Below are 144,179 nucleotides of genomic sequence, written 5' to 3' on the forward strand. Positions count from 1 at the left end.
TATTAACTGGATCCTTCCATTTGGGATTCCTTTGGCTTTGGGGTTGAGGACATCTTCCCATGAATGTTCTTTATGTGCTTAGGTCCCAGTGAGGGTGGAAAGGCCAGGTATCCTGATGGTGCACAAGTGCTAACAACCACTAAGCTGGAGTCATCAATACTTGCACATAGGTTAGGGTCCCCAGCACTGCCACACAAGGTTTTGGCTGCCTTCGCTCATTTCATCCTTTGTAACAAGGAAAACATATAAACCTATTATCACTGCCATTTTGCAGAGAGATAAAGTGAAGATAAGATCGGTGAAAAGTTGCTTAGGGCTGTGATTGATGTGTTCATATTTGAATTTAGCTCAACTTTAGAAAGACAGGCTCACAGGGTGGAAGGGCCAGAGTGTTTTAAAATAACAAGTTATTTCTAAGCCTTGTGTTTTGAACAGTCTGTTTTGATTGAGTGTAACCAAGCCCACGTCACAAGGCCTGCCTGGCTCTTTTCTCTCCTGCCAGTTGGCCTTTGTCCCATGATAACAGCTCACCACAGGAAGTAAATGTCCGCAAAGAATCAAAAGACCGCCATGTTGAGGTTACTGAAGACTGCAGTTCTCAACCACCCCATTTTTGATGCTCTGTGTTCAAATATTCCTTTGTTTGGGAAGCTGGCCTATTCTTATGACATATTTGTTTACTAGCCTCTACCCACCAGACGATAAACCATTGCACACCTCCATCAGGTGTGTCAATCAAGGGTGTCTCTAGATAGTGCCAGATGGCCCATAGGAGACAAAGTCACCCCTGCTTGTGACTCACTGGACTACACATACCTGAACCGACTTTGCTAAGCATTGCAAGGTGTATTACAATGCACTGTTCTCCCCAGCAGATCTATGCCGTAGCTCCTATAGCACCTTCTCTTCTAAGATGGAAAATCAAAATACCCAATAAGAAACTCAAGAGACAGGTTTATTGTGTCCTACAGTTTGAGAGAATAAAACCAAGCATTGAAGAGAAGGCACTGACACAGGGATGGGAGGCTCTTAGGTCATATTAGACTCACGGTCAGGTAGCAGAGTGAATAGGAGATGGGAGCAGGCTATAACTTCTCAAAGCACGCCAACAATAATAACCTACTCTCCCTGGCAAAACTCCACCTCTCAGGGATTCCACAGCCTTCCCAAGTAGCGCCACCACCATCTAGGGTCCAAGGGTTCAAATCCATTTGCCTGAGGGAGACTTTTGACATTTAAACAGCAATCTCTGGAAGAGCAGACTATCTATCTCAGGTTCAGTTATGATTCCACCATCTTCTGCTAGTTTATATGTAGGCATGTGAAATGGTGCAACTGGATTTGAACTCAAATATTTTCCTGCATCCCCCTGGTTGAGGATTGACTACCTTGTGAGTCACCATCAAACTGTTACCTTTAGTTACTGCTAATTAACTTTCTTACAGGTGAGCAGGCTTTCCATCATTACAGGGGTAGCAAGGAAGAAATCAACGTAAATGCTGACCTTCATCTGTTTGTGACACAAAATAAGTGAGCCTGGACTGTTAAAAATTAAATTAAATACTGTTAAAATCTAATTTGTTCCAGTACAAGACCAAAACTTCCAGGAGAGGACACTCTATTCTAGGGAATTTCAAAGGCTTAAAAGGAAGAAGAAGAAGAAGAAGAAGAAGAAGAAGAAGAAGAAGAAGAAGAAGAAGAAGAAGAAGAAGAAGAAGAAGAAGAAGAAGGAGGAGGAGGAGGAGGAGGAGGAGGAGGAGGAGGAGGAGGAGGAGGAGGAGGAGGAGGAGGAGGAGGAGAGGGAAGAAAGAAGAAAGAAAAGAAGAAAGAAGAAAGAAAGAAGAAAGAAAGAAGAAAGAAGAAAGAAGAAGGAAGAAGAAGAGGAAAAAGAAAGGTGTCTACCCCTTTCTTCCTGGTGATTAAATTCAGTTTGAGCTGAGTATTGCCCACAGCCTTGTAGTATCCATAGCCTTGCGCACATCTCCAAGGTGGACTCCAACTGGCTCAAACAAATGTCCACACTCTTGGAAGCCACTGTGACACATTTAGCCAATTGATATGATTTGACCAATAAGGTAAGGCATTTCCTCTGTTACAGGGAAAAGATCTCTTTCGATTTACAAATAGCCTGAGGACCAGGAAGCACAAAGCTACAACTCAGAGCAGCTATTCTGACCTGTAAGGATGGGTCATAGAATGCATAAGACAAGAAGAAGGCAGAGAGGATATGGAAACCACCTCAGAGTATCACTTAGTCTTGCTTGAAGTAGCCAGACCTTCTCAAAGGAGATGCACCTTTACTTGGTATGAATGCTTCCTGTAGTGACTGTTCCTGGTTGTCAACTTGACTATATCTGGAATTAACTACAGTCCAGAATTGGAAGGCTCACCTGTGATCCTGATCTTGAGGCTGGAAGATACAAGTTTCTGTCCTGGATCTTGGCATGGAGATCCTGAGGCCTAGTGGCTATGAATTCTGGGAGACTAAGGCAGGGAGATCTCTGAGTTCAAGGTGATCTGGGACAAAGCAAGTCCCAGATCCAGGTGTGGTGGTACACACTGAAGACTTACATAAAGACATTGAAAGAAGGAAGATTCTCTCTTCTTTGCCTACTTGCCTTGTGGGACTGAGCAATTGCTAGATCCTTGGACTTCCATTCACAGCTGCTGCTGACCATTGTTGTGGAGTTAGACTACAGACTATAAGTCATCAACAAACCCCCTTACTATATAGAGGCTTTCCATAAGTCCTGTGACTCTAGAGAACCCGACTAATACAATTTCCAACTTAAAATGGCCTGATTTATTTTCTTTAAACTTTTCAATGCTGTAGAACTGAAGCACAGTCAATGGAAATTGTGCTTCAGATTTTGAATCCCTCAAATTTAGTTCTCTCCCTAAGCTAGAGTTATGTAGAATGAGACTTTCACAATTGAGGGCAGTAAGATGAACTCCCAGTAACTAGCACAACTGTCCTTACCTTGTGTGTGGTAGATGTTGGGGCATGGATGTTTCTTCTCACCATGGGTAGGTTAGGACACTCCCCAGCCCAAATAGAAGAGAGTCTGTGAATCCCCTCTGTGACTAAAGTAACTTGAGTTGGATTCTCTAGTTTCTGGTATCAAATTCATATTACCTAAGAACATGGCTTCAGGAAAGAATGAGATGCGACTTAGTGAACATGTTCATGGCAGATACTTCCCTCTTGTCTCATGCATTCTATGACCCATCCTTATGAGTCAAAATGTCTGCTGAATGTTGTAGCTTTGTGCTTTCATCTTTCCCCTCTAGCAGAGGAATGCCTTATCTTATTAGTCAAATCATATCAATTGACTAAATGAATCACAGTGGCTTCATAGAGTATTGGTGTATATGTATCATACAGAAGTATATGTATAATTCTCAAGCAATCTTGAAAGCATGTGTCTGTTGCCATTTTACAGATAAGTAAACCAAGGAAATAAATTTATCTAAAGACTCACAACATCATCAATGTATAATTGAAGTTGCCATCCACGGGGGAGGGCTCCTCCCAGAGTAATAGGTTTCCAAATAAAAAGCAAAAAACCCAGTGTCAGATATTGGATATCTCATCCTGAATTGTTGGTAAGACGTGTTCCAGACACCCCAAAACGGTAGAGATGTTTGGCACTGCTCTTGGTTGCCCCACAGAACTTGATAAATGCTATCACTGAAGACACCACACACTTCAGTCACAGAATGTGGAGAAATCAGGATGATACTGTCCAGGAAGCTATCTTTCCTCTGGCAGCCTTCATAGTACCAGGGAGTACTAGAAAGGCCATGGGGTTGGAGATTATGATCAAGTCTCCCTCAGCTGTGTGCTCTGTCAACTACAGCAAGACACACTCAGATGCAGAGGTACACATAATATAGGGAACCAAACTGCTTTTCCATTGGACTTAAGGCCTTTTCCACAGGAGGAAGTACATTCCTGGTGTTGTAAATCTGGACAAGAATCCAAGTCTGGGAAGCCCACATGCCCAATGGCTGAACCTATAGTCATTGTTTTGTTAAATGGGTCTAGTATCAAATTGTCCTCTAAATTATTATCACTATCCATAGATTAGTTAGTGCAGCTTGCAAGTCTCATCAGAGAAACTACTCAACGTGCAGAGAACAAGTGTCTGCTCAGCCATAAATGGAACCTTTACACTTCTCCTGCTCTGAACAAGAGCATAATATGGTGCATATCTCCAGTTGCTACTATCATAACTAATTATACACAGATTACGTAGGAGAGGTGACATCTGTGAATATGCAAATGATCCATGGTTTATTGGTTCTTTTAAGTACCCTATTTAATAAATTCATGGGAAAATTAAGCTGTAACATCTTTTGATGTGGAATTTTACATGTTATTTATTTTTAATGTTTAAGAGTCTCAGACATGTTCACTGCATCTGTGTCTCTCTTTCCTTTCCCTTCTTCCATTCCTCCCACATCCACGTATTCCATCTCTAACTCATAACCTCTTCTTAATTATTGTTACACATGTATGCACTCACGCCTACATACAAACACACACACAGCCTAGTGAGTCCATTTAGTGTTGCCATGTGTAGACTTGGGGTTGGACAAACTATTCTGGAGAAAACCGATTCTCCCTCTCAAGAGCCATGAACTGCCAGTAAGATCTAGAACTGCTAAGGTGGGTGGAGAAGAAATGTTGCTTCAGGTTTCTGGAATTCAAAAGAGGCTCCTAGTTCCACAAAACAAAGGCTCTACTAACCAAGGAGCTTTCAAAAACTCCATTGCTGGTACATTGGAGTTTGTTTCATCTTTGAGATTCAATGTAGAAGTATGGATTTAAGCAAATGTAATTGTCCAGTGATGAAAAATATCCACATGTTCTCCTTCTGAAGTCACTTGTTCCCTTGATCTCAGTAAAGTAAGCTACTGGGAATGAGGAAGAACTTCGACCTTGCACCCACAGATTATAGACAGCACACGGTTTGTTTGTTTGGTTGGTTGGTTGTTTGTTTGTTTGTTTGGTTGGTTGGTTGGTTTTTAAGACACTGTCTCGCTACCTAGTCCAGGCAAACATTGGGCAAATAAAAATCCCACTGGATTAGAATAAGGATGAAATGAGCAGGTACAAAATTCCAATGCCATCATCCTCTTGAGTTTAATAATCACTTGACCAGCTTTAGTTATTATTATCCCTAGAATATTCTACCTGTACAAAAGTTGTATTTATACTGTGAACTTAGCCCTTGGTCTGGGCTTAAGAACATTAGTACTATCTCTCCATTGGCTTGTTTTTATCATGCATTTGTCCTGACAACAGAAAAATACATAATGAAAGTGTTGGCTGAGAACAAACAACCCCAAATGAACAAAAGGCTAATTTAAAAGAGCAAGAGAATTGTGCTCAGAAACTGCAAGCTCTTTGAAAGTCTAAGGCAGGATTGCAAGTTCAAAGCCAGCCTAGGCAAAAAGAAGACTTCAAGAACATCCTTAAGACATTTCCTCAAAATTAACATTACAGAAAGGGCTCAGTGATAGACTACTTGCCTAATATGTGTGAAACCCTACGTTCTCCACAGAGATAAAAACTGAGTATGAGAATATACTATCGTGTACAAGAGGAGTCTTTAAAGAAATCTATGAATAATATGGTGTGGTAGATAGTTTTAATCGTCATCAGGACACAATCTACAATCTCCTAGGAACAGAGCATTTGTGAGGGACTGTACAGTTTGGATTTCCTGTGGGTTGTATGTAGGGAATTACCCTGTTTAGTGCAAAGACCTACTTACCTTAGGTGGCATTGTTTCAGGAGCAGAGTATCCTGAGTGTAAAAGAATACCTAAATAGATGGAATCATTGGCCAATGTGATGGTGAAAATTATGTCTAGAAGATAAATTTACTGTGCTGGGCTTGTAAAAACAAAAAAACAACAAAAACAAAAACCACTGTTTTTTTAGCTTGTATAAGCCAGGTGGAAGTTACTCCTACCTTGAATGTACCTTGACAGTTGTCCTGAGATAGACCACTTCCTGGTGCAGCTGTACTATTCTTAAAAAAAAAATGCTGATTGTTGCAACATTTTTCACTGTCTCAGCTATCCCTACAAGGTAATGAATGGGTCACAAGATTCAACAGGCTATCTGCTGAGTTCTGCTTTTGCATGAAATACTTGCTTGTTTGGATGACTGAGACACCTGCTGGACATCTGTTCCACAAAATCAAGCCTCACTTGCAGCCCCCAGACAGAATAGAAGTTAATTTGGCTCCAAATTATAATTTTGTGTTTTGCCTTTATAATCCTTTGGTTAACAATAGCCAGGGACTTATCTGGGAAACTCTCTCTGGTTTTATCCTGGACAGTCTTATAAAAAGCCTCTAATTTACTAAAACCAAAACTTGAATGAGACCCACAACAGTATGCATGCAGTTATCCACTGCTCTCTGTTCTTAACTGGATGAAACCGGTTCACTGCTTTAAACTTCTGCTGCCTCACAGTGATGGACTATCACCCGGAGTCTTTCTCCCTTAACAACAGGAAATAAAAATAAGACAGATAACCTGCCCTGGGTAGTAGATGGCCATGAAAAGTCTCAAGAAAACATGGTAAGTGTTGGGGCCGGCCTGCGGCTCTCATGTCTGGGTTCGAGCCTGGGATGTATCTTGGAACTGAAAGAAAAGAGGGAATCTAGGCGGGTAGAGAGAGAAATAGAACCAAGACAATATTCTGATCAAGGTTCAAGTTTAATGTTGGCAAACATGCTTTATAAAGAAGAGGCCCATTCCCAATCATGCAAGGTTCCTTTGTAGTTGTCAGATCAGCCTTTTAGTAGGAACCCATGAAAATCACAGTTTGTAGCTAACTCCGGAAGATCTTGGAGAACCAGTTTGGCCTCAGGCAGGCAGCAGGCAGTGTAACATCAAAGGAGAGTGATGAGAAGCAGCACAGCAGGTGGCTCTGCCTCAGTGGCAGATGGTCTGAGCCAGCCTAGCTAGGCTGGAAGGAGGTAACAGGTAAGGCTAGTCCAGTGTTTCAATGGCCTTTCTGTAGATTTTGCCCCACATGCCACTCAGGTGGAGGGAATCCCAGCTTCCTTTGTGTTCAGGAGAAAGACTACATCAATCTCCAAGACTCAGAGAAGGTCAAAGTCTCAAAAACTTGGAATTTGCAAACCAAATCTATATGGGTTCAGTCTATGAGCTCAGTGATAAGCAACCCAACACTCCTGGTTCTCAAATTCTTCATTGGTTACAAGAACTAAGAGGAAATCCATTCATTTCCCAATGAGTCAGGTTCCATTGTGTGTATCTTAGCCAGTGTATCACCCCTCTTCTCACATCAGTGACCAGTGTGATTGTCTTGGGAGTCTATCACTTGATACTCAGCTCTTAATATTCAATAAATATTAATGATAAATAAATGAAGACGTGTGTGCTCCACAGATTCTTCTCCCTTCCTTTCCCCATAACTAGAAGGAGTTAGTGAACCTGGAATACAAACTTCTCACTGTCTCCTTGACTCAGCGCAATGGGGGCATAGGTGCCTGTAATTCATCCATGAAGATGAATTCAAATAATAAGATAAAAATACATTCCCATATGTCAGTGTGATGGATTTTTCTGGAAAGATGTTTGGCTGGAATTTCATCTGAACTCAAAGCTCCTTTGAGACCACTAAGGAGGGCTCAGCCTAGTGATGAACAGGATATTTGAGAGTCGCAGTTAAATGATGATTAAAAGGTACCTCTGTTAAAGCAGGCTTATAAGATTAATGTGGGGATGAGGAGGGGCTGGATATGAAAGTGTCCAGAGAAGACTCCAGCCACTGTTGCCCTGATGAGGGCTGAATTTTGTGTTATTTATAGCCACTGCTCAGAAGGAGCAGGACACGAGGCACTGGAGGACAGAGCCATGCAAGGTGCACTAGTGGGGCACTGAGGATAATTTACTGCTCAGGTTCAAGGACGTTGCAATAACAGAGAGCCTTTCAAACTCCCAGAAACTCTGCTGAGGCTACTGGCAGCTGTGCAAGGCTGTCTTTCAGGATTCACTAGCAGCTTGAGCCTGTGGGAAATGGCAGCAGCCCTGGCCGGCACTGATAATACTCCTTCTCAGGGTGGTCTCATTTCCTTGGCGCCCTGGCTTTTTCCCTCCATTCACAAACACAGGAACCCCACTAAGGCTGGCCTGGATGGTTGGGGAGATAGATCATTGAGTAAAATGCCTGCTGTGCAAACCGAAGGACCAGCATTCAAGCCTCAGAACCCAGGAAGTCTGATGGGGTGCCTCCTGCTTGTAATTCCAGGAGTGGGAAGGTAGAGACAGAATAACATTCTTGATGGCTGTCAGCCTAGCTGACTCAGTGAGTTCCAGATCCCCATGGCAGGGTGGAGGGTAGGGGTCAAGGGGATCCCTGTCTCAACCTTGAAGCCTCTCACTTGCGCACATCCTGAGCCCGAAGCAGCTGAGAGCCCCTCAGATGCAAACACCACGCCCCTGCTTCAGGATCTCCTTCCTCCCACTTTGCTCAAGCTGGAAGCTGCTGACTTCACATGTGCTTAAGTGCAGACCTCCTTTCTGTGTCTTCTGCTTCACTTCCCTGTGGCTATCTGGCCACATCTGATACAGTGCATGGCCATTTCCTGTTATCCTCAAAAAAGTGAGCACAGGATCACAGTCAGCAAACCCCAAATCACTGTTTTCAGCAAAATAAAGGTAAAAGCTAAATGGTTCTCTTCAGCCTCAGTCCACAAGATTTTTGTCAGCCAATCGGTTCTCACCTTTGATCTTGGGTTTCTGTTTAAAGATTTTTATTTAAGCTGTGTGGCTCACAGGCTATGGACCATGGGCAAAGGCACTAGAATACACCCTGGGTGGCCTATATTCATCCTGAAGGTACATCACAAGATTCTGCTGCTTCTCCAGATGGCCAGAGAGATGGCTTTGCGGTGACTCAAGTTTAGTTCCCACTATGCATGTCTGATGGCTCACAACTGCCTGCAATGCCAGCTCCAGCGGGATCCAACACCTCCATCTGAGAGCACCTGCATTCCCACTTAAAAACTCACACAGACACTGTATTCCCAAAGACACCCCAGACTCAAATGCTATCTAAATGCAAAGAGGGATCTATTCTGCAGAACTGCAGCATAGTGGGGTCTCCAAGTGAGCTTGCAGGCCTGATTTAAAGCACATTAGGGAATTCCAGCCTAGGTGACTTTTATCTTACTCCATTTCCAGGGGCATTCCATTACTGGGCTGTGGAGGCTGGGAACTGTTGCGGGGAAAGTCTGGGGATTATTGCTGAGGAAGTAGCTGAAGATGTCTGGGAACTGCTGCTGACCCACTGTCATTACCTTGGGCAGGGCAGCTTCTGAGGCTTGCGTTTGCCTGAATTTTTGCCCAGTTCTTGGAAACAGAAATTCAGGCCTCTTCTCTTGACCTGCCGATTTGAAGCCTGTCATGGAGTCAGCCTAGCCTTCCCAGTACCTGTTTAAAGAACTGAAGCATGCAGGTAGGCTTCGGATGGCCCAACCTCAGTGGGAGCCTTTACATAAACGACCTACGAACTGTTTCCAGTTTTGTATCTGTAGAGGAATGGTCCTGATACTTTGATTTAATTGGGAATCTGTGTGTACTGACTCTGAAGGTCGTTGTCCCAATTGATTTTTGATCTATCGATAAAAATGCCAGTGACTGATGGCTGAGCCCATGTGGGAATCTTAGAGTAGTGTAGGACACAGGGAGAATCTCAAGAGCTGGAAATAGAAGAAGGGGACAAAGTAGCAGAGCCGATAAAGCCACCCAGCCATGCGAGAATTTGGGTAGGTGGCCACTGGCCACTGCCCTAATTGGGCCTGGAGTAGCAAGGGAATGTTTAGAAGTGCCCAGTCATTGAGTTAGCCAAGGCATTCCAGCCAAACAAATCACTGCAACAGAATGTGTCTGTAAAAGACCATGACTGTGATAAATGCAATTATTTGTATTAGTCGTGGGCATACAAATAAATCAGCAAGTAATTTTTCTGAGACCTGGGAACAATGAGAATGATATTATCAGTTATATTCCTACCCCAAGTGTAATCTCCAAAAGGATACCTTTGTTCTGTTCACTGCTGTGTCTATAGCAACTAGAACATCGTAGATGCTTAGCAGATGTTGGCGGCAGAAGGGAGCCTGAAGTTTTGAGTAGACTCATCAGCAGATCTGCTTTCATTATCTGTATCTGAGATGAACAATGTTAGTGCAGGGAAGGTTTGTAGACAGTTGTCAAACATTGCCGTCACACTGCAGATAAGAAGCAACATCCCAGAGAAGGATGGTAAGTAGCTGAGACCACACAGCAGGTGTGAAGCAGAAAAAGCATGAATCCCTTAAGCCACTCAGTGTTCCTTCTCTTTCACTCTACTCCCAGCACCTTGCAGACGCCATCTTTCTTATTACTGGACCATATTTGAGCATCTGGTTCTATGCTCAGAACACTGTGAGTGTTCAATAAGTGGTGACAAGCTGGATTACAGAACAGGTAAGAGGTTTTCCCAGAAGGACAAAAGGCAGATGGGCCATCAGTTAAAGTCAATCACACCAATTGGAAGACTGACTTGATTTTAAATGTGGTTCTCACTTTCAAAAAGAAGTTTATGAGGGAAGAAAGTAGAGATCTGTGCATCAGTGAAAACTTTGTACACTCTAAGTTGTGAAAATGTAAAGGCAGATTGACTTTAAGGTAAACAAGAGAGAAGTTCTCACCTCATCGAAACAGGAAAGTCCAGGCTAAGAGTGTATTTCAAGTGTCCTTTCTTGAAGATCGAAACCATCATTGAGTTTGCAGTATTGAAGTTCCATTTCTTTGCAGTTCTAGCAACTATGTCAGCAGGATGGCTTCCTTCATAGCAGCAGGCTGTCTTCAGAGGCACAGCAAAGAGCCCAGAGATTCAGGTTTCCATCAGGTATCTGAGAATACTTATGACTGGATCAGTTTGTGTCATATAGCCATTCCTGAATCCATCACCATGGGAGGCTAGGTGCAGCTGCCTGACTGGCTGGGTCACATGTTCTTAACCGTGGATCCAGATATTAGTGTTAATACCTAAAAGCTGATTGTAAGAGGGGACAGGAAATGGGTCCTAGCTGGACTTGGTTTCTACCCTTCAACACGCACAGACGGGGTAGACACCTTCAGGGACTTTAAGGAAGAAAGAGAATTTGAGAAACCACTATTTTTTAAAGCAAAAGACATCTTTGTTCAGAGTCCCATGGTAGTGAAAAACTCTTGATTCACACCTACAATAAAATTCAGCAATAACATGTCACATCTGGGGTTTGTGACATGTCGAAGAGGGGGAGGAAGCTGGAGAGATGACAGTGCCATCTACCTCCAACAAACATGAAAGCTTTGTTTTTATGTTCTTTCTGCTTGTTATATCTTTCTAATCAATCACCCCCCTCTCTATCAAACACACACACACATAAACACAAGCACAGTGAAAACCCCAGTTTTAAGTGAGTCTTCAACAGACACCAATTCCTAGTGAATGCCTTTGTATGTATATGTGTGTGCTTATGGGCGATGCTGCTGTATCTGCACGTGTGTCTTGTAACTCAATGTTGTTTACTTTGATTTTTGAGGCAGGGTCTCTCATTCATCTAGAACTTTCTAGGTAGGATAGGCTGGCTGCTCAGAGAGCTCCAGAAAACCACCTGTCTCTTTGCACTCCCAGACACTGGCATTACAAGTGTTTATAATCCCCTCAAACCCTGCTCCTTGTTACTTGGGGTCTGTGGGAAAGCAAGCACTACAGTCCCTGAGGTCAAAGGGAGTATCTGCAATTGAGTTGGTGGCCTTCTCTACCAGCCACTGTGCATTCCTTATCAGATGTGCAGGGGCTTAAGCTAAGAAGACTGTGACTCTCATCCACAATACAGGAGAGAAAACCCCCTCTCCCCTGACTCGGTTCTCATGCTGTGGTCAGATAGTTTCACCAGTGCTAAGCCTTCCAGGAGAGATAGCACCCTGAGCAAGAGCCTCCCCTTGATACACTGACAGTTGCTGTGTGGTGTGTGTGTGTGTGTGTGTGTGTGTGTGTGTGTGTGTGTGTGTGTGTGTGTGTGTATGCGCACACACAACAAAACCACTTTTTATATGTCTGTGTTGAAGTGTATAGAGTCGTCAGGACACTGTTTAAACTCAAATGCCATCAATCCGACAACACATTCTGTCAAGGTGCAGGGCTCTTGAGGTGGGAGGAAAGGATTCCAGAGAAAGTACTGGCCTCATGAGTTCATTGTAAGTGAAGTTCAAGGCCATGGTGAGAGGAGTCTTCAGGGCCAGAACAAAATTAATGCAATTTCTCTTGGCATAAGCCTTGGAATAGAGTAGATGCTAAGTGTCAAGTGACAGAGAAACACTGTTGCAGTGAGTGAGTGCCAGCTATGCTTTATTTATTGATTGTGACTCAAATTAGCTCAAGGGCAGGGTAGGGCGAACTGCGAAAGACAGATAACTGGCTGCTGGCTCTGGCCAGTTAAAGATAGGGCTACTTTCATTCAGGAGTGGATCCAGGGACACCAGTGAGGTTGAAAGTGTTCCGTCTCTCCCTGCCTTTGGTTTTCGGAAGGGGCAGTCTTATCTTTATCTTCCACACAGTCTCTACCCAAGTGAAAGACTGTTGTCCTGGTCCCTCCCAGTTTTGTGAAACAAAAAGTGAAGCCTCTCCTTCCACCCAGAATGGGAATTGCACAGGGTATTCTCTGATTGACCTGGCGTGGGTAGGTTTCCGATCTCTCTTACACAAGGTATGAGCCAAAGGCCTTGACTGAATGATTGACAGGTCTTTGAGTGCTCATACTCTGCAGTGTTCAGGTTGTCCAATAGCAGACAGAAACATGATGCAGGGTGAACTAAAAGATGAGTCATTCCTTTTCTGAAATTCAAGCTCAATTGCTTGCCTAGTATCTTAAAATGGAATCTAGACGAGGGTTCTGGAAATTGAAAAATTTCAAGCTCACCTGCTGGGAAAAAGGATAGCTAAAACCAAAATTTCTCTTTGCTTTAGTTTCCCATTAACATGCTCCTGGGACCCAGAAGAACTAAAAACTTGATGGAGAAATGGAAGAGAAACAGAACTATAAGGCAACACTTATAAAAAACCTGCCCCCAAGCAACTGGGAAGATGGCTCAGTTAGCAAGGGCTTGCCATACAAGCAAGAGAACCTGGGTTCAAATCCCCAGCACCCTCTTAAAAAGTCAGGTGTAGCAGTGCAGGTCTGTTACTCCAACATTCCGGGGGCAGAGATAGGCAGATCCCTAAAACTCACTTAGCTAGCCAGCCTAGCCAAAGCAATGAGCTCCAGGTTCAATAAGAGGCTCTGACTCAAAAATCTAAAGATAAAAGTAACCGAATAAGGCACTTGATATTGACTTTTGGCTTCCATACAAATGCACACAACCTTGCACATGTGTGCATATGCACAGGGACATACATATACATAAAGCACACAAATAAATATATACACATATGCCATAATACAACTAATAAGTGCATGAAAGAGAGAGAGGGAGAGGAGGAGAGGAGAGGAGAGGAGAGGAGAGGAGAGGAGAGGAGAGGAGAGGAGAGGAGAGGAGAGGAGAGGAGAGGAGAGGAGAGGAGAGGAGAGGAGAGGAGAGGAGAGGAGAGGAGAGGAGAGGAGAGGAGAGGAGAGGAGAGGAGAGGAGAGGAGAGGAGAGGAGAGAAGAACATGCCCACTGACTTGGTAGGGTAGTAATAGTTCTTAGATCTAGAAGAAGTTCTGTGGCTAGATGGATTTCGAAAGGTCCCAAAAGGTGGGGGGGGGGAGGGAGGGGAGGCGGTGCCTGCTTCATGACCGTCACACACTTCAGTTGTCCAGGGAAGAGATAGAAAATGTGTGATCTTCCTCAAATGCTGTATGTAGTAGGAAGCTTTTAACTAGAACAGAGTCTGGAGCTTGCTCTCTGTCCAGTGGTAAGCTGCACCTGTTCTAGTGACTGGAGACCCACAGTTGCTCATCCAGAGCATACCATGATGTCACTAAAAAACACAGGACTTCATAAGACACTGACTGCATCTTACTGTATCTAGTTAAACCCTCTCCAAACATGGCCATTCCCTAAACACTGGGGTACTGCATTCTGAACCAACCACTCTGCTGTGCCTTTGAGAGTCCTCGTGCCACCTTTCAGCTTCATGCACTGGCTTGTAAGACCTCCCAGCATGCACTAGGACAAAATATCTAGAGAGGGAAGAGCAGAGAATGGATTTCTGTGGCACTTAGATTTGTAGCTCTATCACTGCAAGTTCACAAAAATTAACAGAAAAAAAAATGAAGGAAAAAATGATGTGACGGGCTGGAAAAGGGCCTCACTATTCTTGACCTCTAGGCACAAGTTGGGCACCGCTATCCCCTTTGTGTCCACTCACAGTTGCTGCCCCACAACCACTCTGGATGGCACACGCAGAGGTCTAAACCTAACAGCTTTAACTTGTCTCAGTTCCTCAGCAGAGAGACAGAGACAGCAGCCTGAGTGTGTTACTCTTACTCTGTGAGAGGAGTGCGCAGTGAGGTAGGATTTGTGCCCCCCTCCACACACACACACACAGTGCTCGGCTTCACACTTCCATTCAGCTGTACACTGCCTTCCTATTCCACTCCCTGCTTCTTAACATGGGTGCCTGTCAAACCTGCCTTCTGCCCAGCTCCCTCTAATGAGCAGTATCTCCCTCTGTGTTCCCCTGATCATCCTTCACCTCATGTTTGATCTCAGCATCTCATTGAAAATTGGATATCGGCAGTTGCCTGTGACGATAATGAACCATTCATGTCTCAATTTGAAAAGCCATTTGAGACACCTGTTTTCATTAGTAATTACAGATAATTGCTATGGCGGACGGTTTTTTCTTTAATTATTGCACAGAAAAGGTCTTTAAGAAATGGAACAATTAATTTCCTGAAACCTTACTGAGAGCAAATTATGCCGTTAGCCCTCACTTTGTGAAGTATTTGTAGGCAATAGAGCTTGGCTTCTTGCACCGGGAAGAGGTACATCATGTTTTAGAACCAGCCTCCTGGAACAGCTGAGCCATGGTTAAGTGTGTTTTAATGTACCCTTTGGAGTTCATTCATTCATTCTGTGAGCGCTTATTGTATGACCATGTGTCAGCGCCCTTTCAGATGCCAGGATTGCATGCTTCCCTTCATTCATTCACTGCTTCCCTCAACTGTTACAGATCCACGGTGTGCATGACACTAGATATTTGAAACACGCCATAGTTATGAAGCCACAATAGACAATTCAGGTCTGTGCCAGTAAAGAAGTATTCCTATTCTCTAGCCTGCTTTCCACATCTGAGTTTGTCTAAATTGTACGAGTCAGAAGCAATCCAAATATTTACCAAAAGTAAGAAACTGTTAAATGAATCGTAATAATCTGTAATCATTAATAAATGTATTTCTCAAAAAAGGTACAAGTGATTTTTGATACATTGAAATGGGTTAAAAAAAACTATTAAACAATTTCAATTCTGCAAAGTAAAGGAGACTGGAAGAAGGGCCAGGGAGGCGGCTAAGTAGGTAAGAGCATCTGCTGTGCATGTTTGAGGACCTGAGTTCAAATCCCCAGCACCCATATAGGAAGCTGGCATGACTGTGTAACTCCACCCTCAGAGGCAGGAGGATCATAATTAACTGTCCAGCTAGCCTAGTTGAGAATGGGAGCTTCCAGCTTTGTGAGAGACCCTGTCTCAAGGAAGTAAAGTAGACACACACATAAAAGGCTGCAAGAATATAAGCCGAGGAGGGTGACAGCAACAATCACTTTTCCATCTAGCAAGCCCATATCTGGATACTTGAATTCTAGATCTATAATTGCAGAGCTTGGGAGGGTAGGGCAAAAGGATCGTAAGCCTGCCTGGAATCACAGGGAAACTCTCCCAAACAAACAAAAAGCAACATAGGAAAAAATTAGAAGAGATATCAGCATTCAGTGTTAATTTCAGAACAATGTAGAAAGTGAAAAGAACCAAGCATACTAGAAATTCCTCCGCAGCAGGGGATAGCACAGCATGGCTTAGTGCTGAGGGCAGGACAGGATGTGAATCAAGCCTGTCACAGGTTGACAACTGCCACCCAGTTTCAGTTATTCAGTGTATAAACTAGTCAAGTTCTCAGAACCAAAGGGTAGAAAGAAAGGTGGTAACCAAGGGCTGTGGAAAGGAGAAACAGTAAATGATTAAGAAATATGTATTTCCAATAAAGCAAGATGACAAAACTCCAGAAATCTGCTGTAGCATGATATCATATATCATGGTACAGAGAACAAACTATACTATATTATGGTCAAAAGTAATAATGGACGCCTTTTGTTAAGAGAGGAATATCTTACTAAGTATTATGACTACAATAAAATAAAATAGACTATAAAACAAAATGAAAGCTGTTAATGTATCCAGCAACTACAGCAGAAGCAGTAGTCACACTTGGGGTTCTCTTGGGTGAGAGTGAAGCAGTAGTCATACTTGGGGGTGCTCTGGGGTGTGCTTTCCTGTACTTCTCAATTTCCAACTATGAACATGTATTACTTGTAGAACTGGGAAGAGGAGTGGAGAGGTGGAGACGTGAGTGTGAAGGCAGAAGTTAGGGCAGCCGGGCTAGGAGGGCCACAGGGCTGGAGACAGGACTCCGTGGGGAAGAGCATCCAGTGTGCAAAACCAGGCATGGCCACACATGCTTGCATCTCCCAGCACCAGAGGAAAGAGACAGTGGATCAAGGGAAATTACTGACCAGGCAGGCTAGCCCACACCATGGGCTTCTGGCTCAGTGAGAGACACTGTTTCAAGGGGGCAGGGTGAGACTGACTGGAGATGCCAGGTGTCCTCCTCTGACCTTGGCATGCATATATAGAGGCACACACACACATGCATACACATACACACACACACACACACACATGTACGCACACACGCATGCATGCAAGCATGCATCATGCAGAATTAAGGTTCTTAGGCATAGCAGCCTTAAAGAGCTAAGCTAACAGGCACACAGAGCTCAGTTCTCGAATGATAATATACCTAAAGATAACAGCAAAGATTAGCAGGAGACAACAACAGGGAGTCAGTTCCCTCTACCCTGCTCATTACAGATCACCAGCATGGAAGGTTTTTAACTCCAGAATTATTTTGTACCATGCCCCAAGCACACACTTCTCAATAGACTCATCCTGGGGTGGGGGAGCAGGCACTGGACGGTGAATCTCTGCATGGTTGGAATGGATAGTCACCACGACTGATTCTCAGCCAGGCTGTACATCAGAATTACTCCTGAGCTCTTCTAATAAGACTGATTCCCAGTGCCACCTGGACATTCTGCTTTGATCTATCTAATGAAGTTTAGTACCCTGAATTTAAAAAAAATATTAAAAATCTCCCCAGATGATTCTAGGATGCAAGCAATTAGGGAGCTGTTCCTCTCTATACTTGTGCCTAGGTGGCTCAGGGGCCAGCAGTGCTGGTACCACCTGGAACTTGCAGGACATGCAGACTCAGCACCCGCCTCTGATGCACTATAGTGTGATCTCTGTATTAGCACACTCAGGTAGTATATATGTGATGTAAACAACTTTTATCATCACAGACAATAAACTCTGGGTCTCCAGGACTCTTTCAAGTCAAAATCCACACCCTCTCATCTCTATCCCACCTCCACCTTCTTAAGCAGAGGAAACCTAACTTCAGTTTCACAGTAGACAAAATAAGACTGTTCTTACCAATGAAAATCCAGACTTTTATCCACTCCAGACCCAAACCCAGCCAGAGGGCATGCAACCTGCTCTGAGAAGCTGCAGGAACATATTGGAATGGACAGAATGAGCCACAGAAGAGGACATTTCACCACAGATCAACTTCAAGAGCTTCCCCAACCCTACGTCCCTTGTAGCAAACCAGCAGTGCTATCTCATCTTCTTTCTGCTTCGTGGATACAGAAGTCAGCCAGGGTGCATGTGGTCTCTAGGAACTAGAATAACTAGCCCCTTGCACTTGACATTCAGAGCTGCCACACTCTGAAGGTACAGTTCCTGCCTCTAACAACCTCATGAAGGATTTAGGGCACAGCAAACACCCTGGGTATACTGCACGAGAACAGGATCACAGGGAAGAAATGGTGCATTTTAAAGAGCCCAGCATGCAGTGATGACTTGATGATAAGATTAGATTTTCTTCTGTGTTTTGCAGCATCTCTGGAGAGGGATTCATAAATGCCCTTTGCATCATTAGCCTTGGGCCACAACAGTTCTACACCTGTTGTGGCCTTCAACACAGGCAAGAGATCAGGTGACACCTGCAGAGATTGAGACTAGGTCTGCTGCATCCTGACATGGCCTCCAAAGCAGGCATGCATGTCACCAGTTTGCCTTCCTCTATCTGGAAGACACTCCCCCCCACAGATATAAATTTGTATGGTTTTAGAAGAAGCAACTGGCTTGGAGGATGAAGGCAGGAAAAGAGAAAATCTCCTGAGAAAATCGTAAAACAATAAGGCAGCATGGTCCTCTACTCTGCAAGATCCTGTTTGCCTCAACCACAGCAGCAACAGCGCCATGTACTAGAGACAAGAGGATCATAGCAATGCGCTCTTTTTTTTTTTTTTAACACAGATCCATTTCTTTTATTTGAGTGTGTGTATGTGTGTGTGTGTGTGTGTGTGTGTGTGTGTGTGCGCACGCGCACTGAGTCACAGGTGGCTGTGAGCCACTCAGCATGGATGCTGATGATAGGTACTTGGGTTCTCTCAAGAGCAGCAGGCACTCTGCATCACTGAGCCAGCTTTCCAACCCCAGGCCTAGAGTTCTCACTAGCCTTGAAATGTTGGGAGCTCTGAAATCAAAAGACTAAGATCCCCACAAGGCAAGGCCTTGCAGATGTGAGGAGAGGCTGCACCCCTGAAATACAGCGGCCTTTCCCATCTCCCCTGTTTCTTCTTGGATCATCTTTCTTACTTCAAGTTTGTTTCTTGGCCCTTTTGGATACTTGAGCTTGTAGACTCTGTCATGAGTGAAGGGCAGAGGGCTGTCCCTCATTATTGTTAACTGTACAGACTAAGCTGTATAAACAAGCAGTTCTTCTTCATCCCAGATGCTGCTGCTCAAAGACACACCCATTCATCTCCACACCCTGACAACATTCACACTTGCTCAGAAACCACTGGCCTTAGACAGGCTACTGCTTTCAGCTCTCTCCGCTGTCCTGTGTCACAGACAGAAACAGAGCCTTCCAAAGGATGACAATCTGGGCCTGAAACTTCTTCCTGGAGGTCCACATTCCTGCAGGTTCTTGGGCCCTGCTGACTGAAGTTCCTCCAATATACTGTAAGAAGACAAGCTTTATCCAGGAGCAGGAAAACCGAACAAAGGAGGTTTTGGCCTTTCTTTCTGAACCCTGACTAAATAGGTAAGAAAGCATGCAGAAGACTGGGTCATTAACCACACCTCAGTCAATTTAAGTCAATTCCAAAAATCACCAGAGGCAGATATCAAACTATCTGCTTCATGTGTTTGAACAGAGGAATGATATTGAAAGTCATGTTTAAAATTGTGATCCGAATCTGCACAAGTGAGAGTGTGGAATACAGAGGCCAGCAGTCTCTGGGACAGGCGAGAGCCACAGAGCCCCTGAGGCGGCACCATTTTCAGCTCCAGACAACCAGCCACCTTCCTGGTCAGAGCACAGGTGTCCGCCCGGCCCGAGAGGCTTCTGCCTCAGGTTCCTCGGGAGCCACGTTGGTTCTAGGACTCCTCGAAAGTAGTCTACACAGGTGAGAGTGTGGACTACTGAAACAACAGCTTCTGTGACAGGCCAAAGCAACACAGCTTCTGGGAAAGATCCTGTTTTGGGCCTTCATCTTCGGCCAGGAGGAGGTCCAAACACCAAATAACTGTGCACCTTCCCTGAAAGAGGAGACCTTGCCTGCAGAGACTGCCCTGACCACTGAAACTCAGAGGAGAGAGCTAGTCTCCCAGATCTGCTCATAGAGGGTAACAAAAATACCAGAGGAACAATCTCTAAATAGAGACAACTATAACAACTAACTCCAGAGATTACCAGATGGCGAAAGGTAAACGTAAGAATCTTACTAACAGAAACCAGGACCACTCACCATCATCAGAACCCAGCACTCCCACTTTGCCCAGTCCAGGGCACCCCAACACACCTGAAAAGCTAGACTTGGATTTAAAAGCATGTCTCATGATGATAGTAGAGGACATCAAGAAGGAATTAAATAACTCACTTAAAGAAATACAGGAGAACACTGCTAAACAAGTAGAAGACATTAAAGAGGAAACACAAAACTCCCTTAAAGAATTGCAGGAAAACATAACCAAACAGGTAGAAGATATTAAAGAGGAAACACAAAAATCCCTTAAAGAATTGCAGGAAAACACAACCAAACAGGTGATGGAATTGAATAAAACCATCCAAGACCTAAAAAGGGAAGTAGACACAATAAAGAAAACCCAAAGTGAGGCAATGCTGGAGAAAGAAACCCTAGGAAAGAAATCTGGTACCATAGATGCGAGCATCAGCAACAGAATACAAGAGATGGAAGAGAGAATATCAGGTGCAGAAGATTCCATAGAGAACATTGGCACAACAATCAAAGAAAATGGAAAATGCAAAAAGATCCTAACTCAAAACATCCAGGAAATCCAGGACACAATGAGAAGACCAAACCTACGGATAATAGGAGTGGATGAGAATGAAGATTTTCAACTCAAAGGACCACCAAACATCTTCAACAAATATATTGAAGAAAACTTCCCAAATCTAAAGAAAAAGATGCCCATGAACATACAAGAAGCCTACAGAACTCCAAATAGACTGGACCAGAAAATACCTCCCGACACATAATAATCAGAACAACAAATGCACTAAATAAAGATAGAATACTAAAAGCAGTAAGGGAAAAAGGCCAAGTAACATATAAAGGCACGCCTATCAGAATTACACCAGATTTTTCACCAGAGACTATGAAAGCCAGAAGAGCCTGGACAGATGTTATACAGACACTAAGAGAACACAAATTCCAGCCCAGGCTACTATACCCAGCCAAACTCTCAATTACCATAGATGGAGAAACCAAAGTATTCTACGACAAAACCAAATTCACCCATTATCTCTCCACTAATCCAGTCCTTCAAAGGATAATAACAGAAAAAAACCAATACAAGGACGGGAACCACGCCCTAGAAAAAAACAAGAAGGTAATCCCTCCACAAACCTAAAAGAAGACAGCCACAAGAACAGAATGCCAACTTTAACAACAAAAATAACAGGAAGCAACAATTACTTTTCCTTAATATCTCTTAATATCAATGGACTCAACTCCCCAATAAAAAGACATAGACTAACAAACTGGCTACACAAACAAGACCCAACATTTTGCTGCTTACAGGAAACTCATCTCAGAGAAAAAGATAGACACTACCTCAGAATGAAAGGCTGGAAAACAATTTTCCAAGCAAATGGTATGAAGAAACAAGCTGGAGTAGCCATTTTAATATCTAACAAAATCGACTTCCAACCCAAAATAATCAAAAAAGACAAGGAGGGGCACTTCATACTCATCAAAGGTAAAATCCTCCAAGAGGAACTCTCAATTCTGAATATATATGCTCCAAATACAAGGGCAGCCACATTCATTAAAGAAACTTTAGTAAAGCTCAAAGCACACATTGCACCTCACACAATAATAGTGGGAGACTTCAACACACCACTTTCACCAATGGACAGATCATGGAAACAGAAACTAAACAGGGACACAGTGAAACTAACAGAAGTGATGAGACAAATGGACTTAACAGATATCTACAGAACATTTTATCCTAAAACAAAAGGATATACCTTCTTCTCAGCACCCCATGATACCTTCTCCAAAATTGACCACATAATTGGTCACAAAACAGGCCTCAACAGATACAAAAATATTGAAATTGTCCCATGCATCCTACCAGATCACCATGGACTAAGGCTGATCTTCAATAACAAAATAAATAATAGAAAGGCAACATTCACGTGGAAACTGAACAACACTCTTCTCAATGATAACTTGGTCAAGGAAGGAATAAAGAAAGAAATTAAGGACTTTTTGGAGTTTAATGAAAATGAAGCCACAACATACCCAAACTTATGGGACACAATGAAAGCATTCCTAAGAGGAAAACTCATATCTCTGAGTGCCTCCAAAAAGAAACTAGAGAGAGCACACATTAGCAGCTTGACAACACACCTAAAAGCACTAGAACAAAAGGAAGCAAATTCACCCAAGAGGAGTAGAAGGCAGGAAATAATCAAACTCAGGGGTGAAATCAACCAAGTGGAAACAAGAAGAACTATTCAAAGAATCAACCAATCAAGGAGCTGGTTCTTTTTGAAAATCAACAAGATAGATAAACCCTTAGCCAGACTCACTAGAGGGCACAGGGAAAGCATCCTAATTAACAAAATCAGAAATGAAAAGGGAAACATAACAACAGATCCTGAAGAAATCCAAAACACCATCAGATCCTTCTACAAAAGGCTATACTCAACAAAACTGGAAAACCTGGATGAAATGGACAAGTTTCTAGACAGATACCAGGTACCAAAGCTAAATCAAGATCAGGTTAATGATCTAAACAGTCCTATATCCCCTAAAGAAATAGAAGCAGTCATTAATAGTCTCCCAACCAAAAAAAGCCCAGGACCAGATGGGTTTAGTGCAGAGTTCTATCAGATCTTCAAAGAAGACCTAATTCCAGTTCTTCACAAACTATTCCACAAAATAGAAACAGAAGGTACTCTACCCAACTCATTCTATGAAGCCACAATTACTCTGATACCTAAACCACAAAAAGACCCAACAAAGATGGAGAACTTCAGACCAATTTCCCTTATGAATATCGATGCAAAAATCCTCAATAAAGTTCTTGCTAACCGAATCCAAGAACACATCAAAACAATCATCCATCCTGACCAAGTAGGTTTCATCCCAGGGATGCAAGGATGGTTCAATATATGGGAATCCATCAACGTAATCCAGTATATAAACAAACTCAAAGACAAAAACCACATGATCATCTCGTTAGATGCTGAGAAAGCATTTGACAGAATCCAACACCCAGTCATGATAAAAGTCTTGGAAAGATCAGGAATTCAAGGCCCATACCTAAACATGATAAAAGCAATCTACAGCAAACCAGTAGCCAACATCAAAGTAAATGGTGAGAAGCTTGAAGCAATCTCTCTAAATTCAGGGACTAGACAAGGCTGTCCACTTTCTCCATACCTATTCAACATCGTACTTGAAGTCCTAGCCAGAGCAATACGACAACAAAAGGAGATCAAAGGGATACAAATTGGAAAAGATGAAGTCAAAATATCACTTTTTGCAGATGATATGATAGTATATATAAGTGACCCTAAAAATTCCACCAGAGAACTCCTAAACCTGATAAACAGCTTCAATGAAGTAGCTGGATATAAAATTAACTCAAACAAGTCAATGGCCTTTCTCTACACAAAGAATAAACAGGCTGAGAAAGAAATCAGGGAAACAACACCCTTCTCAATAGTCACAAATAATATAAAATATCTTGGCATGACTCTAACTAAGGAAGTGAAAGATCTGTATAATAAAAACTTCAAGTCTCTGAAGAAAGAAATTATAGAAGATCTCAGAAGATGGAAAGATCTCCCATGCTCATGGATTGGCAGGATCAACATTGTAAAAATGGCTATCTTGCCAAAAGCAATCTACAGATTCAATGCAATCCCCATCAAAATTCCAACTCAATTCTTCAACGAATTAGAAAGTGCAATCTGCAAATTCATCTGGAATAACAAAAAACCTAGGATAGCAAAAACTCTTCTCAAGGATAAAAGAACCTCGGGTGGAATCACCATGCCGGACCTAAAGCTTTACTACAGAGCAATTGTGATAAAAACTGCATGGTACTGGTATAGTGACAGACAAATAGACCAATGGAATAGAATTGAAGACCCAGAAATGAACCCACACACCTATGGTCACTTGATCTTCGACAAGGGAGCTAAAAACATCCAGTGGAAGAAAGATAGCATTTTCAACAAATGGTGCTGGCACAACTGGTTATTAACATGTAAAAGAATGCGAATCGATCCATTCCTATCTCCTTGTACTAAGGTCAAGTCTAAGTGGATCAAGGAACTTCACATAAAACCAGAGACACTGAAACTTATAGAGGAGAAAGTGGGGAAAAGCCTTGAAGATATGGGCACAGGGGAAAAATTCTTGAATAGAACAGTAATGGCTTGTGCTGTAAGATCGAGAATTGACAAGTGGGACCTCATGAAACTGCAAAGCTTCTGCAAGGCAAAAGACACCATCAATAAGACAAAAAAAACACCAACAGATTGGGAAAGGATCTTTACCTATCCCAAATCGGATAGGTGACTAATATCCAATATATATAAAGAACTCAAGAAGGTGGACTCCAGAAAGTCAAATAACCCCATTAAAAAATGGGGCTCAGAACTGAACAAAGAATTCTCACCTGAGAAATACCGAATGGCAGAGAAGCACCTCAAAAAATGTTCAACATCCTTAATCATCAGGGAAATGCAAATCAAAACAACCCTGAGATTCCACCTCACACCAGTCAGAATGGCTAAGATCAAAAATTCAGGTGACAGCAGATGCTGGCAAGGATGTGGAGAAAGAGGAACACTCCTCCATTGTTGGTGGGATTGCAAGCTTGTACAACCACTCTGGAAATCAGTCTGGCGGTTCCTCAGAAAATTGGACATAGTACTACCAGAGGATCCAGCAATACCTCTCCTGGGCATATATCCAGAAGATGTCCCAACCGGTAAGAAAGACACATGCTCCACTATGTTCATAGCAGCCTTATTTATAATAGCCAGAAGCTGGAAAGAACCCAGATGCCCCTCAACAGAGGAATGGATACAGAAATTACGATACATTTACACAATGGAGTACTACTCAGCTATTAAAAAGAATGAATTTATGAAATTCCTAGGCAAATGGATGGACCTGGAGGGCATCATCTTGAGTGAGGTAACACAATCACAAAAGAACTCACACAATATGTATTCACTGATAAGTGGATATTAGCCCAAAACTTAGGATACCCAAGATACAAGATACAATTTGCTAAACACATGAAACTCAAGAAGAATGAAGACCAAAGTGTGGACACTATGTCCCTTCTTAGAATTGGTACAAAACTCCCATGGAAGGAGTTACAGAGACAAAGTTTGGAGCTGTGATGAAAGGATGGACCATCTAGAGTCTGCCATATGCAGGGATCCATCCCATAATCAGCTTCCAAACGCTGACACCATTGCATACACTAGCAAGATTTTGCTGAAAGGACCCAGATATAGCTGTCTCTTGTGAGACTATGCCGTGGCCTAGCAAACACAGAAGTGGATGCTCACAGTCAGCTCTTGGATGGATCACAGGCTCCCAATGGAGAAGCTAGTGAAAGTACCCAAGGAGCTAAAGGGATCTGCAACCCTATAGGGGGAACAACATGATGAACTAACCAGTACCCCGGAGCTCTTGTCTCTAGCTGCATATGTATCGAAAGATGGCCTAGTCGGCCATCACTGGAAAGAGAGGCCCATTGGACTTGCAAACTTTATATGCCCCAATATAGGGGAATGCCAGGGCCAAAAGAATGGGAATGGGTGGGTAGGGAAGTGGGGGGGGGTATGGGGGACTTTTGGGATAGCATTGGAAATGTAATTGAGGAAAATACGTAATAAAAAAATATTAAAAATTAAAAAAAAAGACTCGTGAAGTACATCTACATGTATGTATGATGCTGTTTTCAGAGATGGTTAGAGCTTGAGCGCTGGGACATAATAAATTGTCTAATCCATTCATGGAAAAGAAAAAAAAAAAAAGAAACAGACATCACATTGTAACCATTTTGTCTGCTTCTACAGCACTGGAAACACCTTTTAATTTTTCTCAAGGAATCCAAAACTACCATAATGTTTAATAAACAAAAATTTTTGCTTTGCCAAAAAAAAAAAATAGAGTATTATTAGCACTTCAGGAGAGGATGGCAAACCTCAAGCTTACCCTAGAACCTAGTCAGGGCATGCAAATTAAGTGCTGTGGCTCTCAGATCAGACATGGCTAGGAACTCCGCTTTGTAATGGGTATATCAGAAAGCCTGGGCGTCATCCCTGAGCACCTGGCTGCAAACTCAGACAGTGTTAAAGATGTGAAACTCCTCAGGATCTGCTGGAGAAAATCTAAGCAGCTGCAACCTTCTGCCTTTTGCTGATATGACTGTGAAGAACACAAACAAAGACAGAAAAGTGTGTATGGCCATATATCATTCAAAAGAGAAGCTACATGGTTTCCATGGCTATTGTAAATATTATCCACTGCAGAGAGAAATCACTGCCAGAGACATAGGACTGGTTGAGGACTGTGATCCTATGTTGAATCCAATGGACTGGAAGTTTGAATCATGCATGGTCCTAAGCTAACAGCAGATATGCTATTAAACTGCTTAAAGTAGAATATGGAGAAAACCCATGCCCCAAAAGAGGAAGATTATTGTAAATTAAGTACTCAACAGTGACTTGGGAACATTTAGGAGGAAGCAAATGGACTAACAATAGTTACACAGGAAACTTCCCTGGCCAGTGCTGGAATATTTGTCATCCAAGTTGGAATACTTAAAATAATGGGAAGCACTGTGCATAGTTCGTGAGAGTTAATAGATCTATAACCCTGTCCATTTTCTGTGGACTTGACACAGGCCTGGACAGACTCAGTGTGAGGAGTGAGGGATTCTCAGTTTCTGAATCAGAATCTCAGGGACAGATTCTGGTTTCTGTCTTGGGAAAAGCATCGGAGAATCCCAATTTAATTCTCAATTAAAGAATCATCTCCATAAGACTGGCTATTTTCTTGATCACTGATTGCTGTGAGAAGGTCCAACCCTTTATGGCTGGAGTCATCCCTGGGCAGTGGGCCTGGGCTGTATCTGAGAGGTCCATGGGAAGCTGCAGAGTTTCCCTTTAGAGTCATCTTCAGATCCTGCTTCCAACTTCCCACCTTGGCTTTCCTTGACAGTGGCCTGAAACCTGTGAATCAAATAAAACCTTTCTTCCCCAAAACTGTTTTTGCATAGTCATTATCATAACAACAGAGAAGCAAACCAAGACAAAATGGTGTCAGCTGAATCTGTCCCAGGAAAACTGGAAACTTAAAATCCTATGAAAACACTGAGTGTTATTTACTCTACCTAAGGCAGCAAGTGGGATATGCGTGGCATGCATACAGCCATTTCTTATGCCTGTGTCTGTAGCAACATTATTAATTGATTACAGATCTTTCCCTCCTTTGAACTAGTGTGCAGTCTTAAAGTCATTCTCAATTGGAATGTCCCTACTATTGGCTCTAGGAGCAGCACCACAGCCTTCTCTGTGAGTGAATTTTCCATGCTCCACATGTGCTCAGTTCATCTCTGTCTTGTTCTTCACCCATGCCTCAGCTCTCTCAGAAACCGAGAATCCCCCACTTTCAGATTCCTATTGAGAGGGAAGATCCTATCCTCAATGGTTGCTAGACAATTTTCAGAGTTACTTTAACATCTTGGCTTTTAAAAAATGCTTTATGGTGTTTTATCAACTTAGTGTCTAGGGTCAATTAGGTACAAATATGAAACTTGCTTTTCAATTAATAGTTAATAAAACAGAACCTTCAAATGAATTTCTGCTTGTTCGAAGTTGTAAGGTTTGGCTAACTTAGGGATTTTTTCCCCAGGGACAGATTCTGGTTTCTGTCTTGGGAAAAGCATCGGAGAATCCCAGGGTGCTTGACTAATAGTAGCTACACTGAGCCGGATGCACTAAGGACAGTGACTGATGGGTTCACAGTCATAAGCAATTATGAAACCTGTTTCTCTTTAATATTAATATCTATTCTTCTGCATCTTAAGAGGACAAGGTGTGGCACACAGGGTATGGCAGGAGCTTTTTGAGGATAACATACCAATTTGGCTATTTCAACCATAGAAAGTGTCAGTTACCTGGAAACAAGGTGTCTATTTTGTGTGGTAAAATACTAGGCCAATTTGCCAAACAGCAATATTGCTATCTAGGGAGCAGTATGGTGTTTCCCACTGAAGTTTTACATCAAGCTCCCAAATTGGACTTCAACAGAATCCCTGTCAGTGTGGTGTGGTTAGAATGATTGCTAAGGAGTGTAGAACTTTGTATTAATCAGGCTCATTCATTGTAAATTAAATGTTTGTTGCAAACAAAATACCACTTCAGCTGTAAAATATTTAGTTCTCTTTCTCAGATTGACAACTTATAACTAGCTGGCAAATGTGTTTTATTTGGTTCACAATACTTTAGAAATTGTGTTTTCCAAAGTCTTGAAGTCTAAAAATTATGAGTGCTTACACATTAAATCATATTTTAAAGTAATATCAACTATTGTATCTATTTTTATTAGATATTTTCTTTATTTACATTTCAACTGTTATTCCCTTTCCTAGTTTCCCCTCCGAAAGCCCCCTATCCCTTCCCCTTATCGCCCTGCTCCCCAACCCACCCACTCCTGCTTCCTGGCCTTGGCAGTCCCCGATACTGGGGCATAGAACCTTCACAGGTCCAAGGGCCTCTCCTCCCGTTGATGACTGACTAAGCCATCCTCTGCTACATATATAGCTAGAGCCATGAGTCCCTCCATGTGTGCTCTTTGGTTGGTGGTGTAGTCCCTGGGAGCTCTAGAGTTACTGGTTAGTTCCTATTGTTGTTCCTCCTATGGGGCTGTGTAATGTCAACTTTTAAAAAGCAGGAGGAAACTTAGCAGCACTGAGCATCCTTTCACGGAAAGACGCTGGGCATTTTCCGGTTACAACTAACCTCATGTGTTTGTCGTTTTTCCTTCTAGACCCTGAGGTATTTTAGTTTGCAATTTCTGGTTTAGCTTAATAAGTCAATCACAAAGGAATCAACCATGAAATTGAAGATGCAGTCACCCAGGAGTATATTTTAATTTAAATTTAACATTAGCCAATGCTTCAGGCTAATGATGAACATTATCTACCACACACACACACATACACACACACACACACACAGAGAGAGAGAGAGAGAGAGAGACTGAGAGAGAGACCCCACAGAACTGCACATATGTATCTTTCAGAAGAGATACTAATTCCACATGATGGCTTTAAAAGGGGGGTCACTTGGAAAATATTAGGGAAGGTCTGGGGAGATGACCAGTCAAGTAGCGACTTGGAGTTCCCCACTGGAACCCATGTTAAAAACATGACATGCTGGTGTATTAATACAAACACTGGGCAAGTTGAGACAGGTGGTGAATTTCTTATGCTTGCTGGCCAGCCTGGCTTGCATGCCAAGTTCCAGGTCAAAGAAAGACTGTGTCTTAAAACAAACAAACTAATGAATTAATTAGTAAATGAATGAATGAATGGTACCTGCAAATCACAACTTAGGTTGTCCTGGACATCACACTCATGTGAACAGTTTCATTTGCACCTGCGTGTGCACACATGCATGCACGCACGCGCACGTGCACACACACACACACACACACACACTTAGGGAATATTTTGCTTTGCTTCTAGACATTGCTATTTAATATCTCCTGATTCCAACAACACCTTCAAGATAATGATGGTGACAAATATTTGCTGAAAGTTATTTCCATCTCATGAACACTCATCTAGAGAATTTCCCCTTAAACATGATTATCTGTGCACTGGGAGGGAGTCAGCCATCACCATTCAAGGCTCAGAAAGGTCTTTATTATGCTGCCAGTCCAATTTGTGTTTTACAACATGCTGAAGGAACAGCTAATCCTCTGAGTGAAAAAGATCTCACTAAACTGGAACATGAAGCTCAAGGCAAAAGATGAGCATTGGTTTGTCTAAATATTGCTTTTGAAAAAAGTCATCAGAGCTGGGAAATGACTCAGTGGGTAAAGTGCTTGAAAGACTCATTCTTTTGTTTATTTGTTTATTTTAAGACTGAGTCTTTTGTTTATTTGTTTATTTTAAGACTGAGTGTGTGAGCGAATTGTGCCTGAGAATGACAATTGAGGTCATCCTGGCCACCAAATATGAAGCCTAAATTCAGCTCTCAAGCATGCCTGTAACAAGTCAGTCATGGTTGGTGACGATCTGTAGCCCCAATCATGGGGTAGAGACAGAGACAAGAAGAAGCCCACTGAGGCTTGCTAGCCAACCTACCCAGCTGAAAAGAGGAGCTCCTGGTTCAGAAAGAGACCCTACCCCAAAACTAAGGAGCAGAGCAAGAGGAAGACATCTGAGGTTGGTACCTGGGTGTTGCGGCCTGCCCGCAGTCCACAACACGAACGATTCAACTGAGAATGGCAGTTCAGGCTGAAAAGAGAGGAATCTATACGGGGCGGAAGAAAGAATGGAGCCAAGACAACATACATTCTGTTCAAGGCTCAATTTTACTATTTTCAGACACTCAGTTATAAAGGAAGGGGGAGGGAACCCAACTTCCCGCCAAGTAACTCAGGGTCCAGTAGCAGGACGAACACGTGTGTGCCTCCAGGCAGCAAAGGCAGGTTCCAGCAGTGGGCGTGGCAGGAGGAATGAGCCGGTAGCTCCACCCTTGAGCAAGCAGGTTCCAGGCTGGGGGAAGGGAGGCCACACCTGGGCAAACACCTAGGATATCGGAGAAGTTTGTATGAACAAGAAATGACACATGAAGAGACACTAATAGAGAAAATGTTGCTGGCATGTAAGTAATAGACATGCAACACACACCAACTAACACAATAGAGAAAATGTATTATACTAAATGTGTCAGTCTAGGGAGAAAATCTTAATATTAGCCAATTTTTAAGTGGTTAAAACAAATACCTTCCAAAGCATGGTGGCCTTTAGCAACAAAGACTATTTTATGTTATGTTATGTTATGTTATGTTATGTTATGTTATTTTTCTTTCTTATAGGTCTATGGAAACCTGCACTGGACTGAACCAGATATACTCAAAACGTGTGTGCTGCTTATGAGAGCACCACCCACATGAAAAGTCCACAGCGGCTGGAACAGAGTCACCTCACAGCTGGAAACACAGACACTTGGAAGGCTCTGCTTGGACAGAGACAGTGAAGGTCATTTCTAACCACAGAAGATTGGCCACACTGCCGTGAGACTAAGACCACCATAGTATATCCTATCCTGCTTATTCAGGGCCTACTGTGGTTGAATAAAAATATACATGGATGTAATTGTGTATGTATTCATTTATGTTTGTTTATGTGTATCTTGCAGCTGCATATGTCTGAGTGTGCATATGTATGTAGAGACCAAGGACAATACTTGGTGATGTTCTTTAGGCACCATCCATATTATATTACAACAAGGTTTCTTGCTGGCCTAGAGCCTAAGAGTGACTGACCAATGAGCTCCTAATCCTAACCCTAACCCTAACCCTAACCCTAACCCTAACCCTAACCCTAACCCTAACCCTAACCCTAACTCTATCCATAACCCTGCTGTTGTTGCACTGGTTTGGTTTTAGCATACTGTCTTTCTGTGTAACCCATTCAAACAAGATCTTCACAGCACAGTCTCCTGAGAGCTGAGACCACATGCTCTACCAATTATCATATAATATATTGCACTCTTTACCAAACCTTTTGAAGTAGAAATGAGCCTTGAATTAGAATTCAAAAATATCAACACGTATCTTAACTTTGTCATACCATCTCTGGAAACCAGCACAGTTTCTGTCAAAGCAGTGCCTCCTCCTATAGTAAAAGTCAGCTCAACTTGGTCATATCAAAAGGTGTTTTGATGATATTATTATCAAACACTACATTCTCAGGTTAATGCCATAAAGAGGTCAAAGTAGCCACCACCATCCCTTCCAGGTTGATCTTATAAAGGCTGAGCATTGCTGAAGGAAAACAAGGAAAAGCTATTTATGAGGTCCTGCCAAAGTCCTGAGTGAGGCTTCAGCATGCTCAAATCACGTGCCCCACCATAAATCGGTGAGTCCAGGGAAACGCTGAGATCTGATTGTTCACAACTGAATCTCTCAGACACTCTTATGGTGAGACTATCATATTTCCCTTCCAAATCACTAAACTAACAATAGGGATATGGGGTCCTCAAGAAAAAAATGTCCTTTAATTCCAGAAGGAGGAATGGTGATAGAGGGTTTGCCATAGTATCGCAGCCCATGTACCTCATAGAACTAACTGGGTCCCAAGTAGGGCAGACTTCTGAGGAATGGACAGGATCAATAGGCACCAAATGAGTGTTGCTGCTCCCATGTTTACTCAGAACAAGGCTGCAGTATCATAAAAAGACGTCTGGTCTTTGACCCTGGTCCTGGCTTAGCATTCCCAAAGCTCTTAGAGTTTATCAAGTGACTGAGGTGATAGGTGACTCTTCTTTTGTAATGAGATGACAGCTGGTATAGAGGGCTTCAGGTTAAGACTGGTCACAAGAAAAACAATTCTAGATTAGAAGTAACCCACACTCAGGGGTTAAAATGTGGTGCATAAGCATAAGGGAAATTTCATCAGCCACGAAGGAAAACCAAGTTATGTCCTCTGTAAAAAAATGAACACAACCAAAGGTTACCATACTAAATGAAGTAGGCCAGTCTGAGACAGACAAACATCATATGTTTCCTCTACTATATTGTTCTTAGACTTTATGTAGATATATAAAATCATAATATGTACATGTGATGAGAAAGTAGAAGTGAAACTGGCCAGGAACAAAAGGGGAATGATGGAAAGGAGGAAAGACAGGAAAAGGAAAGATGGGGTACAGGAGCAACATGATTAGTGTCAGATTTGTATAAAATGTACTTGTATATATCCATCATGTGTCATAAATAGATACAATGCACATTACAAATCAGAGAGCACCATTTAGTTTCCCAACCACCACCTCTAGAGGGAGGACTGAAGACTGAACTGACCACTGATGGCTGGGGTCAAGTCCTCAGCAGCACAGTGAAGACTCCGCTAAGAGTCTGAGGCAGCATGTTGACACACAGGCATGGATACTGAGAAGGGAGCATTCTAGGGAAGCCTTGGCAGTTCTTAGCTCCTCACCAACATGGCTTTTCTATTTAGCCTTATGATTAGTGCTCTTTGTGATAGATCAGTAGGAATGAGCAAGACCTTTCCCCAAGACCTATGAGCTACTCTGGAAAACTACTGTGCCTGAAGGAAGGGTTGTGGAAACTCAAACTTGAAGCTTAGCAAGTATGTTTAACTAGAGACAGGATCCTTGCCACTAGTGTTTGGTGGCAGGAAAATCTTGTGGGACAATCTTTCAGCCTCTAGTGTCTGACACTAAGTCAGGGCAGTTTTGTTAGACAATTGAAGAGGTGGTATTGGAAATGACACCATATGTTAATGTCAGAACAAAAGGATAAACAACACAAGTCTGCAACATACAAACTTAACTTACCCCTGGCCCATCTAATTCAACACTACTGGAACTGTATTTGAGTAAAATGACTTCTGCACAGCACTATGACTTTTGCAACATTTGACAAACTTTTCACCAGATTTTGACTGTAGCAAAAGAATCCTATTGCAGGCACAGGATCAGATGCCAGAACTATGTCCCCAAAGGGCCCTAAACTGCATGGGTGTTAAGCAAATGACTCAAATTTAGAAATAAGGCAGAAAGAAATGAACAAAAATTGCACAGCACAGCCCTCAGTATTCTGACAGGGCACTGCACAATATTTTACATTCATTTATTTATATATGTTGTGTTTCCTTATATGAGTGTGTGCCCTTGAGTGTTCCCACAGGAGATGAGAGGCTGTCACCCATATGTCCTCTCTCTCACTTTCTGATTACTTCTTTGAGGCAGGGTCTTTTCTTGAACTTGAGACTTATATTTTCTCAGGAAAAAAAAAAGATGTGGGTGCTAGGATCTGAGCTTTATCCTCATGACTGTGTATAAAAAGCTACTTGAGTCATCTCTATCTTAGGGCAGTTCAAATATTGGCTCAATTTTCTTACTAGATATATCTGATGGATATAATAATCTAGGTTGATATTTGTGGTCTTTCAGGAATTTAGATTCATCTCTTCACACTACTGCCTTTTAAGCATTATGTTGAGTAATCCAGTATTCTAATGGGCCTGCTCTTGTAAATGATGTGACACACACCCCCTTTTAGAATTATTCCTAAATCCCATTGAGTCTATATATTGTTTCTTTTAGGGGATTTTTCCAATTGTCATACACTTCCCTAGGACAGATCACCTCTACAGCTCTCAGCTTCCCTCAGTTGCTTGTGTAGGGTTGAAGCATCATGGACTTTTCTCCCTTCCAGTTTGGCATTTTCATTGGTGTCATCCTTGCTCAGCTCACATTTGGGCTGCAATGTTGATGAGACTTTACAAGTATAGAATCTGATGCTACTAGGAGACACACACCCAAATCCCTGATCCTCTGAGTCTTACAATCTTCCCAGCCTGTATTCTGCAATGTTCCCCAAGTCTTTTGAGTGTGGAAATGTTTTATAGATGTATCCATTGGAACTAGGCCACAACTGCATTTCAATTGCTGTGCTTTTTTATCATGGTCTTCAATCTGTTACAGAGAGGTTTCCTCAATGAGAGGTGAAGACTACATTTATCTGTAGCTATAAAGACAAATATTTATATATTATTATTAGGGATTATACTGATTTAGTATATTAGTAGTTGTAAATTCTCTTCCAATAGCCATGTCTTCACTAGCACTGAGCAATTGGTTCGGTTTCTAGCCCCAGGCAGAGATTCTCTCTTGTTATGATCATTGATGTGGTTCATAGACATCATGGTTAGGTAGAACTATTGGTTGTTTCCCTCTTATAAGAGCTTGGATTGTGTCTGATACCATGAAAGATAGTCCTCAGGGATGGAGATGTTCCAGTTAGTTGCTGTTACAGGGTCTTTGGCCTCTGTAGCTGAAGTTCATGGTGTTTTCAGCAATATGGATTTACTTTTTACATCTCTAGAGTGGAACCAAGGGCAACAGCAATAGGCTGTGTGTTTTGGGAGTGTCTAAGCAGCCCTAGCCAACAACTCAAAAGAAGGCTTCTTATGTCTGGTATTCATATTTTATTAGGTGGCCTTTGGCTCTTGAGGGGCATACCATCAGCCCAGATGAGAAAAGTTCATTAAAATGATATATTCATTCATTGTAATCCACTGTAAAAACAAATTCAAAGAAAAAAAATCACATGATCATTTCACTAGATACTGGAAAAGCCTTTGACAAAATACAATGCCCCTTCATGTTAAAAATCTTGGAGAGATCAGGAATTCATGGCATATACCTAAACATAATATAAGCAGTATACAGCAAACCAACAGCCAACATCAAATGAAGATAAGAGAAACTTACAGCAATTCCACTATAATCAGGGACAAGACAAAACTGCCTATTCTCTCCTTATCTATTCAATAAAGTACTTGAAGTTCTAGCTAGAGCAATAAGACAACAAAAGAAGATCAAGTGGATACAAATTGAAAAGGAAGAAGTCAAAGTATCACTATTCAAGAATGATGTAGTATACATAAGCAACCCACAACATTCTACCAGAGAACTCCTACAGCTACTTCAGCAAAGTAGCTAAATAAAGAATTAACTCTAACAAATCAGTAGCCTTCCTCTACTCAAAAAATAAATAGGCTGAGAAAGAAATTAGGAAAATGACACCCTTCACAATAGTCACAAATAATATAAAATATTTTGGTGTGATCCTAATAGAGCAAGTGAAAGATCTGTATGACAGAACTTCAAGTCTATGAAGAAAGAAATCGAAGAAGACCTCAGAAGATGGAAAAAAATCTCCCATGCTCATGGATCAGCAGGATTAACATAGTAAAAATGGCCATCTTGCCAAAAGCAATCTACAGATTCAATGCAATCCCCATCAAAATTCCAACTCAATTCTTCACAGAGATAGAGAAATTCTCAAACTCATCTGGAATAACAACAAACAAACAAAAAAAAAAAAACCAGGATAACAAAAACTATTCTCAACAATAAAAGAAGTTCAGTAGAAATCATCATCTCTGACCTCAAGCTGTACTACAGAGCAATAATAATAAAAATTGCATGGAATCGGTACAAAGATGGACAGGTCAATTGATGGAAAGAATTGAAGACCTGTAAATAAACCCACACACCTATGGACAGTTGATCTTTAACAACAACAACAACAAAAGCCAAAACATATGGTAAAAAAAAAAAAAAAAGCATCCCTGGTGCTGGTCTGTCAGTCTTCATGTAGAAGAATGCAAATTGAACCATATTTATCACCCTTCGCAAAGCTCAAGTGGATCAAAGACCTCAACATAAAACCAGGTACACTGAATCTAACAAAAGAGAAAGTAGGAAATAGCCTCAAACACATTTTTTATAAATTTGATTTAACACTTGTATTATGAACAAATTAACCAATTAATAACCAATTGTTAATTGGGGTCCAAAGAATTATGCAAGAATCCCACATGTAAGACATGGTCCCTGTCCCCAGTTGGTCCTAATTGGTAAATAAAGTTTCTGGAAGCCAATGGTTGGGCAGGGAGACAGAGACAGGGCTTTAGATTTCCCAGGCATGGGAAACTAGGGAAGAAAGGTTTTGAACTGCCATGCTGGGTAAGCAGAAAGATTAGGCCTGAGAAGTACTGGACAGAGAGACAGCCAATGTGTAAGAGTCAGGAATCATGAGCCAGGAGGGCTGTAGGCTGCGATGGCTAGAATGGAATATAGGTTTTAGTAAGTAATAACTCAAGGATAGCAGAGGGGAGAATGTGCTAGCCGCATGGAGGTTTGGGAACGGCCCTGCTATTGAACTGCTGAGGACATATTAAATATAAGGCTCTGTGTGTATGTGTGTGTGTGTGTGTGTGTGTGTGTGTGTGTGTGTGTGTGTGTCTTTTGTTCAAGAATCCACAACATTGGGGTGATAGCAAAGAACTTGCACAGCCGACATTGGGAAATTAGAGTGGATTAATTAACAACAACACACAATTGGCATAGGGAAAATTTTCCTGAACAGAATACCAATGGCTTAGTAGCTAAGATCAACAATTGATTAATGGGACCTCTTGAAAATGAAAGCTTCTGTAAAGCAAAGGGGACTGTAAATAGGACAAAACAGCAGCCTATGGATTGTGAAAAGATCTTCATTAACTAAACATCTGATAGAGGGCTAATATCCCAAATATACAAAGAACTCAAGAAGTTAAGACTCCAAAAAAAACAAATATCCCAATTTTTAAAAATGTGGTAGAGAGCTAAACAAAGAATTCTCAACAGAAGAATGGCCAAGAAGCACTTAAAGAAGTGTTCAAAGTCCTTAGTCATCAGGGAATTGCAAACCAGTATGACCCTGATTCTACCTTATACCAATCAGTGGCTAAGATCAAAACTCAAGAGATAGCACATGCTGGTGAGGATATGGGAAAAAAAGGAACACTCCTTCATAGCTGGTAGGAGTGCAAACTGGTACAGCCACTCTGGAAATCAATTTGACCGTTCCTCAGAAAATTGGAAATAGTTCTACCTGAAGACCGAACTATACCATTCCTGGGAATACACCCAAAAAATGTTCCACCAAACAAGGACATGTGCTATACTATGTTCATAGCAGCCTTATTCATAATAACCAGAAACAAGAAGCAACCCAGATGTTCCTCAACCAAAGATTTGATACATAAAATTTGGTTCATTTACACAATGGAATACCATTCAGCTATTAAAAACAATGACATTATGAATTTTGCAGGCAAATGGATGGAACTAGAAAATATCACCCAGATCCAAAAGGACATGCATAGTATGTACTCACTGATAGGTGGATATTATCCAAAAAGTGCAGAATACCCCACAGACCTAAAATGCATGTGAGGATGCTTAAATCCCACTTAAAAGGGAGAACAAAATAATCATGGGAAACAGAGGGGGTAGAGAGGGAATGGGGAAGAAAAGGGGATAGGATCACGTATGGGTGGAGACAGGAGAGAAGCACAGAGGGCCAAGAGAATAAATGGAAATATGCAACTACTGGGCACTGTGGTGGATAGAGAACTTCTAGAGAATCCCAGAGACCCAGAAAGCTCCAAGGACTTACTCAATGCAAGTGACCTTAGCTGAAATGCCCAACAGTGGGGATATGAACCCTGAAGAAATCAGCTCCAGTAGTCAGACAGGGTCCCCAGTGGAAGGATGGAGACACCAACCTACCTTCAAGTTGTTCCTGTTTAAAAGAAATGCAGGTGCTGGGGGAGGCAGGGAGGAAGAGGAAGCGGGGTGACCAGGCCAAGCTGGCACCAAAGTGGGGCTTTCATCCCACCCCCAACCCCCGCCAAAGGCCAACAGGAAAACACAAACAACTGGAGGCTCTCTAAGGGTGTCCTGAGATATATATGAATCTTGGAAAGTTGAAAGGGGTTTTTCTTAGGGTGAAGTTTCATTGGTTGAAGTTCTGGGGATACCCTATTTGCATGGACAGCTATTCCAGGAAGCTGAACTTGTAATTTTGCCAAGGATTTATGTGACATTCCTCAGGAAGAAGATCAGGGTTGGGCTCCTCAGATCAGATGAAGAAGCCCCACTACGAAAAGGGAGTCCTCCATTTTGTGCTGAGCTCTGGAAAGCTGTCTGGATATTGTAGACTACAACTTTATTAACAAGGAATTATATCCCAATAATTTCAGGACATTATACATCCACCAAGGATTAATCAGGTCAGAGCCATCTCTGGAAAATCCCTCACAGGCAACCCTCAGAGGCATGCTTCATTAATCCCATAGGTCAATGAGTCTCAACCTTCCCACATGGTGACTCTTTGATACAGTTCCTCAGGCTGTGGTAACCCCCAACAATAAAATTATATAAAGTTGAGAGCAGATTCAGAGGTGTTGAGCTGGGGTGAAAATAAGAACATGACAGCCGAGAAAGAGTTAGTAGAGTCCAGCCATTGAGCTAAAGCACATTAAAAATAACTTTGTGTATGTGTGTGTGTGTGTGTGTGTGTGTGTGTGTGTGTGTGTGTGTGTGTGTGTTTCATCCAAGGATGTGAGGGAAGCTGGGCTGGGTTGGTAGCTCAGTCCACCCAGAGCTTAAAGCAGGGTATTACACACAACACCTTTGATCACAACCAGTGCTTTTGGATAGGCAGAAAGACATGATTTTAATGCATGTTGTTCTTCTGAGATCTAAGACCCCATTTTAGGCATTTCCAACAGTAACCATATATGCCTGGGATATCACCTGTCTCAATGCTCCAAATCACTAGAAAACCGATTCAGAGTAAAGAAAGGAACCAATGACAGTCCATGGCTTGTGTCTTGTTGCTTTCGGTCATTTAATATGCCACACAATATAATGTATTGTACATGAGACATATGCTTGTCCAGCATCTAAATAGCTTTCCCCACCTTTCAACAAGAGTCACAAAACGCAGGACTCTTGAAGGGATAATTATGTGCTTGAAAAGGCATTCTTGAAATATTTTCATTTCAATAAGTGAAACAATAACCAAAAGTCTAGACTGAGTTTATTACAACCCTAATCAGGTTCCACCCTCTCCAGTATCTCCCATCACATTTAAAATACAATCTAACCACTTTTCCAGGAGGATCAAGACGAGCACTGATATTGCTTCTCTGCCATGGTCTCCTTTCAATCTCCTGTTGTCCAAAATGTTCCACACCCTGGCTCTCTTCTAGGCTCTCAGGCAAGTCCGGTCACTTCCTCCCCAGCCACTCTAATGGCTCTTACCTCTACAAATGCCTCATTCTGGGCCTTTGCATGGACAGCTCTTTCCTGTCATTCAGGTTTTGTGAGGTTCTTGACTGACACTGATTTAAAATAAGACCTTGCCAGGCCAGTCTTAATCTTACATGTCCTATGCAGCTCCCTTGTACCCTTCCCTCATTACTCCTGGCATTCTAACTCATGCTGGTCTCCAGCATGAATGCCTGTGGGTTCTCATGAAGGGCTGACTTCCTGAGGCACTGGTTTCAGACAAAGCTTGTAGAGGGCCGAGGGAAGTGAACCAAGGTATGAAAAAAGGCAAGCAGAGATGGGTTCTGATGATGTCTGATACTCCTCTTCCCTTTGGGAGCCCCAGAACTGAAAGTGCTTCTCTGAGTGAACTTGACTTGTGAAAGAGCAACAATCTCTTGTCCCACATAAACTGATGGCTGCCCTGGGGGAAATGATAAAAAATTTTAGGCAGCCCTAATTGTATAACACCAAGCTTCTACACAAAGATGTAGGTGTGAACAGTTCAGCAGCCCCAGCTAGGGGATGGACATCCTGGTGTCCCTGAAAAGAACTTTGGCAGGATGTCACATACTTATTTAATAATCTGTATCTGTCCACCCTGCTAGTTTTTAAGTTTCATGAACATAAAGATTTGGTTGCCTCAATAATGTGTTTTATCCCTTGACATATAAGCACTCAGTAAATTCTAGTTGAAGATATAGTGGGCTAACTCATAGGCTAACATATATTACTTATTCTATCTAGATAATCTTTACAGCTGTCCTGGAGTAGGGACTTTCAAGTCTGAATCCCTTTCCAACCTTAGATCCAAGCTGCTCTGTAAGCCAATAAGCCCATTGGGTTGAATAAAATTAAACCAACAGGCAAACTTTTCTGTCACTTTTACCTTGAGCATATCCTGAGCCCCTACATCTTTTGCATCACACGCAACACTTTCTTTTGTATTTAAAAATATTTACCCCCCATAGCCTCAGGCCATCCAACCAAAGAGCCCTGGAGAATAAATGTAAGGGACTGTGTTCTGCCATGCTCCTTTTTGTTGCCACACTAGTTAAGACATATTTTAAACAAGCACAAGTGGGTGATACCATGGCTGATTTGGATTGTGTGTATAGTTGCCTAGAGGATGCACTGGAGGCGTTAGAGTTATACATCAGTTTATTATTGCATTCCTATGGATTACTTCTGTGATCCCAGCTCCAGTGTCTTAGTGTGGCTTTCTATTGTTGCATTAAAACTCCATGACCAAAGTGATTTATGGAGGAAATGGCTAATTTCAGCTTACAATTCTCAGGTAACTGAGAGAAGTCAGAGAAGAAACTCACAGCAGAAACCTGGAGGCAGGAACTGAAGCAGAGGCAATAGAGAAGTACTGCCTTCTGAATTGGTCTTCATGGCTTGCTCAGAACGCTTCCTTAGAACCCCCAGAACCTCTTGGGCAGGAAGCACCATACTCAGTCTGCTTCCTATACCACCCAGGACCACTCACCCAGGGTAACACCATCATAGGCTAGGCCCTCCCACAGCAATCATTAATTTTAAGAAAATATGCCCTACAAGATTGTCAACACAGGCAAATTTATTGTTGTTGTTGTTATTCAGTTTACATCCTGATCACAATCCTGTTCCTTCCTCTCGTCCCAGTCCCACCCTTACAAATCCCCTCCCACCCCACCACCACTCCCCATTGCTCCCTCTTCTTCTCATCAGATAAGGGGAGTCCTCCCTTGGCCACTTCTCTGTCCACCTTCATCAAATCTGACATAGGCTAATCTTAAGGTGGCATTTTGTCAATTGAGGGTCCCCCTGTCAGATAACAATAGCTTGTGTCAGGTTGACAAAACCTAGCCAGCACATCTAGAGAGGAAGAGATAGTAGGATATTTGGTGCTGTCTGGCCAGCCAAATCCGTGAGCTTTGGGTTCAATGAAAGCCCCGGTTACCAAAAAGTACGATGGAGAGCAATTGAGGAAAACAGCTGGTACCAACCACTGACTTCTGTGAGCTTGTGCACTCACACCATTATACCCACACATACTCATGCATTTTGTTTTAAACTGTGAGCAACAAGAATATTTCAGAATGCTTTATACCATTCATTGCTAGGGACTTAACAGTCAGGTTAAAACATAATGCTTTGATAAGTCACTCTACATTAAGTATAATATTTTCACTTTTTCCCCTAACACTTCTCAGATTCACTCACATCTCTCCTTTAACTGTATGTATATGTTTATATCTATATAGCTGTATGTATGTGATTTTATATATATTTATATATATGTATATATATATATATAATTATTATGTTTATCATATATGTCAACATGCCAGAGTCCACACCTTTAAAGGAACTGAATCTACTTTCTCCAGAGTCCATTAACTGTCCATACATCATCAGGGTTTAGAGTTTGTGAACCCTTTTCTGCTTGTACGGTCTTGTGCTAGCAACCACAGTGGCAGCAATCTCATGAGTGCTGAGAAGACCTCACTCTTGTAAGAATGATTCATAGACCTTTAGTACCAGTACCACCTTCAGCATGCTGCTCCCTCCCAAAGAAACGTCCAAACAGAATCTGTATTTTAGGTGCTCCTCAGCCTTGTCCTGTGTGGGTGAGGGTCTTAGACGCACTGCTTTGGTACTTCCATGCAGACTTTGCCTTCTCTCTTCCCTTGGGAAGGCTAATCTGCCCATCACACCACCATTATTTATTCCCTAGATTCCTCCCACCCAGAGCATAAATGGGATCTATATCCCTGCTCTGGTTTGTAAGAGTCAGTTTGGGACAGCTGGCATCGAGGTTCACATCTGTAGCTCTAGCATTCCAGAGGTTAGGGGTTTAAGGTTAACCTAAGTCACAGAGTAAATTCAAGGCCACCCTGGAGTATATAATGTCCCAGAATTATTTCAGAAATAAAATGAAAGACATTAATTGGGATCTTTAAAATTAGGTGCTTTTCCTGTTTGATTGTAAAATCTCCTAATTTATATCTGGAACAATTAAATTATTTGCAAAGTGTAGTGCGTAACAGAAATGTGGGGATCAATTTAAAAGTCCCTGTGCTCAGAGCCTGGTCCTCAGCATGATGATGAGAGAAGATGTGTTTAAGAAGCAGGGCTGAGAAAGGAATGATTGTGTTAAGCTAGGGCTTGTGGGGTGTGCCTTTAGCCCCGGCACTCAGGAGGCAGAGGCGGGAGGACCTCTGAGCTCAAAGGCCAGTGCCTGGTCTATTGAGTGAGCTCCAGGACAGTCAGTGCTACACAGAGAAACCCTGTCTCAGAAAGAAAAATGGGAGGAAATTCTGCTCTCCAAAAGGCCTGGTTAATTCCACTGGTAGAACTCATATAAAAAGCCTAGCCTGACTTCTCCTCACATTCCAGATCTCTACCTGTGCATGTCATCTCTTTCCTATACACATTTTCCTGTCACCGTGATGTCATCTGCCATAAGGTCCTCAGCCAGAACCAGGGTGACAGAAGGACCAGGCCCTTCAACTTCCAGAACTATGAGCCAAATCAACTTTTTTTTTTTTTCATCATACAGTGCCTATCTTCAGAGATTGTTATTATACAGCTTGAGAGGGACTAAGACCCTTGCCTTGGTTTCAAGTCTTCCAATAGAGATGGCATCCCTGATTCTGGACAGACAGGCTTCAAAAGATGTCGCAACTGCAACTTCTTTGTACTGATGAACATCATACTTCTGTGGTTTGACCATGTTGCCTTTTTCTAGTAAACACAGTGACCCTCTAGAGGCAAACCAGGAGCACACTGTAAATCTGTATATATAATAAAAGGTTTTCTTTGAGCATTTGAGGGAACAGTGACCTCAGTTTAAATACATTTAATTTTATTTAATTGTATTTAAATTTAAAATATTGAATTTGCTTAAATTTAATTTAAATTCATTTAAACTTTAGATACATTCAAACTTTTCAGTTCTTTTGGGGTGATTCTACCCTGGGCTGGAGCCTTTTATTCTGAAGATGACAATGCTAGGAATTGAACCCAGGGCCATGTGTATGACAGAGAGTACTTTTCCACTGAGCTCTGTTGGTGTCATGAAACAGAGTCACATATGTAGCTCAGACTAACTTTGTACTCACTATAAGCCAACACTGCCTCAAACCCACGATCTCCCTGCCTCTATCTCTCCTCTACACCAAGCTGAAGGTTTTTATTTTTAAGACAAATTCCAGTCAAAGTGGGAACTGATGAGTTTGGCAATTACTGTATACTAGAATTTTCCAGATTTACTTGATTATTTGTTAATCACACAGAACACATTTGAAATGCTAATTCTCAGGCTCATTTCCTGAAGAGTCAAACACAGAAGCACACAAGAATCTGTAAGCCATTGAACCAACTACTTGGTTAAGGGGGCAAAGCTCTAAGTTCCCCCATCATCTTGTTTTGTGATTTTTGAGTGTGTTGCTCAAGTACTCTCCAGCTCAATTTCCCCATCTGAATACTAGGTATAAAAATATCCATCTCACAAGGCTGATGTAGCAAAAAGCTGGGGAGTTAGTTTATGGGGACATGCTTTATAACTCTATCAAGTGCTGTGACAGATATAGAACAATTCCAGTGTTCAGATGACTTTGTTGTAATGTCTACTAACATATCTGGGACAATTAGATTATTTGCAAGGTGTAGTTCACAGCAGAACTGTGCAGATTCATTTTATAAGTTTATTAAGAACTCATAGATGAGGACAGCAGGGTATTATACCAAGTATCCCTTCTAAGTTTGGTAGTCTGTGCAAAGGACGTATGACAGACAAATGTGCTGAGGACCAACCTCAACTTAGGAAAGGGTCCTGAGGAAGGGGTGTTTGTGAACAACAGATGAGCAACTTGAAGGCAGTGATGGATGCAGGCTGACAGCTGTGTTCTGCTCAACATAGTTCTCGCTTACAGACCAAAGCCCAGTCTTAGTGTGCTCAAGACACTTCCTTAGGAATTGCATATCAACTAAATCAGTTACCCCATGTTCCCTTTTGATTATGCCATGAGTCAGCATTTTTATGGCCTTAGTCCCTTGACTGTAAAGACAGAGCCACATGGCCAAAGCTGCTGAAAGCCATCAAATTTAGTGGCTTGCTGGATCTGGAACATGGCTCCATTTTTCAATTACACTATCACCAGCTTTCTGTTTTCCAACTCCTTCACTGCTTAAGCTTGCCTGTCCTGGAACTTACTCTGTAGACATGCCTTGAGCTCAGAGATTTTCATGGCTCTGTTTCCTAATGCTGGGATTAACAACATGTATGGCCATGCCTGGGCCTAAGATTTTCTTCACCTAGAACTTGCTCTGTCTCAGGCTGGCCTTGACCTCAGAATCTGCTTGCCTCTATCTCCTGGAATTTAAGATATATACTACCATGCCTGGGCCTAAGCTTTTCATGGCCACTATTCTTCAAGATTCAGCTCAAAAGCCTGTGTCTTCCAGCCTAGAGATCTCAATCATGGTCCCCTGGGACACATCAGTCTGCCCTAAGCAGCCTGCTATCCCCTCTGGACTTCTCTTCTTTCCCCACCTTCACTGGACCTGTAGCTCCTGAACCCTACAAATCTATGGATCTAGAACCATACCCATCAGATACCCACCAACTGCAACACCAGGACCATTGAGGTTATCGCTCTTCCCACTACCTACTGCAACAGAAACATCCAGGGAACAAAGCCACCCAGATGGCTAAAGGACCTCAAAAGAACACAATCAACAAAACCCAGGGTGATATGACACCTTCAGAGCAAAGCTACCCTACTCTAGCAAGCTCTGGATATACTAACAGAACCAAAGCACAAGAAAATGACCTTAAATCTAATCTTATAAAGATGATAGAGCCCTTTAAAGAGGAAAGGAATAAATCCCTTAAAGAAATACAGGCAATACAATTAAACAGATAGAGGCCTTTAAAAAGGAAACAAATTCCTTAAAGATAGACAGAAAAATAAAATTAAACAGGTAAAGAAAGTAAATAAAACTATACAAGACCTGAAAGTGGAAAGAGAAGCAATAAAGAAAATACAAACTGGGGGAACCCTAGAGTAGGAAAGCCTAGGGAAGATGTGGGTCATGAATAGGACCAACAGAATATGGGAGATGGAAGAAAGAATCACAGGCATAGAAGAAATTTATACATCAGTTAAATAAAATATTAAATCTAAAAAATTCCTAACATGAAACACTCAGGAAATCTGGGATGCCATGAAAAGACCTAACCTAAGAATAATAGGAATAAAAGAAAGTGAAGAGTCCCAGCTCCAAGGCCTAAAAATATTTTCAACAAAATTGTAGAAGAAAATCTTTCCAACCTAAAGAAAGAGATTCCTATAAACATACAAGCAGCCTATAGAACACTCATTAGGCTGGACCAGAAAAGAATCCTCACATCACATAATAAGCAAAACATAAAATCTACAAAGCCTAGAAAAATATTAAAAGTGGCAAGGAAAAAAGGCCATATACCATACAAAGGCAGACCTATCAGAATTATACACGACATCTCAACAGAGACTCTAAAAGCTAGAAGGAGCTGGAGAGATATCTTGCAACCTCTAAAAAACTACAGATGCCAACCTGGATTACTATATGAAGCAAAACTCTCAATCACCATAGATGGATAAAACAAGATACTTTAAGACAAATCAAAGTTCAAACAATATCTTTCCACAAATCCAGCTCAACAGAAAGTATAAGAAGGAAAACCCAACCCACAGAGGGTAACTACATCCAATAAAACACAGGAAATCAGGAATTCTATACCAGGAAAACCTAGGAAAGCACACAGAAACACACATACACACACACACACACACACACACACACACACTAAAACCACCAACATCAAAATAACAGGAAAGAATAATCACTGATCATTAACATCTCTCAACATTAATGGACTCAACCTCAATAAAAAGACACAGGCTAACAGAATGGATGTAAAAACAATATCCGTCGTACAGAATATGTGGTGCATTTACACAATGGAATACTACTCAGCTATTAAAAACAATGAATTTATGAATTTCTTAGGCAAATGGATGCATCTGGAGGATATCATCCTGAGTGAAGTAACCCAATCACAAAAGAATACACATGATATGCACTCACTGATGAGTGGATATTAGCCCAGAAACTTAGACTACCCAAGATACAATTTGCAAAACACGTGAAACTCAAGAAGAAGGAAGACCAAAGTGTGGATACTTCTTTTCTTCTTAGAATGGGGAACAAAATACCCATGGAAGGAGTTACAGAGACAAAGGTCAGAGCAGAGCCTGAAGGAATGACCATCCAGAGACTGCCCCATTTGGGGATCTATCCCATAAACAACCACCAAACCCAGACACTAGGCAGATGCCAATAAGAACCTGCTGACAGGAGCCTGATATAGCTCTCTCCTGTGAGGCTCTGCCAGTGCCTGGCAAATACAGAAGTGGATGCTCACAGTCATCCATTGGATGGAGCACAAAGTCCCCAATGAAGGAGCCAGAGAAAGTATCCAGGGAGTTGAAGGGGTCTGAAGTCCGATAGGAGGAACATCAATATGAACTAACCGGTACCCCCAGAGCTCCTTGGAACTGTACCACCAATCAAAGAAAGAAAACACATGGTAAAACTTGTGGATCTAGCTATATATGTAGCAGAGGATGGCCTAGTCTGTCATCAATAGGAGGAGAGGCCCTTGGTCCTGTGAAGGCTCTATGCCCCAGTATAGGGGAATGACAAGACCAGGAATGAAAGTGGGTGGGTTGGTAAGCAGAGGGAGTGGGGAGGGGATAGGGGATTTTCAGAGGGGAAATTAGGAAAGGAGATAACATTTGAAATGTAAATAAAGAAAATATCTAAAAATAAAAATAAATTAAAAAAAAAACAGTATCCATCTTTCTGCTGCATACAAGAAACATATCTCAGCAATAAAGATAGATACTACCTCAGAGAAAAGGACTAGAAAAAAAGTTTTCCGGGCAAATAAATGCAAGAATCAGACTGGAGTAGCCATCCTATAGCTAATAAAATAGACTTTCAACCAAAATGAATCAAAAAAGATGGTGAAGGACAATTCATACTCATCAAAGGAAACAAACAAAACCTCAAGATGATATATCAATTCTGAACATCTATGCCTCAAACACAAAAGCACCCACATTTGTTAAAGAAACATTGCTAAATCTTAAATTGCATATTGAACCCACATACATTAATAGTGGAAGACTTCAACATCCTACTCTGACCAATTGAGAGGTCATCCACATAAAAACAGAAGAGAGAAATAACAAAACTAACAGACATTATTATTATAAACCTAATAGACATCTATAGAATATTTCACCCAAACACAAAATATACCTTCTTTTCAGCACCTCATGGATCTTTCCCCAAAATTGTCCATATAGTTAATCACAAAGCAATTCTCAAAAGATACAAGAAAACTGAAATAGCTCCTTGTTATCTTATCAGACCACAGCAACAAAAATAGAAACACCAGGAAGCTTACACAGTGGTGGAAAATGAGGAACTCTCTATGCATGATCTCTGGGTCAAAGAAGAAATAATGAAAGAAATTAAACACTTCCTAGGACTCAATGAAAATGAAGGCACAGCATACCCAATTTTATGGGACAGAATGAAAGCAGGGCTAAGAGGAAAGTTCATAGCACTAAGTGCCTCCATAAAAACCCTTAGGCAAAGAATATAGAATACCCCCGATACAACTCACAGACCACAGGAAGCTCAAGAGGAAGGAAGAACAAAGAGTGGATTTTTTTAGTCCTACTTATAAGGGGGAACAATATAATCAAGGGAAGTAGAGGGTGAGAGGGACTTGGAAGGAAGAGAGGAAGGGGAAAAAGAGGGGCAGAATCAGGTATGGGAGATGTACAGAAGGTCAAGAAATTGAACAGAGGTGTGTAGCAATGGAGGATGGGGAACTGGGAGTAACAACCAGAAAGTCCCAGATGCCAAGAAAGCAAGAGCCTCCCAGGACCCCACAGGGATGACATTAACTGAAATAACTCGCAAAAAGAAAGGAGAACCTATCAAGACCATATCCAGAAGTTAGGCATGGCCCCCCAGTTGAGGGATGGGGCCATCCACCCATCTCCAAAATTTTAACCCAGAATTTCTCCTGTCTAAAGTAAATACAGGGACAAGGAGTGAAGTAGAGACTGAAGGAAAGGCCTCCCAAAGACTACCCCACCTAAGGATCCATCCCACATGCAGACACCAAACCCAGACACTATTGCTGATGCCAAGAAGTGCTTGCTGACAGAAGCCTCATACAGCCATCTCCTGAGAGGCTTTGCCAGATCCTGACTGATACAGATGCAGATGCTAGCATCCAACCATCTGGCTGAGCACAGGGACCCCAGTGGAGGAGTTAGGGAAGGACTGAAGGAGCTGAAGGGACTTTAACTGGCATCAATGGGAGGGGAGGCCTTTGTTCATGTGAAGGCTTCATGCTCCAGTATAGAGGATGCTAGGGCATTGAGGCGCGAGTAGGTGGGTGGGTGGTGGAACACCCTCTTAGAAGCAGGGTAATGAGAGATGGAATGGGGGTTTGCATAAGGGAAACTGGGAGAGCAGATAACATTTGAAATGTACACAAATAAAATAGCCAATTAAAAAAAAAAAAACAATGGATAAGTTCTCATACCAGCAATTTTAAAGTATACTTGAAAGCTCTAAAAAGAAAAATGAGGAGGAGGAGGAGGAGTAGTCAAGAAATAAAAAAATAAAATCAGGGGCTGGTGAGATGGCTCAGCGGTTAAGAGCACTGACTGCTCTTCCGAAGGTCCTGAGTTCAAATCCCAGCAGCCACATGGTGGCTCACAACCACCCGTAATGAGATCAGACACCCTCTTCTGGTGTGCCTGAAGACAGCTACAGTGTACTTACATATAATAAATAAATCTTTAAAAAGAGAGAAAGAGAGAAAGAGAGAAAGAGAGAAAGAAAGAAAGAAAGAAAGAAAGAAAGAAAGAAAGAAAGAAAGAAAGAAAGAAAGAAAGAAAGAAAGAAGAAAGAAACAAACAAACTCAGGGCTGAAATCAATCAGTTAGAAACAAAGAAAACAATAGAAAAAAAATGAAACCAAGAGCTAGTTCTTTGCAAAAACCAACAAAATAGACAAACCCTTTACCAACCTAACCAAAAAGACAGAGAGAATGTATCTGGATAAACAAAATAAGAAATGAGAAGGGAGACATAACAACAGATACTGAGAGAATTCAAAAAATCATTAGGCCTTACTTCAAAAGCATGTACCCCACAAAACTGGAAAATCTTAAGGAAATGGATGATTTTCTAGACAGACACCACTTGCCAAAGTTAAATAATAAAGCTCTGGTAAACATTTAAACAACTCTATAATCACTAAAGAAATATAAGGAGTCATTAAAAGTCTCACAACCAAAAACAGCCTAGGGCCAGGTGGTTTTAGTAGAGACTTGTACCAAGCTTACAAAGAAGAGCTACAATCAATATTCCTCAAACTATTACACAAAATAGAAACAGAAGGAATACTGTCAAACTCATCCTATGAGGGCACAGTCACCCTGATACCAAAATCACAGAAAGACCCAAGAAAGAAAGAGAAGTTTGGACTGATTTCTCTTATGAACATTGATGCAAAAATACTCAATAAAATACTCACAAATGGAATCCAAGAATACATCAAACACATCATCCATCATGATCAAGTCGGCTTCATCCCAAGGATGCAGGGATGGCTCAATATCCAAAAATCCATCAACATAATCCACCATATTAACAAACTTAAAGAAAAACCACATGATCATCTCCTCAGATGCCAAAGAAGCCTTTGACAAAATTCAACACCCCTTCTTGTTAAAAGTCTTAGAGAGCCAGGCAGAGAGATGAGACACATACCTAAACATGATCAAAGCAAGATACAGCAAGCCAATAACCAAGATCAAACTAACTGAACAGAAACTTAAAGAGATTCCACAAAAATAAGGGACAAGACAAGGCTGCCTACTCTCTATCTATTCAACATGGATATTGACATTCAATATAGATATTGAAGTTCTAGCCAGAGCAATAAAAAAAACTAAAGGATTGTTGAATACAAAATCAGCTCAGGGAAATCAGTGGCCTCCTTTATGCATATAAATGGACCTAGAAAGAAATTAGGGAAACAATATCCTTTATTTAAAATAGCTACAAATAATATAAAATATCTTAGTGTAACTGTAATCAAGCAAGTAAAAGATCCGTGGGACAAGAACTTCAAGTCCCCAAAGGAAAAAAAAATGAAGACGATATCAGAAGATGGGAAGATCTCCCATGTTCATGGATAGGTAGGATTAACATGGTGAAAATGGCCTGCTTAAAAAACTGAAAGAAAAAAAAACCATGTAATCATCTCATTAGATGTTGAAAAAGACTTTAACAAAATCCAACATCCCTTCATGTTAAAAGTCTTGATGAGACCATGGATACAAGGCACATACCTAAACACAATAAAGGCAATATACAGCAAGTCAGTATCAAATTAAAGGGAGAGAATCTTAAGGCAATTCTATAAAAATCTGGGACAAGGAAAGGCAACACATACTTTCTTTATCTCTTTAATATAGTACTTGAAATACTAGCTAGAGCAATAAAACAACTAAAGGAGATCAAAGGGATACAAGTTAGAAAGGAAGTCACTTGCAGAGAGGGTATGAAGAGGGGAATTGGGAAGGCTCAAGATCAGGTTTGGGGTGGAGGAGGAGAGATAGCAGACGGCCAGAAGAATGAATGGAAATCTGAAACTGACAGGAGTGGAGAGGTGGGGGGTGGGGGGAGGTCATAGACAGTCAGAGTCCAGACAAAGACCTGGAATAAGGAAGGCACCCAGGAATCAATCAGGTGACTCACAGCATTGAGGATATGGAACCTGAAGAGGCCACCTCCATGCAGGGACCCCAGTGGGGTGATAGGGACACCAATCCATCCATAAAACTTTCAACCAAATATTTGTCCTGTCTACAAGAAATGTAAAGATTTGGAGTTGGAGCAGAGGCTGGGGGAATGTCCAACTAATAACTGGCCCAACTTGAGACCCATCCCATGGGAAAGCACCAATCCCTGACACTATTAATGATACTCTGTTATGCTTGTAGATAGGAGTCTAGCATGGCTGTCCTGAGAGGTTCCACCCAGAAGGTGACTCAAACAAATATAGACACCAACCACCAAATGGTGGATGGAGCTTGGGAACTCTTTTGGAAGAATAGGAAGAAGAATTGTGGGCCCCATAGGGCATAAGAACTCCACAGGAAATCTAACAGAGCCAACTTATCTGGACCCTTGGGGCTCTTAGTGACTTAACCAACCAAATAACATAAACAGGCTGAAAGCAGGCCTCCTCTCTCATATATAGCAGATGTGTAGCTTGGTCTTCATGTGGGTCCTGAACAACTGGAACAGGGGCTATCCCAAAAGCTGTTGGCTGTATGTAGAATATATTCTTCTAGATGGACTGCCTTGTCTGGTCTCAGTGGGACAAGATGTGCCTTACCTCACAGAGACTTAGAGACTTGATGCGCCAAGGTGGGAGTATTCCCAGGAGGACCTCTTCTGCTCAGAGGACAAGCAGGAATAAAGGAGGGATGGACTGTGGGAAGGGGTGACCAGAAGCGGGGGCAGTGAGCTGACTGTGAAGTGAATAAGTAACAAATAAATAAATAAACAAACAGATAAATAAGTAGATACATAAAATTAAAATAAAACTTAAAAAAAATAAGATCTGGATCACAAGTGTGCCTTCCATTTCCAGATTGTATTTCATTCCAGATTAAAAGTCCAAACTATTTCTTATTCAACTGCAAACACAAACAGAAAGCTTAACTGGATGGGCTCTTGCCTGAGATCTCCCTAAATCTCTTTATCTCCTTCCTAATATCTTTCTGAAAAAGCTGGTCCACTAGTACAGCTTCCTTTGTTCTTTTGGGTCTGTGAAGCCTCTCATATAATTCCTACTGTATCATTATATTTTGCATAGCTGAGAAATCCTGTAAAGAACAGTTCTTACATTGATTTTAATATTCTTGAACTCATGTTTTCTGAGTTCTTTCCCACAGCCTTAAGGGCTGTCCTGAAGGTCACAATTATAGTATTACCAATTTTCTGAGGAACATCAGACACGTTCTTGCTTCCTGGAATCACACTGTTTCTGATTATTATGGAGTTATTAACCTTGGCAGGGAAAACATTCTCTAATAACCTTAGCATAGAGAACATTCCATAAAGGAAAAACATAAAGTAAAATATATACATTATTATACAAGTAGGCCTTATACCTACAACAACCATCAGCACTGGAGACAATCCTCACCCTGTTGGCTCTGTTCCAGAGGCAGAAGCTGTGTCACACAGTCCCTTCCCTACCATGGACATGCTGGACCTGGCACACATGGAGTCAATCTTGTTAATTTTAGCTGACTCTAGAATTATTTCATTTCTGTTGCTATGATAAAAGATACCAAAAAAAAAAAACACCTTAAGGAATAAAGGGTATATTTTAGCTCACAATTTCACTCTACTATTGTAAAGAAGTAGGGGTGTTAATCACATGATACCACATCAAGAGGACAGAAAGATGGGGCATACATAGTTGCTTGCCCATGTCCCTATTGAGTCTTTCACTCTTAGTTTAGGACACCAAGCCTAGAGAATGATGATGCCAATAGTATACTGTACCTTTCCACATCCATTAACTCAACCAAGACAACAACCCCCCCACCCCCACCCCCCAGATACTTCCACAGGTCAACCAATACAAACAAGCCTTCACTGAGACATTTTCAAGGTGATTCTGGGTTGTGTCTAGGTGATAATTAAAGTTAGCTCTCTCACCAGGTCTTCAAGATTAGTGAAAATGATGATAACATGAGGTTCACATCTGAGAAACTCTTAGCACTTACAGAGCTTCCTCCACATACAATGGCCAAGTGTGATTCGAACTGGCTTTGTTATCAGACACTTGGGAGATTGTCAAACATCATAATCCATATTGATACACACCTAGAAGCCCAGAAGTTGGGAGGTAGAGGAATAAAGATATATGTTTAATTCTAGTCTGGGCTACATGAGGAGACCCTGTCTCAAAAAACAATTGAAAAGAATCTGAACTCCGAGGCTCTCCTTTTTAAATATTCAAATTAGTACACATGACACAAAAGCTGAGAATCTGACTCTAGCAGATTTACGAATGCTTTCAAAGACATGAAGCTCTAGGCTCAGTCTTTAGAGCTGCAAAAGGTAAAGAAATACATCATTGTGTTCAATCTTTAAAAAACTGTTCCTTTTGCAAATTTCTAGGATCAAAAAAGAACTGGAACATATTTGATAAAGTATTTGTTTCTCACACAGCCTTGTCAGGCTCACACAGTTGTAAAAAAACCAACCAAGATCAAGAGAGGTTTGATCAAATTTTGGGGAAAGCAAAAGCCGGAATTGAAACCCAGGCTTCCAAGACAAAGCTTTGTTACAATTCCATTAAGTCACAGTGTGTGTGTGTGTGCATATGTGTGTGTTTGTGTGTGTGTGTCTGTGTGTGTGTGTGTGAGAGAGAGAGAGAGAGAGAGACAGACAGACAGACAGACAGAGACAGAGAGACAGTGAGAGAGGAATCGATAAAAGTAAAATTCCCACATCTTATCTAGGCTTTTTCTTTATATCCAGAAATGCTGGCATTTGTCAGATGCCAGTGTAGCAGTCAAGAAAAAAAAAGTCTTTTGTGGCCTCTAATCAAGACTAACTTTTTAAAATCTTGCCTCTTTATGTCAAAGGGGAAAAAAAAGTTATCTGACCTCACCTCCCCCATGCACTTACAGTTGGCACATTTGGTCATGCCCATCTGTGTGCCACTCCCTGGCAGCCATTTCTGTACCTTGAAAGCCAAAATGACTGGGAAAAAATGAAACTACAATATCTTGTCACACTTTTCAAGATTCCCCAGGGCCTACTTCACTTAGTGCAATATCCTAGGTTCATACAACAGCCTACAAGGACTTGCATGAGTTTCGTCCATTGCCCAGTCCACAAGACCTCCTCAGCTAGAATGACCCACCCTTGTTCACTTAGTCCCAGTTGCTATCTCCCAGATGTGCCAGACCTGCTCCCTGCCTCAGGGCTTTGGTATAACTGCTCCCTCTAACTAGATTACTGTTCTCCATATTCAATATGGTTCCCTCTTTGAAAACTTGATCAAATTAGCATCTTTCTACTGAGGCCTTCTCTGACTATTCTCTTTGAGTTTGGACCACATCCAAAGCTCTCTCAATCCACATTATTCCCATGTTTGGTTTCCTTAACATTGTTGATGATCCTTCTTCCATATGAAGCAATTTTAATGTGTGTACTCTGTGTCTTAGTCAGGATTTCTATTCCTGCACAAACATCATGACCAAGAAGCAAGTTGGGGAGGAAAGGGTTTATTCAGCTTACACTTTCCACATTGCTGTTAATCACCAAAGGATGTCAGGACTGGAACTCAGGCAGGTCAGGAAGCAGGAGCTGATGCAGAGGCCATGGAGGGATGTTACTTACTGGCTTGCTTCCCCTGGCTTGCTCAGCCTGCTCTCTTATAGAACCCAAGACTACCAGCCCAGAGATGGTCCCACCCACAAGGGGCCTTTCCCCCTTGATCACTAATTGAGAAAATTCCTTCCAGTTGGATCTCATGGAGGCATTTCCTCAACTGAAGCTCCTTTCTCTGTGATAACTCCAGCTGTGTCAAGTTGATACAAAACTAGCCAGTACACTACGTGTTCACATCCTGTGAGAATAAAGATTCATGCTGACTGCATACCTCCGATATCTCTTAAAACTACAGCCAGCACAATTAGAGGTTCAACAAACATTTTTTTGATAGATGAGCATGTTCTTTCACTCACTTGAATTGTAATTTTCTAGGCCCAGCATAGCCATTGATCATGCAGCAGTAAACAAGACCCATTTCTCTGGAAGACCACATCCCACAGTAAGACAGAAACCCAAACTCAGATACATAAAGCTGGAAAACATAAAGAGAATACAGTAGAGGTGTGCACATGCATGTGTGGATGTTTGTGTCTGTATCTCTGTGTATTTTTGTATCTATGTACATGTGCATTTGTATATAATTTGTATGTCTATTTGTGTGTCAGGAACACATCTAGATACATGTGCATGTACATGTGCATGTATCTGTTGTGTGTCGGTGTGTGTCTTATGTCCTTGTATCTATATTATGCATTTTTATGTCTATGACTAAGTGTGAATGTGTTTATCTGTCTGTACATATGCGTTTGTGTGTTTATGTGTGTGCATATCCATATGCAGATGTGTGTGCATGTGCACATGTCTATTGTATTTATGTGTATGGCATAAGGCTGTGATAGAGAGGATAGGCCAAGGCTGTTGGTTATTCTACAACATTATGGTAATGTCATATTGGTGAAGATAGCACTTACTCATGTCATCAAACACAAAGGAGTCGGAGCTGGTACCTAACTAGAAGCTTCACTCCTACTGTGTTCATGATTCAAGAAGGTACTTTGCCTGCTATCAGAGGGAAAGGAAATCATATTACCCAGCTACACGCACAACAATCTACAACAGCAGCTTACCTGCAAGATGGATTAGTGCAAACATGGGAAAATGTTATGAGACCAACCATTTTTTAAACACTGGATTTAAGGCTTATTCCATGAGATGGAATCTGTCCCTAAAACACTGCAAAAGTGGCCAAAACCCTGAAACTAGATAGGCTGTCTTAGCCACTGTTCTATTGCTGCAAAGAGACACCATGTCCTCAGTAATGTGGGGCAAGTGGAACCATGTCACCAGACAGGAAAACTGGTAAGGTCAAACAGATTAAGGAACCCTAGCAATTCTCATATTTGAGAATGGTAGGCATTTGAATCTACTCCCAACCAGGTTCTGGTCCTGGATCACTTGACTACAACACCCCACTAAGAGGACCCTGACATAGCATAGAGGTCTCCATTCTAATGAGGTATCTAGATAGGCCCCGAGTATCTAGACAATGAACTTCCCTTGCTGGGCAAACCTTCCTGCAAAAGGTATTTAATCTCTGGTCCACCCTGATTAAGTGGTATGCATCAATTTCTGACATGAATAGTTTGGACAAGCAAGGACTGCCATGAAATTGTCATATAGAGCCTTGCCGAAGTCTCACACAGAGGCATTCCAGCACACCTGGCACTCACCCTGAGTTAAACCAGATTCCCCTGCCTGGGGCTCATCTCAGTTCTACACCCTCTGCCACCCCCAAGCCCCTACCCCACCACACACACATATACACACATTCAGAGAAACATGGGCTGGGACCTCTATCTTAGGCTACATTTCATCTCCCCTGCGCAGTGTGTTGGTATCCCACAAGCTCAGCACCCCAATGGGGAGAAAGGAATGTAGCCTAGTGCTTCTATGTTTTGCCTCCCAGAGGGGCATTCTGACATCCAAGTAGCTGTGAAGTGAAACATAGACCCACACATTTAAATGTGGGTCTTACAACAAAAAGCATTCAATTGAGGCTTTGCTTATGGTTTCAGAAACTTAGTGCACTATCCTTGTGGCAGGGAGCATGGCAGCACACATGGTGCTGGAACAATAGCTGAGAGCTACAGTATGGTCACCATGTAGCTAGCAGACAGCAGGCAGAAGGGGTAAGAAAGAGACTGAGCCTGGCATGAGCTTTAGAAACCTCAAACCCACCCCCATAAACACACTTCCTCTACCAAAACCATACCTCCTAATCCTTGTAATCCTTTCAAACAGCACTCCTTCCTGGTGACCAAGGATTCAAATATATAAGCCTATGGAGATGATTCTTATTCAAACAACCTCATAGATCATGGGCCATAGGGGAAAACCTACTACTATATGAGGACTCCTCTACATTGGATTGGCCTGTGGGGATTATCATAATTAAGTTTAGTGATGTTGGAAAACTCAGCCCAGTGTGCATAGTACCATCCCCTGAGTAGGGTAGCCTGAAATACATAATAGTGGAGAAGTCAAGCTAAGTATAGCAACAAGCAAGTGAATGTGGTCATTCATTCTCTCTGCTCTTGGCTGTGAATGTGATGTGACTAGCTATTTGAAGTTTCTGCCTTGAATTCCCCACAATGATAACTATAAGATGGCAGCGTAAGCTGAAATAAGCCTCTTTTTCTCTTAAGCCAATTTATGTCAGGTCACTTTGTCACAGCCATGGAAATGACCTAGATCCCTCAGTTAATCTTTGTGCATTTAGCCTTGAAGGACAACAGGAAGGGCCTCCATAAAGATACTCTCTGGGTGATCAACAAGCATACACTTAGAGTTGAGCAGGTAACAGACCCAGAGCAAAGGAAGCACCAAAATGAAGGTGGAAGTGTCAGGTGTTTGTTCAGATTTTAGCTACTGTAGGGACCAGTGACAAGTCAACACTTTTAAGCAAAACCAAACAAACAAACAGTCAAATAAACAAAAACAGCTTCTAGGAGCCATGTACACTCCCTGCAAGACAAACTCTTCAATTTTCCCAGGTTCCTTCTCCTTCAGATCCTCTGATCTTCTGTGGAATGGGTTAGCCTTGTGCCTATCTTCCCATTCATACACACAAAAACATCCTCTATTAAGACTAATATAGGGAGGTACTTTAATCTTTCAGACTCCCTTTGTCTTCCAAACCTGTCTAAATGAAAAACATTTCTCTCACCCTTTCCCCACCAGATGCATCTAGTCTGCCTTCACACCCCAAGAAGCAAATTGAGAATCTCTTTATGCACATGGGGTTGATGATCTTTCCTTCACCCAGTCCCCTGACTCCTTCTTACAGTACTGTGAGGGAGGTGTTATCATCCCATTTTCCAGAAAAGTGTTTTAGACCTTTGTATCCCAACACATCAACAACAGAGCCAAAGCCCAAAGTCTGGCTGAGTCCAAGACTGAAGGTCCTCCTGCCCATCACTACTGAGACCCAGAGCAGCAACCTGAGGATTCTAAAGCATAGAATGCATCCTTCCTTTCTCCTTCCTCTATGCCCATATGAATATTAATTTCCTTTGTCTTTGCAAATACAAGCATTGACTAAGACACACATCATAAAACATGCATGAGAAAACTTCAACCTTCTTCCAGATTTTGAATATGAATGACTTTCTACCCTGCTGCCTGTGTTGAACCAGGGATCATCTCTGTCCTTGCTCAGTGTCATCCAAAAGAAAATGGTGCCTGTGGCACAGCAAGAAATCAAAGACAAATTCCCACCGGGAACCTGTTAATCCCAGCTCTGTGCATCAACCAACACTGCACTTTAAATTGTCAGGAGACAAGAGGACCAGAAAGGGTCTCCTATCTGGCCAGCCTAGATGAGGAGACAGGGAGAGAGGGACTGAGATTTGGGTAAGAGGACCCACCAGGACAAAGGAAATCAACTGCTTATTAATTTCCAAAAGAACCTGGTTTTTGCCATTTCTGCGATTTTAAAAGTTGGTAACTTTTTACCATATTTTTCTTGGAAAATATCATAACCAGGCATTTCCAAGATGAAACTGTATGCAAAGAAGATGAAAATTAGCTGAAATCCTCTCAAAGCAATGATGACAACTTTAATTAGAATAGTATTAGTCCCTACAGGAGGGGAGTTGCAAATGAGAAAGGAATACACAAGGAGCTTCAACTCTTTTCAGTATGATGGCTTTCCCTGACTTGATGTAGGATACCTCAACATTCAGTGTACTGCTTCTCCAGTAATCTGCTCATGCATCTTAGATAGCTCAGAAGAGATGCTTGGGAAGCTGTCTTGTCTCCTGTGCCTGATGCCTCACCTCCCCCATGATGAACATTATTATCAGAGCATGCAACAAGAGAGACCGTCCTTTCTTTTTTTTTTTTTTTTTTAACATTTTTTTTATTACATATTTTCCTCAATTACATTTCCAATACTATCCCAAAAGTCCCCCATAGCGCCCCCCATTTCCCTACCCACCCATTCCCATTCTTTTGGCCCTGGCATTCCCCTATATTGGGGCATATAAAGTTTGCAAGTCCAATGGGCCTCTCTTTCCATTGATGGCCGACTAGGCCATCTTTCGATACATATGCAGCTAGAGACAAGAGCTCCAGGGTTCTGGTTAGTACATCATGTTGTTCCAACAATAGGGTTGCAGATCCCTTTAGCTCCTTGGGTACTTTCTCTAGCTTCTCCATTGGGAGCCCTGTGATACATCCAATAGCTGACTGTGAACATCCACTCCTGTGTTTGCTAGGCCCCGGCATCGTCTCACAAGAGACAGCTATATTTGGGTCCTTTCAGCAAAATCTTGCTAGTGTATGCAATGGTGTCAGCGTTTATAAGCTGATTATGGGACGGATCCCTGGATACAGCAGTCTCTAACTGGTCCATTCTTTCATCACAGCTACGAACTTTGTCTCTGTAACTCCTTCCCTGGGTGTTTTGTTCCCAATTCTAAGAAGGTGCACAGTGTCCACACTTTGGTCTTCATTCTTCTTGAGTTTCATGTGTTTATCAAATTGTATCTTATATCTTGGGTATCCTAAGTTTTGGGCTAATATCCACTTATCAATGAATACATATTGTGTGAGTTCTTTTGTGATTGTGTTACTTCACTCAAGATGATGCCCTCCAGGTCCATCCATTTGGCTAGGAATTTCATAAATTCATTCTTTTTAATAGCTGAGTAGTACTCCATTGTGTAAATGTACCATAATTTCTGTATCCATTCCTCTGTTGAGGGACATCTGGGTTCTTTCCAGCTTCTGGCTATTATAAATAGGGCTGCTATGAACATAGTGGAGCATGTGTCCTTTTTACCGGTTGGGACATCTTCTGGATATATGCCCAGGAGAGGTATTGCTGGATCCTCCGGTAGTACTATGTCCAATTTTCTGAGGAACCGCCAGACTGATTTCCAGAGTGGTTGTACAAGCTTGCAATCCCACCAACAATGGAGGAGTGTTCCTCTTTCTCCACATCCTCGCCAGCATCTGCTGTCACCTGAATTTTTGATCTTAGCCATTCTGACTGGTGTGAGGTGGAATCTCAGGGTTGTTTTGATTTGCATTTCCCTGATGATTAAGGATGTTGAACATTTTTTCAGGTGCTTCTCTGCCATTCGGTATTCCTCAGGTGAGAATTCTTTGTTCAGTTCTGAGCCCCATTTTTAATGGGGTTATTTGACTTTCTGGAGTCCACCTTCTTGAGTTCTTTATATATATTGGATATTAGTCCCTTATCTGATTTAGGATAGGTGAAGATCCTTTCCCAATCTGTTGGTGGTTTTTTTGTCTTATTGATGGTGTCTTTAGCCTTGCAGAAGCTTTGTAGTTTCATGAGGTCCCACTTGTCAATTCTCGATCTTACAGCACAAGCCATTACTGTTCTATTCAGGAATTTTTCCCCTGTGCCCATATCTTCAAGGCTTTTCCCCACTTTCTCCTCTATAAGTTTCAGTGTCTCTGGTTTTATGTGAAGTTCCTTGATCCACTTAGACTTGACCTTAGTACAAGGAGATAGGAATGGATCGATTCGCATTCTTCTACATGTTAACAACCAGTTGTGCCAGCACCATTTGTTGAAAATGCTGTCTTTCTTCCACTGGATGTTTTTAGCTCCCTTGTCGAAGATCAAGTGACCGTAGGTGTGTGGGTTCATTTCTGGGTCTTCAATTCTATTCCATTGGTCTATTTGTCTGTCACTATACCAGTACCATGCAGTTTTTATCACAATTGCTCTGTAGTAGAGCTTTAGGTCCGGCATGGTGATTCCACCAGAGGTTCTTTTATCCTTGAGAAGAGTTTTTGCTATCCTAGGTTTTTTGTTATTCCAGATGAATTTGCAGATTGCACTTTCTAATTCGTTGAAGAATTGATTTGGAATTTTGATGGGGATTGCATTGAATCTGTAGATTGCTTTTGGCAAGATAGCCATTTTTACAATGTTGATCCTGCCAATCCATGAGCATGGGAGATCTTTCCATCTTCTGAGATCTTCTATAATTTCTTTCTTCAGAGACTTGAAGTTTTTATTATACAGATCTTTCACTTCCTTAGTTAGAGTCACGCCAAGATATTTTATATTATTTGTGACTATTGAGAAGGGTGTTGTTTCCCTAATTTCTTTCTCAGCCTGTTTATTCTTTGTGTAGAGAAAGGCCATTGATTTGTTTGAGTTAATTTTATATCCAGCTACTTCACGGAAGCTGTTTATCAGGCTTAGGAGTTCTCTGGTGGAATTTTTAGGGTCACTTATATATACTATCATATCATCTGCAAAAAGTGATATTTTGACTTCATCTTTTCCAATTTGTATCCCTTTGATCTCCTTTTGTTGTCGAATTGCTCTGGCTAGGACTTCAAGTACAATGTTGAATAGGTATGGAGAAAGTGGACAGCCTTGTCTAGTCCCTGATTTTAGAGGGATTGCTTCAAGCTTCTCACCATTTACTTTGATGTTGGCTACTGGTTTGCTGTAGATTGCTTTTATCATGTTTAGGTAGGGGCCTTGAATTCCTGATCTTTCCAAGACTTTTATCATGAATGGGTGTTGGATCTTGTCAAATGCTTTTTCCGCATCTAAGGAGATGACCATGTGGTTTTTGTCTTTGAGTTTGTTTATATACTGGATTACGTTGATGGATTTCCGTATATTGAACCATCCCTGCATCCCTGGGATGAAACCTACTTGGTCAGGATGGATGATTGTTTTGATGTGTTCTTGGATTCGGTTAGCAAGAACTTTATTGAGGATTTTTGCATCAATATTCATAAGGGATATTGGTCTGAAGTTTTCTATCTTTGTTGGGTCTTTTTGTGGTTTAGGTATCAGAGTAATTGTGGCTTCATAGAATGAGTTGGGTAGAGTACCTTCTGTTTCTATTTTGTGGAATAGTTTGTGAAGAACTGGGATTAGATCTTCTTTGAAGGTCTGATAGAACTCTGCACTAAACCCATCTGCTCCTGGGCTTTTTTGAGTTGGGAGACTATTAATGACTGCTTCTATTTCTTTGGGGGATATAGGGCTGTTTAGATCATTAACCTGATCTTGATTCAACTTTGGTACCTGGTATCTGTCTAGGAACTTCTCCATTTCATCCAGGTTCTCCAGTTTTGTTGAATATAGCCTTTGGTAGAAGGATCTGATGGTGTTTTGGATGTCTTCAGGATCTGTTGTTATGTCTCCTTTTTCATTTCTGATTTTGTTAATTAGGATGCTTTCCCTGTGCCCTCTAGTGAGTCTGGCTAAGGGTTTATCTATCTTGTTGATTTTCTCAAAGAACCAGCTCCTTGATTGGTTGATTCTTTGAATAGTTTTTCTTGTTTCCACTTGGTTGATTTCACCCCTGAGTTTGATTATTTCCTGCCGTCTACTCCTCTTGGGTGAATTTGCTTCCTTTTGTTCTAGTGCTTTTAGGTGTGTTGTCAAGCTGCTAATGTGTGCTCTCTCTAGTTTCCTTTTGGAGGCACTCAGAGCTATGAGTTTTCCTCTTAGAAATGCTTTCATTGCGTCCCATAAGTTTGGGTATGTTGTGGCTTCATTTTCATTGAACTCTAAAAAGTCCTTAATTTCTTTCTTTATTCCTTCCTTGACCAAGGTATCATTGAGAAGAGTGTTGTTCAGTTTCCACGTGAAGGTTGGCTTTCTATTATTTATTTTGTTATTGAAGATCAGCCTTAGGCCATGGTTATCTGATAGGATGCATGGGACAATTTCAATATTTTTATATCTGTTGAGGCCTGCTTTGTGACCAATTATGTGGTCAATTTTGGAGAAGGTACCATGAGGTGCTGAGAAGAAGGTATATCCTTTTGTTTTAGGATAGAATGTTCTGTAGATATCTGCCAGATCCATTTGATTCATAATTTCTCTTAGTTTCACTGTGTCCCTGTTTAGTTTCTGTTTCCATGATCTGTCCATTGGTGAAAGTGGTGTGTTGAAGTCTCCCACTATTATTGTATGAGGTGCAATGTGTGCTTTGAGCTTTACTAAAGTTTCTTTAATGAATGTGGCTGCCTTTGTATTTGGAGCATAGATATTCAGGATTGATAGTTCCTCTTGGAGGATTTTACCTTTGATGAGTATGAAGTGTCCCTCCCTGTCTTTTTTAATGACTTTGGGTTGGAAGTCAATCTTATCAGATATTAGAATGGCTACTCCAGCTTGTTTCTTCATGCCATTTGCTTGGAAAATTGTTTTCCAGCCTTTCATTCTGAGGTAGTGTCTATCCTTTTCTCTGAGATGAGTTTCCTGTAAGCAGCAAAATGTTGGGTCTTGTTTGTGTAGCCAGTTTGTTAGTCTATGTCTTTTTATCGGGGAGTTGAGTCCATTGATATTAAGAGATATTAAGGAAAAGTAATTGTTGTTTCCTGTTATTTTTGTTGTTAAAGTTGGCATTTTGTTCTTGTGGCTGTCTTCTTTTAGGTTTGTTGAGGGATTACCTTCTTGTTGTTTCTAGGGCGTGGTTCCTGTCCTTGTATTGGTTTTTTTCTGTTATTATCCTTTGAAGGGCTGGATTCGTGGAGAGATAATGTGTGAATTTGGTTTTGTCGTGGAATACTTTGGTTTCTCCATCTATGTTAATTGAGAGTTTGGCTGGGTATAGTAGCCTGGGCTGGAATTTGTGTTCTTTTAGTGTCTGCATAACATCCATCCAGGATCTTCTGGCTTTCATAGTCTCTGGTGAAAAATCTGGTGTAATTCTGATAGGCTTGCCTTTATATGTTACTTGGCCTTTTTCTCTTACTGCTTTTAGTATTCTATCTTTATTTAGAGCATTTGTTGCTCTGATTATTATGTGTCGGGAGGTATTTCTTTTCTGGTCCAGTCTATTTGGAGTTCTGTAGGCTTCTTGTATGTTCATGGGCATCTCTTTCTTTAGATTTGGGAAGTTTTCTTCTATAATTTTGTTGAAGATGTTTGCTGGTCCTTTGAGTTTAAAATCTTCATTCTCATCCACTCCTATTATCCGTAGGTTTGGTCTTCTCATTGCGTCCTGTATTTCTTGGATGTTTTGAGTTAGGATCTTTTTGCATTTTACATTTTCCTTGATTGTTGTGCCGATGTTCTCTATGGAATCTTCTGCACCTGAGATTCTCTCTTCCATCTCTTGTATTCTGTTGCTGATGCTCGTATCTATGGTTCCAGATTTCTTTCCTAGGGTTTCTATCTCCAGTGTTGCCTCATTTTGGGTTTTCTTTATTGTGTCTACTTCCCTTTTTAGGTCTAGTATGGTTTTGTTCATTTCCATCATCTGTTTGGATGTGTTTTCCTGTTTTTCTGTAAGGACTTCTACCTGTTTGATTATGTTATCGTGTTTTTCTTTAAGGATTTGTAACTCTTTAGCAGTGTTCTCCTGCAATTCTTTAAGGGATTTTTGTGCTTTCTCTTTATTGTCTTCTGCCTGTTTAGCAGTGTTCTCCTGCATTTCTTTAAGTGTGTTATTAAAGTCCTTCTTGAAGTTCTCTATCATCATCAGGAGATATGCTTTTAAATCCGTGTCTAGCTTTTCCGGTGTGTTGGGGTGCCCTGGACTGGGCGAAGTGGGGGTGCTGGGTTCTGATGATGGTGAGTGGTCTTGGTTTCTGTTAGTAAGATTATTACGTTTACCTTTCGCCATCTGGTAATCTCTGGGGTTAGTTGTTATCGTTGTCACTGTTTAAAGATTGGAGCAGAAGCTGTGTTCCACTCACCAGCAGTCTCTAAATCCTGCGGCGGGGGTCGTGGGTAGCTGACGGTACCCCGGTGCTGGTCCAGCCGGAAGAGGCCTGTGGTCCTACACAGGCCGTTTTTCTGCTTCCCTAACTAATGCAGTCTCTGGTCCCGCGTGCAATTGGATTGGAGCAGAAGCTGTGTTCCACTCTCCAGAAGTCTTAAGATCCTGTGGTGGGTGTTGTGGGTAGCTGGTGAGTGTCAGCCGACCCTGCGCCCCAGCTGCCCCGGTGCTTTTCTGACCAGAAGAGGGTTGTGGCCCTATGTAGGCCGGATTTCTCTCTCCCCAACCAGAGCAGTCTCAGGTCCCGCGTGATTGGACTGGAACAGAAGCTGTGTTCCACTCACCAGCAGTCCCAAAATCCTGCGGCGGGGGTCGTGGGTAGCTGGCGGGTGTCAGGCAACCCTGCGCTCCCGCTACCCCGGCGCTGATCCGGCTGGATGAGGCCTGTGGCCCTACTCAGGCCGGTTTCTGCTTCCCTAACTAATGCAGTCTCAGGTCCCGCGCAATTGGATTGGAGCAGAAGCTGTGTTCCACTCACCAGCAGTCCCAAAATCCTGCGGCGGGGGTCGTGGGTAGCTGGCGGGTGTCAGGCAACCCTGCGCTCCTGCTACCCTGGCGCTGATCTGGCCGGATGTGGCCTGTGGCCCTACTCAGGCCGGTTTCTGCTTCCCTAACTAATGCAGTCTCAGGTCCCGTGCAATTGGATTGGAGCAGAAGCTGTGCTCCACTCATCATAAGTCTTAAGATCCTGTGGCGGGTGTTGTGGGTAGCTGGCGAGTGTCAGCAGACCCTGCGCCTCAGCTGCCCTGGTGCTTTTCTGACCGGAAGAGGGTTGTGGCCCTATGAAGGCCGGATTTCTCTCTCCCCAACCAGAGCAGTCTCAGGTCCCGCGTGATTGGACTGGAGCAGAAGCTGTGTTCCACTCACCAGCAGTCCCAAAATCCTGCGGAGGGGGTCGTGGGTAGCTGGCGGGTGTCAGGCAACCCTGCGCTCCTGCTACCCCGGCGCTGATCCAGCCGGATGAGGCCTGTGGTCCTACTCAGGCCGATTTCTGCTTCCCTAACTAATGCAGTCTCAGGTCCCGTGCCGAGACCGTCCTTTCTTAAGCCACTTTTGACAGATATTTGTCACAAGAAAAGTAACCAATAGGAAGTTCTTAGGCCAAGGAAATCACTGAGTCAGTAGAGTGCTTGCCAAACAAGCTTGAGGACTTGAGTTCAGAGTCCCAAAGCCCATGTAAAAATCTGGGTTTGGTGATGCATGCCTGTAATCCCAACACTGAGAACCAGAGACGGGAAGTTCTCTAGGACTTGCTGACTGACCAGTTAATCTGGCTGAATTGGTGAACTCCTGTTTCAAAAAATAAAGTGGACAGAAATTGAGAAAAACACCCAACCTGAAGTCAACCTCCCACCTCCACAGGCATGTATAAACATGCTATTAAGTCATGCATGCATACAATAATATAAAAATAGTTCTTGGATGAATGGCTGGATGAGTGTTTGGATGGATGGATGGATGGATGGATGGATGGATGGATGGATGGATGGATGGACAAATGCATGGATGCATGAATGCATGGGTGGATGCATGGATGAATTAATGGATTAACTTTAAGCTTTACTCTGCCTTCATTGAGAAGGTAGGCTTGGCCATGTCTACCCTGTAAATGCCATGAGAGTGTGGCATTTACATACTCTCATGCACTGGCTTCTGTAGACTGCTCTCCAGTTCCTCCCTGCACATAGCCAACAGATGAGAAATGGCCCTCACTACATGCTTATTTTGTTCTTTCAATATTCCAGCCTTAATTTATATAGAGAGGTACCACTAGTCTAGTTTATCAAAAGCCTCTTCTTTTCTTTCTCTTTATCTCTTTGGAAGGCAGATACAATGAAGAGCCCTCGGATAGTCATTTTACTATAATCTCTTTGAACCTCAAAACAAATTTGACAGAAAACAGGCTGACACATGCAATTTTACCTTTTCTTTCCGGTAACTACTGTTTACAAATGTTGCTCACTCCAGCTTAGCTTGGGAAAGTTTTTCAAGGCTCCAGTGGTTAATTATAGCTGCCTCTGGGACTGTGAAACCTGAACCACACTTGGGGATCAATAGTTTTGCCTAGACTGGGAGGGAAGACGTGTCACTCAGGCAAGAGGAGCTGAATGCAAGCAACCCCAGGAACCAAAGTCTCTGGAAGTTAGTGGGCTCTCTCTAAGTTCTATTTGCAGTAGAGAATAGCTCCTGCAAACCTTAGGTGGAACAAAAGAAGCATGTGATTCTAAAAGAAAACCTGGTGGGTTAGTCACAGTTCCCCCCCAGAGAAGCAGAAATAGTATAAAAAACATAACATAAAAATACATATAATAAACATAATATGCAAGTATATACTATATCATACATAGTATATACTATGTGTGTGTAGCTATTAAGAACTTTATTGCAAGGTATTGGCTTCTCTCTGCAAAATGAAGATCTGATGGCTGCCAATGGGTTACAAGACCAGAGAATTGGATGATCAAAGGTATAGATTTCAAGCTGAGGCTAATGCTTGAGAATCTTTAATAAAAGCAGACTCAAAGGACTAAAGTCGTAGCTCAAAGAATAGGACAAAGGAGTCTCATAGTTCCCCTCTTCACTCTGCTCCCAGTGAATATGAATAAAATGAGTATTTTTGTTAGTGTGTTCATCAACTTGCATTCTAATTTCTCCCAGAAAGACTCACAGGCACAGCCTGACATAATGTTTCACCAGGTATCTAAGCATCCCATAATACACTCTAGCTGACACATAAAGCCAGCATATTTGGTCTCTCTGTTCTGTGGTGAAGGGAATATGACATGACTCATCTATTTGACTCATCTGTTTAATGACTGATGCCTGAGCACTAACCAAGTATGGTCAGTGAACAAGATCTGACCATCTGAAGAGAAACAGAAGACAAATAGAAAAAGAGAAAACAGAAAATATAAAAGGCAAATGCCCTTTCAAATAAATTTAAATGCAATGAAATGGTAGGGAGGGGAGAAAGCTGCTTACCCCTGGAAAAGGGAAATGCAGACTGAGGAGAAGAACTGGGCTTTAGAGAATCCTGAAAGCATCCTGGGAAGAAAAAGCAACTAAAACAAAGGTGCTAGGTGGCACATTACCTCTAAGACAAAGATGACTCAAGCAGGAGAGGGTTACTTTGGCTCCTGGTCTAGAAGTTCAGTGCATCTGAGCAGGAAAGACATACTGACCACAAAGTCTCTGTTCCAGGTAGCTTTAACCATCAACTTGACACAGTCTAAGGTCACCTAAGAGTCTCAGTTGAGGGATTGCCCAAATCAGATTGGCTTGTGGACACATCTTTATGATACTATCTTGATTGTTCATTAATACTAGAGGGCCCAGCCTACTGTCAGTGGCACCATTCCCTGGGCATTGGGCCAGCAATGTAGAAGTATGAGTCTGTGAGCATGCTAGTCAGCAACATTCCCCTATGGTTTCTGCTCCAAGTATTTGCCCTGACTTCCCTACACTGCAATGTGTAAGATCAAATAAAACTGTTCCTCTCCTAAGTGTCTTATCAGACTGCTTCATCTCAGCAACTGAAGGTAAACTCAAGAAGGTACAGTTCAACCAGGAAGCAGATAGAACTTGGGCAGGAAATGGAATTTAATTAAAACCTTCAAAATGCCTTCCTCCAGTCAACCCACTTCTATCTAGCTGGGCCCCACTTGTTAAAGATTCCACAACTTCTTAAAATGCACCATCAGGTGTACAAGCCCTTGAATTATGGGGTCATTTTACCTCCAAACCACAGCAGACAGGGACCTTAGTTATGGAAACTTGGCAAATGAAAGAAGACTTTCAAATAGTATTAAGGTAGTAGAGAATCGCCTTGAAAGCCATGGCAAAGAGTTCCCATTTGAACCTAAGATATATGTAGAGCCTCAGAAATGCTTTAATCAAGGGTATAATATGATAAGTTTTCCATGTTCATAAGATTGTTCTGGCTTTTTGTGGGTGATATGGCATACAGGGTGTGTGAAAATCATAAAACCATCCCAAAGGGCAGATCCAAGGGATCTTGACAAGCCTGAACCTTGAGAATGCCTTGTTTTGTTTTGTTTTGTTTTTTGTTATCCTACCAGAAAAAAATTCTCTGTGTTCTTTTCATAATGGGGAGAGAGGAGAGAGGCTACCATTGGTGGCAGAGCATCTAACTTCAAGCATATGCACCTGCTTACAATGGTGGGAGGCAGACAGAGAGCTGATGCTGGTGGATACACCTTGTTATTGAACAGTACAGGACTTAAAGTTCACAAAGCACACATTGCAGCCTTCACATGCTCTCTTGGGCCGAGGTTTTGTTTATTTATTTGTGTAGTTTTATATCCTTGCCACCAACTAAAATATCAGCTTCAGAGGGCAGGAGCTTGTCTGTGTTTTCTTCAATACAGTAGCCAGAGGGGCGACTTGGAAATACTGATACTTCTTGTTAAATGACTAAATATTTAAAAAGGCCAAAAAGATAGCCTTCCAGAAGGAAGTATTGATAGAGAATGTTCTGCAAAGATATTAAGGGATTGTGTTTTATGCAGTTTTTGTGCATTTTCATTTCTGCCAATTTTTGTTGACTGACATGTTTCTAAATGCAATGGGTTTAGCTTGGGTAAATTGCAAGTGCTCACTAACTGTGACTGAAAAGTGCAGTCAAGTTCAAACTTGGTAGTATGCACAATAGCTCACAGGGAATAGTGCCACGGTGCTCCATGGTTTCATTGACTCATGCTACAACACTTCTTACAAGCCACCCTACTAGGCAACAGAGAAGACTGCTGAAGTATAATTGCCAAAAAGGGTAAAATCATGCAGATGCCAATTAAAATGCTTATTAATAATGATTATCCTAGTTAGCATTGTCCATTTCACATAACCTAAAGTTATCTGAGAAGAGAGCCTCCTCTGAGGAATTGCCTACATCAGATTGGCCCATAGTCATGTCTCTGTGGGATTTCCTTAATAATCAATTAAAGCAGGATGGCCTAGACTTCCTGAGGGCAGCACAATCAGTTTCTTCTGGATTTTTCTACATCCTAATATCATGACCCTCTTTTACCATGCTGAATGGTGGCTTGCAAAATAACTGGGGATGTAGCTATATTATAGAGTGGCTGACTGGCATGCATGAATGCCTGAGTTCTAGAACATAAACAAGGCAGCAGGACTAGAAGTCCAATGTCATCCTCAGCTACATAAAGAGTTCAATGCAAACTTGGGATACATTAACACCCTGTCTCAAAGAAAAAGAGAAGGGAGGGCAATGAGGTGGCTCAATTGAAAGAAACTGCTGTCCTAGAGCAATAACCTGAGTGCAAATCCCCAGAATTCATGTGACAGTTGGAACAGTAGCATGAACATCTGTTCTCCCATAACTCTTTGCTGAAGTGGACAGCAGAAGCAAGAAATGCCCCCAAAAGAAAAGGCCAGCTAGCCTGACTTACACAGCATAGAAACCAGAGACACTGCCTCAACTGAGCTAGAAAGTGAGGCCTCACACCTGAAGGCATTTTCAAATGCAGGCACTGAAGACATACACTGGGGATAACAGTAGGGAAGCTGAGGGGTGAAAGATAGAGGTGAAGGGATAACTTTTTTAAATTCCAGGTTTATTGGAACATAACCCACCAAAAACCAAGGATTATCTGTACTTCATGAGAGTAGGAGGTTTTTTTAAAATATATTAATCATATACAATCTTTACTGAATATGGATTTAGCAGAAACACAGAGCATGATGGACAGACAGGGTGCAGCCAGTTTAATGCATAGGCACCTTTGCTCTACCCCTTCCTTCAGCATGAATTTGGGGAGCTGGTTGGATCCTGAACACTCCTTTGAGCCCTAGTGCTCCCCAAAGCCACATCAACTCAATCCCCAAACCTCACTGAGGTGGGGTGTTTCATATGTAGATGTTCAATCCCCTGCCATCCATCCTGTGGGTATTAGGAATAAGACACGTGGGACCCTGGATACACAAATAGGAGTCAGAAAAATTAAAAATTAACAGGTTTCAAAGTTCTTCTGTGGTTAAGACATTGTATTCAAGACATTTAAGCAAATTCACTATGGTGAGTAAAATTACAACACAACCCACAAGTAGCATGTCACCGGAGTTCCCCCCTTTTGTACACCATGATAAGAAAAATAATTTTAAAAGAACTTAGCAGCTTAAGGACCATTTTACAGTTTTGAAAGAAAAAAAAATGAGACAGGCAAGCTAAAACTAAGCAGCTTGATGATAGGAAAAACAACTGTGCCCTTTTGACTTTACATCCAAGACAGCAATGGATCAGTGCAAGCATGCTTAGGACTTTGGATGGCATACAGAAAGGGTACCGTGCCTTGCTGGGAACCTCCCAAACTGGAGCAGGTTGAAACAGGGCACAGAGTAGTACTCTGGTGTGGCTTTAAACACTGATGGTCTTCGGATATTCTATCTCTATATACTGAATATTGATGATAACGTCTAAAAAGTCCTAAAAACTTTCTTGCTCATTCTGAGGGTTAAAAGCTACTGGCTTAGGTGATTAACACCTGTAGCCTAACAGTAGAGGATTAAGTAATGTAGCCTTTGTTCTATCTCTGCAGGAATTATGTGACTTTTTCACCTTGTTAGTTCAAGTGCCAGGGAGAAAAGGGGACACTTTGAAAAGTGATTTGAACATGTATTTCTAAGTTGTAAAGGTTTCCTATGAAAGCTCTCAAAGAAAAAGGGGGAAAGCAGAGTGATAATGATGATGATCCTGAGCAGGACATGAGAAATTCTAAAAAGAGGGGGATAAGGGGAATAATGGTAGCAAAGGCCAGGACAAAAAGAATGAGAGAGAGAGAGAGTTCTCTTTTCTTTGTCCTCAGCACTTATACATCTTCCTGAATACATGATCATGTGATAAAAAGTTCATCATAACTTTACACATAAATTCAAATCATAAATTGAATAAGGAGTTTACAACAGTGAATATTTACATGCATACAATTAGGAGTAATTATCTGGCTGAACACTTATCACCTGTCATAACTCCACAGGTACATGTAGAGTTAAAAAACATAACTAAGTTATTAGTTTTGTAGAGATAAACAACCTGGTCAATATTTTATATTCTGTCCTTTCACCTATAATGAATGTTAGTTCCCCTTTTATGACCTTTGGTTAATGGTTTTACAACCTCTTGGAATGTGCTCTGAGTAGTAGAATGCCAGGTAACAATCTAGAAGCAATTAGTGGCGACACCTGGGAGACTGACCGAGTTCTCATTGAAGTTTTGACTATCAGAACGGACCTAATAGCAGTCCTACAATAAAAGAGCTTAATACTGATATAATTTTAGGAATTGTTACAGGGTCATCATTAAGAATCAAGAAGTCATCAATTTGTCTATATAGTAACACATCTATATAGACAGCACATCATTGTTCTGCACAGATCTCCTCAAAAGGGTGGACTAATACCTACTGATTGTTATGTATGTTTAATAACAGGAACAGCATATTAATAGCAGAATGTTCCCTAAAATGATCTCTCATGGGCCTTGTCTATAGAAGCAAATATGTCATGGGTTATTTTAATGTGAGACAGACCATCTCAGGAAAATCACATGACTTCAGGCTTTGGGCAACTTAGAATGTTACCTCTTTGCCCAGGGCCAACAGTAAAACTCAGATTCTATTCCTGTCCACAGAGAGATCACTCTCGCATAATGAACCTTGGAGTAACTCTGCTCTCCCTATCCACTTTTATATGGTATCTTAAATTTTTATTTGAGTAGCAACTATGCTTCTTTTTCTTTCTTTCTTTTCTAATTTTTTATTACATATTTTCTTCATTTACATTTGAAATGCTATCCCAAAAGTCACCTATACCCTCCCCCCGCCCTGCTCCCCAACTCACCCACTCCTGCTTCCTGGCTCTGGAATTCCCCTGTGTTGGGGCATATGAACTTCACAAGAACAAGAGTCTCTCATCCCATTGATGGCCAACTAGGCAATCCTCTGCTACATATGCAGCTAGAGACACAGCTCTGGAGGGTACTGCTTAGTTCATATTGTTGATCCTCCTATAGGGTTGCAGACCCCTTTAGCTCCTTGAGTACTTTCTCTAGCTCCTTCATTAGAGGTCCTGTGTCCCATCCAATAGATGACTGTGAGCATCCACTTCCGTATTTGCCAGGAACTGGCATAGCCTCTCAAGATATAGCTATATCAGGGTCCTGTCAGCTAATTTTGCTGGCATATGAAATAGTGTCTAGGTTTGGTGGTTGTATATGGGATGGATCCCTTGGTGGGGCAGTCTCTGGATAGTCCTTTCTTCCGTCTCAGCTCCAAACTTTGTCTCTGTAACTCCCTCCGTGGGTATTTTGTTCCCCATTCTAACAAAGTGATAAGTGGTTAATATCCACTTATCAGTGAGTGCATATCATGTGAATTCTTTTGTGATTGGGTTACCTCACTCAGTATGATAGCATCCAGATCCATCCATTTGCCTAAGAATTTCACAATTTCATTGTTTTTAATTGCTGAGTAGTACTCCATTGTGTAAATGTATCACATTTTCTGTATCCATTCCTCTGTTGAGGGGCATCTGCTTTCTTTCCAGCTTCTGGCTATTATAAATAAGGCTGCTATGAACATAGTGGAGCATGTCTCCTTCTTATCGGTTGGGACATCTTCTGGATATATGCCCAGGAGAGGTATACTGGATCCTCCGGTAGTACTATATCCAATTTTCTGAGGAACCACCAGACTGGTTTCCAGAGTGGTTGTACCAGCTTACAATTCCACCAACAATGGAGGAGTGTTCCTCTTTCTCCACATCCTTGCCAGCATCTGCTGTCACCTGAATTTTTGATCTTAGCCATTCTGACTGGTGTGAGGTGGAATCTCAAGGTTGTTTTGTTTTGATTTGCATTTCCCTGATGATTAAGGATGTTGAACATTTTTTGAGGTGCTTCTCTGCCATTCGGTATTCCTCAGGTGAGAATTCTTTGTTCAGTTCTGAGCCCCATTTTTAATGGGGTTATTTGATTTTCTGGAGTCCACCTTCTTGAGTTCTTTATATATATATTGGTTCCTCAGAAAATTGGACATAGTACTACCGGAGGAAATTCCTAGCCAAATGGATGGACCTGGAGGGCATCATCTTGAGTGAGGTAACACAATCACAAAGGAACTCACACAATATGTATTCACTGATAAGTGGATATTATCCCAAAACTTAGGATACCCAAGATATAAGATACAATTTGCTAAACGCATGAAACTCAAGAAGAATGAAGACCAAAGTGTGGACACTGTGCCCCTTCTTAGAAGTGGGAACAAAACACCCATGGAAGGAGTTACAGAGACAAAGTTTGGAGCTGTGATGAAAGGATGGACCATCTAGAGACTGCCATATCCAGGGATCCATCCCATAATCAGCTTCCAAACGCTGACACCATTGCATACACTAGCAAGATTTTGTGAAAGGACCCAGATATAGCTGTCTCTTGTGAAACTATGCCGGGGCCAAACAAACATAGAAGTGGATGCTCACTTTGCCTGGGCCAAAAGAATGGGAGTGGGTGGGTAGGGAAGTGGGGGGTGGGTATGGGGGACTTTTGGGATAGCATTGGAAATGTAATTGAGGAAAATACGTAATAAAAAAAAAGTCCAAGTACTTATTCAGTTGCAAATTAGCAACTGATCAAGCTCAAACTCTGGCCTCCAGGGGTAGGAGAGGTGGCTTCCTTTATTTTCTGCAAAGCCTTTTGTTCTTTACTAGTTAATTTGTGTCTCTCGAGATAACATCCAACAAAGGTTTAAGTCACTTTAAGACATTAAGGTGAGGTCTTAGCCAATTAACATCTGGAAGCTTTTGAAAAAAAATTTTTTTGAAACAAATCAATTTTTCTTTCTTAGATTTTCTGTACCACCATTTTCTAGTATAACTAAAACCCTAAATATTAAAAAGATATTTCCTCTGAATCTTATGGAGCAACAACTATTCCCCAGAACTTTAAAGCTCATTGTATGAGATAAAAGATTTGAAGTAAACTCTTTAGAGGCATTAGATAATAAAATACTTCCCACTTAGGAAACAATATACACTGAAAGATTCAAACTCTTAGCTTCTTGTACTGAAGCAGAGACAATAAAAATTTTTCTTACATAATGTAAAGCTATATTAGCCATACCTATAGGCAAAATTTTCCAGTGATCACCAGTTCACTAGAAGCAAACCCTTTAAAATTATCAGGATGCAAAGGAAAAAACAAACTTTTAAATCTATAATAACTTTATATGAAGTAGGTAAGCCAGATTGTAATGCCTTTATAAGTTCTACAGCCTGACTGACCTTTTATAAATTTTGAATTTAAGCATTATTTAGAACAACATCTGGATAGATCTGCAACAATATTCTTCCTTTTTTTGCTAAAAATAAATTCCCCTGAAGGCAGGCAAGAACTTCCCTAGGCACTGTTTGCAAAACAAAAGAAAGCCACACAAGCCCCCCTGAGGCTGCTATGAGCTTTGTATGGCTGTATGGCCACAGAGAGTTGTCCTAATTACAATATATAGGTGAATTAAAGATCTTAAATTTACATTCAAGCTGCAAGCTGCAGTCAATAAAACATTGGCAATTTTAACTATAATTTAAGTTTTTTAATGCAACATTAGAATATATATATATACATATATATATATACATATATATATACATATATATACATATATATACATATATATATACATATATATATATACATATATATACATATATATACATATATATATATATACATATATATATACATATATATATATATATATAAATCTTTTGGTGAGCAAAACCCAATTTTAAACAATTTATTATCTTAAAAATCAATACTAGAAACATCACTTTAATGTTACAAAGTTTGGCTGCCAATTTATACATATGAATATATGACTGAAATTTTAATGCTTCATTAAAGAGACATTGTTTTAAATCTTCTCTCTATAAGTCTACTTTCTAAGATAAGAATTAATTAAATATTATCTCAATTTAGAAGTATCCTAGAGGCCTAGTTTTCTGGGCTGGTTTTTTCCACGTGTTGTTATTTAAAATGCCTTCAATCCTGAGTTACCATTTAAAGCTAACTTTTTTGCAACCAATGGTACACCTTTTTGATCATACCCAATAACTGTAAGCCAATATTCTATGATCAAGACATGCAGAGCATATTTACACCTTTAAGACCAGTCAGAATCCAAATGAAGTGGCTACACAAGTCTTATAAATTTAGACCAAACAAAGAATTTTACTTTTTCTAGCTATAATTCTAAGATAAAAAGCACTTTGTCATTTGCTGAACCCAATTGCTGAGAATTTTCTAGGAAAAAACTATCAGCTTTTTTGCCTTAGAACTAAGAAGCTGCAAACTCCTTTTTTAAAAACAGTTTTTCAGCAGGAGCTTCCTTGCTGTGTGTCACTCCTGGCTACAGTGCAGGACAAATTAAATCACCCTCTGCTAGGTAGACTAACTAAATCAAGAGATGGAAAGCCAGCAGATAAAGTTTTAACCATTTTTCTTTTTCAACATAAAACAGTCATTCATACAATGAAACAAAGACAGGCATGAATTAACACATGGACATATATTGGTGCACCAAACACAAACAACACAGAGAAGGTAGAGAACTTGATGTAACCAAATCTAAGAGTGTCTCCTGTAGGGGCCAGAGAGAAGGTCTGACTTCTCTGGATTTCCCTGTGTCCCTGGGAGAGTTCTGAAATCCATTTTCCTTCTCTCTCTCTCTCTCTCTCTCTCTCTCTCTCTCTCTCTCTCTCTCTCTCTCTCTCTCTCTCTCTCCCTATGTGGTTTTTTTTTAATTTTACTATTTTTATTTTATATTATTATTTTAAGCCCTACTCCTCTCACCTGATGCAGTTCTTGACTGCGGAAAAATGCCTGTTCTCTTTTTCCCTCCCATTTTCCACTGTCAACCCCTAGCTGATATCAGCACTGGGCCAACGCTGACTCAGTCTAGCCTGTATCCCTTTGCACCGACCTCATCAATTTGGAAAAGATGAAGTTTAAAGCCAGCACTAGCATGAATACAAAGTGTTGCTCACTATGCAGGATACATCTTCTTAATCTTTCTTGTAGAGCTCTACCCCAACAGTGTTCTCTCATTTTATCCATCTGTACTCAGGACACTATTCAGACGCCATCTGTAACCACCTCCGGCCACACTAACTGGGTTCCTGAGTGGGAGGCCGATGCTGTATGGAAGGAAATGGCAAGAGAAATAATGGAGGCCAAGACACATTTCTGTTCAAGGCCCCCAAGTTTACTAAGAGTCTGTGATTATAAAGAGGGGAGGCCCATCCCCCACCAATCCATTCTTGGTGCCTGTGGCCAGCCTGTAGGTGATCTGCTGGATGCTGTCTCAGGAATATCTCAAGGCCTCTCAGCAGGTAGCAGTGTCTTAGAGAAGAGCAGCAGCAGGTGACAGAACAATAGAGCCATCTAAGTCTGAAGGCTCCACCACAGGTGGTCTCATACTCAGTGGCAGTAAGGTCAGAATCAGCCTGCTTCAAAGCTGAGTGAGGCTACACCTCCTGGCTAAGGATGTAGGCCTGAAAGGGACCCTGTCCCAGAATCTATGTAGGCTTCTGCCACCCACAGGCTCTCCTGTGCAGACTGGTCTCTAAGGGACCCAGGATACAAGATGGCATTCTCACCAGGATACAAGATGGCATTCTCACCTGGTCCCACAGTCAGAGCCCTCTGGAGGCCAACTCTTCTCTGGGGGGGGGGGGAGTGTGCAGTGGTCTGAGCTCAGTTCTGTGGCTGGGCTGAAGATGTAGGCTTGAAAGGGGCCCTGTCCCAGAAGCTATGTTGCTTCTGCAGCATGCGCACTTTCCTGCACAGAATGGTCTCTGAGGGACACATGATACAAGATGGGGTGCTCCCCTGGTCCCACGGTCAGAGCCCTCTGGAGGCCAACTCTCCTCTAGCAGGGAAAGTGTGCAGAGGTTTGGAGCTCAGTTCTGCCTCCTGGTGGAAGATTTAGGCCAGAAAAAGAACCCTTTCCCAGAAGATATGTTGTGTCTGCCACCCATGCACTCTCCTGCAGACTGGTCTCTGTGGGACCCAGGATACAAGATGGCATTCTCACCAGGATACAAAATGGCATTCTCACCTGGTCCCACAGTCAGAGCCCTCTGGAGGTCAACTCTTTTCTAGTGGGGAACGTGTGCAGTGCTCTGAGCTCAGTTCTGTCTCCTAAGCCCAAAAGGGACCCTGTCCCAGGAGCTATGTTGCTTCTGCAGCCTGCTCACTCTCCTGGGCAGACTGTTATCTCTATGTGTCTTTTTCTTAGTTACCCCGGGGTCTAGCAAACACATAAGTGAAAGCTCACAGTCAGCTATTGGATGGATCACAGGGCCCCCATTGGAGGAGTAAGAGAAAATACCCAAGGAGCTAAGGGAATCTGCAACCCTATAGGTGGAACAACATTATGAACTAACCAGTACCCCAGAGCTCTTGACTCTACCTGCATATGTATCAAAAGATGGCCTAGTCGGTCATCACTGGAAAGAGAGACCCATTGGACTTGCAAACTTTATATGCCCCAGTACAGGGGAACGCCAGGGCCAAAAGGTGGGAATGGGTGAGTAGGGGAGTGGGGGGGAGGGTATGGGGGACTTTTGGGATAGCATTGGAAATGTAATTGAGGAAAATATGTAATATATATATATATATATATATATATATATATAGAGAGAGAGAGAGAGAGAGAGAGAGAGAGAGAAGAAATAAAAGTTAGTCTTTCCCTACTTCAAAAAAAAAAATTAGAGTTACCAGGGATATATGCTATGAAGTCTGTAGCTGGTCTCCCATGAGGATAGCAGATAACAAAAAGACAGTGTCATCTTTACTGGCTCTATGTGGTAATTTCTTCATCTTTTTTCAATGTTTTTGGGGTTCATCAAGGAAGTTTGGCCTATAGATACATTACTTATCTATATCTCTATTAAATGATATTAAATGATATTGTCTCAATTGACTTTATTCTAAAATTAATGTGCAGTCTTTATGACAAATTTGATTGTAAAAGAATGAAAGTAGTTTCCAGAACCACTGTAATATACCCCATTATTACAGCATCAATAGGAGCAATGTAGGGGCGTGCCCCAGTCCAACAAGTACTTGTCAGGCAAAAGGACATCCGTCTTTGAGCTTGCCTTCAGGCCATTATCCTGAATGTTTCAGAAGGCTGCTGTCTTGCCTATATCCCTGAAGAATGGATTCCACACAAAGACTGAGCCATTTGCTCTCTCTCTCTCTCTCTCTCTCTCTCTCTCTCTCTCTCTCTCTCTCTCTCTCTCTCTCTCTCTTTCTCTTGTATATTTCCAGGCCTCTGGACTTTCTGCATGAGTCTCTCCCAGAAGCTCTTTGAGTTTGACAAATTTGATTGTAAAATGAATGATCCCCAACACCGTGACCCCATCATTCACAGTACCTCAGCATCTTTGGCTGTTCTTTGGCTTCCTGTCTTTCCTAGTATGCCTCCCATTGGGGCACCACTCTTTTCCTCCTGGGTGGAACGCAGCAGCAGAGGTGTAATAAGCTGGATCCCATCCTTCTTGCCCACGTCTTACAGCTCCTGTATGCATTTCGGATTGAGGCCATACGCCTACTGTACCATGTGCCAACTCTGTCCTCATTAAAAGTGATTATCTTCTGTTGGCACTGGGGCAGCATTACAGGTGCAGTGGAGCTTCTTCTTAGCCTCTGCTTTACCTGCTCTTTGTCCTTAGAAGAGTCAGTTTTTGAGCATGATGAAAAAAAGATTCGAATGGCTGGATTATTAGTTGTCCTCCTTTGGTAGCAACGGAAGTTAGTAGGATCTGTGAGAGTGGGGAAAGGTGTTATTCCTGGTTGTACTGGCTTGGGTAGGCTGGTGTAGTCATCCTGCTGGCGTGCCTGGCATTGCAGTAGGCCATAAGTTGCCATGGGTTCATTATACAGCTTATTGAGTAAAGATTTCTGGACATCACGTGGGTCAAACCCCATAGCTGCCATGGCTGCCATGATTGCAGGGTCTGGGTAGCTAGGGTCCATCTTATGAGAGAGGCTTGATGAACTTGCATTTCTTTGCCTAAGCCAAGGGTGCTCCATAATGTTCTTCAGTGTTGGTCTTTCTGTAGGATTTACAGTTAGTAAGTATCGGATAATCTGTCTTAGCTCTTTTGAGAGATGATAGGGAACATCATACCGTCCTAGCAAAACCTTGTCTTCAATCTCTTTATAGGATTTACCTTTAAACGGCAGCTTCCCAGTCACCATAAAATACAGAAGGACACCTAAGGTCCATGTGTCAACTTTAGTGCCATCGTATGGCTGGCCCAGAAAGACTTCCGGGGGATAAAATAGTACGGCACCACAGCATCTGGAAAGCTTCATTCCAGGCTTGACGAAGGCACCCAACCCAAAGTCTATGATTTTGACTTTGCCTGTAGAGTCCACCATGATGTTATCCGGCTTGAGGTCTCTGTGAACTACACCCATGTCATGGCAGTAACACATGGCATGTACAATCTGACCAAATATTTTCTGGGCTAGACCCTCATGCAGGTAGCCAGTTTCCATGATCCAATCCAATAACTCATGTCCATCAGCCAGTTCCAGTATCAGAAAGACATTCTGCTCCGTTTCAATGACCTGGTGCAGTGAAATGATGTTTGGATGGTCCATCCTCTTCATTATACCCACTTCCGTGCAAACTGGGCAGTTCGGTCTGTTCTGCTTCAGCAGGACTTTTATCGCCACCGCTCTGCCCGTAAGCCGGTGGTGGGCCAGCTTCACTTGGGCATAGCTTCCCTGGCCTATGGTCTTTAAAATGTCATATTGTGCCCTGAGGCTCTCATGTGAGAGGGTGGATCCTCCTGTCAAATCACCCTTTGGACCACACATCACTGGTAGCAAGGCTACCCAGGCAGACACGCAGATAGACAAACAGGTAGATAGGATGGTAGGTAGGTAGATAGGTAGGTAGAGGATAGATAGGTATAGGTAGGCAAGTAGATACGTAGGTAAATGATAGATAGGGATGAATGGAGGTAGATCGATATAAAATTTAATAGCTAGAATGAAAATAAATTAAAAAATAAATCAAACCAAAAGAAAATCCACCCTCTCTCTAACATACACACACCAACAAGCAAAAGCCAAAAAGCCAAAATAAAAAGCCAAACACCCAAAGCTAAACACACACAAAGGTACACACACACACACACACACACACACACACACACACACACACGCATATGCACATGCACAAGCACACACACGTTCACTATATATCAGTCAAATTACACAGAACACTGCACAGATCCGAACGCCTCTCATATCACCCACAGAAAGCCAACCTAGTTCATCCTCCCTTTTATCTGCTGGTTCAGACGCTCTCACAATGGTCCTCCTGATGAGGTCATATAGGAGGACACAGACCAGTTACTATGGATACAGCTCATACTAAGGGAAAGTAGTCAAGAGTCTTAGATGTGCCTTAGGTGTGCTTTGGAGACTGACATTTGAGCTTTTAAAATAAAAGTTTCAATATCCTTCTGGTTTCTGGTTTGAAAGTCTAGAAGGTCTTCTGTTTTCAAGACCTCTTGCCTGCTCCATTCACTATTACACACTCTTTTTCAATTCTAGCGAGTTGATTGCAAACCATTGTTACCACTTAACTGATATTGTTAATAATTGATATTGTTAATTATTATTGATAATAAAATTACCTATGAGGCTGTTTGTAAGACACCTTTATAGATAGACCATATTGAGAAGGGTGTATTCGCCCCTTGGGTTACAAGGCTCTGTCTTGAAGCTGCTCGCCATGTTGCTTCTGCCTGTGAATCCTCACTGAATTTCTCTCTGCAACCCTAGATCTGCCTCTTTAGTCTTTCGGCTGTCTCTGCCAATGGTAGCTGGATTTTATATAATGGAAATGGGCAGTTATTTGGGGTTTGTCTGTTCTTTGTTACAGTGACTTTATTTAGTCCTCAAACCATAATATACCTCAAAAGTTCTTAGTGTGAAAACCACATATGTTTCTATTTCATTAAGTTTTCAAGTTTTTCCTCAAGAGTATATATTCTGGATAGAGTGTACTCTTCTCCTGCCTCACTCTCTTTCCTCTTCCTTTTCTCTCCCCTCCTCCCTTAGTCCCTCTTGTTCACATAGACAGTTCCATTTCACTTGTACCTGATTCATACAGATATTTATGTAACTGTATAAAATTTAGGAACAACTCATGAGAAAAATGTGCTAGGTTTGTGTATCTGAGCCTGATTAACTTTGCCTAATATGACTGCCTCCAGTTTCATCCACTTACCTGCAATGATATAATGTATTCTTTATGGCTGAACATTTTTCTGTTATGTGTGTAGAACACATTTTCCTTAATCTACTCTTCTGTTATTGGACATCTGGGCAGATTGCACACCTCAGCTATTGAGAATAATGCTGTAATAGCCACTCATGTGCAAGTATCTCTGTGATAGGTGGAATTTGTAGTCTTTGGGGGGAAATGCCTAGAAGACAGCTGGGTCAGATGGAAGCACTGTTGTTTTCTGAGACACCTCCACACTGGTTTAAATAGAGTTGGATAAGTGCTATTTTCCCTTATGTCTACAGCCTCGTGAGCATTTGATGTTATTTGTTTTCTTACAGCTGCCATTCTGACTGGGGTAAGATATAATCTCAATGTGAATTTCATTTGTATTTTTATGGCAAATGAGGCTGTGAATGTGTGCTGGCTGTGTATTTGAATTTCCTCTTTTGTGAACTATTTGTTTGTTGCATAAGTCCATTTGTTGACAATTCTCTCCTCTTAGTGCTTGGATGTAGAACTGATCAAGATTTTCCCTCTTTCTATAGGAGGTCTTTTCATGCAGTTAGCTGTTTCTTTTGCTGTGCAGAAGCAAAGTTCCCTCTTCTAAGGATAGTCATTGATTTTTATCCATTCTGATACAGTGTGACTGCATCTTGCCTTAATCATATTTACAGAGACCTTATTTAGAAACAAGGAAGCAGTCAAATGTTTCAAGGAAAAATTAATTTAGAGGCCACATTACTTCACACAACACACTTTATACTGCTCTGAGAGACTTTCTTTCTTTCTTTTTTATTTGTTAGAAATTTTTCTTACAATGGCAGTATTAATAAGGGTAAACTCATCAGGAAGTGGAAGACACAAGATGAAATTGTCTGTGATGCTTAATATCTTAACAACTTGACTATAGTGAGACCCCCCTCCCCTGGGAGAGTGGACAAGCACACTCCTGGGTGCATCTGTGGCAATGTTTCCAATGATGGCTGACATGTGAGACAGAAGGTAGAGAAGACCTGACTGTGGAAAACACCATCCAGAAAGCCATGGACTTGGATGAAAGAAAAATATGGAGGACAAGGAGGAGGAGGAGGAAAGAAGAAGAAGAAGAAGAAGAAGAAGAAGAAGAAGAAGAAGAAGAAGAAGAAGAAGAAGAAGAAGAAGAAGAAGAAGAAGGAGGAGGAGGGGGAGGGGTAGGGGGAGGGGGAGGGGGAGGGGGAGGAAAAAGAAGAAAAGAAGGAAGAGGAGGAGGAGGGGTGGAGGAAGGCAGCAGTTGGCTGGGCTCCCTTCTCTACTTCCTTCCTAGCCACTGTGAGCGAGCAGCTCCCCACCAGCTCTTCCACAATCACAGCTCACCTTACTACATCCAAATAGTCATACGCAGCTCTCTGACAACATAAACCAAAATAAAATTTCCTACCTTTTATGTTGTTTTGGTCATGTATTTTGTTACAATAATTATAAATTCACAGTTTAAAGCTGAATGTGTCCAGTTTGCCTGAATTCAGCTAGAGGTAAAGGTCAGAAGTGAATCAAGGACTGGGTGATCAAAAGAACTGCAGAGGAGATGCCCTGTTCCTCCCAATATGAATTATGTTACCAGGAAAAACATAGACAAGAGAGAAATAACTCGCAAGAGCAAGGGTTGGAAGGCAGCATGCAACACAGATCCTGTCTCCACTAGGAGATCTATGTGCTGTTTCTAAGGGTGTCCAACCATGCCAGCATTCAGAGTGAAACATTTCACCACTTCCTTGGGCAGCTTGCCACATGTAACAGCCTTCACATTTTTAAATGCACACAAGGCTACAATTGAATACTGGAAGAACCAACCCACACAATGTTACAAAACATAATTGTTAAAGCTCTTATTAGAAAGTTGAATGGGAATCAAAGCCCAACCATAGGTAATTAGCTTCTATGCCTCCTTGATTACACTATTGTGGTTTTTTTTGTTTTGTTTTGTTTTGTTTTTTTGGCTGCAAAGAAATTCCTAAACTGTAAGTAACACTACAGCTATATGCACAATGAAAGAGATTCAGAGACAAGGATGGCAGCATTTGATAATGGTACAGGTAACAGAGGGTCTCATAAAAGCACGAGGAACTGGAAAAGTAACACAGCCTCAACTCTTTTTTTGTCTTAATTACAACCCTGACAGTCCAGCCCAGGAATAGAAAATCAAGCATCTTTTTTTTTTTTTTTGTCTAACCCCATAGTGATATTCCCCATGAGTTGATCATCACTTTCAACGTAAAAGGGAACATAATTCTTTACTTTATTCTACTCAAGCATGTATTTTCTGGTAATAGTTGAAAAGCTAAAGAAACGTACAAGACTTTAATGTTTGTTTGTTTGTTTGTTTGTTTAAAAAACCTAGTCATTTGAAGAAGTATTTCTCCTGTGCTTAATACACATCTGTGTCCCGTTATGGTGATTGCTCAAATATTGCTGAACACTTTGAGACTACACACACACACACACATTTTGTGTGTCTGTGTATGTGTATGTGTGTGTTGTGTGTGTGTGTGCATGTGTGTGTATATATATTACACATATATAATATGTTGTTTGTTTGTGAGATTTCTTTGAGACAGGGGCTCATGCAGCCCAAGATGGATTCAAATTTCCTATGTAGCTGAGGCTAACTTGAACTCCTGATCTTCCTGCCTCTACATCTCCAGTAGAATTACAGGCATGTGCCACCATATTCAAATTCCATACACTGTTTTATGCTTCCATTATCTTTGTGGTATCAACTTATTTGAGCCACATAACTACTCATTCTGTTATAACCATGTCCATTTCAGACTCAAAAGGACTGAAGTGGAGAAAATGTGATGGGTTTGTCCACTTAATGCTACAATTTGAAAATAGCTCACCTGAAACCTGGAGGTCTAATCCTCTCCCCTTGCTCCATGTTTCCTATCACATTGTAAGTCCAAATTCAATCTGTGACAGGGACACAAGTCTCTAGACAGAGGAAGAAGTTGTTTTACAATACATTGGTGAAAACTATATATTTGCAGTGTTTTGAAACTCAAAAATAAGTCTATTCAGAAAGGAAAAAAAATCACAGTTGTAACGGGAAAAAAACTACCAAACGTATATAGTATAGGAAATCCATTGCTCTATTACAATTTAGATCTAAAAGTGCCCCCTTCAAACCCAGATGCCTGAAGGTTCCCCACTGCAACATTAGTAAGAGGTAGGGCTTTCAGAGTGTGATTAGATCTTGATGACTCTGACCTCATCAATGGAATAATAAATTAATAGATTCATAACTTGGTAGAATTACTGGGAGGTGGCAGAAACTTTAGAATGTGGGGCCTACTTGAAGGAAGTAGATCACTGAGTAACCTCCATCCCTCCTCTAGCTGAGAGTCTCCTATCTCCTATGGTGTGACCAATCTGTGTTACCACACATGCTCCTAACTATGGTGCTTCCTCTCACCATGGACTCAGAATTAATGGAGCCAAGTGAGTATAAACTGTCTTCTCTGAGACTGTGAGCCAAAAAAGCCTTTAATCTTCTGAATTATTTTTCTCAGGTTCTTTCTTATGCTGGTGGGATGGTGACTCAACCACCTGCACTGAAATAAGAACAGAAATAATAAATGTCTAGAATATCATATGTATCAATAGCAGAGATGTCTAGGCCAGTGGGTCTCTACTTAGGATGGTGGCCAGCACTGTGATGAAAGGACTGTCACAAGTTGCCCAGGGACAGAGGCATGTAGCCAAATATACCTGACTAACACAAAGCTGCTGCTTGATGCCTAGTAAATAATAGTATTCAATAGATTAACATGGTCACTCCAAGAATATTGCGTTTATACTGGCCATTGTATCTCTACAAATGTAGAAATAAACCAAACTGAGCAAGTTTCCCGGTCTGACAGTGAGAGGTGGCTGTCTGGTAGATGGGGAACTGTAAGGAACAAGATATAAATGACAAGGAAATGATACCATGGTGGAACGTAACCATGGAAACAAAGCCTATAGTGTGTGCAAGAGTACAATAATATTGAAGTAAGGCAAATGCCCAATGAAGTAATGTGTGAATGCCTTAATTAAGATTGGCTAAGAGTAGCTTAAATACCTCGTCTAGCCACGGCAAATCACTCGCTCCTGGAGTCCCAAGTCCCACGGAGATGCTGACATGCTGAGAGATTGAGTCCACCAGAGTCCACCAACCCGGATGCCTGCCACCAAACAAGATGAGCCTGCACTGAGGACCGAGCTCCAGCTGGGCCTGAAAGCAGAAGGACACGGTTCGAACCTAACTCAATGTGCCACCATCGAGCCAGGCAAGACATGGGCCCGACCAGAGGTTAGTGAAGTGTGTGTGTGTGAATGAATGTGATCCCATTTTGCTACTTATTTGTTTATTGGTACTTATGAATAAATAAACTATTATGATCTGACCTCTGAGTCCGAGGCTTCCTTCTTGCTTCTGTCCTCAATCCCAATTCTTGACAAGAACAAGGCCCCAAGGGAGTCCTCGGCTGGCTTTTTATTCTGTGAAATGGTGGTCTTATATTATATAAGCATCAGTCATGGGATAATGTCCAATCAGGTCATTTTTCAAAACTTCTTGGACCCTAAAGGAATAAGATCACTGGCAAGCTTACAAATTATGATCTTGGAGATAAAAATTGTCCTGTCCCTCATGGAAATCATAAGAGATCCAAAGAAATATCAAGATGACTGAAGCCCCTTGGTCATTTTATAGTTGGATGTTTTATATTCTGGAAATGAGAGGGGAGAAAAGATTGTGGTAGATAGCACTCTTTGCTTCCCCAGCAGCTGTGACTATCGCTTTTTTCTCCTCTTAAGGAAGTATCTCTAATGATGACCTTTGTGCTCCCTAGCAAGAAGTTAAACTTAACTTTAAGACTGTCTGGCACCTCCCTTGTCTCTAAACAGGTGGAAAGTGGATACATTTGGAGGACACATTTGGAGTTCCAGAGTCCAAAAAAGCATCCTCACTCCTGACACCGACTGCAAGTCCAGGGGTCTTCTAACACCCTGGGCTGGTCTTGGTGACACACAGTACCCCATAAACAGGAAGCTCTGAACCTGAGTCAAAGCAAACCTCTTCTTCCTCAAGTGGGATTCTTCAGGTTTCTTGTTACCACAGTGTACAGCAAATAAGATGGTGTGGAGAGCCTTTGGGGGCCACTTGCTTCTAGATACTTGTGGGGAATTTTATATGGAGCCAGGACAGAAGAAGGAAGGTCAAGGTGGCCTGGTCTCAGGAAATGGGCCCAGATTAAGAACATTTACATTTGAGTTAATGCAAAGCATCCCTTTTGTCTTGATAATCCCACCAGCACCTTAGAACCCAAGTTTATAGAATTTTGTTTATTGCATTGCTTATCCCTTGACCCAAAACTGATCTTATCATTTTGCATGCACTTAAAAGCAGACTGGAGAAAAAAAAAAAAAAAAACTTTCAGCCTCAGAACTGGCTGGGATCATGCTACAGTGTTGTCTAATTATCTTTTTTCTTTTCAATTCTCATTCCTGCCCTGGAGAACCTGTTGACTGACTGAGCTGGCTCAGTCAACACAGCAGGAGCCTGGGAAGCCTGTCTGAAGTTCAGTGTTCTTCCCTCCCTGTGTGACTATGAGCAGCTCTCTCAATGGTTCTGAACCCACATTTCCTAATCTGAGAGAGACTGAAAAAATGACTTGCTTAATTAACAGTATTTGGGGAAAAATCATGTGGTAACTTTTGCCTTTGAGGAAAAGAACCCCCATTAAAACTGCCTGAGCAAGAAACAGAAAGCTCATTTGATGGCAGATGATGCATGTGCACATTATCTCAAGGCCACATGGCAGTGCTGAGGTAATCAGCTTACCTGGGGTATTACAGGGGCCCTTTGGGAGGAGCTACCCCAGACTGAGTGCAGGTCTATTTCCCTAGTCACATCTTAAAGAGTGGATTGATTGTTCACATGGTGTGAACTGAGGAGTGCTCTAGAATGAAGAGGTAAGGAGCAATATGAAACATACATAAGAATATTTTCTTCATATAGGCAAAGTACATTTCCTGAAGTGGCTTTGAATTCATTCTGTAGCTAAAGCAGACCTCCACCATACAATGCCCCCTGCCTTAGCCTAGCAAGTAACAGGAATTGCAGGTCTATAAGAAAACAAATAAACAACAACCTGGAGCACTATATCTTAATTTCTGTACAGTTCCCACCAGATGAGTAACTGAGAAATGGACAGATGCATGTTATTGAATATACACATGCATAAAAATATTACACAAACTGAAGGGACAAAAATGGATGAGTTTAGGAATCTTTGGAGATATGCTGAACACCCGTGTTCCCAGGATTTCTTGATTTTTCCCTGTGGTTTTAATACCTGAACTAGAGAGGCACATTTGGAGAAACTTGCTTTAAGTAGGTCATCTTAGAGCTAGAACACAGCTCAACACTACATTGTTTGCCTAAGCAACACACACACACACACACACACACACACTCTCGTATTATTATCCACATTTTATAGGTGATGGAATTAAGACTCTGGGAGGTTATCACTATCCAAGGGATGCACAGTCTCTAATGATGGAGAGAGGTTTATCGTCTAATCTGACTTCAAATCTCAGATTCCAATCGTTTTTTAAAATAATATTACATTTTGAAAAAAAGCATCATCTGGTTTTGAAAGAAAATGAAATTTAAGACCTGTGATTCATGTAACTCATGTCAATTGATCCAAAGAGTTGTTTGTGAGCTTAGAAGCCTGGGGCTGAGAACATTGTGGAGCAGGCCAGGACATGTCCAGGCAGGCCTGTCGTTAAGACATTCCTAAGGCTGCTTGGCCATAAAGATAAAGAGAATGACATGTCCGGACTGGCCCGGTGCCTCCCTATCTCCCGCCCTTCTGACATGGGTTAAATGTTAACCAGATGCTCTGCTGTTACCTCGATCTGCATATACAGTCTGCTGATGTTTAAATGAACCAATCATGTGAAACCGCACCGATTCCTCCCCCAGCCCCAGATCCTTTTCTAAAAAAAAAAAAAAAAACCCCTAGCTTTCGAGCCATGTGGCTAGCAACCGTTGTCTCCTGTGTGAGATACATGTCAGTCCAAGCTCTGTCATTAAACTACCTCATGTGTTTGCATCAAGACGGTCTCTTGTGATTCTTTGGGTACACGCCAACTCGGGATATGAATGGGGGTTTCCCCACTAGGTTCTTTCAGTTTCACTGATGGTTTCTAGATGTTACTGAGACACATAAAATTATGCATGACCTTGAAGTCATGCTTGAAGCAATAGTATGGACAAAACACAGAGACAGGAGGGAAGAGGGAATTTGTCAGCACACAACCTAGAGTTGTATAAAAGCTTACAGAAACCAATACATGTGCTAACAATGAATTCTGCTGAGCATGCTCCTCCTTCAGTGGGTCCATTGCTTTGTAAACAGTGCCTGCTGTAGGTGAATCACAGCACATTTTCACAGCAGCCTAACCCCTCCATGAATCTTATGAATGGAACCAAGCTGCCAAGCTCTACAGTAAGTGGCACGCGACGTAGTGTTACCCTAAATCAAGCTTTCTGTGGCTAATTTTTCACTGCATAGCAGGCTCTAATTTAGCTGTCAGACCCTAGGTCTTTTGCCAACGCTAATGCAGAACTGTGGCAGGGGTGATAATTATCTCCAGACTCTAGTACCTCCTTCCTTTACCTTCTGGCCGCAAATACTCAGCAGCTTCAAGCTAATTTCCTCTCTTATTTTCTTCATTAGTTTGCAAACTACTACTGCCAACAAAACAACCCATCTGATCAAAAATGTCAACATAGAGAGCTTAAAATATTAAAACTATCAAATAAAGACTCCACTTTTACATACCAGTTCAGTGAGGTCACATACGTGGAAAATGATTTCTAAAATTAGATTGTGTAGATTACAAGGTTGCTGGGATTTTCTTTTAGGCCTATACGATCAAGCCCCACAATGATGGCTCTAGTTCTTGTTGGTTCAGTGTCTTTGAAATCAGCTTCCTATTGTTCCTTGGACAAGATTGATTTTTGTCTTAATGGTAATGTCAAATGCTCTACACTCAAATGAAGGCTCCATGGCTTTTGCACTCAGTGAAACTAACAAGAAAATTACCTGAAAGAAAAGACTAGAATTTAGCTTGCTGTTCGTATTTTTTCTCCCCACCATTAAACAATGCAGACAGACGGTGCAGCCTGTCCACCAATGCTTATTATCTGGGGTGCTGTTCTCTAGGAACCCTCATAGGCTGAGCACCCTGATTCAACTATAGTAATGAAAATTGTAGATTGGAATGACAGTGACATAGATAATTGAAAATCTGAGAGGAAAGGGAGCTTGCCTGTGGTAGGACTGAGCTCCAGGAAGAGACAGCATGCTGTACAAACAGACAGCATGAAATGAGATGTCACATCCACAGACAGAACTTCTCCCAAACAGAATATTTGTCCAAATGAACACTATTATATCTGTAACTTGGATCTATAGAAAAGGAAAGCTTTCCTGAGTCCCTCCACTTGGACTAGTTTAAGGAGGTTCTCGCAAGAGGGCCAGTAGATGGGTGTGGATTGTTGAAGTTCACCTCTTCATGGTAAGAGGAGTTAGAATAAGGTGAAAGAAACAGCTACACATGTCATGAGCATGTGTGTGCATGCATGCGTGCATAAATACATACATGCACAGACAGACAGACAGGCTTACATGCATGTATGCAGCATATGTATATATATATGTATATGTATGCATATATATATATGCAGACAGTCAGACATATGATACTGCATGTGTTGTTCTGGGATATGCTAGAGAGCCAGAAATATGGAAAAGTAGACAAAGGCAGAAAACAAGACAAAGCTGCGGAGATGAACTTACAGAAGATTAATTCATTGGGAAGCAGAAAAGAAGGCAAGCAGCATTTATTTATGAATGAACAACAATTGTACATTCAAACCACCAGGACTTGGTTAGTGTCTTTGCATGCATTTTTAAAGCTTAAGTACATGTCAGGGAGAAGCAAAGGAACCAAGGATTTGCACATTCATTCAAATGAGCAAGAGAGATTTTCAAACTACCCAGGAACATATTTGGGGGTGGGGATTAGAATTTCTTGTTCAATACAATGAGTTTTCAATAGCATTGTTTTTACTTAATATTTTAAGATTTTCTTTTTATTTTGATTTATGTTTATGTATCTGTCTGTGATTATTCATGCAGTTGCCTAAAGAGGCCTAAATAGGGAATAGAATAGTCTGGAATTGGACTCGAAGACCAAGTAAGCCACCCAACATAGTTGCTAGGAATAAAATTTGGATTCTCTCTGCAAAAGCAGCAAGTGGTGGTGCACGCCTTTAATCCCAGCACTTGGGAGGCAGAGGCAGGTGTATCTCTGAGTTCAAGGCCAGCCTGGTCTACAGAGTGAGTTCCAGGACAGCCAGGGTTACAGAGAAACCCCGTCTCGAAATAAAACCAAACAAAAAGTGCAGCAAGTGTTCTTAACTACTGCTGAGTCAGCTTTAACTGCTGAGAGTCAGCTCTCCAGCTCCTTTTTTTAACTGCTGAGTCAGCTCTTCAGCTCTATTATTGTATTCTCAACATCCTAGGGTTTACAAAGTTTGAGCATCCAAACCCTATCCTGTCGTTTATTCTTCATGAAAAGCATACATGTAATAACAGCTAACAGTGAGCAGCTTCTAGGTATTAGGCATTTCACCCTGTACTTCCATACATATTAATCCATTTCCTCTCTTTATACAGCTATACTAAATGAAAAGTATGAGCACCATTGTCTTAGTCAGTGTCCTCATGTGAACAGACACAATGACCACAGGAACTCTTATAAAGGACAACATTTAGTTGAGGGTGGCTTATAGTTTCAGAGGATTTGTCTGCTATTGTCATGGCAAGAAATGTGGTGGCATGTAGGCAGGCATGGTGCTGGAGAAGGAGCTGAGAGTTCTACATCTTGACCCACAGGCAGCAAAAGTGACTGCCACACTGGGCATGTCTTGATTATATATGACATACTTCCTCCAACAAGGGCATACCTTCTAAGAGTGCACTCCTCGTGGCCAAGCATTCAAACACATGAGCTTATGGCATGAGCCTATGGGGCCATTCGAATTCAAACCAGCAGAGTCACCTTCATTTTGTACATGAGGAGTCTGAGTCAACAAGATAAAATAATTAATTCAAGTTCTATAACTGGAAGACATGGAGTTGGGATGTAATATAGGCAAACCTGATAGTCCTGTTAAATATTCTTAAGACTATGGTGTCTTCAGCCCCTGCTATGCTGCCATGTACATTATGCATTTAATTCTAGTGTACAAAATAAAGTGATATGAGGATTTCCAAAGATATAAAGTGACAGAGCCAAAGACCATCTTGTAAGCTAATCATTGATAGAGATGGTGAATATTGTCATTTAGCTAGATCTCCCTGGGCATGTCTGTTAGGGACTTTCTAGACTGGGTGAACTAAGATGGGCAGAGTTGCTTTGAACGTGGATTGCACTATTGTGTGGACTGGGGTCCCAGGCACAATATAAAGGAAAAGGAAATCTGTTTCTTGACTGCAGATGCAATGGAACCAGTCACCTCACACCTTTGCTGCATGATGGACTGTGCCTGCAAACTATGAGCAAAAATAGATTCTTCGTCCTTAGGTTGCCTTTGTCTGCTATACTGTCACGGAAGCATAGAAAGTTACCAATATTCCCAGTTGCCAGGAGAAGCTGGAGGAAGCTAATTTCTCTACACCAATATGTCTTGCCTGTCCTAGGTTGGTGTGTATCACAGTTCTTGGGACAAATTCCCTTCCAAGCCTTTTCCATATTCCCATGATAAATTCCTAAAAAAAAAAAAAAATGTAAAAGGCCTCAGAGCTAGACTCAACCAGGCCATCTGATTATTATGCCTGCCTGGCTGCTGGCTGGAGTCTGAGATGAAAATGAGTCTGTCTGTGGCCTTAAACAGGTATTATCACCAAGGGAATGATCCAGAATAACAAAGCATGTTTAACCACTGTGACTGTAAATTTTCTAGTTTTTATTGTCCACAAAGGATGCTGCAGTATAGGCAGCTGTATTGAAATATAAAAAAGGTATTCCTGGCTCAAGGCTTCAGCGTATTTAAAATTACTAATAAAAACACCCACAATATTTTAATTAAAAAAATTATTAATTAGTGGTAAACCTTCAATTAGCAATAGCCTCAATGGCCTTGGCTGTTTTTTATACTCTCAATTCAAGAAAATAGGAATCTAATAAACCCACAGCTTCCATGTCATGAAAAAGCTAATGTTTTTCTTAAATCATTGCAGATTAAGCTTCCTTTATTTGTATGCACTATTTGGGACGTTTTTCTGGAAAGCATGACTATGAAAGCTGGTCTCTAAGCTTTTTCAAGCTTATGCCTTTTTGTTGGTGGTGGTCGCTATGAGCTTTTCTACAAAAACTCTCAAGTTGTGTTTTGTTTATCAAGGTTCAGAAAACTTGGACCTGTTCATTTGAATATGAAAGAGATAGGAATGGGTAGATAGATTATAGTTAGACAAAAGATAGGTAGATAGACTGATGACAAAGAGATAGATTTTATTTAATATTTATTTTTATATATTTATATATTTACATATCTTAATATATTATTACATTTTATATATTGTGTTTTATATTAAATTATTATATATTACATTATATTGCTTACATAATGCATCACATATTTTATATAACATAAAATATATACCATATTATATAGTATATATCAATATTATATAATTATGAATTATATTATATTTTATATAATACAAAGTATATTGCATATTACATATTATATAATATGGACTGTAAATATAATATATAATTTATATATATATATATATATATATATATATATATATATATATACCCAACCATGGAAGAAAAATGTATAATAAAAACATCTTTACTAGTCTTCATAAGAACACTGTAGGAAACAATTGTATTTGTTTGGTTGGTTGGTTTTGGGTTTTTGAGACATGTAGTGTGGCTTTCCTGGAGCTTGCCACATAAACCAGGCTGGTCTAGAAGTCTCAGAGATACCTCTAACGCTGCTTCTGGAGTGCCGGGATTAAAGCCATACAACAGCATGCCCAACAGAGCAGTTAATCCTGAATCTGAGGGATGTTACATAATATTTGTCTCCAGGTACTCAGTTTAAACACAAACGAAATGTTGAAAAAAATGATGGTGGTGGTGGTTATGGGTTACAGTGACACTGGTGATAATGGTGGTGGTGGTCGTCCTGATTATGATGATGGGGATGGTGCTGGTAAGGGTAATAATTATGGGATATTGATCACTAGTCACAACAATTATTTTATCATCTATATGAGTTTGGAGAGGTGGTTCAACAAGTAAAAACACTTACTGCTAAGTCTGACCACCTAAGCTCATCCCTGGAATAAGCATCTTAGAATAAAAGTGACTTCCAGAAGTTCTCCTCTGACTTCCACACAAGCAAGCACCAAGGAAAGCCACACACACACCCCCAAGCCCTTCCTCCCTTCCTTCTTCCCTCACATAGAAAATAAAAATGCAAGAAAAATACTAGAATATCAGTGTGCTGGACATTGCACTTGCAGTTCTTATATGTATATATTATGCCATCACCACAATAACACAACTTTAACTGACACTCTCTGAAATGAGGAGCTAGACGACCAGAACACTCATTCTGCATAGCACAAGCCACAAAGATAGAAATGCTGGTGAAAAGGTCAGCTTAGGAACTTGGGGAAGGTCATGAAATACTTGCCCCTCTGGAAGGGAGAGGATAATTAACATTTCTCAGAAAACAAGGCAGGAACCAACCTGCAGGTGGGGACACATTCCTCAGGACAGACTGTTGTCCACCTTCAGACAAAAGAATTCCTTGTCACCTCATTCCCTAAAGACCAATCAGTTTAAAGGGTGCACTGTCCCACCAATCATATTGTGCATAGTTGCTGATGCTCTATTCTGCCCCTGGAAACCATATAAAAACTTGCCAAACGAGTGCTTGTGGTCACTACCTCTCTTTTGGGTCTGGAACAAACCCTGTGCACTAGAACAATAAATTCTTTTTGCTTTTTGCATCAATCCTGGCTCTGTGTGGTTCACTCAGGGGATCCCCAGTAAGCTAAAGCACCCCGGAGTCTTACACTGGCTACTTCTGTCTGTATCAAGAACCCACATTACCCCATTGCCTAGTACCATAGCGTACCTTGCCTTTATTCACATGGCCTTTTAAATTTTTAATCAGCATTGAACCCCAACCTCATCAGCTCTGTGTTTCTTTCAGCTGTTGAGAGCTCTATGAGATTTTAGTACCCTTCTGATTCTATGGTTGCCCACAGAAGCCACAACTACGGAACATCAGAAAGACTGTGCTGTGTCCTGGGTATTATATTTTAAGACTCAAGTAAATAACAGCCACTTTTAAGATGTAAATAACACTGAAAATTTTAAGCCTATTAGAAAGTCACAGCTCAGATAATTCATTTAACCATTAATAGTGTACTCAGTGGGAATGTGACTGTCACCAGTGAGCCTGGGCCTTCTTTGCATTTAGCTTGGGACACTGCAAAAGAGAAAGGGGAAATTTTTTTTTTCCCAGTTGTTGACTAGGTCTGGGTTTGTGGAAAAATCATAAGAATAAGGCAAAATTAGTTACTATGCATTTATCAAAACTAATCAACCAGTATTGGTAGAGTAATATGAGCAATGATTTGTTTATAGTTAATTCAGGTTTGGGGTTATGCCTTTATTATGTTAGGGTTTTGTCTTTTACTGTTTATTGTAATGCTAAGTGCAAGCCTCTGAGATTTGAAGTCTGCAAGTAGCCTACAGGGCCCTGACCCCAGTTAATTCTGATTGGTAAATAAAGATGCCAGCAGCCAACAGCTGGGTAGAAGAGACTAGGCAGGTTTAGGTTCCCCAGACTTGATAACAGGAAGAAGGATCAGGGGACACAGAAGTCATTATGGAGTAAGAACTGCAGGAGAGAAGCAAGGAAAGCACCCTGGGCTCTGGGCCAAGAGAACATGGTCCAGAGGGCTGACCAATTGCAATTCAGAGCAGCTCAGATGAAACACAGTAAGTAATAATAGGGTTATAGATAGAAGGTAGATTCTAACAGCATGGAGGGTAGGCAGCTGCCCAGCTATTGTGCCACTTAAGTCATATTAAAATATAAAGTTTGTGTTTGTATGTGTTCTTCATTCCAGGAACATAAATGGTCAAAGGCAGGAAGGAAACTCTCATCAGGATTTTTTTTTAAACTATTTGTTACAATAGAATTAACTTTGTGTCCATCTGATGTCTTCTCTCTGCCCCAGGATTCCAAGTGGGCACAGCATCACATTTAATAGCAGTATCTCCTTAACATCCTTTGGTTGTGGCACTATATGTTTGGTTTTTTTGGTTTTGTTTTTTTGTTTGTTTGGGGTTTTTTGGGGGGAGGGTGGTTTTTCGAGACAGGGTTTCTCTGTGTAGCCCTGGCTGTTCTGGAACTCACTCTGTAGACCAGGCTGGCCTCGAACTCAGAAATCCGCCTGCCTCTGCCTCTGCCTCCTGAATGCTGGGATTAAAGGTGTGTGCCACCACGCCTGGCTAACATGTTTTTTATAATCTTCAGTTTGTCAAGTATATGTGGCTGTTCCTGTAGGATTATAAGAGGAAGGACACTGAGGTTGAGAGATCTGACATGGAGGACACTCACTGTCTAACTGGCTGAACCCTGTTGAGGCTTACCTTGGTCTCAACAGAGTACTGTCTTCTAAGTTTCTCCATTTACAGGTATGGTAGCTACTTTACGCACTGCTGTGCAATGGAAGAGATGAAGGCTTACGTGGTCTTACATTTCAAATATCCAATATGGTGGGAAAGGTGTGCTGGCAGAAGTGTTCAGCCACTGGACACATTGCACTCTCAGGAACTGGAGAGTGAACAGGAAGTATGGCTAACCCATAAGATTCTAAGATTCAGGGCTCATCCTTAGTGGCCCACTTCCTCCATCAAAGCTCTGCTTTCTAATATTACACAACATTTCCAAACAGTATCGCCATCTGTGGGCCAGATGTTCAAACGCATGAGAGCCTCTGGGGGGGCATTGGCCTTGCAAACCTCAGCATAAAGCTACTCCTCTTCTTCCTTTGCATACCATACTCTTTAGAAGAAAGTGCCACACTCATGGAGTGAAGACTCACATTCCCTTCCTTGAAGAAGTAGTAACTATATACATTATTTGGGTTGCTCTTTATTGTTTATTGATTTGTTCAGTTTATTTATATGAGTAAAGACTCACGGGTATTTATTTTATGCTGTGATGTGCTATCTAACACTCCTTTATTCTTGTGTTTCTAATTGTTTCAGCTCTGACCATCACCATTAAGGACTGACTTATGTATATATTTGGCTCCACCTTTGTAGTATTTTGTCTTTAGTGATTCCATACTTCCTGTTATCCTAAGGTGCTAGTTTTGTCCCGTGAATTTTTTCCTCATCTTTCAATCACATCTCTTCAAAGAGCCCTAGATTCTTTTATTAGAATTTGGCATTATTAGAAAACGCTATTGTAACAAGAATATATTATTTATTAGAATTTGGCATTATTAGAAAACGCTATTGTAACAAGAATATATTGGTTCTTGGGGTGCTAGTTGCTACTGGAGTGTCATTGCTTCTAGGTCACCACAGCTGGCAAAAGAGTATTAACAGTGGATAGATGAAGAAAAATAGATGACAGATAGGTGGCTGGGTGGATAGATAAACAGACAGACAAATAGATTTTCCATAAGCACTTCTATTAGTTCCAACCATTTCATCTTTGTTGGTTAAAATGAATCTGTACAAGTCACCGAGATCAATTGAAGAAGTGTGGCTGCCAGCAGCCACGGAGAAGTGGGTACCTGGAAGAAGAGCTGGGGATGGATGGGAAGGACGGACAAGAGAGGAATGAGGCCAAACAAAGTTTCTGATCAAGGCCCAGTGTTTAATTCTTAAGTCTGAATTTGAAGGGAGGAAACCCTTCCCCCACTTTGCCAGGATCTGGTCAGGAAAACAAGCTCAGCTGCTCAGCAGGTAGTGTGTTCTTGCAGGAAGCTGCAGATGTGGCAGACAATAGACTGCACCTAGGTCAGAAGACCCCACCCTAGAAGGGCTAAGCAACTGCAGCAAAACAAGGTCTCTTTTAGCCTGCTCGAGGCACAAAAGGCCATCACTGGAAAGAGAGGCCCATTGGACTTGCAAACTTTATATGCCCCAGTACAGGGGAACGCCAGGGCCAAAAAGTGGGAGTGGATGGGTAGGGGAGTGGGGGGGGGTGTATTGGGGACTTTTTGGATAGCATTGGAAATGTAAATGAGGAAAATACCTAATTAAAAAAAATTAAAAAAAAAAAAAGAATACTGTATGAGAATACTCAGGGGCAAATAAAACACGATAAAGTAAAAAAAAAAAAAAAAAAAAAAAAGAATCAATTAGAGCTTGCAGGATGGCTCAGTGACCAAAAGGCCAAGCCTACTGACAAGCTAATATCCCTACAAGTTGTCCTTTGACTACCACACACACAATACCTGCCCACATATCAGAAATAAATAAATGCACTTTTTTTTTAAAAAAGAATCAGTTACATTTGAACCCAGGTAGGTGGAAAAGCTGTAAAGATTGCAAAGTGTTGCAGTCTCCCTGAGAAACTGAAATGTGGCATTGTTCTTCAGAGTCATGGATGGAAACAAGGTAACAGGTGAAAAGGCACAGTGAAGCGTTCTGGAAGCCACTGGTTTAAACTACCAATAGATGAAAGAATTAGCAAAAGTGGTTTCCTAATCTCTCACGCCATTATACCATTAGGGTTTTCCTAAAATTTTTAATTTGATTCTATGTTCACTTAGAACCCAACAGCAGCAGAGCTGATATATTAAAAATAAGATTAAATGGAGTCACCTATTAACCTATTAACAAAACTATTAACAAGATCTAGGTAAGAAGAAAAGTCCAGGTGTATGAGACACTCAAACAAATATTCATAATTTCCAAAGAGACTGGAAATCACCTGTTAGATCCAAAGATCCAAGGTCCAGGAGTCAGTCCACAATAAAACGAGAGTCAGAGATTGGTGCAAACTGCAAAAGGCTTTATTGATCCTACGTGCATTGGGGTCTCCAGCACAATCAGCTAGGAAGACTCTGAACCACAGAGGCACATCTTTTATATACTCTACAAAACACAACAATGACAGGGTAATGGAACAGAACATAGTTGGGCAAGAGCCTGTGGTCAAGATTGTGTTTTTTTCCCATTATCTGCAAGGGAACATGGGGAGCTATCGCACGACCCCTCCCCATCCTGTGGTTGGAACATGGGGAACTATCTCACGACCCCTCCTATCTTGTGGTTGGAACATTTCCCGGCATGGGGTCCAGTGCAAAGTTTCCATAGTCATCATGAGCTTGTTCTTGTTAAGTAACCTATACATTATATTCCTACATTCCTACAACCTCTCCTTTTCCCCTCCCACCACGAGATTATTTTTATTGCATTTCTACACACCAAAACTGACACGGGTAATGGAAGACCTATGATATGTACAATACTGTGCCAGGCACTTATGTTAGAATGTCACACAGCAATATTCACCATTCAAAATAGCAGTACATTTAGAATATATAAATGTGTATTTGATCTTGCTCTTTGTCTTTTTCTGACTGGTCCTTAGAACAGAGCGTCAAAGACCATTATACTTCCCAGAGTGACAGGTGATGACGTTGTGTGAAGATATTTCTGAGAGCCTGTGAGAGAACTCCAAGTAAACAAAACATGAGTCTTATAATTTCTCTTCCTCCATGATTTTAGGTGTTCTTGGAATACACTTTCTTGTCCCTCCCAGGTATAATAAGAGGAGTGGCTTTTGCTTTAGATAGCCATCATCTTACCCACTATCATTCTGAGTGACCTTTCCAGGCTTGGCTGGTCCTCCAGAATGTATACAGAAATAATCTGACCTTGCTTTCTAGATGCTAAAAGCCTGAACTCATGTGATCTTGCCTTTGTGGCTTTGTACAACTACGACTTGAAATCAAGTGAGCTTTGCTCACATGACTTTGCTTAACCTTCAGAATGCCCTCAGTGTATAAATTGTCTGAGACTCTGAATAAAGTTGACTATGGCATGAGTCTGCCACATTTTTAGACTCCATTCTCCCAGGTTTATCGGCCAACAAAAGTGGCAACAGTGGCTAATGACCTAATCATCATGTGGCTGTTTATGTAATATCTGTTAATGTAGTGATATTAAATATAGTACCTTACAAAGTAAACACATTTTCTATGCTGTTAGTCCTCAGAAGAGCAGTCTCTCTAAGAACATGTCATGGGCATCGAGCATCTAGATAGGGTGCTCGAAAGATATTTGACTGTTAGCTGGACTAGAAAAGCTATCAGCACAAATTTCTCTGTTGAACAAATTGAATCAGCCAAAAGAAAGGCTCTCTCTCTCTCTCTCTCTCTCTCTCTCTCACACACACACACACACACACACACACACACAGTAGAAAACACATCATCCCTTGAATGTTCAATATTCCCATTGATATAAGTCTTGCTTCTATCATGGGACATGACATGCTCTTTGGCTCGATGAGTTTGAGCAGTAATCATATAAATTACTTTTCTCGGCCATTACCAAATACCTGACAGTGGCAACTTACAGGAGGAAGGATTTATTTCAGCTCATGGTACAAACAATGCAGTTCATCACAGAGGAAAGAGCGAGGAGCCTGGGAGTGGTTCAAGCTTATGGCTCAGCTTTCTTGCATATTCAAGTTTGTGGAAGCAGAAAGCGAGATTGGAAATAAAGACAGCCTAGAACCCTCAATGCCCACACTTCTCAGATAATCATAGTCACTCTGAAGGGAATGAAGGATTGAAGAAAAAGCAGCCTGGGCATGCATAACTGCATTAGGTGATCTTCTACTTACTTAGAAACCACCCTCTTTGAAAAAATGCACTTTTGAGAGAGGGTTCAGTGGGCACAGTACCTTTTCCATAAGAATAGAGACTGGAATTAGTGAGCTTGGGACATAAGGCAGGACAGATGGGGCAGTTGCCTGTGCTCCCAGGTACTCAAGAGGCAGAGATTGATTTCCAGGTGTCTTGGTATTTTACTGCTGTTAAGAGACACCATGACCAACATAACTCTTATAAGAAAACATTTAATTGGGATCACTTACAGTTTCAGAGAATTAGTCCACTGTCATCACAGAGGGGAACATGCCTCAATAAACAAAAGTGGAGAGAGACACCCAGAATTTCTCAAAGCAGTTTGACTGTGTCTGTTGCTTATTTCTTCTCACAGAAGTGATTGTACACACACTATTTCAGGATTATGCTCTTCATCCCAGGAGTGACACTGATCTTGTCTGCTCAGGCTGCTGTAACAAAGCACTATCAACTGGGTGGCTTAAATAGTAGAAGTTTATTGTTGAAACTTGGAGGCTGGAGTTTGACACTGAGTGCAGCATGGCTGAGATCAGGTGAAGATTCTGTAGCTTACAAATTGCCTTCCTCCCTTTATCCTGTGTTCTCACAGAACAGGAGGCCACAGCTCTCTCTCTCTCTCTCTCTCTCTCTCTCTCTCTCTCTCTCTCTCTCTCTCTCTCTCTCTCTCTCTCTCTCTCTCTCTCTCTCTCTCTCTCTCTCTCATCTCTTTCCTGACAAGGAGCCCATTCTATAAAACCAGACTTCACTCTTTTGATGTCACTGAACCCTAATTACTTTCAAGAAAGCTCTCACCTGCAAACACCACCACATTATGATGATGTTAGGGCTTTGAGATATGAATGGAAAGTACCTAATCTACACTCTGCATACACACAGCATCTTCTGCATATATGAATTATCACAGCCAAGAAGGTGTGTAAAGCCACTGACTTGGATGCAAAATATAGTGGCAAGCTAGATACCCATAGATGAGAAAATCCTGCACCTGGGTGCAGAAGCTACTTTGTCTCTGGCTCAGAAGTAAATCAAGCACCTGCTGATGAGATGGACAGCCCTGTTTCTTTATGTGTTTCTTTAGCCCAGTTTCTACAGAAACTACACCTCACAAAAAGAGATCAAACTTGAAGTACATATCAAGCTTGATGCAATGGTCCAGCCAAGAAAATAATAAGAGTGAATTGCAAAACCTCTGTGAAGAAACACATCTCCACAAGTGCCCTAGCCGAACTTTGACAACAGAGGAGCCACCATTGAAAAGCCTGTGCCTGTGCCACCCAAAGCCTGTGCCACTCCCAGAAATGGACTCTCCAAGTAAGGTCAACTGTCAGTTGAACACAGAGACTTCTGAACAGACCTCTCCTGGCCCTCAGCTACCCAAGTGGCTGTTTTTGAACTTGTCCATGGTAGGTGACATGAGGCAGAGACAAGGGAACAAGTGTTTTAGGGTTAGTGGAGGTCACAGATTAAATTCTACTTTCATCTCTTGCAAATTACCGTAAAATACAAGTTCTTGACCATTAACTTGCCCCAACAGATCTTTGCAGATCTGTAAAAGAGATCATAGTGTGTTTCTCCCTGGAAGCAGAGAGTTCAGTATTTACCATAGTTAAGTCAACTTGTGTGCCCCTCTCCATAGTCTGTGAATTCAGGATTGGTTTCTTCCCCTTTGAGGCATGGAGAAGTCAGCAGCAGGATGCCTACCCATTGTCAAGCTGGTAATGAGAAGGAGCAGGCTGTGCAGTATGCAGCTCTGAAGACTCTCAAGAAATCCCTCTTCGCCCAGTGGTATTCACACTACCACTAATAAACTTTGGGTTTAGGCAGCCAGGCCTCTTTAAAATGTAAATATTTTAACTAGGACAAATAGCACATCAAAACATATCAGCCATGAAATCCAATTAGCTTAGCCTCTAGTTTTCTAAATTTCCCTGAAGGTAAAAATCACCTGGGGCACTTGATGTATCTCCTCCCCCCGCACCCCCCCCCAGGACACTACCCTACAGACACTGCAACAGCAGCTTAAAAGAGGTGGGGATTTGTGTTGATAAAGCACTTTACAAGCATGTCCTCTGTTTCTGAGGCTCAGGATGTCAAGGATACCCAAAACTATACTCCGGACAATAGAGAGGATGTACCCGATGGGAATCGTGTGTCTATTTAAATTGAACCATCAGTGGAGATCACAGACTTGGTTTAATAACATATCTTCATATTGATGGAGAAACTGAGTGCCGGGGGAGGGTTGAGGTTGGGGGTTGCTCAAGGTCACACAGCCTAGACAGTTGAGGCTTGGGAACTAAAGTGGACATCGTGTGATGGTTAAGTTCCCCTAACATCCTTAGTTTGGAGTAAAGGGCCAACGAGAACCCAGGGAGAAGTGGGGTGTGGTAGTACACAGCTTTTATTCCAGCACTCAAGGGGAAAAGGCAGGCAGATCTCAGAGTTCGAGGCTAGCCTGGTCTACAAATCAAGTTCCAGGACAGCCAGGGCTACACAGAGAAACCCTGTCTCAATCAAAACAAAACAAAACAAAACAAAACAAAACAAAACAAAACAAAACCAGAAACAAACAAAAAGAATCCAGAGATATCCCTAGGTAAAATGAGTGTAGGCTGAACACCAATGACTCCAGGTGATAACAAAGCCTTGTACATTTGACTGTCAGCACCAAGAGAATAGATATGAAATGTTCTCACCAGACAGTAACAATGAACATGTGGCGAGAGAGACCAGATATACTGAGAGGGCTAACTGACTCACCCCACCATACAAAACACCAAGACACCTTAGTGTGCACCATAAACCCATACAATTTTAGTTGTCAATTAAAAGATAACATCTTTAATACATCTGTATGTATCTGAGCACCCCAGGATGGAACATGAGGGGCACAAAGGGGCAAACTGAACAATTTCCTCTTTTCTGCTGGGTGGGATTGGGTTCTTAACAGTCATTCATGCTTATAGCATCTTGCTTTCCTCAGCTGCCTTGCTTTCTCTCTGTCTCTGCCTCTCTCTCCCCCTCTTCTGTCTCTTCCTCTTTACAGCCTCTTACTCTCCTCAGCTGCCACACTCTCTCTCTCTCTCTCTCTCTCTCTCTCTCTCTCTCTCTCTCTCACTCTCTCTCCCTCTCTCTGTGTGTGTGTGTGTGTCTTTCTGCCTCTCCCTCTCTCTCTCCCCTCTCCCTCCCTCTGTCTCTTTCTGTCTATATCTCTCTGTCTCTCCCTCTCTCTGTGTGTCTCTCACTCTCCTTACAGCCTCTTACTCTCCTCAGCGGCTCCCCTCTCTCTGTCCCTGTCTGTGTCTATCCCTGCCTTTGTATCCCTTGCCCCTCTTTGCCCTGAGCCTTTTTACTGCCGTGTCACCAGCAAACCACAGCAATGCTTCTCTGCTCTTTTCACTTCTCTTTTTTTTTATTACGTATTTTCCTCAATTACATTTCCAATGCTATCCCAAAAGTCCCCCATACCCCCCCCACTTCCCTACCCACCCATTCCCATTCTTTTGGCCCTGGCATTCCCCTGTATTGGGGCATATAAAGTTTGCAAGTCCAATGGGCCTCTCTTTGCAGTGATGGCCGACTAGGCCATCTTTCGATACATATGCAGCTAGAGACAAGAGCTCTGGGGTACTGGTTAGTTCATCATGTTGTTCCAACTATAGGGTTGCAGATCCCTTTAGCTCCTTGGGTACTTTCTCTAGCTTCTCCATTGGGAGCCCTGTGATCCATCCAATAGCTGACTGTGAGCATCCACTTCTGTGTTTGCTAGGCCCCGGCATAGTCTCATGAGAGACAGCTCTATCTGGGTCCTTTCAGCAAAATTTTGCTAGTGTATGCAATGGTGTCAGCGTTTGGAAGCTGATTTAAAAGCATATCTCATGATGATGGTAGAGGACATCAAGAAGGACTTTAATAACTCACTTGAAGATTTTCACTTCTCTTTTCTTACTTCTCTACACAAAGTACAAAATTCTTAGAGTTCTTATCCAATGCCTGAAAAAGGCCAGATTTTTCTTTCCCTCGGTGATATCTATTTTCAGGGAAAGAATATAAATTCAAAACAAAACAGCAACAAGAATCAAACATTTCTACTTCACAGAGATGGCCAACACTATAGGCCACTCAATCTGCTTCAGTTTTGTGAAAATACACAAAAGTACCCAGGCATGAAGCAAATCTACACTACGCATGGCTAGGGTCTGAGGTTGTAAAGCCCTGTTTCTGATCTGTGGGGGCAGACCCTAAGTATAACAGAAGATTTTATTCCTCTGTGCAAGCCTGCTTGTTGAAGGACATGTCTTGACCTCAACAAAGAGGTATGTAAAGGAAAACTCAAGCCAACATGAGATGTTTAACTTTGCTTTGCTATGACTGACTTCCCAGAGTAATGGGAAAGGCAATTCTGGCCTTCAGAAACAGAAGCAAGAAAGCATGAGTTCTTTTAGGCTGTGAGGGGGCAGTCAGCTCATTTGGATGGACCTTGGGGGCACAAGATAAATGCAGATGATCTCCCTCATATAAACATAGCCCTGCTACCCCTGGGAAAACACTAAGCCATGGGCCTCTTCTGATCCCTGGATTGGTAGTTTTCCAAAGTGAACAGGAGTGTGGTCTCAGATTCCTCCAAGGTGCTGAAATCTGAGAATGTGAATGTGGAGCCAGAGATGGTACTTTCTCACTCTTCTCCATGGTGTTCACTGGATACTCCACAAAGCTCAGGAGCATTAGCCTGTTGCAAGGGAGTGAGCTCTTTCCATAGGAGGGAAGTGGAAGCACATTCTCTCAGCCACCATCAAACCTTAGCTTCAGATCCTGGCTCTGCCCCTTATGGGCTTCATGGCCTGACCTCTTGAGCCAGAATATCCTCTTTTTAAAATTGAAAATAGATTCATTTTTTATAAAATATAGTCTGATTATGGTTTCATCTCTCTCAGCTCCTTCCTGATCCCCCTTCCCCACACACTCAAACAGTGATGGCTTGTATATACTTGACATAGGGAGTGGCACTATTAGGAGGTGTAGCCTTGTTGGAATAGGTGTGTTACTATGGGTGTGCGCTTAAGACCCTCATCCTGGTTGCCTGGAAGTCAGTATTCTGCTAGCAGCCTTCAAATGAAGATGTAGAACTCTCAGGTCCTCCTGTACCATGCCTGCCTGGATGCTGCCATGTTCCTCCCTTGATGATGATGGACTGAACCTCTGAATGTACAAGCCAACCCCAATTAAAATGTTGTCCTTATGAGAGTTAACTTGGTCATGGTATCTGTTCACAGCAGTAAAACCCTAAGACAGATCTCTGGTACAAGACAGAAGTTCATACCAGGAGTGGGGTATTGCTGTAATAGGCCTGACCATGCTTTTGTTTGGAAGATGTGGATTTTGAGACTTTGGATTTGGAAAGCAGTAGAATGCTTTAAATGGGGCTTTATGGGCCATCCTAGTAGGAAGATAGAATACTTTGTTGCTGAGAGTAATATGAACTGTTCAGACCTGGCCCAAGGGGTTGCAGAGGAGAATTTCAGTATGTAGCACATAGAGACTGTTTTTGTGATATTTTGGTGAAGAAAGTGACTATTTTTGCTCTTGTCTGAAGAGTCTGCCTGAGGCTAAGGTGAAGAGACTCAGATTGATTGCATTGACAAAGGAAGTCTCAAAAACGCCCATCATAGATTTTATTCTCTGGTTAAGTCTCATGAAGAGCATTTTAAACAAGTGTAGCAAGCCAGTAAGAAGCCCCCTTCCATGGCCTCAGCATCAGCTCCTGCCTCCAAGTTCCTGCCCTGTGTGAGTTCCTGTCCTGGCTTCCTTTGGTGATGAACAGCAGCATGGAAGTGTAAGCTGAATAAATCCTTTCCTCCCCAACTTGCTTCTTGGTCATGATGTTTTGTGCGGGAATAGAAACCCTGACTAAGACACAAATCCATATCCTTTCTTTCTCTGTCTCTTTAGAATAAAGACAGGTATCTACACTTGATCTTAGCCAAAAGGCCAAGAAGTGATAAGGCAGGTATCTAAAATAAGATTAAAACAGACAAATCAGAATAGGACAAAATAAACAAACAAAAAGACCCCCCAAAAAAACACAAGAAAAATTTTAGACCCTGAGACACATTCATTCTCGTACACAGAAAAAACCATTAAAAAAAAACACAATATAGAAGCCAAAAATTATTTGTATGGAAAACAAACAAACAAACCCTCCAAAATAACATTAAGTTTATTTTGTTAGCCATATACTGCAGGGCACAGGGCCTGTGCTTCAATGTGGTTTGTATACTCACTGAGACTAATTTTTCCTTCATGAGTGGTTAGAGATAGCTTCTGGGTTAGGGATAGGGATTTGTGTCTCCTTCTCCTCAGTACAAACCAGAATCTCTTCATTTGTCAAGTGGTATTGATGTCCCTTGGGACAACATTAGAAGGATATTATGAGGATTCCATGAGACAACACATAAAACACTTAGAAAAGCAGCCATGGCCTTGTGTGGAGCTTTAGCTAACAGTAGAGCTAGATCTGACTTGGCTGAATTATTACAATCTGTTTGCTGAGTTTTCAATCTGAGTGGGAAAAATCCCCAAAGCTGAAACAATAGGTCTTGAGCATTGGAGATCCTTTACAGCTGTTTGCCAATCCCAAAGCAGTAGCCAGGGCTGCAAAGCACAGTTATGGAGACCACCCACTGCCTGATCATTTCCAAGGCCATTGTGATATGACTTTCAGTGGCAGACTCACTGTTTGTTATATTGTGTTGTGGCTAGTATTAAAATGAGTGTTTGCATCCCAAGAATGCTTTAGTGGCTTATGTCTATGGTGGGGTTCAGAAGAGAACCCTTGCTTATGCTAAGGTAGGAAATTGATAAGTCATACGGTTAGGCTGACCAAGGTTGGAATTCTGTTTTGGATTCTTGATATTTTGCAAACCATTTGGGAAGGGGCAATTTTCTACATTTTCTGAGCCATTGTCTCTTGATCTGAAACAGAGACAATTATAGCAATACCTTCCATGGTGCTATGAAGAGATTAACTAAAATCAATTATAGACATTCAAAAAAAAAAAGTCCTCTTTCTTCCTTTTGTAATGCCCAGGTTCTCTGGGCTGTTTTGCATGCTGGCTATGTGAGAGAGTCATGGGACAGAGAAAATGTCTGGCATTAACTACTGTCTGTCTGTTGCCTGAATGTATGACTCGTGATAGGTGACTAGTAAATACCCACAGAGTGGGGGAGTGTTTGGATAGTCATCAGTTTTCTAAAAAAGCTGGGAATCCTGTTCTTTATCCATCCCTTCTTACTGCCTTTCGCATCCTGCCTCTTTCCTCCTTCTATGTCCTGTGCAGCCATCTGAACAATATTCTGGCAAGAGGTATCTGTAGAGGAAGATGCTGCACATTGAGCTCCATCCCCTTCTCTGTCTTTATCCTATGCTACTAGCAACTTTGTGGGGCTTCTCCCTTGCACTCAGAATGAATGACAGCTCTTAGCAAGAAGCACCTTTTGCAATGACCCTGGGATGTGAAGCCATTTTAGACCTGTAATACCTCATCTATTGGCCAGTCCTCCATGAGCTCCATGAGCCTTATTATATGTATATATCATGTTAGATGTTCAAGGAACAACAAATAATGGGCCATCTCTTCTATCCTTAAATGTCAAATAAGGTACCTTGAAAGCTTAGTTCATGGTTGGCACTGAATAGTAACATCTGAGGACCCAAAAGACAGAGGCAAGATTAGAAAGAAAATGTCTTTATCAACCACCTACTCCATCTTGAAAAAAGTCTGTCTTCATTGACCACCTATTTCATCGTGCCTTCTAACTCTACCTTTGTTGACTTCCTCAAAAAGCCTATGACTCCCTAGCATTTAAATTTTATTTAATTACTATAATTTCATTCTCACAGTGTACCAGCTTTCCTTTAATTGGTCACATTTACACATTGGTTAATGAACTAATTTTTCAACTTATTTACAAAAACAAATTGAGCTTCCTTAGTTACTTCCCAATGGGCTCTGCACCAAATGTGAGTTCCTCAGCCCCCCAGCATCCTATCAATAGAAACTAGCCTAAAACTGCACATCTGGTAGATTCTCAATTAATACACATGGGAAGTATAAAATCATGGACTGTTCTGTGAAGAAGGAAACTAATGTTAGACTTTATTACAACTAAAATAAAAAATATCCCCTTAAGTTAAAACATGTTTCCCCTCTTAAACAAATGCTTAGAGGTTAGCAGTGCAGGATTGATATGGCAATCCTATTTCATAAAAAAGGAAAATAGAAGAAATAAGGGAGAAAATGTGGGGATTTCAATGCTTTGAAAAGTTGTAAGAACTAGAAGTCATCATGTTATGTGAAATGTGGCAAGCAAAGAAAAACAAATTATTTTATCTCATGTACAAATTATTGATTTAAATATGTATATTATTGTCACTCATATGACACAAAAGTAGAGATAGGATTAGCAGTAATCATAAGGTAATTGTATAGTACTTATATATTACTCTTAGTAAATCTTACTAGCATATATTCAAAAATAGGTTTCTTTATGGCACTCAATTCACTAGCTCTTTTTACATCCCAGCCCATGGCAAGGTGCCAACCCCACACAGGTTAAGTGTCCCTCCTTAGCTAAGACTTTCTGTAGACATCCCCACAGATACAGATTGAGGTGTTACCAGTCAATTTGAACTGTCATGGTGCTGAGTACAAAACTTGATCCTTCTACACAATGCATACACACACCTGTATACATGTTTCCTTCTCCATCCCGCAGGATAAATGGTATTCAGGATTTGTATCATCAAGAAGAACAGCACTTTTGCAGACTTTCCATATTCAGATTTAAACACAGTATGATCCAACTCCATTTGTTTTAGCCTCAGGATTGTTGACACCTGATCTCCTGAAATAGTTTTAAGTGAACCTAAGATGGCTCTGATTCTTGTGCACTTAGCGGTACAGAGTTATTCTGTTATCATGCTTTAATTACACTGGAACACAGCTGATTAATCAGGGGCCACACCCTTACAGAGAACAGAATCTCCCTCTCACAGAAGATATCAATTGCTGACAGCTCCTTAGCTAGGTGTGGGACTTTGCTTGGGTTTTATTTGACATGTACTTGTAAAAGCTTTGTGCACGGTATCAGAACTTTCTCATATGTGCTACTGTTGCTGTGCAGCATCAAGAGATCTTTGTTTCCTCATAGGCATCCACTACTTCAGGCTCTTATTAATTGTTCTGCCTTCTCTTCCACAGTGATGTCTGAGCTCTTGGGGGACAGAATGATAGAGATCATTGACACTAATGAAAGGCTCTATGTTTCTAGGAATTGTTAGCTAAGGAACTTCAGAGTTAGGAAACTATTTCCTTTTCCTATTCCCAAACATGGCCAGCTCTCCCAGTAATGTCTTTGCCAAGCTGGCTGGTAATGTTTTGACTCTAAGACACAGAATTCAGCACAGATAATCTCCCAACAAAATATGTCTTGTTTAGGACACAATTTGCTACAATCTCATTTGAATCAGACATCCTAATCTAAGAATTGTTTAAATTAAAATCTTCCTCTTAGGAAGGACCACATAGCAGGGCGATGCTGAAGTCCATAGCCAGGTGACCACACAGTTGATGTCTGTGAGAGCTTCTGATTATTACTCTGGCTTTGGTCCCTTTTCACATGTTTTTCACTGACCTTTCCCAAGTAAACCCCTTTGTTCTTGGCATTCCTCCTCTCCTCTCATACATACCCGGCTTTCAGCTTTCCAAATATTTTCCATCAATTACTTGTTAATCCATTTTTCCCAGAATTTCCAAATTATGTTGACATGCCTTGCTTCCTGGTATGTCCATGGGGGTGGGGGGATTCATTTGCTACTTTTTATCATTTTGTGGACTTTAGGTGGGCCCAAATAAAGACTTGGGCAGTGTATTCCATTTACAACACTGAGATCATGTGACTTATTTCAAAACAAAAGACATCAGTATCCTCTATTGGGGCTGTAGAACCACATACTAAATTCATGAAGATCTGATATCAGGCACTAAAATGCCCTGAACAAACCACACAAAAGCGCACACAGAATCAGAGCCAGTTTGAGCACAGCTTTCCTGGAGACACACTTCTGAAGCAAATCATCTCCTTTGCCATGGACAGGAGAATGCTAAAGACAATATGATTCACTTCATTACCATGTAGCAAGAAGAAACTGAGGTTCACAAATGTTGACGGTCTAGGATGTATCACCATGGATACAGAATTTCCAACTGCAAGCATTGTACAACTGTCTAGTTCCTTCTACTGTGGTCTAAAGGTCTGTCCCTCAAAATCCATACACTGAAAGCTAAGCCCAATGTGGGAATAGGGCAGTCTGACTTTACCCAAGATTTCTGTTTTCTTTGGTGATCTACTTGGCTTCCTATTGCTGTGATAAACATCATGACCAAAAGCAACATGAGGAAGAAAGGGCTATTTTTTCTTGCAGCTTTAGTTCATCATGAAGAGAAGTCTGGGTAGGAACCCGAGGCAGGAACAGAAGCAGAGGGCATGGACAGCTTCCACTTACTGGCCTGTATTCTATAGCTAACTCAGTCTATATTTGGGAACACCCCAGATCTCCTGATCACATCACAGTGGCCTGTGACCTTTCACATCAGTTATTCATCAAGGAAGTACATCGGACACCACAGGACAGTCTGCCCTGGCACTTTCTCAGATGAGACCTCTTCTCAGATGACCAGCACACCTGGTTTCAGTTGCCTATAGTTACCTACATTTAATATTTTGGTCTAAAATATTAAATGGAAAATTCTAGAAAGAAACAAAGTTCTGAGCTTTAAGTTGTGTGCCATTCTGAGCAGAGCAATGAAATCTTGCATTGTCTTTTCTGTCCTCACAGGCAAAGCCCCTAATCAACCTCATTAACCAAGTGATCGTTGGGAGACTGTAGGGGCTCAGCCTCCTTTATAATGTGACTACTACCCAAAAGACAAGATAAAACCAAGTAAGATAACTCATATAAAGCAATTAGTGTACTGTCTAGCCCATGATTAGTCTTCAATAAGTATATCCGAGTATCTTCCTGAGATTTTTGAGCAGTGACTGCATTAAGCCGATTTTCTACAGTCAGTAGGAAACATAGTTTGAGACATTTATTTAATGACACTCATACCTCACAGTGTTTTTCTGACTCCTATAACCTTCTTCGCATAGAGATATATCGTACTGTTTTCCACTGGAAACCAAGAGGCTTTGAGCTGACCCTGACATTTAAAAAAATAATAACAGCAGTAAAAAACAAACAAAAATCCCACCCTGTGGCACAAGTAATGTTCTAAGTTAGTTGGTTTAGCTCCAGCATTTTAAGACCTGTTATTTCTCAATGGTCCTGTCTGCGTTAGCATAACTTACAGCTACTTCTTTGAAAATGACACTCTCATCTCTAGCTTATAGATCATTAAGCACCAGTCATTTAGTCGGAGGTTTGTGGGCTGCTTTTGTCTGCCTCTGGACAGCATGGTCAGGAGGGCAGGAGGTGAAGGATTGCTTGTTATGATAATTTGAAAGATTCCATGCATCATCTTAGCCCTTAAACCTGGCTCACAGACAGAAAAATCAAATTCATAAATTACCCCAAATCTAGGATAACTTGATCTCTCTGCTTACTCCCTGTTTATTATGCAACTATGCTGCTTTTTACAAGAACTATTCCAGGACTACCCAGAGTTCTGTGGTGGGTTCTCCTTATTAACTTGCAAGGAAGCTCACCTTCTCCTTGAAGTCTTATCACTATCCTGTCCCTGGACATCATCTATTCTTCTGAGGAAGAAAGATACAGACATGTCAATTTTGTTGGGTGACCCCTACTACATCTCCCTGAAACTGTTAAGGGGAGGGGATGTGGACTGGCAGTACATGCCAAGCATTCTCAGTTAACAATGTTTTCTGCCTGGTTTCCATGGTAGAGTTGGGTCTGGGCTTGCTGCATCCTCAGCCTGCCTATAGGTGCATGATACTTGTTAACTATTTTTTTTTTCATCATTGTGACAAAATGCCTAAAATGAAGCAACTTAACGCAGGAGAGGTTTATTTCAGCTCATGTTTTAAAGGATACAAGCCATCAGGACATTGGATGGTGAAGACATTGCAGCAGGAATAGGAGATGGGTAATCACATCCAATCCAGTCAGGAAGAAGAGTAAACAGAAGTAAGACTAAGTGGAAAAGCCTCATGGACCACCTCCAGTGGCACACTTCCTCAACAAGGCTCCATCTCACAAAGAGTCCACAATTCTCCCAAACAATTCCAGCATCTGGCACTGAGTGTCCAAACAATGGAACAGTGCACATTCAAACTGCAATCAGGACTCAGTTTTGGGGTGTGGTACCAGAGATCAAACCTAGGGCTTTGCAAATGCTAGGAAAGTTTTCTATCACTGAGCTGCATCCCAGACCTCCTATGGGGCCTTTAGTAAAGTGAGTCGTAGCTTCTGCTAGGCATCATTTGGTTCTGTAGCAATTTCTGTCCTGTCTCCTTTAAATAGAACTCATTTCCATTCCTCTTTCCCATCTCCAGTAGGACCCTTCCAATCCCTGACGTCTCTTCACTGCATTCAGAAGCAGTCTCTAGTCTGGTATTTTAGCCTCCCATCCTGACTGTCTATGATCTGATTTCCATACAGAACAGTCTTCAATCTGATACAGTGTGTGTCCTGTCAATATCTAATTCTCACTTCTCATCCCCAAATCTTCTTCTAGGGACTTTTACTCCCATGTAACCATGGTCCCTCCACCTCTCAGACCTCTTCTCCTTCACTTTGCTCCCACCACATCAACCTCCTTTCCAGTTCTTTAGAAATTCTATGCTTTTGAACTTGCTGGTCAGTGTCAACTCAATAGTTTTCCTGTCGACATTGACGTGACTGCCACACTTTCTCCTTCATATCATCCTTCACAAGTGTTAACCCAGCCAATATCATCATCTAGTATTTGCAAGAAAATATGTTTGTAGAACATTTAGCACAAATTAAAACAGCTCTAGTTAGTATTTTCTGGCTTTCCTAACTAGTATGTTAGCACAGGAAAGAACACAAATGTTTTGAAACACATAAATCTAGATTCTGTTATAATCCAAGATTCTATCTATAGTTCAAATCCCATTAAACTTCCTCATCCCTTTCAACCTCATCCCTTGAACAGAGGTTGGATTTACAAAAGGAAAATTTACACTTACAATAAACTTATATTTTGTGAGAAATATCAATAATGAAGACAAAGGCCCTTTGAGTTTATCAGTGGGATCATTATTAGCTTTACTGACTTAGACAAGTCCTTAAATGACATTAGAGTCAAGCCGCAGCAGCAGGAGCCTATGATAAGGCTTTGGGGGGTGGCCCTGGGAGCTCAGAGTGATCCCCAACTACTACCTAGCTTGCAGCGGGGATCTACAATTTACAACCTGAAAATAAATGGGTTCAACCAACACCCTGTTGTGACCTTTGAAGAACATCCCAAGCATCATCAGACTTCAGCCTGGATGACATTTTAGGCTGGTGAGACACTGAGTAGAGACCTCATCTAAGTCATGCTGGAGTCGTGACGAACAGGAAGTACAGGATAACAAATGTGTGTTAGTTAAGCTGCTTAGGTGACAAACTATGTGGTAACAGACAGCAGCGGTAAATACTAAAGCACCTGGCGCCTGTTAGGGCTGCTGTATGTGCTATCAAATGAAGAGCTTCCTAATTAGTTTTTCTATGCATTCCTGGAGGTGTGTGTGTGTGTGTGTGAGGGGGGTACATTTAGTTTTGGAAAGGGCAGGGGCATGAAGGAATTGAGCACTTAAGAGCACAAATCAGTGACATATGTTTCCCAGATGCCTGAAGATGAACCCTGCTCTTCCAGCACAGCACAATTCCAGTAAACCAGTACTTACTGCTTAAACGCCTGTGCTTGTTTGAGGCTGGGAGTGCCAGGGAAGTAGGCACAACTTGAGAAATGCTCTATCCAGAAGAACCACACAGCAGACACTCAGGTAAGAATTCTATTCAAGAGTGGCAAAATGAAGATGATTCCAGAAATTCAAGCAGAGCAAATGTTCACTCAGGCAAACCCTGGTACACTCCGAACCCATGCTTGGAGAAGAGGAGACCTGGCAGCTTTTGTTTTGTTTTGTTTTGTTTTGTTTTGTTTTGTTTTGTTTTGTTTTGTTTTGTTTTGTTTTGTTTTGTTCTTCTTTCCCACAGGATCATGAGCCCATTGTGCACATCTTAATTACAGGAACAAGCACGACTCCCTAAATTCACCAAGCTGTTCCAGAGATCTCAAAGGACTGCAGCCTGCATGAAGGAATAGTCAGAGAACCTAGTAAGGTAGGAGCATATTGACTGTCGTTGCAACTCCGGCACTGGGAGACTAATGTTAGGCCCCTTCACTTCCAGATCCTGGTTGCTACACAAGGGGAGCAGTTATTCAAGCTATCCATCATTTCTCCGGAATGAGCTCGGGTCACAGTGATAAGTGGAGGGAGCAATGCAAATGTGCAGCTTATTAAAAGTGGGTCACACAAAGCAGTCAGGAAACCATTTACTGACAAAGATCTTGCCCCTCTCTGTCTTCCATTCGGCAGTCAGCAAAGGGATCCAAGGAATAATCAATCTGCCGAGGATGTTGCTGAAGGACTCATTCTGTTAGCTTGTCCGGGAACTAAGCACCAAGAGAATGCAGAGCAGCCATTGGCCAGCAGAGTCATGGGGTCTATAAGCTGCTAATGTAAACTTTGACTTGTTATTTATGCAACTGATGGATATTCAATATACTGATGGATATTCAATATACTGAATGTCTAACTGTAAACATTAGGTATACGAGAGCAAAAGAAATGAACCCCTCGGCTTTACAGAGTGTACAAGGTGGAGAGGCAGCCTTTGCCTGTTGCACTTCTTTATGACATCAGTCCGCCCAAATGAATGAGACTCAGACTATGGTTATTTTATCTGGCTTTGACAAGTACTGGGGATAACCCCTAATCTTCTCTTTGAACTCCCAGCCTGGCTACCTCCCCAGCAGCGTACCCCCAGATACCTGTTGTTTCTCCTGGCCATCTGCCCTCCTGGTGGCTTCCTCTGTCCCTTTCTTCCTCCTTCTCTCCTCCACCCAGGTCACTCCAGACCCACCTACCTCTAATCCTTCCAGTAACTGCTATAGATAATTTTATTTAACCAGTACTTTTAAATCATGAAACAAGCTTTGCACAGTAAAAGCTTGTAAACCTGAGAAGTCATTCGGAGGCCCAGACCCTCGGGTATAGAATTTAGCATCACAATAGCAACAGACCAAACCTCAACAAAGATACCTCCTTTATAGAGATTTCTCTGGCGAGTATCTGGACTTACACATTGGGTCAGGAACACACTGACAGCTGTCTTCTCTTATATATTTCTCTTCTCCTCTCCTTTGAGACGTTTAAAGGCAAATACGGTTCTTTGCCTGACATGTCACCTAAACTCAAAGGATGTCCATCAATATTAATGGCTCTCAACCTCATTTTACATAAAGTTTTATGTAATTTTCTTTTGAAAAAAAGTATAAAGTTATGATGTCTTTACAAGATGAACTAGGGGCTATTTAAGGTCAACCCTCATCTTGGTTCATTTCTTGCTGTTGTGATCAAATGTCCTGACCATTAAAGGAAGCTTTAAGGAATGGTTGGTTTAGCCTATAGCTCTAGGTTACATACAGCCCATCATCACAGAGACCCCAAGGCAAGAACCTGGAAGCAGCCAGTCAAGTCCACAGGAACAAGCAGAGGAGGGTAAGTTCATGCATGGCTACTATTCAACACACTTCCTCCACTTATCCAAGACCCATGACTCAATGAACGGCACCACACACCATGGTCTGGTCTGGGCCTTCACATCAACATGAGCCCGCACAGACCTGCGCATGGCACATGTAACCTCATCTCCACATTCCCACACTGAGATCCTTTCCAGGTGGCTCCTGGCTGTGTCAAGTTGACAGCTAAAGCTGGCCCAAACAACTGAGGCCCTTGAAGGGAGGATGGGGAGATGGCATGATCTCAGGGAGTAGTGGCCACATGCGAGCCAAGAGCAGCCATGGGACTGCACCGTCACCATAAGTATTATCTGCATTTTATATGAAGGAATGATTAGACTTATTTGGAGAGGTGATTTTCAGGATATGTAAAAATAATTTCTTACCTAGATTATATACTTCCTGTACCTAAACCAGTACATGCCTTCATGTTGTAATTTGAATGTGAACAAGGCCCCTATACTTTGGTGGGTCCCCAGCTAGTTGCACTCTTTGAAGAGTTTCTGGGTAGTGAGTTCTAGCTGGAGGAAGGGTCTCCAGATGGGTGTGGGGAGATGGTCTGTGGAGAACACACATCTCTTGTTCTGGGCAGATCTCACTCTCCCTTCCTCCTCCTTCCACATCTACTAGTTCCTCCCTCTCCCTCTCGCTCTTCTCCTTCTTCCTTCCCCTTTTTCTCTTTCTGACTCCCAGCTACCACAAGGTGAAGAAACTCCACCTTACATTCTCTGCTTCACTGTAGGCCCAGAACCAACAAAGTCCCAAACTATAGAATAGAATAAAATAAAATTAGCTATGAAGAAAAGGAAATCTCCCTTGTTCAAATTATTTCTCGTGGGTATTTGGCCAGAGCAGCAGAAGTCTGATAACAGAGGTTGCTAGAAAACAAACACAAAAACAAAACCCTCTCTCTAAACTGTCTATAGAACCACTGTTCACAGATTGGCTCATAGCCTTCCAGAGTTTTCTGTGCCCATATATCACATATTCTGGTCTGGAGCCACACTTTAAAGCACTGGTGGAGCTCACCACAATGTACCTTCATCCAGTCTATCTTTTTAGGGTGGACGTGGGTTTGACTCTTTTTCCTTCTATGTGTAGGCATGTTTATGAGTGTGTATGTTAAGTATGTGGCCCAGACTGTCCCAAACTTAAAATTCTGTCCAGGCTTGCTTCAAACTCTGGATCCTCTGCCTCAACTTCCTATGCTGGGATGATTTCAAGCATGTATCAATATACCCATGTGACTGCCTACTGTGTCCCTTTTGTTATTATGAGTTGTTTACTAGACAATTAAGGCAGTGAAATATCACTTTTTATTAAGATGTTATTGCAGCAAACAGTTGTGTATGTCTACCTTTGTGTGTTAATGTTACTGGGTTTTAGAAAACAAAAATGCTGAAAAGTCACTTAGCAGTACGGCAATTCAAAGAGTACCTTGCCTCTGGCCCTGCAACAACACTTAAAATAGGGTACTCCTCTGTATGTCCTCCCTTCAACTCTACCTTTGTTCTTTTACAATAGATTTTAGGACAAAGCTTTGGAAAGAAAAAAAAAAAACAACAAAGTTTTTGTAATGCCCAAAGGGCACAGGGATTTGTTTCTGCCAATGACTGTGGAGGGTGAGCTGTCATGGTAACTCTACCAAAGATGCCTAGTATAAGCCTGGAGACTGTGTGCTTTGGCCCAATTTCCTTTGGCTTCTTTGAGGATTCTGATCTGAGGGAGTTCTTAATGATGTGAAATATTTGCAACCTGATTCCCTCAGCTAAGCATCTAAAGTGAGGCACCCTTATTGGCCAGCCCTGCTCTTCATCCCTTTGTCTCAGACACAGCCAGCAGTACTTGGGGATCTGTTCTTTGGTGTTGCCTTCGTTTTCTGCATTACATTCCCTCTGAAGTGCCCAGTGTACAGTAAACATGAAAGAAAAGGGTAGACAAGACTTTGATCTCTGTCCAGTAAGCTGGGCAGAAGACTCAAAAGTCTTTCCTAGTGCTTCCATCCCTGTTGCTGGCACAGACAGGAAACTTAGCATATCACAACAGACAGATCTGTGGGATAGCTCCATGGGAGAGGGTATTTGCCAATAGACTTAATGATCTGAGTTCCTGAACTTGATCCCCAGGCTCCACATGGTAGAAAAAGAGGACTAACTTCCCACAACTTGTCTTCTGAAATCACCTTTCATATGCTACTATAGCTAAGGGGGGATATGTAATAATGTTACACAGGAAGTGACACAGTAGGGGATCCTTTTCAGGATGGATATGTTGAAATTTTCCTTTCCTGTCTGCAAGGGATAGAAATAAAATCCCTCCTCTCTTCACCGAATCTCAAACAGAATGCAGAAGCAGCAGTAGGTGAAACACAGAATACTCCATAGAAATAGAGAAGTTATTTCTGGATAATTGGCAGCAGACATGTTGCTGAGCACATGGGAGGAAGGGTCTCCATGGCAACACAGTTGATGATGGCTTCATATTTAAATAAAATGTTGAGCTTTTCTACTTCCAGAGACAGACTTCTCAGTAATTTGGTATTAAGTTCTCTAGCTCAGGAAAAGCATTCTAGCTGAGGATACAAAAGGCAAGAGGAAGATAAGGAAAGAGAGACAATTTCAAGCCAAGATCCCACTGTCCATGCAGTGTCTTGTACATAACTATGCTCATATTGAGAGAAAGACATTATACAATTATACATTATACATTATACATGTATTCATTCTCAGTAAGTACCTTTTATTCTTCATAGAGAGTTTTAAGATCCTGCTACAGATGAGCAGAGGCCCCAGCTCATAAAAAGATCTCACATCTATGGTAGTTTCAGGTTGACAAGCAGCCTTATAGAATTCTCTTTTCTTTGGATCATCAGAGTAGACAACATACTCCTCCCATAGCAAAATACATCAGTTTATAGTGTACATTTTGATGTGCTACTACTTCTTGGAAAAATAATGAGCTATGGCATAATAATGATTTTGCTGCTCCATGGAGTTTACTCCCCTACTCGTTCCTCCTTAAAATTGGCCAAAGGTACATCTGTAAACTCATATCACCACTACATACCGCACCCTGGTAGCCTTGACCAGCTCCTGACAACCCACTGGCCATTACACTTCCACCAACTGAGTCTTTTTTAAAGATCCAGTAAAAATAAAAATGTTTTCTCAGTGTATAGCCTTTAACTGCTACTTTTCAAACTGCTAAGAGTCTTTTAGTCTATAACATATAGATCTTATAAACAGTTATATTATGATATTTATAAGAATCTAGCCTGGGGAGCTCATTCAATAGGTAATGTTCTTGCTGTATAAGCATGAAGACTTGAATTTCGATCCCCAGCACCCAAGTCAAGAGCCTAATGTGACCATCTACTTCTGTAGCCAAGGGGGGAGGTAGACACAGACAGATTCTAGGGGCTACCCAGCCAAGGAGTCCAGTTGAAATGGCAAGGTCTAGGTTGAGTGAGAGATGCAATCTCAAAAACTAAGATGGAGAGCAATAAAAGAAAGCAATCAGCATCAGCCTCTGGTCTCCACAATAAACAAGCCAAGCACACCCACGCACATAGACATGAGCGCCTGACACATACCCAGACACAGAGGTAGAGTTGGACACTACTCTTACATTAAATTTTCTACTCCCTGATAAGCAATAAAATTTATACCTAACAAAGGAAACAGAAATTTTATGTGTAATTTAATTCTCTTTGGTTTGGAAAAGAAACTATTATAAGAAAAGTTGGTTGTTGTTGTTTTGTTTTATATTGTTTTCAACATCATGTAAGAGAAATGTTAATGGAAAAAGAGGAATATACTTCCACTACTTAAAACATAAACCTTGTATCTATGTGTATGGAAACGTGTGTGAGCGTGGAGCTGGGGGTGTATAGTTCATTTGAAGCAAACTTTTATTACATTCTAGGTACTACTTTTTTCTATTAGTTGTAAATTTCAGAAAATAAAATGTAAGATAAGAATAACTAACAATCAATCACAAATTTTCTAATTGTCAATAAAAGTCATCCTCCTGGACAGACACGTGTTGCTAATAAGAACAGATGAAATGCATATATCCTTGATACAGGTTATGCTTTTCTCTGTCTGCACTCCAAAGAGAACCTGTCATTCAGCAGTCATTGGATCAAAGGACAAAAACATGTCACCTCCAACTACTATATCCTACTATATCTGGTACTGTGATGACAATGGACGTCGTCTTGCTTGCTACACAATGCGATGAAGTACTACAGCAACACAATAACCATGAAACCAGTCTTCATTTCCTTCTTTGACAGCAAGCATGCTTTTCAAAGAACAAATCTCTAAGTGGTAAGTCTTTGAGGACTGTTCTTAAATGAGAGGAAAAAGGTTGCTTCATCAATTTAAGTTTATACAGATAAGGGAATCCTTAAAGTACGTTTTGTGAATAACATTTTGCAGTTTTGTATTATTTGATCCAGAATTTCCATTCTGGTAGTTCGTCTTAAGTCATCCAAACTATGAGGGTTTTTTTTTTAATCAGTGTTAATACAATGTCATTTTAATAGCTAAAATTGCAAATAATCTAAATATCTAGTAATTAAGTAAATTATGATGCCTTCAGTAGTAGTGAGATAATATCCTGAAATATTAATCTTTTTTCTACTCTATTATACATGACCCTTCTCCTAGTTAATCAGAGGCATTCAGAAAAATTGGGATTGTTATGGTAAGATTATAAAGAAATAGTCAATAGTCAGTCATTTCAGCTTCCAAAATAGCTCTTGCTAATCACCAGAAGTTAGTTTAGGGGGACAGATGGCTGTTGAAGTTTATGTAACAATAGCTAGCCAGAAAGGGAAGAGTAGGTACTCATGGCTGCCATCTTTTCTGATATTCATGTTCAGAGCATTGGGGTGTAGACTTCAGGGATAGGCAGTGCCTAAAATTAGAGGCATAGGCAGTAGTCTGGTAGGAAAGCACAAGAAGACAAGACAGTGCCACGGGACAAGCCACACATTTACTTCCAGAAAGCCTACATTAGAGTACACCATGAGACCTTATGAGTAGTTCTCACTACCATCAACATGCAAAGCTTACCCATGTGATGCTCAGTGAATAGGAGGGTGACCACCGGTGTGTCCTGGCCTTTTAGGGCACCTGAACAACCTTATGTGGAACAGAGTGCTTTGGGGAATTTTCTGAGCCTCTCAACCCCAGCTCTTGTGTCCATTATGTACAGATGCCAATGAGAGAATATCAAGAAAGGTCCCATCACTGGCACTTGCTTTGGGCACATTGAAAGTCATCTTTTTAAATGCACAATTAAAACAGCCATAAAATTTACTACTTGATAACCAGAATTCAAACATTGCATGAGTATTAGGCTCCATTGCCATAGTGGCCCTTGATGGGAGCATCCAGTCTCATTAGTCTATATTACAGATTATAGCAAGAGAAGTTTAGTAGTTTTCCCCTAACTACCCAGCTAAAAATAGGAATGAAAACTTTAAGTGTAGGCAGGATGAGCCTAGAGTAAATATTCCTAATTACTATGGTAGTCTATATCCAGTGAGCCATTAAAATGTACATATTCACGAACTTGGTTTTAAAAATACATGGAAGGAGATAATGTTGTCTTAATTGGACTGGTCAGAACTCAATACTATACCTATGATCTAATATACACTACAGAAACAGGGGCAAGAGAGATGGCTTCGCAGATAGCAGTGCTGGCCACCAAGCATGACCACCTGAGTATGCTCAGTGGGCTGCCACACATGGTAGAAGGAGAGCGCTTATACAGAATGTATGCTTTGATTTATCATTCATGTCCTTCAGCCACTATACTTTTTGTGTCTTGTTAAAAAAACAAAACAAAAAACTTTTTATGTTCAAAACCAACCATATATTTTTTTTCTCTTTCACACCAAGATGTTAAACATACTTAGAACTCATTCTGCGCACATGTAAAGAAGGGGTCCAACTGAATATGCTGCACATACCTCTGATTAAAACACCCACTCTTTCTTTATCTGCCTGTGAGGCTGCCTACTTCCCATGGAATCTCTCTTTTATGTTCAACTGGCCTCTTTGTTTATGCCTATGCCTGGTACCATACTGGCTTAATTACTGTTGATTTATAACAAGCCTTAAGATATAACAGCAATACCAAAATATGAAGCCTCACGCACTGCTGAGATCCAGGTGGGAAAGTCACTTCTGAATCTCCAAACACAAGCAAAAGGAAAAAAAGAATAGAAGTGAAATTAGCAGGTGTTGATGTCCTATTGTTAGGTCTTTTATTTCTCTGTGGTCTCTACCTCTTCCTGCCAAAGAAATGCACAACTGTTATAGACTCACAGATTTCTCATAGACCAGGTTCATCATTGTAAAAACTAGAAAAGAAGAAGGAAAAAAAGGAAACTTGATGCCTTAGGGTTTTATTGCTTTGAGCAGACACTATGACCAAAGCAACTCTTATAAAGGACAACATTTAATTGAAGTTGGCTTACAGGTTCAAAGGTTCATTCCATTATCATCAAGGTAGGAGCATGGCAGCACCCATGCAGGGATATTGCAGGAGGAGTTGAGAGTTCTACATCTTCATCTGGAGGCTGCTAGGAGAAGACTGGCTTCCAAGCAGCTAGGACAAGGGTCTTAAAACCACAGGTCAGATCTCTAAATAATGCCACTCCCTGGACCAAGCATCTACAAACCATCACACTTGAGAAACCTAAAAATAAACACCAACAGGGTAAATAAGAGAGCTGAGCTATGACTAAGAGATCTACATACACATCATCCAAAAACAAAGACCACATCTGCATTTCTGGCTGTACCAACTAGCCAGCCTTCAAAATTCTCATAGATTTGCTCAAACGTGAGCAAGTTTGATTGATTATCACTGATGTGTGGCACCTGCTGAGTTGCCCCAGGGATGACTGGCTCTGAACCTGACATGGCAAAAGATGGACTGTTTCCCTGGACCATCCCCTTTTGACCACTTATCAGGCAACAGTTATGCCTATGATCTCATCGAAGGAGCCAAAGATGGTTCGTTTATTCTTTTGAAAAACTGACAGCCAAGGTGGCTCATTCTTAAAGGTGTGTACTACAACTTTCCCTACAATTAAACCTGGGCAAGCAAACATGCAGGATCTAACAGACTGGACTCTGCTGGTGATGCTCCTTGTCAGTACACTTGACGTCAATCTAGTGACACTGAGGTCACTCCTAATTCTATCTCCAATGAACATTCAAGACATTTTTCTCTCCTCAGACTTTTTCCACTATGCAGTCTGAGCTCCTGGAGACTCACTGGACACTGACCCAAGAATCAGGTCATGATGAGCTCACTGCTCTGAGGCAAATGAGAACCTCCTTTGTTTCCTCTTCAGTATTTCCTCTAGTAGCTGGTTTAGTCTAAAAAGAGATTGTTTTTGAAATTTTACTTTTAATAAACAGAATAGGCCAGGTATTTGTACAACCAAAGGGAGATAGGACATTTTGTCTTATTCTTGAAAAAAATCTCCACAAGGGAGGGAACTGGGTATCAAGGATTCTGTCATCAGAGCAAGGAATGGAAGCAGGTTGATCCACAGCTGGGCAATGCTGGCCTGGGCCTTTCTCCAGAAAACAAGCATGTAAAAGTGAGCAGGTTGTCCATCAGTCTTATTATTTAGTGATCTATCCATCTGGTCTATGGAGAAAGAAATAAAAACACTTTAAAAAGTGTTAGAAAAAGTGGTCATTTGGCTACTTACTACCCACCTACTACCTACCTACTACCCACCTATTACCAGCATATCTATTGACTAACTCAGTAATTGTCTAACTTTCGTTATAGTTTTTGTTTTGAATAAGAGCAGATGATGGATGTGATTGGTGGTAGTAGCAGTGGTGGTGTTGTGGTGGTGGTGGTGGTGATGGTGATGATGATGATGCATAATGAATGATGGTGATGATGGTAATGGTGGTGGTGGTGATAATGATGGTGGTAGTAGTAGTGTTGATGCCTGCTTTCCATCCACATCTTTCCTTCTGGTGATTTGTCCATTCCGGCATATTTTTCTGTTGACTTAAATTTCTACATTTATAATCTTGAGTACTTTGTTCTCCAAAAAAGAAATAAAATTGCCTGCATAATTCGAATTAAATGCCAATTTACTCTAACATGTTTAAAACTAAATTTTGGGCAGTGGTGGCGCACGCCTTTAATCTCAGCACTTGGGAGACAGAGGCAGGTGGATTTCCGAGTTCGAGGCCAGCCTGGTCTACAGAGTGAGTTCCAGGACAGCCAGGGTTATACAGAGAAACCCTGTCTCGAAAAACAAAACAAAACAAAACAAAACAAAACAAAACAAAAATCTTAAAACTAAATTTTACTTTCCCTATAAGCCTGTGACTCCTTTGATTCTTCCTGTCAACAAAACTTCAAAGCCAAAATGTCCAAAAGTCACTCTACTTGAGGGATGGTCTTTGATTTTTTTTATTTGACATATAAACATATAAACCTACTCAAATTAGTATGTACACATATACATATGTCTGTTTATTCCATGTATACACTGTGTAGTATTCAAAATCAGGGTAAGTGCATCTAATTTCTTGGTGATCATCATTTCTTTGTGGTGAAGACATTCAAATTTCTTTTTCCTTCTAGCTTTCTTCTTTAAAAAGTGCAGCACCATTCTCCATAGTCAGCATATTGTGCAGTATAACACCATAACATGTCACCAGAGTCACCACACTGTGCAACACAACATTTCTCCTAATTATCAATTTCTACCTCCTCCATCTTTCCCGTTCTTCTCCCCTCCCCACTGCCTGTCTACTCTAAACTTCTGTACACCCAGCAGCTTCAGATTCTACCTGAGTGAGAACACGCTGCATTTATCTTTCTGCATCTTGTTTTGTTTTTTTTTCCACTTGGCATAGTGTTCTTCAGGTTCATCCGATTTTTCAAAAACAACAGAATTTTCTTTATTGTATTTATTAATTTCTCCAAGGTGAACCATTCTTACATTCCTGGGTGAAACCCCTTGGTGAATGATCTTTTTAATGTGGAATCTGGTTTGTTAATATTATATTGAAGGTTTCTGCATCTGTCATTTAAAAGTCTCTGTCTCTTTTTGTCTCTTTGTCTCTCTCCTGTCCTTCTTCCATCTCCCCCACTCCCCCACCAGCCCCCTCATTCTCTTCTCCCTCACACAAACACATGCATCTGATTTCAGTATTGAGGTGCATGCTGGCCTCTTGGAATGAGTTTGAAAGTATCCCTCTGCTTGAATTCTTTTGAAAGACACTAAAAATATTCGTTTTCTTCTAGTGTTTGGTGGAATTCAACAGTGAAGCCATCAGTCCCGGGACTTTCTTGTTGGGGGAATTTTTATTATAATGCCCTTACTCATTATTGCTCTGTGGAATGTTGGGGTTTTGTCTTTCATTGTTTATTGTAATGTTATGGCTAACCTCCAAGATTAGGAGTCAGCCCCCAAGTTAATTCTGATTGGTGAGTAAAGATGTCACCACCCAATAGCTGGGGAGGAGAAATATAGGCGGGATTAAGGTTTCCTGGACTAGGGACCGCTAGGAAGAAGCAGGAAGAGAGAGGCAGGAAGAGAGACACGCCACAGAACCTTAGAGGACTGTGCAGGAGAGTAGAAAGGAGCCACCATGGATTAGTTGAGCCATAAAACGTGGCCATGTGGGCTGGTCACTTGGAGCTAGTAGCAGCCGAGAGGAAACATTGTATAATTGGGTTATGGGTAGAGAGGCAGAGTTTAACAGCATGGACCGGAGGCTACTGTATCACATAAGACATGTTAAAATATAAGCTGTGTGTCTTTCATCCAGGAACATAAATGGTATAAAGCAGGAAGGAACCCCAAGCTGGGATTTTAAAAAAATATTTACAACAATGGGATTTTTTTTTACACCTTCATAATTTAATTGTGATAGCTGATATACATGCAGAGATTTGTCTATTTCTTCTAAATTACCTACTTTGTTGCCATGCAATTTTCATATTAATGTTTTAAGATGCTTGATATTTATTTCTGTAGTATATGTTGTAAGTCTCTTTTCTAATCTCTTTTATTTTAGTCTACTTTTATGTACATTTGGCTAGGTTTTATCAATCTTGTATAACTTTTAAAAACACCATTTGTCTTGTTATTCTTTTCAAGATTCCTACTTTTAATCCACTCACTTATGTCAACACTCTTATTATTTCCTTCTTCCTGAGAGTTAAGGCCTTCATTCTTGTCTTTCTAGTTCTTGTGGATGAAACAGGTTTTTATTTAAATGTATTTCAGAATTTCATATGTGAGTAGTTTGTTTACATTATTTCTTCTCCCTGGTTCCTCCTATGCTTCTCCTACACACTTGCTCTCAAATCCATGATCTTTCATTATATAATTACTATTGTTACACTCACATATGCATGTATAAGTTTTATGTGTGTGCTACATACATATATAACATATAACATATACATTGTATGTAACACGTAGATAGCCATCATTTTCAGGACATTTGTTGGGTGACATTTTATTATGGCATCCTTACTGTGTACATACTTAAGCACAGAGAGAGACAGATAGCGAGACAAAGGGAGATTTAGATAGATAGCTCTGTTTTTATGCATACAGTCATTGCTATAAATTTTCATCACTATATCCTATAGGTTTTTATGTGTGGGTTTCTGCTTTTATTTCCCTCAGGAAAAAAATTGATTTTCTCTTTCAATTTCTTTATTTATTGATTACCCAGGAATGTGTTGTTTAATTTCTATATACTTATGTATTCCTTTTATTTTCTTCTAGTTTTATATCACTATGACTAAAAAGGTACCTAAGGGTGCTGGAGAGATGGCTCAGTGGTTAAGAGCACTGATTGCTCTTCCAGACGTCCTGAGTTCAATTCCCAGCAACCACATGGTCGCTCACAACCATCTGCAATAGAATCCAATGCCCTCTTCTGGTGTGTCTGAAGTATACTCATATACCTAAGACAAATAAATATATCTTTAAAAAAAGAAAAGGTACCTAATGTTATTTCAGTTTTCTTAAACTAATTAGGCGTGGCTTCAAAATAACTCAATGGATAAAGTTCTTGCCTCCCAAGAGTAAGAGCGTATGTTCAGATCCCCAGAACCCACGTAAAAATGACAGACACAGTATTACATGCACTGGTAACGTCAGCGCTGCCCCTGAAGAGCTGGGATACAAAACAGGAGAATATCTAGAACTTGAAGGGCAGATAGCAGCATGGAATAAGAGATCCAGGTTTAAATAAGGTAGGGGACAAGGACTGATGGTCCACTCATGGTTGTCCTCTGTTCACACATGCACACGTGTACAAACACACACACTTGCACACACACACATACACCACAGACTTGTTTTGTGATACACACTCTATTTCCTATGTATGGTTAAGAGGAATATGCTCCACAGCTCCTGGACAAACATTCGCTGTCTCTGTTGGAAGTATGTGGTCTCAAGCATAGTTTACATCCAATGTCCTTTTGTTCTAATTCACTCTGTGGAGTATCAGTCCATGTGTGGTAGCAAGGTATAGCGATGACTAGTGTACTACCCTTTCCTACTGCCTGCCCTCCCTTGGGATCTGATGATGCTTGATTGGCATAGGCAGGTGCTCCAGAACTGTATATTTTCAGCTGCTAAGTCTTCTTGCCAAGTTGAATCCTCTGACATTACATGGTAGCATCCTCTGTGTCTTTTAACAATGTTGACTTAAGCTATAGCAATGTCTTCCTCTGCAATGGTTTCCTTTTATGTGAAAGATAATTTTCCATCCCTTCAACTTTTTTATTCAGTGTGTCCTTGCAGGTAGAGTAAGTCTTTTATGAGCAGTAGAAAGATGAGTATTTTATATATTTCCCATGTGTTTTGATTAGATAATTTAATTCATTTGAAAATTAAAGACTTCAGATTGTCATTTATCAGTTATTTTGCTTCCCCTCACATCTCTATTCCTTCCTTCCCTTACAATCCTTCCCAGTGATTGGGTGTTGGTTTTGTTTTGTTTTGTTTTGTTTTTCTCTTATTGCATGTCTTGATTCCTTACTTTTAATTTTAAAATATCTCTTGCAGCTTTGTGTGTGTGTGTGTTTCTTTGTGGCTACCATGAAGGGTACAAACATTTTATTAGTTTTAATAAGATTTTAAGCTGACAACTTAATTTTAATTGCACACATAAACTCTATTTTTGTTGTCCCAGACAACTTTGAGCTTCTGGTGTCACAATTTACATCAACAAAATAAACTAAGAAGAAGAAATGATCCAAATATGCATATAATCCATGGATGTGATACAATGACAACCTATGATTCTGTTTGCTAGTGATGACCATCTCATTCAACACCTTCACTGAGCAGTGTCACCATGACCAACAGGCACTCAGCTCTGCTTTCCCCAGAGACAGAAGGCGAGGAATCCAATCTTAGTCTTTTTTTTTTTTAATTGCTTCATACCAAAAACCTGACCTCAGGCATTAAAAGGTATAGTCTAGAATTTTCAATGGTGCCTTCATTTTAAAGTGGACACTGGATGACACAAAAATATCATCTCATCCCTTGCTCCAGTCATCAGCAGATACTTTCTAACACTAGGTGTTGGCTGTCTGGCTGAAACAGCCTTATCAGGGAGAATCCAGACATCTGCACCTTATCCACATGGCTTCCTACAATTAAATGAGAATTGTTACATGACTGAATTTAATTCTGGACCAATCATTTTTGTCTTAGAACCTGGCCATAGAGCTCGCAAGGATTCAAAAGAGGACAGCAGGAGACTCTCCCTGGAGAAACACCAGTATCCCTGCGCTGACCCAGCTGTGTGTGCTCAGGCTACACAGGCTGCTATGGGAGAAGCCCAGAGTCTGTCTCCTGAAGCCACTCTTTATCATGTCAGATGTTAGCTTTGCAACATAACCACGCCAGAACAATTTCAAACCTCTGGCTCCAATCAAATCGTGGGTTAGAAAAGATTCTTCTAAAGTCTCCAAAAAATAAAGGTAGATTTGTAGATTTACAAATTATTTGCCTAAGAGCTCAAATCTAGTGCAGACTTGTGTATTTTAAAGCCATAGACTATTATTAAGCTTTACATTCAATCAATAGAGTCAGAAACACACTTTAGGGAGCTTTTAACCCAGTCATAATGGATCCCTTCATAACCTATGAAATGCCCTGAAATCTTTGTGAAATTGGCTTGGGCATTCTGCCACATTCAGATGAAATGAACAGAGTTTCAGACGAGGCCCTTCAGCTTGAATGGACTGACTGAACTGAACACCCCTCGCTGACTGGGTTTTATGATGTCATAGATGAAAACACACAGTTCCTTCTGTGATGTGGTAATTCAAGTTTCAAAGACTCTCAAGCTCTCAAGCTGAACTTTTCAAGGTCATGGCACCCTGCATGTTAGTCTGAATCATCTTCTAATATATTGCGAGTATTTAAGTAACATACATTATGCAGCCATACAAGGGAAATTAAAAGAAGAAAACCCAGGTGAATATACCGAAATTTACAGTGCAGTCTTCTGCAGCCACTAAAAGCATTGATATAAGCCCTGTTGGGGTATAGAGTTACTTTGCTGGGCAAGTCAAGAAAGATTTAGAGAGACCAGTGTGCCATACTGCGATTTAGTTTACACAGAGAAAGATTTGTAAAAAGAAAATACTAACAGTTGTTGTCTCTGTGGACTAAAACTGCAGTCCACCTGCACAGCCTTCTAGGCTTTGTTTGAGTCACGTGACTTATTACTACTGAAATAAATAAATGCTCAAAATGTGAACATCTTCCAGCTTCAGGGAAAATGAGTAAAACTTGACAAAATGAGTGCCCAGCTCTGATCTCAAACAAGTCTGTGTGGGTGCAGCTGCAATGAGTGTTGGCTGTGGAGAACTGACAATGGCGGCCATGGCTCCCTTGCCTCATGGTAGTGTTAGTTCATGCAGTGCCCCCCCCCCAACCCTACCCCCGAGCTCCTTGGAGATCAAAGTGGAAGCTCCAGCTGGAACTCTTTCCCTCTGGCTCTCCTGCCTCCACAGAGCACTCTTTGGTCAGTCACTTGCATAACAGGATTGCAGGGGTTAAAGACAAGGCCCATAAAATATAGTGATTAAAGCCAATACATAGTCTTTCTACATGATGTTCAGCGGTAACTATTTTCACACACGTGCATATGTAAACTAGAGTCAGTCTCAGGTAGTGTGCCTCAGGTGTTCTCCCCTCCTTATTTTGTTCTTTTTAAAACGGTCTCTAAGTGGTCTGGACCTCACTAAGTGGTCTAACCTGCATGGTGAATGAGCCCCAGACGCCCCTGTCCCTCCATCCCCAGCACTAGGATGTAAGTGCACACCACCACACCAGTGTTTTTATAAAGATTCTGGGAGTAAACCCTGGAACTCTGTGCTTATAAGACAACTTATCTCCCCAGATCTCCTTCATTCTTTTGAAAGTTTAAAGATGACTCATTTCTCCAAATCTTGCATGAATTTACATTTTTCTTAAGAACAAGTCAGTTTTCTTATCAAACTGCAGTATATGCTACCCAGAAGCCCCTACTGACCCCACAAGTACCTCCTCCATGCCACCTTCACCCTCACCATGACACCTATACAGAGCTGATCTCAGTCTCTCTCTTCTACTCACCACACCCCTTTCCACTGGGGAAGACTTTGTGCTTTCCTCTGCAATGCCCTAAACCCACCCCCACTACCTCCCTTCCAACTCCTCTCACATCTCCACCTTCTCCCTCCTATTTTCATGTTCTTTCTTAAACCTGCTGAGTCTGTTTTGTACAGCCAGTATCTATAGGGGAAGAGGACCATTCACAGGAGCATGGCCAGGCTATCAGAGGCCACATCTGAGTAAAGTAACTCCCCCTCAACAGTCCTCAATTGTCAATAGCTCCTCAACGAAGGGTAGGACTTCATGAGCCCTGCCCACACCCACACTGTAAGTTAGGCTGATATGACCTTGTGCAGCCACAGACACCATGAGTTCATGCATATAAAGTCCCTGCTATGGCTGGAAAATGTTTCTTCATAGCAGTCCTCCACTGCCTTGGCTCAGTCCTCCACTGCCCCTGGCTCTTGTGATCTCTTCACCCTCAGATAGTGTTTTCTATACCAAAAATGATCATTGAATATTTATTGAATAAATAGATTTTTGTTAATGACTATAACTAGCTAGAATTCAATACTAAATTTCACCCTAGTCTGCTTAACAACTAAATAAAGAATATAAATGATTCATTATTAAATCTTAGTGTCTTTAGGCAAAATAATTATTCATGAGACATAAAATGTCTGCTGCTGAAACAAAGGAAAATGCCCTATACCATGTGCCCATGCAAAGTGTTTTTTTTTAAATGAAACAATCTGAAAACCATTCACATAAGTGAAACAATAAATTTAGTTTTCATAATTCATTGTGAAAAGGTTCATTTTGCATCTATTATGTTCCAGGAGCCATGTGGTCCTTAGGCCAGCTAAACAATGATGAATAAGAATATATAAAATTTCTGTTCTCCCAGATTTTATCTTACAGATAAGCAGATAGAGGTCAATAAAGCAGTGGGGTGTGCAGAAGCACAACAAAGCAGAGAGACATACAGAGAAGAACGACACAGTGAGTCAACCTGGACCCAGGGGAAAAGAAAGTTGGTTTGACTTTAGAACTGAAGGCTTGGATTTTTCTAGGCGAAAAGAAGAAAAGAAGAGGGAAGGATGCTACAAGAAAATGCAGCATGTGACTCTGTTCCACGACAGGCTGCAGTAGCTCATTCAAATTGGCTAAAATCAAAAGGCAGCACATTTTAGAAAATCTGAAGTTTAAATTACTAATAGTTTACAACTGTATCGCACAATACAGTTTGGACCCTTTGATGGAGTCTCAAGTCTGGTTTTAAGGACCAGGAACCAAGACATCGACAGTCACTGAGTCTACAACAGTGGAAGGAAGAAGTAATGCAGGCCAGTAGTTGGACCACAAAGCAGTCTGTTTCATCAAGTTAGAAACACAATGGTCTTTCATTTTGAGAATCACATCTGACATCAGAGGGAGAACTAGGTAGAGGACGGTGTGGGGACCATGGGGTTGGTTGCAACCTGTAAATCTACATGAGCAATAATAGCACTTCTGCCTGTGGGGGTGAGGATGGAGGGAGAGGGGTGTCTGACTTAACTGAGTGTCACAAGACTGAAGCGATTATTCTTACAAGCAAAGCCAGTAAGTGCTAGGCACACAGACTGATACATTGTTTTCAGTGAGCTGATTGAATGGTTGAGGATAGTTCATACACACATCTCACCACTGAGGTTTCGAGGGGAGTGTTGAGGTCAACTTTCAACTACCAGAAGCTGGGATTCTGACAGTTATATAGCCAATATAGCATGCATAGGTTGTTGTAGAGAAAAAGATGATCAGAAATTAACATATTTCCACAACACTAAAATCCTGCTGTATGTAATTGCATATATTTATATGTGTGTTTGAATGGATATGTTTAAGCTAATCAAAAGTAAATGCATTCAGTTATTTTGAAATATTAAAATAGGTCTTTCCAAATAAAATTTCAGTATCTTTTCAATGTGCTTAGATTACAAATATATATATTATATATGTATATACATATATATATGTATATGTATTCCTGTTTAACAGAGAAATATGCAAATCAAGGAAAGGCCTGGCACTCCCAGAGAAGGCATCTTTCCAGCTAAGTTGTCTTCTGCAACACTCACTGAACAGGGAGTGCCCTCCCTGTGAACGCCTCACTTTAAATAGGCAGAAAATTGAACAGCTAGCTTTTAATCTTTCCATTATTCATTCCCTGTGTGTATATGTGTATACTGATTTGCATGTGCACAGGCCAAAGGATAAGCGGTAGGAGTTGGTTCTTTCCTTCTCTTGTGTGGGTCTCAGAGATTGAGCTCAGATCATCAGGCTTGGTAGTAGGCATCCTCACCCACTGAATCATCCTATTGGCCCCAAGCTTTCTTTAAAATGCCCAGGAACACTATCTAGGTAGAACATCAGTGTGTGTGCGTGTGTGTGTGTGTGTGTGGGGGGGGGTGATTGCTAAGACCATGGCTTCAAATGACAAATCTGTAGGTTCAATTCCTAGCCCAGTACAGCAGGGTCAAATAGAAAACACTAGATGTTAAGCTGAAGGAATTGGAGATGCAATCTTGTACAGACACAAAGCTTTTATAGAGGTCCTGGTAGAGAAAACATTCTCCAAGATCTGCTAAGCAGTCCAGCAACAGGATTGCTTGCAAATGCCAGGATGTTTGACCTCCAAGAATATAATACAAATATGATCTTGCCCAAACATAAATTGGTCCTCTTATTCTGAGCAGTCTCATCTGACATGTGTTTTATGTTTAAAATTTGCAAGTATATAACCTGGTGATTTTGCACAAAAATATAATGGGTATTTGAGTATGATAGACTCAATGAAAGAAAGAAACAAATTTCCAGGAAGTGTTGTCACTAGAGCTTCATAAGAAACTGTAGCAGCTAGTTTCTGTCTGAGTTAGTAAAGCACTTTCCATGTGTATTTGTTTGGGTTTTACTGCTGTGAATAGACACCATGACCAAGGCAACTCTTATAAAGACAACATTTAACTGGGGCTGGCTTACAGGTTCATAGGTTCAGTCCATTATCATCAAGGGAGGAATATGGCACCATCCAAGCAGGCATGGTTCAGGAGGAACTGAGAGTTCTATACCTTCATCTGAAGGCTACTAGGAGAATACTGACTTCCAGGCAGCTAGGAAGAGGGTCTTAAAGCCCAAACCCACATTGATATACCTATTCCAACAAGGCCACACCCACTCCAGTGGGGCCACCCCTTCTAATAGTGCCACACTCTGGGCCAAACATATACAAACCATCACACAATGCAAGCATGGGCCTGAGTTCAATGCCCAGATCCCATGTAGAAAGCCATGCCTGATAGTGCATCCTTGTAATCCCAGTGCTGAAAAGGCAGACAGGGGAGGATCCTTGGAACTGGCTGGCCAGCTGTGGGGACCTCCAGGCTCAGCAAGACATCTTGTCTAAATAAACAAACAAATTATTAAACCAGATGATGGTTGATCACGAAAGATAATAAACCAACAGTCCTAGATAGAATAGATAGACAATCTGGAATGGGAATTCTAAGAAATATGTCTGAAGTCATTGGAAAGTACGTGGTCAGCACATAAGGAAAGCCCATGGACATGTGTTAATTCTCTACTCAGAGCCTCTGCTGAACTCAATGAAACTGAGAGGTGTGAAGATGAGCCAAAGGTGTTTCTAAAGGGCTAGCTTGTCTGTTCCCTCCTAGAAGACACAGTGCAAGAGCTGCAGAGTTGCTTGTTCAGAAGTCAGGAGGTCCTGGGTAATGCAGAAGGCAGAGAGGCACACTTGAAGAACCATGCCTGAAGCGATAAAGAGGTCTATTTGTACTTGGCTTCTGATTCCCCCGGCTTCAGCAGCCTAAAGACTCAAAAGCCAAGCAAAAGGCAGAAAGTCAAGTTCTGGGAGGCTGGACCGCAGCAGCCTCCAAGGCCTCTGGCACTGGAGAGACAAGCACAGGAGCTCCTAGCCATCCCCCAAATAAGGAATCCACCATTCTCATTAAAACTCTGAAGAGCCCCATCCTGGGTTCCAGGAAAACCTGAATTCTATCCTTCCTTTCTATAATAAATCCCTCCCACCACCCCTTAGATCAGTCTGTCATAGTGTGAACTGAGACTCCACCTTGACTCTACCTGCCAACATCACAAGCATGTGTTGTGTAAAGGCAGGCTTTTACACAAATTACATTACAATACAGAAGACTTTATCTGTGCAGAGGGCAATTGGTGAACTCATATGGGAGGCATGGAAACTAGGCAGAGAGAACATGTGTGTGGTTGAGCGATGTAAATCCGATTTAGGTTGCTCTAATCCTTACTGCACACAGTGAGCAGTGTTTCTGCTTGCTTATTAGGAATTGAGAGTGCTAGAGATGCTTCAGCCTGATAGCCCTTTGATGAATGAACAATCCTTACCAGAGCACAATCACCTCCAGAGTTCCTGTGATGGATCTCATATTTGACACCGAATAAAAAAAAAAACTACCTGGTTTATCAAGAGATAGGAGGGACGGAAAAGGAAAACAATATATTACATATAGAGATTTCAAGAGAATAGAAAACTGGGCACGGTGATGCACAATTCTTCTGACATTTGGAAGGGGAGGCAGAAAAGCCCGAAGTTTAAGATTATCCTCTGCTACACAGAGAATTTGATGCCAGTGTAGGCTACATAAGACCATGTCAGAAGAGCAAACAAGAGAAAAGTTAAAGAATATGCTCATTAAACTGTTATCAAACAATCCAATGGAAATCCTTGAAATGAAAAAGTACAAAAACCAAAGTTAAGAATTCAACAAACATATAAATATCAGATTATACACACACACATATGCTCACACATGCACACAAACACACATTTGGGCTACTAAAAGACAAGTCAGTAGGGCATATCAAGAAGGAAAGAGCTTGATAAGAAGCATATCAAATGTAAAAGACACATGGGAGCCTCCCTTGAGTCTAACATGCACATAGTCAGAAGGAAGAGGAGAAGGGTGGACAGTGGAAGACCATGTCTCAAGCTGACTTAAGGTATCAACCAAAGAATCCAAAAACTCTGTGAACCCCAAGAAGGGAAGATAGAAGAAATAAACAGAAATAGCTAACCTTATACACAACATAGCACAACTTCTAAAACCCAATTGCTATGATATTTTAAAGAGTAAGTTGCCTTCAAAAAGTAGTAATAAGAGATGACTTTGCAGCTGTGGCAATGAGGGCCAGAAGACAATGCAATCATAGCTTCAATGTGCTTAAGCAAATTTCCAAAGAAGGGTTAGGTACTCAGTGTGGAATGAATGAAGTTATGGCCAATAGAAAGAGAGAAGAAACATTCAAGGTAAGAAAAAACTAAAGTGTATACCCTGATGTTATTTTTACATTTTTCTGTAGAAAACAGGGAAGTGTTTTGCCCAAGATTATTCAGTGATCTGTCAAGAAGGGACTGAGATCCTAATCTAACTTCTAGCCCCATTCTCTTGTTCTCTGCAGGATGCTATGTGAAGAAAGAAGTTTTGATTCAGAACAGCCGATTCAAACCAGGTAATCCTAGCATGGCAGGTGCAGCCCAAAGCCTTTCTATCAAAAGAGAAATCTTTTGAGCACTTCATTTGAAAAAAAAAACAATCTTCTTTGGAGATTAAAATTATGAACAGTGAAAGAGACTACATTGCTCCTCTCAGACACAGAATGCCTGGCTCATCCATTTATCAGCTAATGTGCAAAAGTCTACTACGTTACAATCAAAGACCTAACTCCATGCAAGGGAGTCATGGCTGTTCCATCTATATAAACAGAGCAAAGGCAATGGGCATTAGCGAGGTAGTCCCCGTGAATGAAATCCCCTCCCGTGACAGAAAAGTGGAAATAACCAACCTTGTTCACCCAACCTGGTGGATAGTCTGTGTCTGCATCTAAAGAGACAGAGCTGCGTGGCTGATAAAGATACTTAAATCTTGCTGTTTTGGTGAATTATGCCCATGGTACCCAGGTAAAGACTTAAGGAGCTTTGCCAACTGTTGGCTTCTCTTCTTTAATGATGAACGAGTCACGAAGGGGTTTTCTCTCAGCCTTCCCAATCAGAGTTAATGAACATATATGAAAGGAGAAGACAACTCTTCAGACATGCACAGGCTCCCTCATCATAGCCTCCAAGTCTACTTGTGGAGCAGAAGTGATTCATGTTGTTTCTGAGTGGTGTTTTCTTATTTTGAGCATCCATTTCACCATCCAAAAACACCCTGTCAAATCAGCCTTAGACACTGCCTATTAAATGTTAAACTTCACCTGATAGAATATAATTATAGCATGCCTGGCATTTTAACATAGCACACACACGCTTCAAGCCAATTTTGCTAGAGTTAAGATTATTTCTTTGGATGTGTGAATGCATGACGAAGCTGTAAGGAAATATCAATATGTCAAACTCTAATATAGTTGAGAAAGTTAATCCAAAATAAAATAAAAAAAACAGAGTATGGATTAAATGAATAAAAATGGACACAAAGGTCAACAATTACTGTGTGAGCTCACCAAATTATGCAATTAAATGGTTTCTTAAAGGAGCATCCACTGATAGACTGTTTTAAATTTTATGAGCCAATTTTTTTTTTAAGGTTCACTGGGGCTGTGGCTCGTTACCTGAAAAGCTCTCAAGAATAACAAATATTCTTGTCACATGGTGGAACATTTGAGTCACAGTTTCTGGAGGTAGAACCCCAAGTATCAGATACCTTTTTTCAAAGTTTAGTTTTGTAGATATGTGGTTATGAGCTACCTGGCACAGGTTCTGAGACCCAAGTTGATTCATCTGCAAGAGTAGCAAGCACTCTGAAATACTGAACCACCTCTGCAACCCTTGGATATTTTTAAGCTACACCCTCCCCACTTATTGTCTAATTAACATTGGTCCTATTACTGTGTAACAACCACTATATAATTAATATCTGAGAATGATTAAGTAGTTGTGTCAGTCTGATTATACTGCAGTCTTAGAGCTTAATTCTACATTCAAACTGATCTATAACTCAGCTAATAAAGTCTTTTGGATAAAGCAGGAGTCCTGGCGTAAAAGATGTCTATGGAGTATTTAACACTTCTCCATTTAAAAATGGGACTTAATTCTCCTCTCTTTGAGTATAGGCTGGACTGAGCGCCACCCTTCTTAAGGGCAGGATGGGACAGGAATCAGTGTTTAGCTCCTAAGCTTAGACTGTGAGAGGCGTCGCAACTTCCCCTTGCTGTTTATGAGATCACTCATCTGGAGAAGTTGGTTGCCATGGTGTTAAGGATACTCAAGTTACACTAGAGAGACCCAAGTAACAAAGAACTGGGGTCTTCTGCCAGCAGCCCTCTGAGAATCCTAAAAGTGGAAGCCCCCAACTCAGGTCAGGCTTTTAGATGGTCATATCTCCAGTCTTCAGTTGCATGAAGCTCTCTGACCCTGAGTTAGCATAATGATGAAGCCCTGACCCAGAGACATTCTGACATAAGTGTTCCGTCTGTTACACAGAAATGAATGTGCAATGCTGACGGTTAGCCCCTCTTCCAAGAGAAGCCAGAGCATTAGGATCTTCTACATGTCCATCATTGGGTACTATATCTGACACGTGGTAGGTGTTCAGCTAATGTGTGTGTGCAGTAAGTGAATGAATAAATGCCCACCTTTCATATTTGAATAATGAGAGAATTTCTTTCCTCTGGAATTCCACAGAGCAGTAGAGATTTATATCTATTACCAAGAATTCTGTGTACGCAAAGCTGAAGTTAAAAAGAATTGAGGTTCCAAATGGGGAGAAGCATTCCTGTGAGCACTACGCATGTGTCTGCTCACTCTAAGCTTGCTGCAGAACATCTGCTTGTTCCTTTGGCTTCTTTGGGAAATCATCAGTGATCTGACTTTCATGGCTTTTAAGTTAAGATCCACGTGATTTTCCTTATCTCCAAAAATTCCAGCCTAGCACTAAAACATCTAATCTTAAGAACCTAATGAAGTGTCTACATTTGGTTCCTAAAAAAATGTCTTGCTTCTCCCAAAATGTTCAGCCTCTCTCACCCCTCAAGCCTTGGGCTGGTACCACTGCCATCATTCTCATCCCAGTAGACCTTCCTTTTCATGTGGCTCTTTGATCAAGTGGTCTTCATCTTTCCCCTTTGGGAACAGGGGAACCATCTAAAACTGTGAGCCTTGTACCTTGGACAAACCCTTGGTGATCTTGATAAACATGAAGCTGCCTTGGCCTTGCTTTCACAGTTTGTAAAGTCAGGAAATAAAGAAACTCAAATCATACTTTTACAAAGACTGTGTTGTTGAGGAAGTTGTTATGTTTGAAAAACAAATCTTTTTTTGCTTTTATAATCTCAGCGGGGTAGCTTTCGGCAAACGTCCAGCTAATGTTACTGCAATGTGGGAGAATAGTCCTCTCCTTGCCCAATCCTGGACACTGGAAATTACAAGGAAAGCTTTAGCAAATGAGATGACATATTTGCTACAATTAAAAGACAGGGAAAACAGAAATTCTTTAACCTATTGATGACAACTTCAGGGCTGGAGAAATGCATCAGTACATAAGAATGATTGAGCACCCCCATAAAAAACTGAACATGGCCAAGCACATGATTGTAACCCCAGTGATGTGAAGGAGGGGTAGAGACAAGAAAGTAGCTGGGTCTCTTATTGACTGCCAACCTAGCTTTAGGTCCAGTGAAAAACTCTGTCAAGGGAATAAGCTAAGAGTGATAGGGCAACACATATGCATATACAACACACACACACACGCACACACACACACACAAACACACACACACAAACACACACACACAAACACACACACACAAACACACATACTCACACACAAACACACACGCGCGCGTATGCGCAAGAGAGAGAGAGTACTTAAGTCACAAAGCCTATGGAATGGTAATTAAAAATGACCTCCTGCATATTCATATTGATGCTCTACCCATGTGGTCCTTTCTACCTTCAACCCAGCATCCCGACACAAGAGCAAAGTCTGGCCCAGCACTGCTATCTGCTCTGTCTTTGGTTCTTTCTTCTTTTATTTGATATTTTACTTTTTGTTTTTCCTTGAGACAGTTTCTTTATGTTGTGTAGGCTCACGTGAATGATCCTTCCACCTGAACTTCCTTAGTCTGGGTCTGTAGCTGCCCCAGCAGGCAGCATGGCATCCCATCCCTAAACAATGAGGTGGCATCATGAGAGTGTCAAGACAGGGGTGAAAGATCTGGAGAAGAGCCAGAAGTGAGTTTGTTCTAGAGTCACCACAGTGAGCAGAAGAGAAAAAAGACCCTTATTCCATGGTTAGAGAACACAGCCTTGTTGGGATGCTGCCTGTGCACAAGCTGAGAAGACCCACTGTCACTTGCCAATGGCTTCAGCATATGCCAAGATTTGAGATGTGAGCTGGAAAGGTACTGATGTTTTTGTATTCTGAGCTAAGTGAGGATAGCTTCTATTGGGCTTTTTTTCACTTTCAACAGTGTCAAGGACGTTCCCACAAAGGCTTTGTCAGCCCCACAGTACTAGCAACTACTAAGAAAGAATTTTTCCCTGAACCCAGAGATGAAGAAAGAGAGGAGACACTCACGACTTAATATAATTTACACTGGTAGCTGTCTCCAGGGGCAACCATGTGCTTCTAAACTAGCCAAGAGACATCAGCCCAGCAATGTGTCCCTAAGCTCTTCTAGCCCACACATGTGGATTACTAACCTATCCCCACCTAGACAAGGTCCGTGCATGGAAAAAGGAATTCAGCTAACAGCTTGTCCTTCCAAACATGCTTCTGCCTTTGGCAAATGGACTAGGGTCTATTTTCAGGAGGATTCTGGCTGGGTACATTTAGGCAAAATACCAGATCTCTCATTTGTCAGCTTGGGAGGTAGGGTGCCCTAAAGCACACTTGGGCTCCCTTCTCACAACTGCTGGCAGGAAATCGATGGTTCTAATGTAACTGTCACATGGGCATGCTGCCTCCTCTGCAGGAGGTACATCAAGTTGACTTTTAAGAAATATGCTTACTGTCTCTGCCTGCGTTTGTTTGGTTGGCAGGCTTATGTAGCATGGGTGCTCCTGGGGAGTTGCAGTCTGGAAGGCAGGCCAGCAAGGGCTCCACCCAAGGTGAGATGAGCATATTCCTGACTGTTGTCATCTGTTTGCGGGTTCCCTATCCTCTCTGCCTCTGCCCAGAACCATCCACGGCACTGCCTTGCCTGGGAATCCACGGGGCTCTTTACTCCGCAGATGGAGTTAGGAGGAGATTGGGTCTTCTTCAAAACAGGATACAGTGTCATTGGTTCCAGAGGTTTCTAATGTCTACTGTCAGGTGCACAAATAGGGACTCTCTGTGACAATGAAAATTATTGATATCTAGATATGTACAAAGCCTGTGTGATTCCATGTATATGGTCATTTTGGAAGTGAAGCAGAGAAGAAGAGAGTGTTTTGGGGTTTAGGATAAAGCAATGGGCTGACAATGGTGCTGTGTTCTAGTTACATCGATTGCTTTGGCAAAACACCATGACCAAAGGAACTTACAGAAGAGTTTATTAGAGCTTTACAATTCAGAGGGTGAGTCCATGACCACCGTGATGGGGAACATGACAACAGGCAGGAAGGCATGTGCTGGAGCAGGAGCTGAGAACTTAACATTCTGATCCAAGAGCTAGGTGGGATTGGGGGGTGGGGGGTGGAAAGGAGAAAGAGGGAGGGAGGGAGGGAGGGAGGGAGGGAGGGAGGGAGGGAGGGAGAGAGGGAGGGAGGGAGGGAGGTAACACTGACTGGCAATGGCAAAACCTTTTGAAACTTCAAAGCCTGCCCCAGTGCCACCCCTCCTCCAATAAGGCCACACCTCCTAATCTTTCCCAAACAGTTCATCTAACTAGGGACCAAGCATTCAAATACCCCAGCCTATAGAGGACACCCTCATGAGGAGTTTTCTGAACTAATGGACGACTGTCATTTGGCTACGATGATGGCCACATGAACCTACCTACCAACACACTAAACTTCATACAACTGTTCACTGGCAGAAGTCAATACCACTATAAACAAAAACATGTCTTTAATGGCCATTCAAATAAGTATAAAAAACTCATGAGAAAACATTTCTAGATGCCATCAAGAATACTTGATGGAAGCGAGAAGGTGCTGCTAACACTTTCTTCAGTTGGTGTAGCCTCGTGTTCCAGTTAAAGAAGCCCCCACTCCTGCTCATAGGCAACCATGATCAAACTCAGTGGCATAAAAATTGTAAAAAAAAAAAAAACATCAAAGTAGCTTGATGGGAAGAGAGAATGGAGTGAATGAGTACAATGTATAAATTTGTCAAAGGATAAAAATAGGGCAAAGAAATAATGGCTACTATTTGGATCTGATAGTGGTATTTGATATTTTCTACAATATTTGGTGATATTTTCTTTTTTCATCCTTTTCTCTATTTATGTATTTATTCACATTATATTCCAATTGAACCTCCCCCTTCCTCCCAGTCCCACCCTTATAAGCCCTGGCCCCATCATTCCTTCCCCTTCTCCTCAGAGAAGGAGAAGCCTTTACCAGCCTATTATGAATAATTTGATCTTCATAAGGTTCAAAGGTTAAATCATGGCCATGATGAAGGTG

General features: G+C 41.4%; 1 long non-coding RNA gene and 1 pseudogene across 1 annotated transcript; both read right to left on the reverse strand.

Moving 5' to 3' along the window:
- Positions 1–30,522: 30,522 nt before the first annotated feature.
- On the reverse strand, positions 30,523–87,258 carry LOC147000578 (uncharacterized). Its single transcript, XR_015045669.1, has 3 exons — positions 87,112–87,258; positions 85,892–85,982; positions 30,523–30,741 (listed from the first exon to the last, which is right to left on the reverse strand). It is a non-coding gene; the product is annotated as an uncharacterized LOC147000578 (long non-coding RNA).
- LOC110312004 (sperm motility kinase 4A-like) lies at positions 80,123–81,589 on the reverse strand (annotated as a pseudogene).
- Positions 87,259–144,179: the final 56,921 nt, after the last annotated feature.

The sequence above is a fragment of the Mus caroli genome, unplaced genomic scaffold (genome assembly GCF_978045245.1).
Source record: "Mus caroli unplaced genomic scaffold, Mus_caroli_1 scaffold_17, whole genome shotgun sequence".
Taxonomy (NCBI): Eukaryota; Metazoa; Chordata; class Mammalia; order Rodentia; family Muridae; genus Mus; species Mus caroli.